At 44.0% G+C, this 144,179-nt stretch overlaps 3 protein-coding genes across 3 annotated transcripts; all 3 read right to left on the bottom strand.

Annotated features, from left to right (window-relative positions):
* Nucleotides 1-52,028: 52,028 nt before the first annotated feature.
* Nucleotides 52,029-55,682, bottom strand: LOC311188112 (butyrophilin subfamily 1 member A1-like; the record flags this gene model as incomplete). The annotated part of the gene is made up of 3 exons (XM_084259333.1): nt 52,029-52,687; nt 53,080-53,174; nt 55,648-55,682. The coding sequence occupies 3 exons, from the start codon at nt 55,680-55,682 to the stop codon at nt 52,029-52,031; spliced, it is 789 nt and encodes a 262-aa protein (XP_084115459.1).
* Nucleotides 55,683-58,298: 2,616 nt separating this feature from the next.
* Nucleotides 58,299-63,740, bottom strand: LOC311188103 (butyrophilin-like protein 1; the record flags this gene model as incomplete). The annotated part of the gene is made up of 4 exons (XM_084259332.1): nt 58,299-58,333; nt 58,703-58,903; nt 59,030-59,311; nt 63,377-63,740. The coding sequence occupies 4 exons, from the start codon at nt 63,738-63,740 to the stop codon at nt 58,299-58,301; spliced, it is 882 nt and encodes a 293-aa protein (XP_084115458.1).
* Nucleotides 63,741-95,219: 31,479 nt separating this feature from the next.
* On the bottom strand, nt 95,220-130,414 carry LOC311188092 (butyrophilin-like protein 1; the record flags this gene model as incomplete). The annotated part of the gene is made up of 10 exons (XM_084259331.1): nt 129,948-130,414; nt 126,989-127,270; nt 126,660-126,860; nt 126,377-126,397; nt 126,258-126,284; nt 125,244-125,270; nt 121,295-121,321; nt 120,770-120,902; nt 120,355-120,586; nt 95,220-95,252 (listed from the first exon to the last, which is right to left on the bottom strand). Exons 1-10 carry the CDS (start codon nt 130,309-130,311, stop codon nt 95,220-95,222), a joined length of 1,347 nt encoding a protein of 448 aa, XP_084115457.1. The 5' UTR covers nt 130,312-130,414.
* Nucleotides 130,415-144,179: the final 13,765 nt, after the last annotated feature.

The raw sequence follows: 144,179 nt of genomic DNA, 5'->3' as shown, positions 1-144,179 counted from the left end.
ACTGCTGAGGGGAGCAGTGGGCGTGGCAGGAAAGGTCCTTATGCCATGTGGGACCCTCATCGGTGCCCAGGGGATGGAACCAGTGCTGCAGAGGCTGTGGGCAGCTTCGCAGCCCAGTGCTCAACTGTTGCGCCACCGGGGAGGCCCATCAGTAACATCTTTAAAGACACATCCCCTAAAGCAAAAAAGTGTGTAGGTAAAAATAAACAGGATTACATTAAATTAAAAAGCTTGGACAGCAAAAGAGGCAATAATTAAAACAAAGAGACACCCAACTGATTGGGAGAAAATTTTTTGCACACAATAGAACTGATAAGGGATTAATCACAAAGATCTACAAAGAGCACACACACGTATCAACAAAAACAAATTAAACAATCTAAACAAAAAATCATCAGTAGAACTAAAAAGACACTTCTCCAAAGAGTAAATGCAAATGGATAGAGGGCGGAGAAACATGGCGGCGAGGAGACGCTGTGAGTAAGATCTCCCATTAAAAAAAATTTAATAGGGAGGAAAAGCGGCAGGTCCCAGTGAGAACTGGGACACGGAATATAAACGGACGACTCCAGCAAACTACCCGAAGAAGAAAGTTGCCATAAAAGAGGACTAGAAGGGAGGAAAGTGCAGAACCCTGCTACCCTCCCCAACCCACAAAGTCGGCACTCTCCGACCAACAGAAAGGAGGAAAAAAACAAACTAAAACGTCCGACAAGAACAAACAGGACGCATCAAGCGGGACTGTGAGTGGAAAGAAACTATTTCAGCCACCACACCCCGTGAACTGGAGCTGTGGAGAACCCTGCAGGATTCACCTCAGAGGTGAGTGAACGGCTCCGGGCGCCATTAGAGAACAACAGAGACTCTGGAGACCTGCACACAGCCCCAGGCCGGCCGTAAGCTTGCGCGGAAAAGCGGCGTGCTTGAAAAGCAAACGAGGATCGGGATCATGGCTGCCCAGGTACCCGCGCCTGCGACCTAGGCTTGCGGGGAGACATGCGGGGACCCTCACTGAGGTGAAAGTCCCTGACTGAGTAATCAGGAACCAAGCACCCAGGCACGGGAGTGGGGTGCAAAAGACGCCATTTTTGCGGACACTGAACTGGGCTACAGCCCGCGTCCTGGACCTGAGGGCTTTGGAACTGAGACCCAGGGCATGAAATTTGGGGCATGGGTTCTCCATGACGGTGGGGCACAAGGCAGACACAGCACCCCAAAGCCACTGAGGTTTACCCTACCATTCCCACTCTGTTCCCTGTCCCACGAGGTGAAAAAAACAGCTCCCCAAGGGCTCTAGGAGAGATCTCTGGAGCCACCTAGCGACATGAAACCAGCATAAGGCTCCTGGAGGAGCCAGTGGCCAACTGGGAAGTTAGCCCACGCCAGACTCCTTCCGACCAGTAGTCTGAGCCCACAGGGGGAGTGGGCACCCACAGCCGGGGCAGACCAGGCGCGCAGAAGAGTGTGCCTGAGACCAGATGCACAGGGAGTGCATCCCGCATCGCCATTTTAGAATAGGGACATTTCTTCAGTAAAGACTGCCTGAAAGCATCAGAAAGCTCCCTCAGGAGCCAGAGGTGAACGGGGGAAGTTCTCCCACGCCAGGCACACTCTGGCCTGCAGTCCAAACCCAGAGAGGGAGCGGAAACCCACTGCCGGGGCAGACCAGGTGCACAGGGGAGAGTGTCCCCACATCGGCATTTTAGAACAGGGACCTTTCTTCAGTAAAGACGGCTTGAAACTGACAGATGGCTCCCAGAGGAGCCAGAGGGGAGCAGAGAAGTTCACCCAAGATGCTTGCCAGTCCCAGCAACACATTGTCCCAATGCATATGACAATTTAGAAAACAGACAGTAGGGAGTAGAAGAACCACACGCAACCTAACAACTCCTCAGGAAAAAAGCACACCACAAAAAGAAAACCACCCCCTAGATTGCAACGACAGTAACTTGGAAGAACTTCTGAGCCTTCCAGAAAGAGAATTTAAAATTGCCATGATTAAAAAGGAGAGAGATGTAGGAACAGAGAAAATATTCAAAGAGATAATTGAAGAGAACTTCCCAAATGTGAAGAAGGAGCTGAAAATTGATACAAGAAACAAGAAGAACACCAAAATTCCATGACAAAAGGAATAATACAGCAAGACACATAATAGTAAAGCTTCCAAGAATCCAGGACAAGGAAAAAATAATGAAGCTGATAAGAGGGAAGAAACAGATAACATTCAAAGGAAAGCCAATCAGGCTGACATCAGGCTTCTCCGAAGAAACACTACGGGCAAGGAAAGAGTGGAGGGACATAGTCAACAGACTCCAAGAAAACAGATGCCAACCAAGAATACTCTATCCTGCAAAGCTCTCCTTCCTCTACGAAGAAAGAATGAAGACCTTCCCAGACAAACAGAAACTCTGGAATTTCCTTATGACTAAACCCCCACTCCAAAAAAACTACAAGGAATCCTAAAGCCAGAACCACAGAGGGACGAATAACAACGAAAGAAGGCCAAAAAAAAAAAAAAGTTATTAAAAGACTAAATAAAAAAAATCAAAGGAAAGACAAACACAATGGCAAATACAGATGCTAACATATCAATACTAACTCTAAATGTAAATGGACTAAACTCTTCAATAAAAAGACACAGAGTCCCAGCCTGGATTAAGAAACAAAACCCAACCTTTTGCTGTCTCCAGGAAACACATTTAGCTGCAAAAGATAAAAATAGACTCAAAGTTAAAGGATGGAAAACAATCCTACAAGCAAATGGACCAAAAAAGAAAGCAGGAACAGCTAACTTACATCAGATAAAACAGAGTTCAAACTCAAAAAGATAAAAAGAGACCCCAACGGTCATTACATTATGATCAAGGGGACAATACTTCAAGAAGAAATAACACTCATTAACATATACTCACCAAATGAAAGAGAACCAAAATATATCAGACAACTGTTGTCAACTCTGAAAACAGACATCAGAGAAAACACATACGTAGTGGAAGACTTCAACACACTACTATAAACAATGGATAGATCAATGAGACAAAAAATAAGTAAAGAAACTAAAGCTCTAAATAAAGACCAAGAGCATTTGGGCTTAACAGACATCTATAGAACACTAAACCAAAATAAAACGCAGTACACATTTTTCTCAAGCGCACATGGATCATTCTCCAGGATCGATCACATACTGGGGCACATGACAAACATCAACAGATACACCAAGATTGAAATCATACCAACCATCTTTTCTGACCATGAAGGCATCAAACTAGAAATAAACCATAAAAAGAAGGCATGGAACTCTCCTACCTCATGGAGATTGAAAACCACACTACTGGAAGACCACTGGACTAATGAGGAGATCAAAGTAGAAATTAAAAAATTTTTTGAATTGAATGACAAGGAGGACACCAATATCCTAAATGTATGGGATGCAGTAAAAGCAGTAATAAGAGGAAAATATATAGCAATAGAAGCTCACATGAAGAAACAAGAAATAACTCAAAGAAATAACCTAATCTCAAAGCTCAAAGATCTAGAAAAAGAACAACAAAAAAAAACCCAAAACCAGTAGAAGAAAAGAAATAATAAAAACCAAAGCAGAAATAAATGAAATTGAAACTAAAAAAAACAATACAAAAGATCAATGAAACCAAGAGCTGGCTCTTCGAACAAATCAATAAAATAGACAAACCCCTAGCCAGGCTCACAAAGAAGAAAGTGAGAAAGCACAAATAATCAGGATCATTAATGAAAGAGGAGAAATCACAATGGACACAGCAGAAATCAAAAGAATAATCAGTACCTACTCTGAACAGTTATATGGAAACAAGTTCAACAATCTAGAGGAGATGGACAAATTCCTACAACTCTACAATCACCCAAAGCTAGATAAAGAAGAAACAGAACACCTAAACAGACCAATTACAAGCAGTAAAATTGAAATGGTAATCAAAAACCTCCCCAAAAACAAAAGCCCAGGACCTGATGGATTTACAAATGAATTCTACCAAACATTAAGAGACAAATTAGTGCCTATCCTTCACAAACTCTTCCAGAAAATTGAGAAGGAAGTGACAATACCAAACACGTTCTATGAAGTCAACATTACACTAATACCAAAACCGAACAAGGACAACACAAAAAAGGAAAACTATAGGCCAATCTCCCTATTGAACACTGATGCAAAAATCCTCAATAAAATTTTAGCTATCAGAATCCAACAATGTATCCATAAGATAATTCACCACAACCAAGTAGGATTCATTCCAGGGACACAAGGATGGTTCAACATCCGAAAATCAATCAACCATATGATAATATCAATAGAGGCCGAGAAAGCGTTCAACAAAGTGCAACACCCATTCATGATAAAAGCCCTTGAAATTCCTGGGATACAAGGAACATACCTCAATATCATAAAGGCCATATATGACAAGCTGACAGCCAGCATCATTCTCAAAGGTGCAAAGCTGAAAGCATTCCCATTAAGATCTGGGTGGTGGGAATTTTACAGGGACTACCCCTGAGAGGAGAAAGCAAAGAAGCATACATTGTACAAAAATGAACAATGATATAATATATATATGTATTTATATATTAATCCTGTTTGTACACAGCACTTAGCTTATAGTTTGTACCATATAAATAAGGGTAGAAATAAACAAATTAATGAATGACAAGATTTTCTGATCCAATAAAGCCAAACCAAAAAAAAAAAGGGAAAGGTATTTTCACATTTTAAAAAATATTTATTTTATATAATTCTTACATCATTTTTCATTTTTGCACAATGTATGCATTTTCATTTTGGTTATAACCCCCATACATTTGCACTCCCCCTTATTCTGATCCTTAACCTTCCTCTCCCGTCCCTCTCTGTAGTGTGTCTCTGGTTTATAGTTGCTTGTTGATTTTGATTTTTACTTTGTATTTAGTCTTTTTCCTGGTCCCTTATTGAGGTTTTCTAAATTCCTGCTATGAGTGACACCATCAGGCATTTTTCTTTTTCTTTCTGACTTATTTTGCTGAGCATGATCCCTTCTAGCTCCATATATGTTGCTGCAAACTGCATGTGTTTATCTTTTTTGATTGCTGATTAAGATTCCATTGTGTATATGTACCACATCTTCTTGATCCAGTAATCTATTTTTGGGCATTTGGGTTGTTTCCAAAGCTTAGTTATTGTAAATAGTGCTGCTGTAAACATAGGGGTGCAGGTACCCTTTGAAATTAATGTTTCTGTGTCATTTGGATAATACCTAGGTGGAATTTATGGAACATATGGAAGCTCTATTTTTAGTATGTCAAGAAATCTCCACACAGCTCTCCAAAGTGGTTGGACGAGTTTGCACTCCCACCAGCAGTGCACGAGAGTTCCTTTTTCTCCACAACCTCGCCAGCATTTTTTTTTGCTAGTTTTTTAATATGTGGCATTCTCACTGGTGTAAGATGGTATCTCATGGTAGTTTTGATTTGCATTTCCCTGATTAAAAGTGATGCTGAACATTTTTTCATATGCCTGTTGGCCATTTGCATTTCCTCTTCAGAGAAGTTTCTTTTTAGCTCTTCTGCCCATTTTTTTGACTGGATTATTTGCTTTCTTTTTGTTGAGTCTCATCAGCTCTTTGTAGATTTTTGTGATCAGTCCTTTATCATTAGTGTTGTGAGCAAAAATTTTCTCCCAGTTTGGTGGGAGAAAATTTTGTTTATTGTCTCTTTTGCTGTGGAGAAGCACTTTAATTTGATGTTGTCCCAGATGTTTATCTTTGCCTTCACTATCACTGCTTTGGGTAATGTGTCTGTAAACATGTCTTTAAAGTGCATGTCATGTAGTATTTCGCCTATATTTTCTTCTGTGTATTTTATGGTTTCATGTCTTATGTCTAATTCTTTAATCCATTTTGAGTTGGTTTTGTGCATGGTGTGAGGTAGTAGTCAAGCTTCATTCTTTTGTATGTAGCGACCCAGTTTTCCCAGCACCATTTATTGAACAAACTTTCTTTTTTCCAGTGCATATTCTTTGCTCCTTTGTCAAATATTAGTTGACTATAATTCTGTGGGTTTATTTCTGGATTGTCTATTCAGTTCCATTGGTCATTGTGTCCATTCTTGTTCCAACACCATGCGGGTTTAATGATTATGGCCTTGTAGTATAGTTTGAAGTATGGGAGTGTGATACCTCCATTCCCTTCTTTTTTCAGGAGAGCTTTGGCTATTCAGGGTTTTTGGTGGCTCCATATGAACTTCATCAAAAATTGTTCTATTTCTCTGAAGAATGTTGTCAAAGACCAGCTCTGGCAAAATGTTGGGTCAGATGTCCCTGAAAGCAGAGGATGGGGTCGGTGAAATCTTGGGGGGCTGCGGGGAAGTGGAGTGAGGTAGACACAGACACCTTCTTTGGTGCAAGTATCTCCTACTGAGGGTCTCAGCAGGTCTTTATTTATACCTTAAGGTGAGCAGTGAGATTACATGAACATAAGCATTAAAGCAGAACAGAGACAATCATTACATATTTTCTCATGAACATACAGAGACCCTGTTGATCTCACACTACAAAAGGGCACTTCTTTATCTGATTAAGAAAAACAACAGGGACAATTACTCTCCTTAGTACAACTCATTTCCTAGCATAATCAGTTGTCTAAGAGTACAATATTCAGTAACAGTCAATCATCCTGTCAAGCTTTCCTAATTTCTGAGTGGACATGAAAGTCCATTGTTATGCTTTATTACTAAAATCAACCCATTCTTTAGCACTCAATTCATCTAGCCTATTTATCAATTACTTCAAAGTGGTCTAAAGTAACTCATCAATACTATTTTAATTCTACAGAAGTCTAACTTTTAACTAGAAATACCTAACCTCCACACAACCTGCGAACTATTAACCTTTCACATACACCAGGAGATGTACTGTTGCCACAAACACGTACCCCCCAGGATAGGCTATGGTTTCCAAGCACAGTTGGTTCAGGGCAGCTTGATCTCCTTAGTGCTCAGGGCCAGGACATTTCTATCCTAACTATATCTTGAACAATTTTTACTTCTTTTGTGATAGTTCATGTATAAGAACAATAAGCCAATTGTCACCTGGGTCTGAATTAGGTTTTCACAAGCTAACTTATGTATTAACCAAGAACAAACAGGAAAGCATTAGCAGGCATTGCCATGGAGACTCCCTTATTCAGATCTTCTGGGAAGTGCAGGACTCCCCTCTTCTTCGGAGTCTCCCCCAATGCCCGGATCTTGTCAAGAGACAGCATGGGTAGTGCAGCCTGCAGCAGAATGTCATTGAATTTTTTTTTTTATAGAGGCATGTTTTATTTATTTGTTTGTTTGTTTGTTTGTTTGTTTATACATGCACTGGGTACAGTCAGATGTGTGGGAGGGTGAGAGAATTCACCAGAGCCAGAGCGGGGAGCAGAGCAGGCAGAAGGACCGAGGTACACTGCTGAGGGGAGGAGCGGGCGGCAGGAGAGGTCTGCGCACCATGCGGGACCCTCCTCCGGTGGCCGGGGAGCAGCTGGGGATCGAACCGGCACTTCAGAGGCCTCGGGCAGCCTCACAACCCAGCGCTCAACCGCTGCGCCACCGGGGAGGCCCGGTAATTGAAATTTTTATTGGAATAGCATTGAATTTGTAAATTGCTTTTGGTAGGATGTCCATTTTGATAATGTTAATTCTTTATTTTTTAAAGATTTTATTTATTTATACAAGCACTGGGTACAGTCAGAAGAGTGGGAGAGTGAGAGGATTAACCAGAGCCAGAGCAGGGAACAGAACACATAGACTGATGAAATACACTGCTGAGGGGAGCAGCGGGCACAGCAGGAGAGGTCTGCGTGCCATGTGGGACCCTTACCGGTGGCTGGGGATCCAATCGGCGCTGCAGAGGCTGTGGGCAGCTTCCCAGGCCAGTACTCAACCGCTGCGCCACCAGGGGAGACCCTTTTGATAATATTAATTCTTCCAATCCATGAGCAGGGATTGTCTTTCCATTTCTTTGTGTATTCTTCTATTTCTTTTAATAGTGTTTTATAGTTTTCTTTTTATATGTCCTTTACCACTTTTGTTAGGTTTATTCCCAAGTATTTGATTTTTTTGTTACAATAATAAAAGGGATGGTTTGATTTCTTCAAACCAAAACTGAACAAACCAAAACCAAATCTGAACTTCTTCAGATTTATTGTTTGTGTATAGGAAGGCTACTGATTTTTGAGTGTTGATTTTGTATCCTGCCACTTTACTAAACTGATTGATTAGTTTAATTAGTATTTCTGTGGAGTTTTTGGGGTATACATTATTATTATTTGAATTCTTCCTTGCCTATTTGGATTCCTTGTATTTCTTTCCTTGTTTTGTTACTCTGACTAGGACTTCCAGTATTATATTGAAAAGCAGTGGTGACAATGGACATCCTTGTCTTGTTCCAGATCTTAAGGAAAATGCTTTCAGCTTTTCACCATTGAGAATGATACTGGCTATGGGCTTGTCATATATGACCTTTATGATGTTGAGGTATGTTCCTTGTATCCTGAGAATTTCAAGGGCCTTTATCATAAACGGGTGTTGTACTTTGTCAAAAGCTTTCTCAGCATCTATTGAAATTTTCATATGTGTTTTTATATTTCTTTCTGTTGATGTGTTGGATAACAATGATTGATTTTTGGATGTTGAACCATCTTGTGTCCCTGGAATAAATCCTACTTGGTTGTGGCGAATTATCTTATGGATACTTGTTGGATTCTGATAGCTAAAATTTTATTGAGGGTTTTTGCATCAGTGTTCATTAGGGAGATTGGCCTGTGGTTTTCTGTTTTTGTGTTGTCCTTGTTCAGTTTTGGTATTAGTGTAATGTTGGCTTCATAGAACGTGTTTGGTATGATCCCTTCCTTCTCAATTTTTTGAAAGAGTTTGTGAAGGATAGGCACTAATTCATTTCTGAATGTTTGGTAGAATTAATTTGTAAATCCATCTGGTCCTGGGCTTTTGTTTTTGGGGAGGTTTTTGATTACCATTTCAATCTTGCTGCTTGTAATTGGTCTGTTTATGTGTTCTATTTCTTCTTAATCTAGCTTTGGGTGATTGTAGAGTTGTTGGAATTTGTCCATCTCTTCTAAATTATTGAACTTGTTTCCATATAACTGTTCATAGTAGTTTCTGATTATTCTTTTGATTTCTACTGTGTCTGTTGTGATTTCTCCTCTTTTATTTGTGATCCTATTTATTTGTGCTTTCTCCCTTATTTCCTTTGTGAGCCTGGCTAGGGGTTTGTCTATTTTATTCATTTTTTTCGAAGAGCCAGCTTTTGTTTTCATGATCTTTGGGATTGCTTTTTTCGTTTTGATTTCATTTATTTTTGCTTTGATTTTTATTATTTATTTTCTTCTACTGTTTTTTTTTTTTGTTGTTGTTGTTGTTGTTCTTTTTCTACTTCTTTGAGCTTTGAGATTAGGTTGTTTCTTTGAGTTCTATCTTGTTTTTTGATGTGAGCCTCTATTGCTATATATTTCCTCTAATTACTGCTTTTGCTGTATCCCATATGTTTAGGAAATTGGTGTCCTCCTTGTCTTTCAACTCAAAATATTTTCTAATTTCTTCTTTGATCTCCTCATTAGTCCAGTAGTGTGGGTTTCAATATCCATGAGGTAGGAGAGTTCCTTGTCTTCTTTTTATGGTTTATTTCTAGTTTGATGCCTTTAAGGTCACAGAAGATGGTTGGTATGATTTCAATCTTGGTGTGCCTGTTGCTGTTTGTCTTGTGTCCCAGTATGTGATCAATCCTGGAGAATGATCTATGTGTGATTGAGAAAAATGTGTACTCAGTTTTTTTTGGGTTTAGTGTTCTATAGATATCTGTTAAGCCCATGAGCTCTAGTTCCTTATTTTTTGCTTTAGTGTCCTTACTTATTTTTTGTCTCATTGATATATCCATTGTTGATAGTGGTGTATTGAAGCCTCCTACTACATATGTGTTTTCTCTGATGTCTGTTTTCAGAGATGATAATAGTTGTCTGATATAATTTGGTGCTCCTTCATTAAGTGAGTATATGTTAATAAGTATTATTTCCTCTTGAAGTATTATCCCCTTGATCATAAAGTAGTGACCGTCTGGGTCTCTTTTTACCTTTTTGAGTTTGACTTATCTGATATAAATATAGCTGTTCCTGCCTTCTTTTTAGGGCCATTTGCTTGTAGGATTGTTTTCTATCCTTTTACTTTGAGTCTATTTTTATCTTTTGTAGTTAAATGTGTTTCCTGGAGGCACCAAATGTTTGGGTTTTGTTTCTTAATCCAGTCTGAGACTCTGTGTCTTTTTATTGAAGTGTTTAGTCCATTTACATTTAGATTTAATATTGATATGTTAGCATCTGTATTTGCCATTTTGTTTGTCTTTCCTCTGATTTTATTTATTTATTCTTTTAGTAACTTTTTTTGGCCTTTTTTTGTTGTTATTCATCCCTCTGTTGGTTCTGGCTTTAGGGCTCCTTGTAGTATTTTTTGGAGTGGGGTTTAGTCATAATGAATTTCCTGAGTTTCTGTTTATCTGGAAAGGTCCTTGTTCTTTCTTCATAGAGGAATGAAAGCTTTGATTGATATTCTTTGTTGGCATTTGTTGTTTTGGAGTCTGTTGACTATGTCCCTCCATTCTCTCCTTGCCCGTAGTGTTTCTTCAGAGAAGTCTGATGTCAGTCTGATTGGCTTTCATTTGTATATTATCTGTTTCTTCTCTCTTGTCAGCTTCATTATTTTTTCCTTGTCTTGGATTCTTGGGAGCTTTACTATTATGTGTCTTGCTGTATTTTTGCTTTTGTCATGGAAGTTTGGTGTTCTTCTTACTTCTTGTATGTCTATTTTCACCTCCTTCTTCACATTTGGGAAGTTCTCTTCAATTATTTCCTTGAATATTTTCTCTGTTCCTAGGTCTCTCCTCTCCTTCTGGGATTCCTATTATTCTTATATTTCCTTTCCTCATGGGGTCAGATAGTTCCCAAAGTCTTTCTTCAGTCTTTTTCATTCATACTTCTCTTTTGTTTTCTGTTTTGGTTCTTTTTATTTCTGTGTCTTTGAGAGCGCTTATTCATTCTTCCATTTCCTCTATTCTGTTATCACTGCTTTCCCCAGAGTTCTTTAGCTTTTCCATTAATCCTTTGGTCTTCTGCATTTCCTTCACTTCCCTCTTTAGGGACTCAATTTCATTCTTCTGATCATTGTTTACCTTAATGACTTCTGTCAGTTTTTTAATCATGGCAGTTTTAAATTCTCTTTCTGAAAGGCACAGAAGTTCTTCCAAGTCACTGTTGTTGCAATCTGCTGAGGACTTGCTTGGTTGCATGTAGTTTTTCTTCTCCCTGCTGCTTGTTTTCTAATTTGTCCTATGCATTGGGACACTGAGTTGCTGGTACTGGAAGACATCTTTTTGGAGGGCTCTTTCTGGGATGTCAGAAACTAGTGGTCCAATTGAGTAAAAAACTGTTATGTCTGAATTCCGGTAGGGCAGTAGAACTATGAATATGTTAGTGGCCACTGTCACAAAGAATCTCCTCCTTCTGTATTTGTTTAATTCCAAGAAGGGTCTTATGGTTCCACAGTCTACCCTGTGGTGGCAGGATTGGGCTCCAAATCCCTGGATCCCCTCTAGGCTCAGACTGGTGGCCAGGCAGGGCCAGGCTTGTGGGGGCTTTTCAGCTCACAGGCTTGTGGGGGATTTTCAGCTCACCTCTGGCTGTGGGTACAGCACTTTCCCAGCTCCACACAGTCTAGGGGTGTTGCAAACACACCAAAGGTCCCTGATCTAAGATGGGGAGTCAGGAGGGCACTTCCAAGCACCATCGGTCTGCCCAGGCTCTGACTGGATCTCCCTCTGGGCTCCAGTGGCTGGATGGGGACTGGCTTGTGGGGTCTTTTCAGCTTCTGTCTGGCTGTGAGCACAACCCTTTCCCAACTCTAGGCAGTCTAGGTGTGTTTCAGATACACAAAATGTCCCTGATCTAAAATGGTGAGTTGGGCAGCACTTCTGTGCGCCTTCATTCTGCCCCAGCACTGACTGGATCCCCCCTATTTTCACATTTTTGACAGGTGAATTTTTAAACACCATAAACCCACAATGAGCAATTGGCATCGCACCCCCTCATGTTCCAGCTCAGTGAGTGCTCTGAACTGTGCATCACATTAGTAGTGGGGGAGCACCCGCCCATCTTTCTAGAGCCAGGGCCCCCACACAGCAATCCTTCCTGAAGGAAGAGCTCCCAGAGACCCTGGGCCCCACCCACACAAGGGAGACATCTGAGAGGGAGGGACAGGTTCGCCTGGGTATCCAGCTGGAGAAGGAACAGCAGGGAGAGGAGGAGGCAGAGCACAGAGCTGGGGCAGGAGTAGGCACCAACTCCTCAGGGCTGGGGAGAGACAGGCAGGAGGCAGCCAGGCCCACACAGAGAAGCAGGGCAGTGAGGAGCTCTGACTTAGGGGGGAGAAGGGCCCAGGGATCCCCCACCAGCAGGAGCATGTAAAACAGCTGGCTGTAAGGAGGAGGCTGTGAATTTGGTGTGGATGTGTTATAGGGCAGGCATCCTTTTCCCCCTAACAGATGGAATTGGGTGGGAGTTTGCTCAGGAAATGGTGCAGCTCTAAGAAGGTCCAGCACAACCTCATGGAGGGTTGTAGTTTATTTATTTCGATGATGTGTATGTAACACTCACTGGGGCACGGCCCTGTACTAATGGCACTTCATTCTCACACATTCAAACAGAGATGAGGGCAGACCTGAGTCCTGCCATCTGTTTAATAAGATCAATCCATTAATATTGTTACAGGGCAGGGAGAGGGGCCGCCCAAACCCTGCAAATCTGCCTATGCTATATAGGGTTCTGCCACCCGCCTCATTAACACAAAACAAGACTTTAATGGGAAGGGACTTTAATACAATTAGGAAGCAATACAGGAAAGGCAAAGAATCTAGTTTCTAAATCAAGCACCCAAAGTTACCCGTCCCCTCGTGGGTAAAACTCCATCCAAATGGGATTGGCCCAGAGCAAGGCCCCAAAGCCTGCCACAAGTCTAAAGCATCTTCCAGTGGGGACCCACAGAAAAGAGTTAGAAACAACCAGACAAGCCCGGAAGGAAAAGAGCAAAATCAAAATCAAGATAAAAGCTGCCATTGTCACCTCCCCATGGGTTTCACCCACATCTGTGTCACCCCGTCCACGACCAAAAGACAAGCACAGTTTTTTCACGTGTCTATAGGCTCCATGTGCCTCCTCCAGGTCTCCTTCTGGCTCCATCCTGCTTCCTTCCTTCCTCAGTCTCCTCTGCAGCTTCTTCTCTCCCTGCTCAGCTCCACTCTCCCTTGGATGGGGCAGGGAACCGGGAACCTCCCCCCTTCATGGGGACCACCCTGTCACAGTATCATAGAGGGGGGAGGGGCTATAGCTGCAGTTGACTGTCCCAATCCTGCCCCAGCTCTTAAGCCCAGCCCAACCCACACCTCCACACAACTAGTAGTAAAGGGAGCAGACAGAGAACCTTGGACACAGAACTGCCCAGGAGGTCACATCCAGAAACCTTATCTCACACTGAATGAGCTGGCCCGTGGGTCCAGTGGTGAGGGAAGGGAAAGGAGGGAGAGTGCCGCAAACCAGCCAGCAGCAGCTGCCTGGGTGTCAGGGGTTCCTGAAGGATGGGACAATTCTACAATGAGAACAATTGTAGGAAATGAGGGGGAGGGGGAGTGAGGAGAGGCAAACACTTGATCTGTGTGAGGACATCATCCTACTGAGGGTCTCAGCAGCCCTTTATTTATATATTTCAAGCAAACCTGGAGAGTGCATAAACATATGCATTAAGGCAGGAAGATAACAATCATCACATCTTTCTCAAGAACAGCCAAGGGTCTATTTGCCCTTCAGCAGAGGTTGTAACATTTTTTATTTGGAAGCTACCATACCAATTGTCACTGAAAGGGAACTGTTAAGGAAAAGGGAACTATTAAGGAAAAGAAATATTTCCCAGTTAAAGAGCCATAGACATGGAAATGTAAGTAAAAGACAAGTTTGCTTCCTTAATAAGCATATCTAAACAAAGCCTGGCAGGCTGCTAGGCTGGTTGTACACCAGGGGGCCATTCTCAAAGATCTGCATCCTTCCCCTTTTCCTGTGTCAAGAATCTGTATGCACCAATGTTATCAATGAATCTTGCAGTGCCATTTGCCATCAAATTGGTTATTTAGTAATTGATCAAACAGCATTTGCAATTTTACTTTTAAATATGTGTTTTAACAATGGTAGAAACTAGCCATAAACAAATGAGGAGACTCTAGCAGGAGTCAGCTAACGAGATTCCTGACTTTTCAGGAATCTGCCCATGACCCTTGTCAGACTACATGAGTAACATGGCTCCCAGCAGGAGAGTACACAGGGCAGGTGTTCCTGGGGGACACAGGACACCTACCAAGGAGGACACACTCAGCAGATACAACTAGCAGTGAGATCTGGAAAACAATGGAGAGGTGAAATAATACAGAAAAAGGCCACATGAATTTGAAAGTCAATATTATACCACAGAGGGAGAACAGATCTCCAGAACTCACTCACAAAGAAATGGAACAACTGTTCCTCTCATCAGACACAGTATTCAAGTTTGCCATCACAAAGGACTTTGAAGAACTCAGAGAAGATACAAAAAGACCCATCTTTGCAAGGTTATACAAAGAAAATCAGAGAAATAAATGGGTACTGAGAAACAAAATCAACAAACATAAGACAGAAAATCATACTCTAAAAAAGGAAATGAAGGAATTGAGGGAGAAAAAAAATTAAAATGGAAATGACAATTAGTATAGAAAATTCTAGTAGAATCAACCAAATAGAGAGTGAATCAGTGAACTGGAATTACAAGTTACAAAGAAACAAGATATAAGAAAAGGATGGCACATATTAAAAGAAGTAGCAACAACAAATGTTGTTGAGGTTGTGCAGAAAAGGGAACTCTCCTACACTGCTGGTGGGAGTGCAAATTGGTCCAACCATTATGGAAAGCTGTCTGGAGGTTGCTCAAACTGCTAAAAATGGAACTTCCATATGATTCAGCAATTCCACTTCTAGGTATCTACCCGAAGGACACAAAAACATTAATTAAAAAAGACACCTGCACACCTATGTTTATTGCAGCACTATTTACAATAGATAAAACCCAGAAACAACCCAAATGCCCAAAAATAGATGATTGGATCAAGAAGATATGATATATATACACAATGGAATATTACTCAGCAATCTAAAAAGATAAATTGGGCCCCCCTGGTGTCACAAGGGGGTAAGCACAGCACTGTAAAGCTATCCACAGCCTCTGCAGCACAAGTTTTGCAACAGGGTGGTCCCCAGAAAAGGGGGAGGTTCCAGGTTCTCTACCCCACCCAAGGGAGGGTGGAGTTGAGCAGGAAGAGAAGAAGCTGCAGAGGAGGCTGAGGAAGGAAGGAAGCAGGATGGAGCCAGAAGGAGACCTGGAGGAGGCACATGGAGCCAATAGACACGTGAAGAAACTGTGCTTGTCTTTTGGTCGTGGACGGGGTGACACAGATGTGGGTGAGACCCGTGGGGAGGTGACAATGGCAGCTTTAATCTTGATGTTGATTTTGCTCTTTTCCTTCCAGGCTTGTCTGGTTGTTTGTGACTCTTTTCCCTTTTCTGTGGATCCCCACTGGAAGATGCTTTAGACTTGTGGCAGGCTTTGGGGCCTTGCTCTGGGCCAATCCCATTTGGATGGAGTTTTACCCACGAGGGGACGGGTAACTTTGGGTGCTTGATTTAGAAACTAGATTCTTTGCCTTTCCTGTATTGCTTCCTAGTTGTATTAAAGTTCCTTCCCATTAAAGTCTCATATGTTTTGTGTTGATGTGGCGGATAGCAGAACCCATTTAAAATAGGCAGGTTTGCAGGGTTTGGGCTCCCCCTCTCCCTGTCCTGTAACAGTTTGATCCCCAGCCAGCCAGAGAGTTACCCATATGGCTCAGCTGACCTCTCCTTTCTCACCTGCTGCTCCCCTCAGCAGTTTATTTCAGTCAGCCTGCCTGTTGTGTTCCCTCTCTGTCTCTGGTGAATCCTTTCACCCCCTGCTGCTCCTCTGGCTTGTACCCCAGTTTGCGTATGTAAGATAAATAAATAAATCTTAAAAAAAAAATAAAGATAAATCCATGCATTCACATCAACATGGATGGAGTGGGAAGGGATTATGCTCAGTGAAATAAGCCAGAAAGAGAAAGAAAAATATTGGATCAGTTCACTCCTAGAAGGAATGTAGGGGATCTAAATAAGGAATAAGGGGGGGGAGTAATTATAATAAGGTAAAATCAAAATCAACAGGCAATTATAAATCTGAGACATTTTGTAGGGAAGGCGGGGAGGAGGGAGTAGGATCAAAACAGGGGTGGGAAGAGCACAGGGAACTATGGTAATGGTTCATGGGTGAATTGGAGGTGGGGGACTACACCCAGGATGATAAAGCATACATTGCATAAAATTGAAGAATAAGGAAAAATATATAAGATAATATGCTGCGAGCCTGCTGCAGCAACCTGGGTGTCAGGGTTCCTTGAAGGATGAGTCAGCTAAGGAGATTCCTGACTTTTCAGGAATCTGCCCCATGCCCAGACCTTTGACAGATGACACTGTTATAGAGCAACCCCGATATTAAACGGGTTCCTGGCTGTGGGTCCTCACCCGCACGCTTTAAAGGGACTTATGAATACTCTACTACAGACACACACAAAAGGGTTAATAAAAGGTTTATTTACAAGAGAAAAAGAAATAAGGAAAATGTACAACTCAGGGAGAAAATAGGGAAATAAAGTCTTTAATGCGTCCTACCCGATCCGACGACCTGGAAACCCAAAGTCACTCTCAGAGCTGGCCGGACGCTGCGAGCTGGTGGAGAGCCAAAATGGGGGCCCCTCCAAAGCCCACGTGTCTGCCTTTTGTATCCACCTGGCTGCTTAACCCCACCCTCAGGTCCCAGCCACCTTCCCTTTGGTGGTGATGGGATTTGGAGTTCCCAGTGTCTTTGGCTTTGACCTGGGGTGGGGGTGGAGTCCACAAAGCCTATATGGAATTTGCTTTGGGACATCCTTTTCCCCCTAACAATTCCCCCCTTTCATTTGTTGCCACCATTTCCATGGTGATGAAGATCGAATATATGGAGGTTGGGATGCAGTCTTAGATGAACATTTTTCAGGTTCCAGTGTGAAAGAAAACCAGTTTCTCCAGGTATTTGTCCATTGTGGAAAGCAAAAGTTCTCTACTCCAGGAAAAAAAGTTCATCAGTTCAAGCCAAAAAAAAAAAAAAAATCTGGAGGCATTAGCCAAAACAAGACAGCAGATATGTAAAAATTACAGGAAAAAAATCTTAAAAATGGTTCAACTGATGTAAAAACAAAAAATTTTCTCAACCTTGATCCCAAACTTTTAACAGCAAAGCAAAAGTTTGCAAACTAAATCTACTTTTAAACCATTTTTCCTATTTTTGCATAAAATCACAGGGCAGAAATAACTAACAGCAATTTTTTTAGCTGGCTTTGTTGAAATATTCCATACAGGATAAGAGCGAACCGGTGGCATCCAGTCGATGTATGCTTCAGGTATAAAGTTGGTCTCATCAGACTCCACCTGGGCTATCCTCTTCTCGAGGGTACCAGGGCATTTTCGTTGGCCGGGTTGTCCAGTCCTGCCAATGGAGGCAAGCTTCCTCACCTTCTTTGGAGGTCTCGGGAACCCTACAAACAAGGCAAACAGGTTCTCCTCTTCTTGGTTCAGCTCTTTTTCAACTTTTTGGAAGAACTCCACACAAAGCCACACAATCCAACTCACGTCCAATTTTTTTTGTTAAAACAGGCAAAATCCCTATGTAAGTTATGCAAAAGCAGACTCTAAGATAAGTAGCAAAATTACTACCACTATTTGAATCCCATGTTGGTATCAAGGGGAGAAAAAATGTGACAAGTTAGCTTTGCTGGAAAAAAATTGCAACCTTTCTGCAGATCCTGGTTACTCAAAACAAAACAAAACAAAACAAAAACTTCATGGATTCAGGACAGAATGCATAAAAAAAATTTCCAGTATTATGTCAAAGAAATCTTAGTAAATGTCAGGTGTATTTCCAGGTCTATTCAGTCCTTTGTAGGAAAGTTTTTACTCTCAACAGTTCCATCAATAGGAATCTGTTGAGACCTTTTCTCCCTATATTTCCAGAAACAATTTCTGTAGATGTGAAACAATTGAATTATACAATATTACAAGGTGACAAGCACCATTGACAATTTACATACATACCAGATACTGAGAGGTTTTTTTCATACACATTTTAGAAAACTACTGTTAACATTTTGTACTTACCAAAGTTTTACCATTTTCCCAAGTAACAATGCTTCCCTTCCATTTTTACTTCATTAGGTAAAAGCCAAATAGAACAAATTCATGTAATGCCTTCCCAGGAGGAAAAGGAGAAACTTCGGGGAGTGTCTCAGGAGCTCTACTGCGGTTCCACAAAATTTCCTTGCATCAGTCAAATGACAGGCTACCAAATTTGTACTTGAATTTAGATTTCTGGGAAGCTTTGCCATAAATATCAGAAAATTAACAGAAACAACAATATTCAATCTCTATGAAGGCACCGGCTTAGTTCAGTAGCACAATGTTGACAATCAAACCATAACTTTTTGTTTTTCTCATAACTGGAGACTCTTTTTTTTTTTTTTTCCAACATCTATGGGCACCATGTATACCAATTTGTCAATCACTGGAGGTCAAGATGGTTAGACACAAGGACATACAGACAGACAACATATAGACACAAAGAGCTCTTTAGTTACCATTCATCAGGCGTGGGATATCCCATACAACTGCAGTTTGTCTGATAGGCCAAAGTAACAATAAAAAAAAACAAGCAGAAAAAAAAACTTCAAAGTAAAAAAAACAAAAGTTGATAGGAAATAACAAAATCAAGATTAAAAACCTTTCTATGTAAAAAAAAATACTGTCAGCGTATGCATGATCCTAGATGTTATTTCACATCTCCTAAACTTTGAAAGGAAGAGATTGGTTAGAGCATGCTAGTTTTTTTCTCAGGGTTTCTTCAGAAAAAACAAAACAAAACAAAACAAAAAAAAAAAAAAACGAGTTCTTGGGTATCCTGCAACAATAGCTGGAAAAGAAGTCAGTAACATTTAAGTTTCTTTCTGTTTCTTAAATAAATATCTCAAGTCTTCAATGGGTTCATGAGACCAATGGGACGTCGTCTCTGGGTCAGTTCCTTCTGGTGCTTTCTTAACTCTGGAATGATGTACCCAGGGTTTTATACCTGCAAGTTTCAGAGAAGTATGTGTGCTTAGCAAAACGTCATATGGACCAGTCCATTTTTCTAACAGCTGGTTTTGGGCATCCCCACTCTGCCAGGTCTTCAGTAAGACCTGATTTCCAGGTTTGAAGGGATGCAATGGTTGATCAGGAGGCATAGAGATCCTCGAGGTTGCAAAGTTATGAATTACTGCCAGGACCTCCTGGATGTGTTTCACATATTGTGTGATCCGGCAATCTTGTGCTATTTCCGGACTGGCTTTCAGAACTGAGGCCTGGAAGGGTCTTCCAAACACAATTTCAAAGGGGCTTAATTGTAGCCCACTTCTAGGTGCCACTCTTATGCGGAGGAGGGCAAGGGATAGTACCTGGTCCCAACGAAGCTGTGTTTCTTGGCACAGTTTTGCCAAGGTTTTCTTTAAGGTGTGGTTCATTTTCTCCGTTTGTCCAGAAGACTGCGGTCTCCATGCAGCATGCAGTTTCCAGTTGATCTGTAAAGCACTGCTTACTGCATGCGTAACATCAGAGACAAATGCCGGCCCATTATCACTCTGGATAGAATCCAGCAACCCAAAGCGAGGAATTATCTCCTTCAGCAGCTGTTTTGCAACATCAGAAGCTTTTTCCGTCTTTGTGGGAAATGCTTTCTCCCATCCCGAGAATGTATCCACAAAAACCAATAGGTATTTGAAGTTGCCTGTTGTTCTAGGCATTTGTGTAAAGTCCACCTGCCAGTCCTCAAAAGGGCACTTGCCTCGATATTGAACCCCAATGGCTTTAGGGTGGGAGTCAGTCTTGGGGTTATTCCTGGCACATAGTTGACAACCTCGGGTGATCCGTTGTGCTATTTTATGCAAATATGGTCCCTTCAAATATGGGCGCACAGTTTCTAATAAGGCATCTCTCCCATAGTGGGATCCTTCGTGAAGATGTTTTAGCACCGGATATACCAGGGCCTCCAGGAGGAGTATTGTCCCATGGGAGTTTACTCTCCAAGTAGAGCTGGGGTCAAACTCAGTAAATCCCCATGCACGAGCTCTCTCCTCATCCCGCTCGGTGTATTCAGGAGCATACTGAGTCAGGTCCACAAGAGGGATGAGTGTACCCTGGAGGGCAGGACGGGCAGCGGCCTTAGCTGCCTGATCAGCTGCCCTGCTGCCCTTTGCCAAGTCAGACCCACCCTTTTGCTGGCCAGGACAGTGCATCACAGCGACAGCTGATGGTAAAGCTACTGCCTTTAACAAGGCCAGGATTTCTAATGGGTGTTTGACATCCTTGTTGCTAGCCGTAAGAAGTCCCCGCTCCTTCCCAATGGCCCCATGCATGTGGAGAATCATAAAAGAGTATTTTGAGTCAGTAAATATATTGACTCTTTTACCTTTTGAGAGTTCCAAGGCACGGGTCAGAGCTATTAATTCGGCTTTCTGTGCTGATGTACCTGCCGGAAGAGCCTTGGCTTCCACGGTGTTCTGGAGCGTCACCACTGCATATCCCGCACATCGACGGCCTTGATCCATAAAGCTGCTGCCATCTGTAAATAGCTCCCACTCTGGATCCGGCAGAGGCTGGTCCGTTAGATCTGGTCGGCTGGCATACACTGTGTCTATGGTTTCTAAACAGTTATGGATTAAAGTGTCATGCTCAAGTCCGTCTGCATTGCTTGGAAGCAGTGTGGCAGGATTCAGGGAATTAGAAACATGCAGTTTCACATTAGGATTGTCCAACAGAGCAGCTTGATATTTTCCCATTCGCCCAGCCGTTAACCAAAGTCCACCCTTCTGCTCCAGCAATGTCAAGACCTGATGTGGCACACACACAGTGATGGGCTGACCCAATGTAAACTTCTCTGCCTCATGTAGGAGGTCACAAGTGGCAGCCACAGCACACAAGCATAGAGGCCATCCCTTAGTGGTGTGGTCCAACTGTTTGGACAGGTATGCAACGGGCTGCATTTCTGGCCCCAACAATTGGATCAGCACTCCTAGGACAACCCCCTGTCTCTCATGTACATAAAGTCTGAATGGCTTCCTAAGATCCGGAAGTCCTAATGCTGGTGCTGAAATCAACTTTACTTTTATTTCATCAAAAGCCTTTTGACATTCCGGAGTTCAAGACAAAGTTTCAGAGTCCAGGCCTTTGAGAGCATCATATAAAGGTTTTGCTATTAGTCCAAAATTAGGAATCCAAATCCTACAAAACCCAGCCATACCCAAAAATCCGCGCAACTGTCGCTGGTTACTGGGGATTCTAAGGGCTGAAATTACCTGTTTTCTTTCCGTCATCAGGCTCCGTCTGCCTTTCTTGATTTCAAACCCCAAATACGTCACAGTTTGTTTGCATATCTGTGCCTTGTTAGGTGACACCTTGTAGCCACATTCTGCCAGGTGGTTCAGTACCACTATGGTATTTTTCAGACAAGATTCGTAGTCTGGACTTGCAATCAATAAATCATCTACATATTGCAATAAGACACCCTGGTTTAGTTGAACCTTCCTGAGATCCCTGGCCAGTATTTCCCCAAAAATAGTCGGGGAGTTCTTAAATCCCTGTGGAAGCACAGTCCAGCAATACTGGAGAGTGCTCTTGGACTTAGGGTCCTGCCACTCAAATGCAAAAAGCAGTTGATCCTGGACATCAATTGGAATACAGAAAAAGGCATCCTTCAGGTCTAATACTGAAAACCACCCATAGTCACCAGGTATGGCAGTTAATAGGGTGTACGGATTAGGCACAGTGGGATGTAAATCCTGAACAATATCACTAATAGGCCTTAAATCTTGGACTAAACGGTACTCACCTGTATGGGGTTTCTTCACTGGCAGAATTGGAGTGTTGTAAGGTGAGCGGCAGGGCCTAATGAGTCCAGATTGAAGGAACCTTTTCAATACTGGCTCAATTCCCCTCAAGGCCTCCTCCCTTAAGGGGTATTGTTTCCTTCTCGGGGTTTTGCTCCCCTCTATCACTTCTATCTTTACAGGCTCCGCATTTTTCGCACGTCCTGGGGTTCCATCAGCCCATACCCATTTACTTACTCTTTCAACAATTTCTGGAGGTAAAATTTCACTTTTTGGTGGAACATCTTGAGTAAGCAACATCTGGAACCGCAGAGCATGCTCTGGAGGAACCTGTAGGTGAAGCCTCTGATTTTTGGCTGAGAATATAATTCATGCATTAAGCTTACTTAAAAGGTCACGACCAAGGAGAGGGATTGGACACTCTTCCATGTATAGGAAGCTGTGCTGGAGCTGTGTGGTGCCTAGCCGGCACTCCAAAGGTTGCAAGAAGGGTGTCTGTTGTGACTTCCCTGTAACCCCAATGACTGCTGCAGTCTTTTTGCTCATTTTAGTTAATTTTGAATTCAAAACTGAGTATGTTGCTCCAGTGTCCACCAAGAAATCAATCAGACGATCCCCCACAGCGAGGGTTACCCGGGGCTCCAAGGGGGTTATTTTGATGGGTTTAAGATCTAGTGGAACCCCTGGGCACCCCTATTCTTCATCTGAACCTTCTCCATGAACTATCATTTTTCTCCTTTCCTCCACACTTGGCTCCAGATTCCTTCTACTCTGTCTATATTCCCTCCTATCTTCACCTGAGACTCTGTGCTATCACTGGTCTCCTGTCCTCTGTGCTGGGCTCTCGATTCCTTCTCCGTCCATATTCCCTATCATCATCTGAGCCTCTACTCTGTGCTAACATCTGTCTTCTTTCCTCTCTCCTTGGTTCCTGGTTCTGTGTACTCCTCCTAAATTCCCTCCTGTAACCCCTACGTGAATCATCCTGTCGTGGTGTCCTCAGTCTTCTATCCTGGCTTCTGTAATTACTGCGTCTGCCTCTTCCCTGTAACCTGGGACAACTGTACTTCCAATGTCCCTCCTCCCTACAGAAAGCACACTGATCTCTTCCTAGGGGTTCACATCTCTGTCCATTACTGTTTTCCCGAAACCCTGGCCTGTGCTCTCTTTGTACAAAAACAGTCGCAAGTTTCGGTCTCCTGTCCTCTCTCCTGTTCTCTCTATTATTATAAACCTTAAATGCTAAGTCCACTACCCGGGACGGACTCATCTCTGTGACGCCGTCTACCTTTGCTAACTTTTTCCTTATGTCTGGAGCACAATTTGTGATGAACACCATAGTGAACAAACGAGCATTTTCTGGGGCATCCGGATTTATATCCGTGTGGTCTGTATACATCTGAATAATCCTCTCAAGGAACTCTGATGGATCCTCATTAGCCCCTTGTGTAAGGTCCAATAATTTGTTAAAATTTTTATGTTTGGGGAGTCCCTGCTCCAGTCCTACCAATAAACATTTTTTACACAGATCCAACTTTGCCATTCCTCCATTGTTGGGGTCCCATTTAGGATCTACCTCTGGGACAGCAATCTGTGGCTCTGGGGATTGACTATCCTGTTGGCGGAGACGTTCAGCCTCCTCCCTGGCTTTCCTCACTACTATCCTCCGCTCATCTAGACCTAGTAAAACTTGTAACATCAACTGTATATCAGCCCAGTTAGGGCGGTGGGAGAGAAAAACGGAGGCAAACAAGTCCGCCATCCTCTTAGGAGCCTGCCGGTACGGGGGAACAGAGTTCTTCCAAGTTAGGAAGTCCCCGGTGCAAAAAGGGCGGTGCGACCAAAAGTACCCAGCAGGTCTCCCCTCTTCATTCACGCCACCTATTGGCAGCTGGCAAAGAGGAAACTGTCCTGCCACAGAGCGATCGTTACTGCCAAAATGGGTGCCGCTCCTAGTGTGGGGAGGATACGCCATGATAACTACCTCCCTGGAGGGCAATGGAGGCTGTGAAGCCTCAGGAATCTGTGCAGGAGGGGCCTCAGGAGGGGCCTGGTCACGTGGTGAAGGCCCTTGTCCTGAAGCCTCAGGAGTCTGTGCGGGAGGGGCCTCTTCACATGGAGAAGGCCTTTGTCCCAGTGAGTTTAAGGTATTTAGCAAATGAATCTCTTCCTCCTCTTCTAACTCTGCCCTTCTGCAGTCCTCATGGGAAGGAGAACATTTATCTCTTCTCTGCACCATTACTCTAGCCTTCTCCTGTGTCATATCCCATTTATGGAGGGCGGCCTGTATCTGGTCCTGCACACTTTTAAAGGCGGACTCAAAAACGTTACGATTTTCGTCCCTCACACTGCCAATAGCTGAATCAAAAGCCTGATTTTGTCGTTGCACTTGATCCTGCATGCTTTGAAAAGCTGACTCAAAAGTCTGATTTTGTCGTTGAAAAGCTGACTCAAAAGTCTGATTTTGTCGTTGCACTTGATGCTGCACGCTTTGAAAAGCTGACTCAAAAGCCTGATTTTGTTGTTTCATAGCTAAGTTAAGAGCTTGAATTTGTTGCAGCACATTCTCAGTATGTGAAGTATAACCACTACTTCTCATAGAAACAAGAATGTAGCACATGGCGCCTATGCACATTACCAAAAAAACACCCAGAAGCACAGACTGCAAAGGGATGGCTTGTAAACCATTAACATATGTATACAGAATTAAAATCATGTGCCATAAGCTAGGTCTAATCCAATTATTTACACTTATCAAACTGGTGGTAATATTTAATGGAAAAAGGCTACTTAAATTCAAGGCCGGAAAAAAACTGAAAGAACTCAAGTTAGGGATTAAACTGCTGAAGTTCATGGTTGAGGCCACGTTTGGGTCAAAACCACACCCACAACAGCCGTATGTGCGGAAAAAAAAAACTTTTCAAGACGTGAAACAAAGAGTTTCACTGCGAGTCCTGCAGACCTAATGCGCTTTTATGGTGACCAACGCAAGAAAAATTACTTTGGGCTGGTCAACCACGGTGAAACTTGCAAATCACGTTGGGCGCCAAGCTGTTATAGAGCAACCCCGATATTAAACGGGTTCCTGGCTGTGGGTCCTCACCCGCGCCCTTTAAAGGGACTTATGAATACTCTACTACAGATACACACAAAAGGGTTAATAAAAGGTTTATTTACAAGAGAAAAAGAAATAAGGAAAATGTACAACTCAGGGAGAAAATAGGGAAATAAAGTCTTTAATGCGTCCTACCCGATCCGACGACCTGGAAACCCAAAGTCACTCTCAGAGCTGGCCGGACGCTGCGAGCTGGCGGAGAGCCAAAAATGGGGGCCCCTCCAAAGCCCACGTCTCTGCCTTTTATATCCACCTTGCTGCTTAACCCCACCCTCAGGTCCCAGCCACCTTCCCTTTTGTGGTGATGGGATTTGGAGTTCCCAGTGTCTTTGGCTTTGACCTGGGGTGGGGGTGGAGTCCACAAAGCCTACATGGAATTTGCTTTGGGACATCCTTTTCCCCCTAACAACACGAGTAGCATGGCTCCCCATAATAATAAAAAGAAAAAAGTTAATACAGTAAAAAATAAAAAAAGAAGAAGAAACACTTCATGAACTACCTAAAACCATGTGGGAAGCAATATAAGAATAATGGAGAGACCTGGGGAACAGGGAAGTGACTCCCAGATGCACCACCTTTAAGACAGGGAGCTTTGCATCCAGAACTCAGCAAAACTAAGTGGAACTGAGAAGGAGCTACTCCCACAGTCAGAGTTGAGCTGAAAATCATGCACAAGCCAGGCCCTACGTCTGGCTGCAAATAGGAGCCCAAGGGGGTTCCAGCAATTAGGTGCCCAGGGGTGATCCAGCCACCACCAAGGCAGAGTGTGGGGCTTCAAGACCCACCTCTGGAATTAAATAAAAACAGAGGGAGGGGATTTTCAGGCACAGTGTCCATTAACATATCCATTGTACCACTGCTCTACTGGAATTCTGGCATAACAATATTGGACTCCATTGTGCCACCAGTTTCTGACATCCAGAAGGATCACACCAAAGAGATGCCAACCAGTACCAGTGACACAGTGTCCCAACACTTAGGATGAATTAGAAAACAAGCAGCAGGAAGAAGAAAAATTACAAGAAACCAAGAAAGTCCTCAGGGAAAAGACACACCACAAAAGAGAAATCACCCACTAGATTGCAATAACAGTGACTTGGAAGAATTTCTGAGCCTTCCACAAAGAGAATTTAAATCACCATGATTAAAAAACTGAAAGAAGTAAAAAATGAAATGGGAAAAATAATCAAAGATCAGAATGAAATTGAGTCCCTAAAGGGGGAAATTCAAGAAATGCAGGAGAACAAAGGATTAATGGAGGAGCTAAATAACTCTGGGAAAAGCAGTGAAAGCAGAGCTGAGTCTCCCTGGGCAGGCAGGAGGGTTTGAAGTGTGGCAGGAGAGAGGGATGTCTCTCTGTTTTGGAGTCAGATAGTTTCCAAAGTCTTTCTTCATTCTTTTCCTTTGTACTTCACTTTCCTTTTCTGTTTTTTTTTTTTTTTTTTCCCCTGTGGCTTCGAGATGTATGTCTTGCAGTGTTTTACCTATATTTTCTTCTATATATTTTATGGTTTCAGGTCTTATGTCCGGTTCTTTCGTCCATTTTGAATTGATTTTTGTGCACGATGAGAGGTAGTGGTCTAGCATGATAATATACATAGAGAACACTAAATATTACATGAAAAAAAAAACTAATTAAAAGAACAAACCAGTTCAGCAAAGTGACAGGATACAAAACCAACACAAGGAAAATTGCCCCTGTTATACGCAAACAATGAGCTAGGAAAGAAGATATTGAGAAAGTCATCCCATGTACATTCTCACCTAAAAAAAAAAATTACATACTTAGAAATAACCTAACAAGAAGGTAAGGGATCTGTTCAAAGAAAGGTATAAAAAAAACAGTCAAAAGAAATAGAAGACACAAAGAAATAGAAAGATATTGCCAGCTCCTGCTTGAAAGCATCAACATTGTTCAAAATCGGGGTTGGGGAGAGAGCAGGATGGATTATGGAGGAGAATGTGGATGATTGGAAGAGCTACAGTGACCACAGCTGAGCAGGGAGATCCTTACTGTCCAAATATTTAACAGGATTTAAAACAATGGTATTTCATTCAATAATTAATTAAGCAATTCATACAAAAATAAATAAATTTTATTATAATAAAAAATGAGCAAAAGATAATAATTTTAAAGGAAGGTAGGACAGAGGGAAAGATGTGTAAGAAAAGAAAGAACAAGTTAAGGAGGGAGGGGAGAGGATGGGGGGACACCCCAGAACTCAGCACAGACATGTGGGGATGAGACAGTGCTATGGAAACCAGGGGATGTGGGTTTCCCTGGGGAGTCAGGGCTGGAACTGGAGCTGAGGGAGCTTCTCAGCACCTCTGACAGGAGCAGCCTCCTGCATAATGTCTGATTGGACAGAGGCAGAGGGAGGAGAAGGGGAGATGGGTGTCAGGGGGAAGCAGATCCCCCTGAGCTGCTCCCCTGCAGCCTTGTGGGGAGAGGCTGTGTCTGTGGGGAGGGCAACACAAGGGTGCTGAGGGGCAGGAGCTTCACCCCTTGCAGAGACAGGAAAGACAGGTAGGGGGCAGCCTGTCAGGGAGGGGCCTAGGGGAGACACCCCACCCCTCCTTCCTCCCAGATGTGACACCAGTGAGAAGGGGACAAGCCCAGCGAAGGGGTCCAGGTGTCCAGGTGTCCATGGAGGGGGAAGTGGATGGGCCCCAGGGCACCTCTGGAGCAGGACACAGCAGAGCCCTGAGTCTGCAGGTCCAAGTCACAGCCCAGCCTCTGCGGGGCCCGCAGACCCAGGTCTCCCCACCCCTGCTGCTGTGTAGGGGATTCCTTGGCTGGGAGGGTGGGGGCTCCCAGAAGCTAAAACAGACCTGAGGTGTGGGTTCTTTATGTGCTCACCAGGAGACCCCTCCAGGGACACCCGGATCCACCTCTGTCTCCACATCCCCAGAGACCACAGGAGGAACGGCCACCACTGTCCCTTCTGTTCATAATCAAGACATAGAGGGGTTTACCATTCTGTCTCTGATGAGTCCTCTCACCTCCACCTCTGGCCTTTACAGGTTTTCTACATACACACAAAAAAGAGGTAGAGGGTGTTAAAGAACTTTCAAGAAATGTAAAAGGGAACAAATTAAATAGGGACCTAGTAAAGGTTTTTCAGAGTATGAGGCTTTGAGCTCTGTTTCCATATTACTCTGAAAAACCAGGGTCAGCTGCCTGGCTGAGGAGCCCCTTCACTGAGGGGATGAGCCTCAGGTCACTCAAGACCCCCCCTCCCTGTTCCCACTCTCTCCCCCACAAGCTCCAGACTCCTCCCAGGGCCCTGGCTCACAGGGCAGTGTCTCTCTCTCCTGCCACACTTCACACCACCCTGCCTGCCCAGGGAGACTCAGCTCTACCCTGTTCACTCCCCTCACCTGGTCCACCTGTCCCCCTGCACTGCTCTCAGGCTTGTTCCTGCCTCACTGCCCCCCAAAAGACCAGCTTCTGGGGATAGAATCAGTTTCTCCTTCCCCTGACCAGCCCCCCTAAGTCTCTTTCCTGTGAGTCAGTCCTCTGGGTTCCTCCTCCAGCTGCTCCTGCATCAGGGGTCACACATGAGAACCACATTGGCACCTGATCCCTTCACCATCCCCTTTCTATCCCCTTCTCCTCTGAGGTGACCCCTCCCTTGATTAAATGCAGAAGGGCAAAGGAGAGCCTCAATACTGAGACAGACTGTCCCTCCCCAATGGGACCTGCCCCCTGGTCCTGGTCCTTTCCTTCCTCTCCCCCTGCAGGGTGAGGCCTCTGGCCCTGGGGCTGCTCTCAGCAGGGGCCATCCCCTCTTAATAGGGTGACCTCTGGCTTCCCAGGTGAGCTGGTCAGAGGCCAGGGCTCCCCCTCCTGGTACAGGGGTCAGCTCCTCCTCCCCTTTCCACACAAGAGAGGGACAGCCTCATTGGGGATAAATGGAGCCCACATGTAAGAATCCTCCCCAAAGGATATGCTGGGTGTGGAGGTTGGAAGAGTCTTCCAGAACTTTCAGAGGTCTGACCTCCCAGGTCACAGAGGGGAGAGTCCTCAGGGCTCAACTGCCCCCAAGGTGCTGCTGTGCCCCAGGAGCAGCTGCAGCTGCAGCAACTGCAGAGATCTCGGCCACACCTTCCCAGAGCCCCCTTTGGGAAGGAGGGATCCCTCCACCACTACCTGTGTGGGGGAAGCTACCCCAAAGACAGGTGTCTCTATAGACTTAGTTACCTAAAATAGAGAAATGGTCATAGGAGAACCTGGGGGAGACCAGCAGGGAACCATCTGTGGGAAAGTCGTGGAAAGATCTAGTGTTTTAAAAAATTGGTTGAAATGAATCTCAGCTTATTTTATAAAAACTACCTAGGGTCTCTTGCTCCTCTTGAAACTATAGGTATGTAGTTACAGGACAGAGATGCTACTAAATCATGGAATCAGCAGACACCCGTGGATGTGGAGGGAGGAGAGGGGACAGGGAACCAGGAGATGTGGTTCCAGCCCAGACCTTTAGTTCAGCTGCTAGAAGAACAGGTGCCAGAGACACCTCCCCCCAAGGGGTCTCAAGTGTTTTAAACATGCACCAAAGGAGACTAATAGCACAACAAATGACAGCTTATGAACACCCACTTACCCCTCTCCCGGTCTCACCCACATACACTCACACCCACTGCCCTCCCCTGGACTGCTGTGAAGCAAACCTCAGGGTCACATCATCTCATCTCTTAACAGCCTGTTCCTGCCACCTCACACCCGGGACACTAACACGCTTCCCCTGAGACACCATCACTCAGTGGCCGCTTGGAAGGACGGGAGCAGAAAGCCAGACAAGGCCACAGAGGGGAACCCCTCTCCGTCCTGTCTGCACACCACGGCTGAAACCAGATGTGGTTGTCTGAGGTGGGGATGAAAAGGGGTTGGAGAATTTATTCTGAAGGCAGAAGAGACTGGACTGACTGATGACTGTGTGTGGGTGTGGGAGGAAGAGTGACCCCAGATGACCTGCCTCAGCCAGGGGACAGTGGCTTTGCCAGGCTTGGAGGGAGGAGGGAGAAGTAGCTGGAGGAAAAGGAAGAATTTGGATTGAGCTATATGTGTGCTGAATTCCCTGTGGACACTTGGTGGAAGCAGCAGAGCATGGGGCCTGGGTCCCAGGAAAGGATGCCTGGAGACACCCACTGATGCAGTCAAGCTGAGGGTGGAGATAAGCTTCTTCCAATTTTTTTCCAACCAATTCCCATCACATCCATGGTCCTACTTGTTACAACCGGATCTCCTCCCAGATGGAGCCATCTGGAGGCCAGAGATGCTTTAGAGCAGATTATTCTAATGTTCAAAGCTAGGTCAGACTTAGTGGCCCCATGAGGAAGGAGGCCACAGCAGGTGACCCTTAACCCATCACTGTGCCAGGCTGGGCCCAGACCCATGCTGGGATTGGGGTGTTCACCTCCTGCTCAAACACAGGACCTGGGAGCAGATCAGGGCAACCCAGAGGGAGATCAGCTCTGGTCTTTCCACCTCCACTGCCTTCTCTGCCCACTACAACCTCCTCTCCCTGCCTTTGGGCTCAACCAGGCTCTTCTGACCCTCCCTTAGCCTGCCTCTTAACCACCCCCACACACCCCCTACACATAACCTGAAGCCCCAAACTTCACCTCCCCCCTACCCTAACCCTCAGCCCTCCCACCCTTTGCCCACCCAGGCCCTTTGAGCCCCAGCTTCTGGCTCCAGCAGCCACTTTTACTTCCCACTCCAGGCCCTTCCAATGCTGAGAGAATACTACTACCTGCTGGAAACTCACCCACATCCCTCTCTGATGAGCAAGAGTTCAGTCAAGTTTGGCAAGAAAGACAGAAAAAAGAAAATACACAGATTCACAAGCCCTTGGGATCCCTGGAGCTTAGGGTTTGGGACATTTTACCAAAGGTCAGGCAGTTACTTTGCTTATTTTACTTTTTCTGTCAATTGTATTTCAACCTATGAATTATTGGATTGATTTTTTTAAATGTTTTAGTAGGTTCCTTACTCATACTAGATCTAGTAAATCTCTTCAGAATAAAAAAAAAAAAAAAACAACAACTCACAGCACTGTCCTAATTTGTGCCTGTCTATTCCAGCACTTCTAGATTTTTAAAAATTTTTTACTTTTATATTCCCCATACAATTGCAACCCCTATTTTGACCCCAATCCATCCTTTCCTCACCCCCCGACACCCCACAGTGTGTTTCTGGTTCATAGTTTTTTATTGATTTTGATTTTTTCTTTCTTATAGTTATTTTTTTTTCCTGGTCCCTTATTTAAGTTTTCTAGATTCCTGCTATGAGTGAGACCATCCGGTATTTTTCTTTTTCTTTCTGGCTTATTTTGCTGAGCATGATCCCTTCCAGGGCCATCCATTTTGCTGCAAACTGCATGTGTTTATCTTGTTTCATTGCTGAGTAATATTCCCTTGTGTATATTTACCACATCTTCTTGATCCAGTCGTCTATTTTTGGGCATTTGGGTTGTTTCCAAAGCTTAGCTATTGTAAACAGTGCTGCTATAAACATAGGGGTGCAGGTGCTCTTTGGAATTGATGTTTCTGTGTCCTTTGGGTAAATACCTAGGTGTGGAATTGCTGCATCATATGGAAGCTCTATGTTTAGTAGGTCAAGAAATCTCCACACAGCTCTCCATAGTGGTGAGACCAGTTTGCACTCCCACCAGCAGTGTAGGAGAGTTCCTTTTTCTCTACATCCTCGCCAACATTTGTTGTTGCTAGTGTTTTCATTATGTGCCATTCTCACTGGTGTGAGATGGTATCTCATTGTAGTTTTGATTTGCATTTCCCTGATTACAAATGGTGTTGAACATTTTTTCATATGCCTGCTGGCCATTTGCATTTCCTCTTTGGAGAAGTTTCTTTTTATCTCTTCTGCCCATTTGTTTGAATGGGTTATTTTCTTTTTGTTGAGTCTCATCAGCTCTTTGTAGATTTTTGTGATCAGTCCTTTATCATTAGCAGCACTTCTAGATTTAAAATGGAGGATTATCTGAATCAACCCATGAACACGTGTGTCCAATTAAAATGATAGTCTGTTTTCAGAGTTGTCACTCCCTCTGGGAAGGGGCTAGACCCTGATGCTGCTCACTAGCAGCTGAGCTAAGGTCCCCTAGGATAGTACCTGCCACTGACCAAGTCCCACAGTATCTTCACATCTGTGCATCTCCCCCCTCTCCAGCCAGCACCCCCTCATTGACCCACACAGCCCCAAACTTCCCTGGCAGGTCAAGTGCCTGATCAGAGGTGTGAAGGTGACAGGAGTCGCTCTTCCCCATTTGGGTGCTGCCATGGGGAGCCAATATCTCCTAAGTCCCCTCCTCTCAGAACAGGCTCAGAGGCCTCACCTTGAGGGAAGATGACACCTGCAGGGTCAGCTTCAGCCCCGCTGCCCACGATCTGAGCAGCCCTGGAGCAAGAATCCAGACCACAGCCCAGGTCCTGTAACCAGGCTAGCTGTAGGGCCAGGCCAGGGCCGCTAGGAGAGGGTCGGGGAGAGCACCCCAGGTTCAGCAAGTCATTCTCTGAGGGGATGAGGAAGGGACTAAGCCTTACTCACAAAACCCCAGGAAATGGAAAAGCTTTTCAGTCATCCTACTGCTGATAAAAGGACCAAATCCTAATAACGTTCATAAAGGTCACTATTCATTGTTTCGAATAGATACCATATCATAATGGATATATCATGCACTCTTATCTTTCTACATTACCTCTTATATAATTCCCACAAAAAACCTCTATATCAGATTACTATCTTTTCTTGCAGACGCAGGGAATGAATGAGGCTCAGGGAGGTCAGTTATTCTGACCAACATCACACACTGGTTAGTGGGAGGGCAGGTAGGACTTAAATCCAGTGTCCAACTCCAAAGCCCTGTTTTTCCCATTACATTACACTCTTCTCTCCTCCACCAGGTATGGCCCTGTCATGCCTGTGCTGCAAAAATGTTTTTGTCTCCATAGTTAGAAATACTAATGAGAATGGCCCAAGCCTCTCAGTAAAACTCAGGAACCAGGTCCCACCTCCATCTCCGCCTGCACTGCCTTCCTCTGAGGTCTCTTCAGCCACATCTGACCAAGGGGCTGGCCAGGGGCACTGGTACAGGACAGAGGTCACCTTGGGAAGGTCACTCCTCTGTGGGTTTCAGCAAAAGAGAATTAAAATTGAGACCAAGGGGCATTTTCAAACAGGTTCCCATGGGCACCTCTCAGGGGCTCCCACGTGGGAAGTATGGGGAAATTTAGGAGGGACCAGACCCAACCAGAGCTCTGACCCTGTGTCTCTCTCCTGAGACTGCTCAGAGTTAATGAGGCCAACAATGGCTGTTTACTTTACCCAAAGCCATGTCTAGTATTTCCCAATTCTGTACAAAGACCATTGAATTGGAGTCTTCCCACCACTGAGGAAGTGGAACTCCTCTCCCAAACAATAGGCCACAGTGTCTAAGATGGCATCTTCCTGCTACTGTGGACATGCAGCAGTCAAACTATAGGCCAGGTTTTGACTCACAAACACAACAAAAGAGACAACAGGAGATGTTATATGAGCTTCCAGGTTGCCCCAGCACAGCACTAGACAAGCGACACTCAAGACAACAACTGCAGTGGCCGAACGACCCAACAAATGGCCACATTCACACATTTTTTATTTTTTTCTTTTTACATTGAGGGTATTTGTATTTATGCAAATGCATACAATTAGCAATTGTCACTATTTTCCTTAAGAGTCTTTACATTTATTTATTTTATGTATTTTTTTAATCATTTTTTACTTTCGCACAATGTATGCATATTCATCTTGGTTGCAGTCCCCATACAATTCCCACCCCCCTTATTTTGACCTTAATCTGTCCTCTCCCGAACCCCATAGTGTGTCTGTGGTTTATAGTGGCTTGTTGATTTTGATTTTTTCTTTCTTATTCTTTTTCTTGGTCTCTTATTTAGGTTTTCTAAATTCCTGCTATGAGTGAGAACATCCGGTGTATCTTTTTCCTCCTGGCTTATTTCACTGAGCATGATCCCTTCCAGCTCCATCCATGTTGCTTGCAAGTGGCATGAGTTTACCTTTTTTGATTGCAGAGTAATTGTGTATATGTACCACATATGTATATGTACCATTGTGTATATGTACCACATCTTCTTGATCCAGTCATCTATTTTTGGGCATTTGGGTTGTTTCCAAAGCTTAGCTATTGTAAATAGTGCTGCTATAAACATAGGGGTGCAGGTGCCCTTCGGATTTTATGTTTCTGTGTCCTTTGGGTAAATACCTAGGAGTGGAATTGTTGGATCATATGGAAGCTCCATCTTTAGCAGGTTGAGGAATCTCCACACAGCTCTCCATAGTGGTTAGACCAGTTTGCACTCCCACCAGCAGTGCAGGAGAGTTCCTTTTTCTCTACATCCTCGCCAACATTTGTTGTTGCTAGTGTTTTCAATATGTGCCATTCTCACTGGTGTGAGATGGTATCTCATTGTCGTTTTGATTTGCATTTCCCTGATTACAAGTGGTGTTGAACATTTTTTCATATGCCTGTTGGCCATTTGCATTTCCTCTTTGGAGAAGTTTCTTTTTATCTCTTCTGCCCATTTTTTGACTGGATTATTTTTTTTCTTTTTGTTGAGTCTCATCAGCTCTTTGTACATTTTTGCGATCAGTCCTTTATCATTAGTTCAATTTTGTTGCGTCTCTTCAGCTCTTTGTAGATTTTTGTGATAAGTCCTCTATCATTAGTGTTGTGTGCAAAATTTTTCTCCCAGTCGATGGGGTTTCTCTTTGTTTTGGTTACTGTCTTTTGCTGTACAGAAGCTCTTTAATCTGATGTAGTCCCAGCTGTTTATCTATGCCTTCACTATAACTGCTTTGGGTGAGGTGTCTTTAAAGGTGTTACAGAGGTGTATGTCATGTAATGTTTTGCCTATATTTCCTTCTATGTATTTTATGATTTCAGGTCTTATGTCTAGTTCTTTAATCCATTTTGAGTTGGTTTTTGTGCATGGTGTGAGGTAGTAGTTAAGCTTCATTCTTTTGCATGTAGCGACCCAGTTTTCCCAGCACCATTTATTGAACAAACTATCTTTGCTCCAATGCATATTCTTTGCTCCTTTGTCAAAGATTGGTTGACCATAAATCTGTGGGTTTATTTCTGGGTTTTCTATTTGGTTCCATTGATCTGTGTGTCTGTTCTTGTTCCAATACCATGCAGTTTTGATTATTATGAATTTGTAGTATTGTTTGAAGTTTGGGAGTGTGATACCTTCATTCTATTCTTTTTTTTTTTTTTTTTTTTCAGAAGAGCTTTGGCTATTCAAGATTTTTTGATGGTTCCATATGAATTTCTTTAATATTTATTCTATTTCTTTGAAGAATGTCATTGAAATTTTTATTGGAATGGCACTGAATCTGTAAATTGCTTTTGGTAGGATGGCCATCTTGATAATGTTAATTCTTCCAATCTATGAGCATGGGATGTCTTTCCATTTCTTTGTGTCTTCTTCTATTTCATTTTAACTGTGTTTTATAGTTTTCTTTGTATAGGTTCTTTACCTCTTTTGTTAGTTTTATTCCCAAGTATTTGATTTTTTTTTTGTTTCAATAATAAAAGGGATAGTTTTCTTGATTTCCTCTTCAAATTTATTGTTGTGCAAAGGAAGGCTACTGATTTTTGTGTGTTGATTTTGTATCCTGCTATTTTACTAAACTGATTGATTAGTTTGATTAGCTTTTTCTGTGGAGTTTTGGGAGTCTCTATGTATATTATCATATCATCTGCAAATAGTGATCGTTTTCCCTCTTCCTTCCTTATTTGGATTCCTTGTATATCTTTCTCTTGTCTTATTGCTCTGACTAGGACTTCCAGTATTATATTGAAAAGCAGTGGTGAGAGTGGACATCCTTGTCTTGTTCCAGATCTTAAGGGAAATGCTTTCAGCTTTTCACCATTGAGAATGATACTGGCTATGGGCTTGTCATATATGGCCTTTATGATGTTGAGGTATGTTCCTTGTATCCCGAGAATTTCAAGGGCCTTTATCATAAATGGGTGTTGTACTTTGTCAAAAGCTTTCTCAGCATCTATTGATATTATCATATGGTTTTTACATTTCTTTTTGTTGATGTGTTGGATTACATTGCTTGATTTTCGAATGTTGAACCATCCTTTTGTCCCTGGAATGAATCTTAATTGGGTGTGGTGAATTATCTTATGGATACATTGTTGGATTCTGATAGGTAAAATTTTATTGAGGATTTTTGCATCTGTGTTCATTAGAGAGATTGGCTTGTGGTTTTCTGTTTTTGTGTTGTCCTTATTCGGTTTTGGTATTAGTGTAATGTTAGTTTCATAGAACGTGTTTGGTATTATCGCTTCCTTCTCAATTTTTTGAAAGAGTTTGTGAAGGATCGGCACTAATTCATTGCTGAATGTTTGGTAGAATTCATTTTTAAATCCATCTGGTCCTGGGTTTTTGTTTTTGGGGAGGGTTATGATTACCATTTCAATTTCACTGCTCATAATTGGTCTGTTAGGTATTCTATTTCTTCTTTATCTAGCTTTGGGTGATTGTAAAATTGTAGGAATTTGTCCATCTCTTCTAGATTGTTGAGCTCGTTTGCATATCACTCTTCATAGTAGTTTCCAATTATTTTTTTGATTTCTGCTGTGTCTGTTGTGACTTCTCCTCTTTCATTTGTGATCCTATTTATTTGTGCTTTCTCCCATTTTTCCTTAGTGAGCCTGGTTAGAGTTTGTCTGTTTTATTCCTTTTTTTGAAGAACCAGCTTTTGGTTTTGTTGATCTTTTGTATTTTTTTTTTTCAGTTTCTGTTTCACTTATTTCTGCTTTGATTTTTAATATTTCCTTTCTTCTACTGGTTTTAGGGTTTTGTTGTTGTTCTTTTTCTATTTCTTTGAGATGTGAGATTAGGTTGTTTCTTTGAGTTTTTTTCTTGTTTTTTGATATGACCCTGTATTGCTATATATATATATTTTGCTCCTATTATATATTTTCCTGCTTTTGCTGCATCCTATACACTTAGGAAATTGATGTCCTCCTTGTCATTCAGCTCAAAGTATTTTTTAAATTTCTTCTTTGATCTCCTCATTAGTCCAGTGGTCTTCCAGTAGTGTGGGTTTCAATATCCATTAGATAAGAGGGGCCCTTGCTTTCTTTTCATGGTTTATTTCTAGTTTGATGCCTTCATGGTCAGAGAAGATGGTTGGTATAATTTTAATCTTAGTGTATCTGTTGATGTGTGTCTTGTGTCCCACTATGTGATCAATCCTCATACTCACACATTTTGGCAAAACACCTGGCTTCATCTTCAGTTTCCTTTTCCAGGCTGCCAGTCAGTGAGACACCTTCCTTTCAGGTCTCCAGGTCTCCTTTGCCAGGCCTACCGAAATGACTGCTTAGACAAGGCCATGCACAATGGCCTCCACCATGTGGGCTGAACCCACGAAGCCCAGCTCCATGACAGATAGCCCCACAAATGTCAACATAGGTTAAGTGACGAACCTGAATTTCTATCCCCTGACAGAAACAAGGCAGCACTCTCTTTCCCCCAAGGGCACAGTGTCAGAGGATACCTGCCAAAATAGAGTTAAATAAAACTCAGTGTCCATAACATGATATCCAGAATGTCCAGGATACAATGGAAAATCACTCATCATATCAAAACACAGGAAAATATCAAATTGAATAAGAAAAGATCATCAACAGACACCAACACTAAGATGACCTTGATGTTGGAATATATGACACTTATCTGAGGTAGGCAAGTATTTAAAGTAAGTATTAAACAATGATTCAATAAGCAAGTAAAAACTCTTTTGAAACAAATGACAAAATCTTAGCAAAGAAATAGAAGCTGTAAAGAAGAATCAAATCAAAATTTTAGAGTTGAAAAATATAATAAAATTTTAAACTCAATGAATTTATTTAACAGTAAAATGGGGAAAACAGAGGAAAGATTCAGTGAACATAAAGATAAATGAAAAGATATTACTCAATCTGGACAATTGATTAAATAATACACTAAAAATATGAACAGAGAGTCAAAGACTTATGGAGCTATAATAAAAGGTCTAACCTTTCTATCTTCCCTGAATGAGAAGAGAAAGCAGGTGCAGCAGGAAAATGTAATCAAAGAACCAATAGTTGAAAATTTCCTAAATTTGGCAAGAGATAGAAATCTGTGGATCCAGGAAACTGAATGAATTCCAAACAGGATATTTTCATGTGTTTATTGACCATTTGTGTATCTTTACTTACCATTAATGTATGTGTTCTTTATATATTCCAGATACAAGTCCCATATATGATTTGCAATATGTACTTGCCTTTTGTTGCTTGTCTTTCCACATTCCTGAGGCGCCATTTGGAGCAAAAGGGCTTTTTATTTTGATGTAGTCCAATTTATTAATAATTTATTTCATTACTCCTGCTTTTGGTATCATATGTAAGAAGTCATTGTCCAATCCAAGATCACTTTTTTAGATTTTCTCATAATAGTTTTATGGTTTTACCTTTTATATTTAGATATGGGTATTAGGTATATTTTTATATATGGTGTGTGGTAAGGATCCAAAATCAATTGTCCATTCTATTGCACTGAACTATATGTCTAAATTGTCTTCATTACCACAGTTTTATAGTAACTTTTGAAATTGCAAAGTGTAAATCCTCCATTTTGTACTTCAAAACTGTTTGGGTTATTCTAGATCCTTGTTATTTGCACAAAAAATTTTAAGATGCCCTTTGAAACTAAGGAGCAAGTCATGCAAATGGCTACAGAAGGAAGCAGTGCAGACAGTTGTGGAAGCAAGTACAAAGGTTCTGAGGTGTGAATGTGCCTATTTACAGAACAGAGAGGAGGTCAATGTGGTCCAGTGGCGCTGAGGAATAATAGGAGAGGAGATGAGAAAGACAGCGTGGGTGGGGGAGGGGGGAAGCAGATGTCAGGGTGTTATAGGTCCTGAAAGCAATTTAGTTTAACTCTGAGAGAGTGGAGAATTGATTGGAGAGTTTGGAGTAGAGGAGTGACATCATCCAACTCATATTTTAACAGACATTTTGCAGTTACTGTGCAAAGGAATTGTCAAGAGAGCAAGGACAGCAGTGAGGAGACAAGTCAGAAGATGCAGGACAGGGTGGTGGCCTGGAGTAGGGTTTAACATTGAGAATGAACAGAAATGAGAATTAATCAGATTCTGGATGTCTTTTGAAGGTACAGTCTGTAGGATTTAAGACAGATGGATGTAGAATACAAGAAAGAGAAGAACCAGTGGTGTCTCCAATATGGGGTGAACAACTAAAATAACAGAATCGCAAAGTCCAGCTCTGATGGGAGGGAGGTGGCAGTTTGGAGCGGAATCAGACCCATCTTGACAGGTTGAGTTTAGGCTACTCATTAGACATAGGAGGTACAGGTCTGGGACTTAGGGGAGCAGTCTGACCTAGATACACATATTTGGGGTCATCAGCGCAGAGATTGTCTTCAAAGGTAACAGTTAAGTCTGCCAGGAGCCATGGTATTGGATGAGATCTCCTGGGGACAGATGAAAAATAGAAAGAGGTCCAGGGATTGATCCATGGAGTCCACAGTGGGGAAGCAGAGAGGGCTCTGAGGGACCAGAGGGGCTGCAAGTCTCCTAAACTCTAATCTCTGAATGAGTCACTGTGTATTTGTACATCTGGGAAGGGTTATTAGCTTCTCTGTGGTTGGTCTCACCATCAGCACCCAAGTCAGAAGTGGATCCCCAAAGTCTAACGTCCCCATGACATAGGAGTGAGTGACTGACAGGTTTATCCTTCTCAGGGAATTTGCAATGAAGGAACATTCAGTTGAGTAAAACAAACCTCTATTTAATAGGACATGTTAGGAAAGGGGTCATTTTACACCAGAGAGAAATGTCTGTGTCCCTGGCCTGGAAACTCCCTTCCAGCATGGAGAGTTAGGAAGCCCCTGGGAAGGGGAAACGCGTTTGTGGGGAAGCATCAATACTCCTGGGCTGTGAGGGGTGGAGCGGGGATGGGGCGGGGCAGGGGGTGTCTGAAACCCAAGCATAGGGCATCACCCTGAGCAGGCACACATGCCTCCCCTCAGGCAGAGAGAAGGCAAGATGCCAGACGAGCACCTTCCTGATAACATGTTTAATCAGATTCATCCCCATTGCATCCTGGTCCCCTTCCACCTCATCCTCCTCCTCTGTCTCTGTTGCCATCTCCTCCTCTTTCTCTCAAGACCCAGCCTCCTTTTCCATGAAACGTGGATGACACAGAGAGTGTCGCTCTGCCCACTCAGTTCTCTTTCCTGGTCCCACTTGAAGCCTGCTGTCTCCTTCTGATTTCCTGTCACTACTCACCACACCAAATATCTCCCCATCAGTCACCCAGACAGTGAAAAGCAGAGAGTTACACACCAGTTTCTTCTGCCCAGATCTCTCCACACTCAGCTGCCTCCTCAGCTCAGAAAGGTGACAGGGAAGTGACAGTAACATAGATGGGACAATAGGAAAGAGCCACAAGCAGGACACTCATGAAGAAGACACATGAATGGCCGTTAACAAGTGAACATAACTTTAACCACACAGCAAAGTGCAGTTTAAGACAAGAATGAGACCGCGGCTCTCCATCACCAAGTTGGGGTTCTCACCCTTAGGGCTGGCGAGAGAAGGCAGCGCAGACCCTGATGCTGGGGCTGGAGTGTCCTGGCTGCTTCTGAAGACCCGCCTGGGACACTCAGGTATCGAAATCTTTAAAAATATGTCTGTCCTTTGGTTCTGCATCTCCGTGGTTCAACTTTTAGAATTTTAGTCTGAGGAAATAATCAGATATCCATATTCAAGAATCATTTTTTTTTTCATTTGATAGACATGGAGGAGGGCATGGGTATATGCACTACATGCTTAGAACTCATTTTCAAAGCCTCAAATCTAATCATAGCCCTTTTAAGGAAAACGTAATGCCTGATGAAATCTTAATATCATAAAGCAGTTTGCTGGAAGTCAGAGGAAACTGTGCAGAGCGACACCTACTGGATTCACAGACTTTTAACACAAACTCCCCCTGGGCACAGGGAGCATTTCTGATGTCTAGGGCAGCTCCTCTCTGGGTGCTGCTCTATACCCCGCCACCAGGGAGTTCTAATGACTTTGACACCATCAAATGGACCCCCTGTACCCATGACTGAAAGTCTTTTTACCCTCCACCAAACCACCCGTGCCCATGCCTCACTCCCTCCATTCTTGAAATGTTCAGAATATTTAATGCCCTGACTTTATCATATTTTTAAAATTTGATAAATTCCCTCCTACAATAGGAAACTGGTTTCTGTGAAGTAGGTTCACCAAACCGTGGAATAATGCTCAGCCATTTAATATGATATTGGGCAATGCTCTGAGGACATGACATCATTTTCTGGCAAAAAGTGCTTAAACTAGATATACCTAAATGTAGGAATAGACACAAAATAACTAATCTGGATTCTTTAAAACTGTCAATATAATGAAAGACTAATAAGTCAAAGATGCTGTGCCCTTATCAAAGGAGATTAAATATAGACATCATTAAATGCACTTGGAGATTTTGGATTAGCTCCTGAAAAACTCCTCAGAAAGGACATCATGGTCAACTGGCAAATATGAATATGGGCTGTGGATAGTAGTGTTGTGTCACTTTAAGTTTCTTGATTTGATGGTGTACCATGGTTATGAAAAAGACTGGTCTGGTTCTTAAGAAATTAACACCAATGTGTTCATGAATATGGGACATCTTGGGTGCAACATTTAAATGGCTCAGAAAAATAGACAAAAATGCATTTAAAGAAACAATGATAGATTCGAAACCAGGTGCGCAGGGGAGCTCTTCCCCGGCACCGGCATTTTGCAGCAGGGAACTTTCTTTGTTGGAGAAACCAGCAGAAGGCTCCCTGAGGAGCCAGAGGTGAACTGGGAGGCTTGCCCATGCCAGGCCCCTTCTAGCCTGAACTCCCAGCCCAGAGGGGAGCGGCACCCACCGCTGGGGCAGACCAGGTGTGCAGGGGAGCGCATTCCCGCATCGCCATTGCAGCAGGGACCTTTCTTTGGTGGAGACTGTGTGAAAAAAGCACAAGGCTCCCCGAGGAGCCAGAGGTGAGCTGGGAAGTTCGCATAAGATGCCAGCCAGTACCAGCAACACAGTGTCCCAAGGAATACGGCAAATTAGAAAACAGGCAGTAGGGAGTAGAAAAACCACATGCAACCCAGCAACTCCTCAGAAGAAAAGCACACCACAAAAAGAAAACCATCTACCAGATTGCAACGAGAGTAACTTGGAAGAACTTCTGAGCCTTCCACATAGAGAATTTAAAATTGCTGTGATTAAAAAACTGACAGAAGTCATAAAGGAAAAAAATGATAAGAGAAAAATAATTAATGACCAGAAGAATGAAATTGAGTCCCTAAAGAGGGAAGTAAAAGAAATGCAGGAGATCAAAGAATTAATGGAGGTGCTAAAGAACTCTGGGAAAAGCAATGAAAGCAGAATAGATAAAATGGAAGAATGAATAAGTACTCTTGAAGACACAGAAATAAAAAGAACCAAAACAGAAAAGGAAGGAGAAGTACAAAGGAAAAAGACTGAAGAAAGACTTCAGGAACTATCTGACTCCATGAGGAAAGGAAATGTAAGAGTTATAGGAACCCCCGAAGGAGAGGAGAGAGATGTAGGAACAGAGAAAATATTCAAGGATATAATTGAAGAGAACTTCCCAAATGTGAAGAAGGAGCTGAAAATTGATATGCAAAAAGCAAGAAGAACACCAAACTTCCATGACAAAAGAAAAAATACAGCAAGACACATAATAGTAAAGCTCCCAAGAATCCAGGACAAGGAAAAAATAATGAAACTGACAAGAGGGAAGAAACAGATAACATTCAAAGGAAAACCAATCAGACTGACATCAGACTTCTCCGAAGAAACACTACAGGCAAGGAGAGAGTGGAGGGACATAGTCAACAGACTCCAAGAAAACAGATGCCAACCAAGAATACTCTATCCTGCAAAGCTCTCCTTCCTCTATGAAGAAAGAATAAGGACCTTCCCAGACAAACAGAAACTCTGGAATTTCCTTACGAATAAACCCCCACTCCAAAAAATACTACAAGGAGTCCTAAAGCCAGAACCGCAGAGGGATGAATAACAACAAAAGAAGGCAAAAAAAAAAAGTTAATAAAGAATAAATAAATAAAATCAAAGAAAAGACAAACACAATGGCAAATACAGATGCTAACATATCAATACTAACTCTAAATGTAAATGGACTAAACTCTTCAATAAAAAGACACAGAGTTGCAGCCTGGATTAAGAAACAAAACCCAACCTTTTGCTGTCTCCAGGAAACACATTTAGCTACAAAAGATAAAAATAGACTCAAAGTTAAAGGATGGAAAACAATTCCACAAGCAAATGGACCAAAAAAGAAGGCAGGAACAGCCATACTCATATCAGATAAAACAGATTTCAAACTCAAAAGGATAAAAAAAGACCCCAACGGTCATTACATTACGATCAAGGGGACAATGCTTCAAGAAGAAATAACACTCATTAACATATATTCACCAAACGAAGGAGCACCAAAATATATCAGACAACTGTTGTCCTCTCTGAAAACAGACATCAGAGAAAACACATACGTAGTGGGAGACTTCAACACACCACTATCAACAATGGATAGATCAACAAGAGAAAAAATAAGTAAAGACACTAAAGCTCTAAATAAGAATCTAGAGAGCTTGGGCTTAAAAGACATCTATAGAACACTAAACCCAAAAAAATCTGAGTATACATTTTTCTCAAGCGCACACAGATCATTCTCCAGGATCGATCATATACTGGTGCACAAGACAAACATCAACAGATACACCAAGATTGAAATCATACCAACCATCTTTTCTGACCATGAAGGCATCAAACTAGAAATAAACCATAAAAAGAAGGCAAGGTACTCTCCTACCTCATGGAGATTGAAACCCACACTACTGGAAGTCCACTGGACTAACAAGGAGATCAAAGAAGAAATTAAAAAATACTTTGAATTGAATGACAAGGAGGACACCAATTTCCTAAATGTATGGGATGCAGCAAAAGCAGTAAAAAGAGGAAAATATATAGCAATAGAGGCTCACATCAAGAAAAAAAAATAACTCAAAGAAACAACCTAATCTCGAAGCTCAAAAATCTAGAAAAAGAACAACAAAAAACCCTCAAAACCAGTAGAAGAAAAGAAATAATAAAAACCAAAGCAGAAATAAATGAAATTGAAATTAAAAAAACAATCCAAAAGATCAATGAAACCAAGAGCTGGTTCTTTGAGAAAATAAATAAAATAGACAAACCCCTAACCAGGCTCACAAGGGAAAAAAGGGAGGAAGCACAAATAAACAGTATCATAAATGAAAGAGGAGAAATCACAACAGACACAGCAGAAATCAAAAGAATAATCAATAACTACTATGAACAGTTATATGCAAATAAGTTCAACAATCTAGAGGAGATGGACAAATTCCTACAACTCTACAATCACCCAAAGCTAGATAAAGAGGAAATAGAACACCTAAACACACCAATTACAAGTAGCAAAATTGAAATAGTAATCAAAAACCTCCCCAAAAACAAAAGCCCAGGACCTGATGGATTTACAAATGAATTCTACCAAACATTCAGAGACAAATTAGTGCCTATCCTTCACAAACTCTTCCAAAAAATTGAGAAGGAAGGGACAATACCAAACACATTCTATGAAGGCAACATTACACTAATACCAAAACCGAACAAGGACAACACAAAAAAGGAAAACTACAGGCCAATCTCACTAATGAACACTGATGCAAAAATCCTCAATAAAATTTTAGATATCAGAATCCAACAGTGTATCCATAAGATAATTCACCACACCCAAGTAAGATTCATTCCAGGGACACAAGGATGGTTCAACATCCGAAAATCAATCAACGTTATCCAACACATCAACGAAAAGAAATATAAAAACCATATGATAATATCAATAGATGCCGAGAAAGCTGTCGACAAAGTGCAACACCCATTCATGATAAAAGCCCTTGAAATTCTTGGGATACAAGGAACATACCTCAACATCATAAAGGCCATATACGACAAGCCAATAGCCAGTATCATTCTCAATGGTGAAAAGCTGAAAGCATTTCCATTAGGATCTGGAACAAGACAAGGATGTCCACTCTCACCATTGTTTTTCAATATAATAGTGGAAGTCCTAGTCAGAGCAATAAGACAAGAGAAAGATATACAAGGAATCCAAATAGGAGAAGAAGAAGTCAAACTATCACTATTTGCAGATGATATGATAATATACATAGGGAACCCCAAAAACTCCATAGAAAAACGAATTAAACTCATCAATCAGTTCAGCAAAGAGGCAGGATACAAAATCAACAGGCAAAAGTCAGTAGCCTTCCTATACACAAACAATAAATCTGAAGAAGAAATAAAAAAAAAAAATCCCCTTTATTATCGAAACAAAAAAAAATCAAATACTTGGGAATAAATCAAACAAAAGAGGTAAAGGACCTTTACAAAGAAAACTATAAAACACTGTTAAAAGAAATAGAAGAAGACACAAAGAAATGGAAAGACATGCCCTGCTCATGGATTGGAAGAATAAACATTATTAAAATGGCCATCCTACCAAAAGCAATATACCGATTCAATGCTATTCCAATAAAATTTTCAATGTTATTATTCAAAGAAATAGAACAATTATTGACGAAATTCATATGGAATCACCAAAAACCCCAAATAGCCAAAGCTCTCCTTAAAAAAAAAAGGAAGGGAATGGAGGCATCACACTCCCAGATTTCAAACTATAATACAAAGCCATAATCATCAAAACTGCATGGTATTGGAACAAGAACAGACACACAGACCAATGGAATCACATAGAAAATCCAGAAATAAACCCACAGATTTATGGTCAACTAATATTTGACAAAGGAGCAAAGAATATGCACTGGAAAAAAGAAAGTTTGTTCAATAAATGGTGCTGGGAAAACTGGGTCGCTACATGCAAAAGAATGAAGCTTGACTACTACCTCACACCATACACAAAAACCAACTCAAAATGGATTAAAGAACTAGACATAAGACCTGAAACCATAAAATACATAGAAGGAAATATAGGCGAAACACTATGGGATATGCACATTAAAGACATCTTTACAGACACATCACCCAAAGCAGTGATAGTGAAGGCAAAGGTCAACAGCTGCGACTACATCAAATTAAAGAGCTTCTCCACAGCAAAAGACACAATAACAAAAACTAAGAGAAACCCCACCAACTGGGAGAACATTTTTGCACACAACACTAATGATAAAGGACTGATCACAAAAATCTGCTATGAGCTGATGAGACTCAACAACATCAAAGAAAATAATCCTGTCAAAAAATGGGCAGAAGAGTTAAAAGAAACTTCTCTGAAGAGGAAATACAAATGGCCAACAGGCATATGAAAAAATGTTCACCATCACTCGTAATTAGGGAAATGCAAATCAAAACTACCATGAGATACCATCTAACACCAGTGAGAATGGCACATATTAAAAAAAAAAAAACTAGCAACAAAATATGTTGGCGAGGTTGTGGAAAAAAAGGAACTCTCCTGCACTGTTGGTGGGAGTGCAAACTGGTCCAACCACTATGGAGAGCTGTGTGGAGATTTCTGGACCTACTAAAGATAGAGCTTCCATATGAACCAGCAATTCCACTCCTAGGTATTTACCCAAATGACACAGAAACATCAACTCCAAAGAGCACCTGCACCCCTATGTTTATAGCAGCACTGTTTACAATAGCTAAGCTTTGGAATCAACCCTAATGCCCAAAAATAGATGACTGGATCAAGAAGATGTGGTACATATACACTGTCAGTACCAGGCTTACACCAGCAGGGGGACCTGGGGATGAAAAGACGCGGATGAAAAGACGTGTGCACTCTCTTGGCTGGAAGCCGGAACTCTCTTTATTCGAGGGGAGGGGCTATATATATATAGCGCGCGGAAAGCCTGCACATGCGCTTTACGTGGATTTGCAACATCCGGTTACTGTTGCATCAGCCTCCGCTTTGGGCGGAAGTGACTCATCCTTGGGCGGAAGCGACCACCACCCCAGGTCCCCCTGCTGGTGTAAGCCTGGTACTGACATCGTATATGTACCACATCTTCTTGATCCACCTCAACTCCTGGTACTGGACAGTCAGTCCTATGAGCTTCTGGAGGAACTGGGGTGTGGCTGACCCCAAGCTGGGTTGACTGGAGAAGGTAAGATGAGTCAGAGCAATGAAACCTCTGTAGCCCCTGGAGGGCAGAAGACATTGGTGGGGGAGGGGAGCAGTGACCTGAGCAAATGTAGTGTTTGCTTGATAATACTGAATGCAAAATTTAGTGCACACAATGTTCACTTACCCTTGATGAATCTTATATGTTCCCCTGGAAAGGAAAATTGAGATTCTTCCACCAAAAATACCAGTCTAGCATCTTGCCAATTCCCATAAAATAGAAAACTAAGTTAAGCTCCTAGCAAGGGTCAAGGTCAGGTCCAGAAGTCCCCTGTGTTCCCTCTGCCAAGGTTAGCAGTTTCAACCTAAGGCAAGTTGCACATCTCTGAGACAATCTTTCCTGATCTCACAAAACAACCATCCTCTCCTGGAAGAGATACAGGGGATCTCTCACCGCACATACCTCTGTTTCCAGTTCCCGACTCTCCGGAGGCACAGGGAGGCAAACTTGCCTTCCCTTCTCTAGGGAGGAGGGACATCAACAGGCAGAAGAGCTGGACTGGCCCCCAGGACCCCACCAGCCAGTCTCCCCTCCTAACATCTACCTGCATTCACACAATCCTCTTCCCCTACATCACCAGGGAAGTCTCCTCTCAACCCCCCAAGTTCCTCCCCCATCACTAGGGTGTCCAGGACTTTGTTGACTCAAGAAACAGCTCATATGTGAGGCTTGGAGCCCAGCAGGAGGAGAAAGGGCCTGGAAGTAGAGGTGGCAGCTCCAGCCTCAGTGAGGGTACAGCCTGCAGAGGTGGAGGGGTCCAGTCTGGGGAAGGGGCTCTGGAATGCAACCCCCCACCCCGCTCACTGTTGCTGCTACTGCTGTATTGCTCAATCGTCAAGACTAGAGGTGAGTCATTGGTGGGAGATATGGGGAGACCCTATCTTCCTTAGGAGGATGATGGTGGTTGGGGCAGAGGCCTGAACCCAGGATTTGAGGCAACACAGGATGGAGGCAGTGCTCACCCCCAGATGGGGCTGCTGCAGGGAGTGGATTCTGCCTGGAGCTGCACAGACAGGGCTCCAGGCCTGGTGCCAGGGATGGGTCTGTGGAGGGTGGGTAAGAGTTGCCTATGCCAGGGAGAACCCATTTGGCCATGGAGCTAAGGGACAGGAGCTCTTACAGTCACATTTAGGAAGGAGAGAAGGATCAGCCTGACCACCTGCCAGGGGGATAAGATGGGAGCAGGAGATGGAGATGGAAGGTCAAGGCCCACCAGGTCCCTCTCCCAGCCCAGCTGTCCCCACCCCTGGACGGCTGGAATCTGGGCCCTTTATGGAGGAAATCCCTTCCCTGTCTCAGCCATTCACCTCCCAGGAGCACTCAGCCCCCCTCCTGATCCCATTTGTCTTAATTCTGAGAGATGGAGCCTGAGGCTGGACTTGGAGCCCAGAGAATAAACAGGAAGGGGGGAGGCAGACTAGTAACTGAGAGGCTGGGATCTAGGGGGCTGGGCAAAGGGCCACATGGACACAAGGAACAGAGGTGTGAGTTGATGATGATGTAGCCCATGTGTCACTGCTGTGGGTGACGCTCCCTCTGGAGCACCCCATGAGGAAATGCGGCACACAGGGCTCCCTAATCCCAGTTCAACCTGTCCAGCCCAGGACTGCTCTGCTGGAGTGTCTCAGGACACTGCACCAAGGGAGGCTCCTGCCTAAACATGCCCCTGGGGGTGGGTACAGGTGGGGATGTATAGTCCCGGGTAGAACATTTCCAGGGCAAGAAAGAATGGGTGGGGTGGAGGCTCTGATAGAGAATATATGGGATTGCAGAAGCTGTCCCCAAGATCAGCCATTCTGGGGTTAGCCATTCTAGCCTCCACTACACAGCTCTTCCAGGCTACTGTTGCTGGCAGACCTCTGAGAGGAGAAGTTTTGCAAGTTTTGCTTTGCTTCCATTGCAAGTTTTGCTTTGCTTCCATTACAGCCCAGAGGGAAGGCAAGGGCCTGGATCGGGCACCTCACTGAGGTGTGTGAATGTGGGTCTTTTGTCAGGTCTCAGTGGTGTTGTCTGGCAGGGTCTGTGTGGCCTCAGGCCCATCTCATGGCTACAGTGAATGTCTTATGCTGTCTTCGCATGTTGGATTCCCAGGCCTGCTGCCTCTGGCTTCCACATACTCCAGGTCTGAAATGGAGGGGAAGACACCATTTTGAGAGCTGACTTTTTCTCAGAATACTTATTCCAGGTCTGTAGTGATGGGAAGGTGCCATCTTAGACTCCTTTTATTTGGGATTTCTGAATGCTGGACACAAGCTGAAGTGAGATAATTAACCACTGTGGCCTCAGTGACTTTTTCTTTTCTCTTGTTTGTTAAATAAATCCCATTGCTATTATTCCCTAAAACTGAGTCTTGCAATTGTACGTGCACATGAAGAACTCAGACAGTTTTGTACTGTCATTATTTTTTTAACACTGATGTCTTATTTGGTTTCCCTACATTCCTGTTATAAGTGAAACCATCGGATATTTTTCTTTTTCCTTCTGGCTTATTTCACTGAGCATAATTCCTTCTAGCTCCATCCACATTGCTGTGAATGGCATGAGTTTATCTTTTTTGATTGCTGAATAACAGTACAAAACACAACAAAGGAAAAACAGACAATTATACATCAGAGACATCCTGCAGAGGAGGACAAGGGAGATGGATGAGACGAAGGGAGGGAGGAGCACAGGGGCCTGAGGTGATGGTGCTCGGGTGCATTGGTGAAGGAAACTCTATGGGGACTACACCTGAGGGGGTGGGGGGAAGCAAATATTGTTTAAAAATGAACAATGATGTGAAAAAAAGAAAATGAATCTAAAAAATAAAACTACCACCAGAAAAAATTAATAAAAAAAAATTTAAAAATCAATGTATGCTGGGAGTATCCACACCTTTTTCTACTGAGCTCCACACACACATGAACACCCACACAACACAGCTGTATGCTTTCACTATTAAGAGAAGCTTCCTTTATAAGTGAAGAAGAGCTTGCCTTTCCCCAAAATAAGACTGATAGACCCAATGTGTATCTAATATGCTCTGATATTTATTTCTCATACTCAATCACATTCCCTTTGTCTGCTCTGTTACCTAAAGTCTCTATTATAAGCATAAGCTCCCACAACTTGTATAAAGGCATAAGGGTGAGAAGAGAGAAGAAGAAAATGTGTATTAAATATAAATGGAAAAGCAAATGTACATTATAAAACATTTTTTGTACTGGGTTGCACATATGATTGACATCTGACTCCTCCCCACTGCCCCTTCTCCATCTTCTCCTCCCACCAGAACCACATCAGTGTCCCCTGGGGGAGGGATCACACCTTCCTCCCTGCAGGTCTGGGGCTCAGGATCCTGCTTCCTCTGGCAGCTGTGGTTCCTGTGACCCTTTGCCACAGGACGTGGAAGGACCGAGTCCAGGGGTCCCTGGAGCTCAGGTCACAGCTCCCCAAGTCACCCTGAGTCTGAAAATCTCCTCTTCATTCTCAACTTTAATCAGGGGCCTGTTCTCTCCTTTCAATGAGTGTTGACACAAAAGGGGAACCCAAATTCTTCTTTTGAATTATCTGCATTAACACACCACAAGTTTTTTTATAGGTAACAGAAATTTAATAAAGTTTAAAAAATAGGTATATTTCTTCCATTCCAGAATAAGAAGCCTATCAAGTAGAATATTAGGTTCCTCTAAAAGTTCATCATTCATCATTTCCCTGAAAATTTTGGGCAAATATTTTGCAACTATTCTGATAGTGCATACCCTTCACAATAGATCTGGGGATCCTCCTTCAGACTCTAAGTTGCTCTGCATAAACCCAAGTTGGATAAAGTACTCTCCAATTAATTTAGAAGACTAATTATGAGTTCACCCCCTTTCTTTACCAAACAGCATGAAAAACCAATGAAACATTTTCTTTACCAAATGAAAAATTATTACCATGGGGCCTCCCTGGTGGCCTAGAGATTAAGTCTCAGCACTATCACCCCTAAGGCCTGAGTTTGATCTCTGGCCAGGGAGCTAACCCACATACTGCACAGCAGACCTCTCCTGTCTTGCCTGCTGCTCCTCTTAAGAGTGAATTTCAGTCAATCTGCTGGTTCTGCTCCCCACTCTGTCTCTGGTGAATCCTCCCACCCCCTGAATCTCTGGCCCAAAACCCGGTTCCTGTATGCATAAATAAATAAAAATAAATCTTTAAAAAAATTATTGTCATAGTAAAATTCATCCTACCTAAACAGGTTCATGTAATCAATTTTATCCTTTATGGCCTCAGCACAAGGCCTGACCTGACTGTTCTCTCAGCCACGGCCCAGGAATCTGCACCCAGAGCAGGGGGACAAGACTCCAGCATCCGGAAATCACTCACAGGTTTGTCCACAGGGACAAAGAAGAGCCCTAAGAAGAGCCCAGGGCAGGGCTGGCCAGGGAGGGGCCTCATGGGGACATGGTCTCAGGGGTGTAGGGGAGGAGGGGGGCTTCAAGCCCTGGGGGAGCCCCATCCACACCAGAGCCTGAGGGGATCCCCTCCCCTGGGGGACTCACAGGATCCCCCAGAGGAGGAGGATTGTTCATGGGCACAGAGGGCTTCTGGGGCCCAGCCTCCAGGGGGCAGAGGGTCATGGACACCTCTCCTGAGACACATCTGAAGTATGGAAAGAGGGTCCCAGAGAAGGACTCAGGAGGGAAGGAGAAGATGTGGGAGCCATCAGTCATGTCATAGAAGGAGACCTCCCCATGATCATAGTCCAGGAAAACCCCCACCCTGTGGGGAATTTGCCTGAGGAGTAGCTGAATAGGAGGGGCAGTAAAGGCTGAAAAAACTTGTTTGAACCGCCCCACAGCCCATTTCCCATTCAGTGGGGACAGAGCCCCATATAAAGTTTTCTTATCTTCCCCCCAGACCCCTAGCCCCCACTCAGTTCTGTCTGCATTCCTGACCTCTACCTCCCAGTAATAGCGCCCTGATGTGATACCCTCAAGACCCAAAACTTTTACCCCCCCTTTTTTGCCATTGTGATTACAAGTCAGACTCTTCTTATCATGAGAGAGGAAAATTCTTCCACTGCAAGAACCTGGATCCAGAGTGACAGACCCTGCAGAGAGAGGTTCCCATTATACAAGGCCCCCCGACCCATAATAAGGACATATAAACCTCACCCCAGATACTTAACTGTGTGTGTGGGAGGGTTATACCCCTTAAAATAAGAGCCTCATGACTCCTGCCCAACAGTCCCAAGCAGAGAAGGAGCCACAAGACTTATTGGGGATCAGATATGTCACAGGACCCTGCGGGACCCACTGAGACTCCAAGGACTAAGGAGCCCCTTAAGCACCCATGACCAATCACCCCCCAGCCCAGCTGTGTGATGTCACAGCTGCACTCCCCCGACCCCCCCCCCACCAAAGGGTGCAGAATCTGTGTCACACAGAGAACAGAGGGAAAGACCAGAAGCTGAGCAGCCCCAGAGAGAACAGAGTCACTCACAGGCCCGGAATTGCTCCTTCCGCCAATCTGCAAGAGACACACATGTCACGTGAGGGACTCTAGAAACTGACACATCAGGGCCCACGCCTAGTTTTCTACAAAAGAGGGACACAGAATTTAGAGGAGGAAATGTCTGAAAACATTTGGTTGATGCATTTACCTTTTTATTCATATGCACGTGCACACACACACACACACACACACACACACTAACTTAATTCAAGGGATTAGCAAACTGGATGCCATTGACAGAATTAGCCTAACTCACACACAACCACCAATTTATGCTTTTTGAATCCCAGCCACACATCCATCCTGCATATAAGGTTCTCTTGAAAAAGTACTGTGGGGATCAAGGGCTGCACTTTAAAAAAAAATATTTATATATATTTTACATCATTGTTCATTTTTGTACAATGTTTGCTTTCTTTTCTCAGGTGTAGTCCCTATAGAATTTCCACCACTGATTCTCCCATCACCATCACTATAGTCCCTTGTGCTCTTCCTGCCCTCGTTTTGTTTTTTTCTTTAACGATTTATTGGACCTCCCTGGTTGTGCAAGGGGTTAAGATGCAGCCACTGTAGCACAAATTTGATCCCCGGCTGGTCAAGGAGATGCCCACATGGTGCAGCAGACCTCTCCTGTCTTGCCCGCTGCTCCCCTCAACAGAGTATTTTAGTCATTCTTCCTGTTCTGCTCCCCACTCTGTCTCTGGTGAATCCTCTCACACCCCAGACCTCTGACCTGAACTCCAGTTCTTGTATGCATAAATAAATAAATCTTTAGAAAATAAAAATTGTGTACAAGGGCTGAGGTATAAGCAAAAGGTATGGGGTGGGGGAGGTTAGATGACTCACCAGAGTGGGGAGCTGAACAGGCAGACTGACTGAAATACACTGCCTAGGGGAGCAGCTGGAGAGACAGGAGAGGTCTGCTGTGCCACATGGGTCAGCTCCCTGGCTGGGGATCAAACTCATGCTGCAGTGGCTGGTGATAGCTTCATAGTACTGAGATTTAACCCCTTGAGCCACCAGAGAGGCCCACGCTTCCCACCCTTGTTTTGATCCCTCTTCCTCCTCCTCCCCTGAAGAATGTCTCTGATTTATAGTTACCTGTTTATTTCTGTTGCATTTTGGTTTTTATTGTTATTTTTCCCTGATCCCTTATTTAGTTCCCCTATATTCCTCCTATAAGTGAAACCATCCAATATTTTTCTTTTTCCTTCTGCTTATTTCACTGAGCATAATTTCTTTGGGCTCCCTCCATGTTGCCGCAAATGGCATGAGTTTATCTTTTTGATTGCTGAATAGTATTCCATTGCATATATATACCATATCTTCTTGATCCAGTCATCTATTTTTGGGCATTTGAGTTGTTTCCAAATCTTACCTATTGTAAATCATGCTGCAATAAACATAGGGGTGAAGATTTCCTTTCAATTATTGTTTTTGTGTCCTTTGGACAGATTCCTAGTAGTGGAATTGCCAGATCGTATAGTATCTCCATTTTTAGTAGACTAAGGAAACTCCAGACTGCTTTCCACAGGGGTTGGACCAGTTTTCACTCCCACCAGCAATATAGGAGAGTTCCTTTTTCACCGCATCCTCACCAACATTTGTTGTTGCTTGTTTTTTTATATGTGCCATTCTTACTGGTGTAAGGTGGTACTTCAATGTGGTTTTCATTTGCATTTCCCTGATTATAAGAGATGTGGAACATTTTTTCATATACCTATTGGTCATTTGCATTTCCTCTTTGAAGAAGTGTCTTTTAAATTCTTTTGCCCACTTTTTGACTGGATTGTTTACTTTGTTTTTGTTGAGTCTTGTGAGCTCTTTATATATCTTTGTAATCAGTCCTTTATCAGTTGTATGGAGTGCAAAAATTTTCACCCAATAAGTAGGGTATTTCTGCTTTTTTTTGGCTAATATCTCTTTTGCTATACAGAAGCTTTTTAGTTTGATGTAATCCCAGGTATTTATCTTTTTCTCCACTTTCTTTGTTTTGGGGAATGAGTCTTTAAAGATGTCACTAAGATGTATGTCATGTAGTGTTTTGCCTATATTTTCTTTGATATATTTTATAGTTTCAGGTCTTATGTTCAAGTCTTTTATTTATGTTAAGTTGATTTTTGTGCATGCTGTGAGGTAGTGGTTAGTTACATTCTTTTACTTGTGGCAGCCCAGTTTTCCCAGCACCATTTCTTGAATAAACTGAAGGAGTGCACATTTTATATAAAACTGTCTCTCAGATACAGATAAAGAGCTACAACTTAACTGAGTTGCACATGGAGGTGACTGTGACATGAGTGAGGACACTCAGCTCACTGCAGCAGAGGGACCTGACGACTCAGAAAGTGATAGAGAGGGTTCTAGAAAGCAGAGAGTCATGCAGATTAGGGAACATGGACACACACTGAGAAAAACAAACACTAGTGACAGCTCTTCACATTTTTACAGACAGTGGGAAGAAAACCGTCCCTGAAGATAGAGAAACACACAGAAATACTGGAGAGACTCATCTGTTTCCTCCAATAACCCAGAAAGAAGGAAGCTTCCAAGAGATACCTCTCGTAAAGCAGAATAAGAGCTCCAATATCCATGTCATAAACCCATGAACCTGAAAATGTGTGTCCTTAACAGAGGAAAGAAAATCAGAGATGGGGGCCTAGAAACAGGGATGTTACTGTGGATCATCAGGTGGAACCAATCACATGAACATTAACAGCCGTGACCACAGCACAGCTGTCTCTGCTCAGAGACAATCACATGGTGACCACAGGAGGGCCATAAAGAGGTTGCAAGGCAGGCTGTATAGACAGAGGATGGGGGGTCCTAGATCCTGGGAGAGAAAGGGGCTCCTGGAAGGAAGTAGCTGCCAGACCCTGGAGTTAGTCCCAGGACGTGGTCTCAGGTATCTCCACTGCAGGCATGTGAGATGATAAACTGTGGGTGAAGCTGCTGAGGGCGCGGCGACTTGTGACAGCAACAGCTGGGGCTCTGATGCCCCATGTGGGGGCCCAGGCAGCCTGAGCAGGGCCCTGGCAGGGGAGGGTCTGGAGGGAGCACCAGGACCCCAGGATGCTCATGGAGAGATGAGGACCCAGAAGTGTCATGTGCTCTGGGGGAGATGAAGGGAGAGAGAGGGGCCTGGAGAGCAGGGAGGGAGGGAAGGACGGTTGAGGAGAGGAGGACAAGGACATGGGACAGGAGGAAGGACCCAGAAGTTTTATCAATTTGCTGACCAAAGACAAACCCCAGACCCCTCATTCTGCTATAGAGGGAGGGTCACCCACAGGCCCTAATGACCAGATGGGATGTGTCTGCCCTCTCAGCATGTGCCACACAGGATCATAGATCAGAGGTCCCAGGGGAACCCCTGATCACTAAAGGGAGAGAACAGGGCCCTCCCCCAGCACCCCAAGGCCATGTCCTCTCCCCACCTCACACCTGCCTTGGGGAGGAGAAAGGCAGGCCATTCATCTAAACTCAGGTTGGGTACATAAGAAGACCCTGAGAGGCCATCAAGGGGAAGTTTCCCAATTGTGGGAGGAAAGAGGTGGAGAGAAGAGAATTCACTGCAAGGAACCCAGGTAGATTCCTTCCCTGGATGCACTACAAGAAGGGAGGGGCTCATTTCAGAGGCAACTCAATTAGATGGTTGCCTCCTAAATGTTTTTTATACTGTGGGTTTTTGAGAAATATGTAAAAAGGCCCATTATATTTCATAACCAAACTTTGCAGGCCTCTGCACTGCCCACATTCAAACATGGTAACTGGGACCTTGGCTGTCTCTTCAGTCCTTCAATCCACCCCAGTATCTATAAGTTCCTTCTCCCACACACCCCTCTAATTCCCATCTCCACTCTTTCTCCATCTGGACTTTTCTATTCCTAATATTCTCCCTACACGTTCTGTAGGATAAGACTATAGCTACTCTTATTACTCCTTTCAAATCTTCATAATTTAACTCTGAAAAAAGGAACCATGACACTAAGTCTTTCAGACAAACAGAATTCTACCAAAATGAAAGGAGATGGTTTTGGTGCCCCAACCCACATGAACTGCATGGAGGACAGAACAGGTAGAGGCTGGTCTGTGCTCACAAGGGAAGGCCTAAAAGTTCTCAGATGGAGGCTACAGAGTGAGAGACCAGGGACAACAGCCCCTTCCTGCTGGGGTCGCCTGATAGAGAAGGGGCAGAGGGGGTGCTGGGAGGGAGTCCCAGGACCCTCAGGGCCACTCACCTGCATACAGCTGGGCCTTCCTCCAGGCTGAAAAGGAACACACAGGTGAGACCTCAGCACAACCACCTGCTCATGTGATCCACAGGCCCTTGTCTTCCCTTGTTCTGCAGGTGAGACTCTCTGGGAGTAGAGGGGAGAGGCTGGAGAGGTCATGACCTCCTGCCCTGTGCAGACAGCAGAGGGTGGTGGGAAATCCCTGGCTCAGGTCAGGAACCTGCAGGACAGACTGACCCAGCCCTGCCTGCTACTGCTATGGGGCTTTGGGCAAGTCACTGAGGGGCTCTGGGCCCCACAGCCTTCAAAGCTCCTGTTTTACTTGCTATTCGATGTTGAGACAAAGATCAAAACCAGTAAATGGGAAGACATTTAGTAATGTATATATATGTCCCTAATTATTATATTCAGTATTTACAGGGATAGTAACAGGAAGGTGAAATAAGAACAACATAGACATCACACCAGCTCCAGAGTAGAAGTGGCCCATCTTTCTCAGATGAAATATTTCTAGAGATTAACTGTCTGGGAGATGGGAAGTCCCCCCACCATTTCCCATGCAGGGTTACCCCATCCTCTCCCATCACCAGTCATCAGCATCTTCAGGAATAGAGAGAACAGACTCTCCTTGTGTGGGGTTTGGGGAGAGAGGGCAGGAGGAAGTCATGCTCCTAAAATTTCAGAGCCTAGTTATGAAATCTCAGAAAAGCTGGTTTTTGCTTCAAGGTGCTGACCAAGAACTAGAAGCATTGAAGGCCAGAAAGCCAGCACCATGATGGGAAGGTCAGGGTTGGAATGAGACCAGGATCCCAAGACTAGGAGGGGAATAGCACCCAGATCTGGGAGAGCCCATGGAGCAGAGCCCTGCCCCCACAACTCCCACTTCTACCCCAGGGAAGTCTCTGCATGTCTGTGCTTAGACAGCCAAGGAAAGGAACCCTTGGGCCCAGGGGTCCAGGACCCAGGACACCTGGAGCATCACTCACCAGCTAGGTAAGCTGCCTTCCTCTGGCCTGAAAGACAACACAGGAAACAGGTGAGCTAAAAACCAGAATGTCTCCTCTGAAGGGAAAGAGATTTTTCAATAGGTAGAGCTGCACTTACTTAGAATTGCTTGAAGTTCATCTGAAAGAAAGTGAAAAATATAAACTATCTCTGAAACAAAATTGGTGCTTAGAGAGAAGCCAAAAAATAAAACTCTGTGTCCTAGAAATTCCACCTTCAAAACAATCTGAGCCTCCATGCTCCTCTGTCCTCTCTGGGACTCAGTCTCTTACTCTGATCTCTCTGCAGAGTGGACTCTGAGCTCTAGCTCTGTGGTCACCTAATCCCTCTCAGCACCCACTGCCCCGCTCTACATCACGGCCCCTATCCTGCCTTACCTCTTTCCTCCAGGGACTTCTCCTTCAACTCTAGGTCACTCTTCTTAACCCGGCACAGACTCCTCTGTTCCTGCAGCTCCCGCATCTGTGTGGAATGTTCTCTCCAGGTATAGCAGGCAGCCCCCAGGAGCAGGAGCAGCAGCAAGGGCAGGCTCACCAGGAAAGCTGGCTTCCAGGGAGAGGCCCGGGGGAAGAAGGGCTCTGCAGACAGAGACCCCACAGACACCCCATCAGGACACAACCCAGGATACCCCAGCCCAGTACCCCTGGGGTGCCAGCCCCTCTTTCTGACCCTGCAGGGGGTGGGCATGGGGGAGCAGCGCTGACCTGGGATGACAATGGTCCTGGCCTTCTCCTGGCCCAGGACAGGGTTGAGGATGGAGCAGGTCACACTCCCCGCAGAGCTGTCTCTCACCACCAGAGTGGCCTCCACGCTGAATAGCCCCTCAGTGTCCTGGGTCTGGACCTTGGAGAAGTTCAGGAACTGCTCCCCCCAGGGGTCTCTCCACTGCACCTGGGGCTTTGGGAACCAGCCCGAGGCTATGCACAACACGCGCACCCCATCCTCCTCTGTCCCTGTGATGTGCACTTGCGGGGCAGAGCCCACACCTGTGGAGGGGAGATGAGAGCCAGGTGGGGCAGGACCCACCTGTGCACACCTCCAGGGGAGGCTGTCAAGGTGCATTTTGGGGCATCTGGGGGAGGTCGCCCCCTGGGGGCATAAAGGTGATGTCACTGACACAAGACCAGAAGAAAAGAGCAGGAGAGGCTGGAGGGCCCTGGGCTCCTCCCCCCACACTGCAGGTAGAGAGATGATGCCTACAGGAGAGTAGAAGGAATTTCCTGTCTCTGTCTCTGAATCACATAAACCATAAAATAAATAAATCAAGGATGAAACTCCAGATCAGCCCAGGAGGAACAGGTATGTGGTACCCAAATTTTCAAGAGTGTATGTTAAATTCAGCCATTCATTTTCCCCAACACAAAATGTTGAATGGACATCCTCTAATAACAGAAAATATTTGAATTTAGAAGATTTGTGGAATAGATGCTATTTTGTTTGTTTTCACCACCCCACAACTCTTCCATATCCAAACTGACCTCACTCTCACCCTCATGTGGTTCAGGGAGAGGGAATTTTTCCACCAAGGGGAGAGGGTGTGCCCTGAGCTCTAACCCCACAGGTCATCCTCTCTTCTGAATCTTGTTCCATCATCCATACTCTCTCTCCCTGCCTCCCTCCCTCTCTCACCTCCCCTCTACTCATATCTTACATGTGTCTACCAATAATTGTTAATCTCTACCTTTCTGTACATTATTTATATAATAAATGTAGATTGTCTTTTCTTTCCTTGTTAGAAGAGTCACTTTCTAACCCACAAACAACTGTATTTTCTCAGGCACCACAGTGCAGCTCCACCTACTGCTCCTTTGAATCTGTTTCGGGGGACTCAACAAAAATGTCCTGTTTGACAACCCCCTTCTCCATGCTCCATCTCCCTCAGTCTCCCTTCAACACAGGACACTCTTGACTTCACCTTGAAATCACCTCCATCTTGGTTTGCTTTCTCTTCTCTTGAGGGTGGTTTGTAACTTGGGCCCCTGCCTAACCCCTTTCCTGACTCTTCTCCCTCCAACTGCTCCTTAAAGCCCATGTTATCTCACACCCTCTCCCAGGGCTTCTTCTCCCTGAGCTTCTGTGTCTCCTCATACATCACTTCCAGACATCAATCACCAGCCTCCCACCTCCCTCCCTGATAGCCCCATCCCTGTGGGTTACATCTGCCAGGATTCCTCACATGTTCTTCATACCCGAAATTCTGCATCTGAATTCATGCTTTTTTCATGTGTGGTAAATTGATTATAAAAATACTCCTATTTCTTCATCCTATTTCATATCTACATTACACTCTGCCACTTACATTTTAAATGCCTCACACTCTGACTCTGAGCTCAGAGATGTAACTTCATTTATCTAGTGACAGATCATCTCATGTGACTCATGGAAGGACATCGTAGTTCAGGTGCTGGAGGATGAGCTTATGGAGCAGGGCCTGTCATCAGCCTTTCCCCTGAAGTCGTCCTCCCTCAGCCAGGAGTCAGTGACCATTCATGTAACAAGCCAACTGAGGTCCACATGGTGACTTTTCCATCTGACCAAAGATGTATGAGTAAGACCAGTGGCGATTAGTCAAGTCCATCCCTAACTACCTGAAGTCCCCATAGGCTCAACATAAACACAAGTCCATTACTATATACCTCTGAGATTATTTGTGTGTTTGTTTGTTACACAGCATCATTATGGTGATAGGTAACTGATACTCTATTATTAATGTGCCAGAAATTAAATAACAAACAGACACAACAAAAACTTGGAAGCCTCTGAAATTCATGCTTCCCACTTCAAACTCTCTCTCCCAATTCTGTACATCATTTGGGTCTAATTTCTTAAGTTCAGTGATATCTGACCTCCTGTCCATCCACTGCCACTGTGTGAAGTCAGGCAGCCCTCCTCTCCATTCCATATCTGAACTCCTTGCCTCCAGACCTTGTTCCTTCCCATTCTTGTTCCTTCCTTCCTCCCTACTACTGACAGAGGCATCATTCTAAGCACTATTCTGCTTAAAATCTTTTAAGGCTACACATTCAAACACATTAACATGGCATACAATGCCATCACTGATCTGGAAACTACCTTCCTTCCTAATCCTCTTCTTTCTGCTTCCCTCACAAATATCTCCTCCTGTGTCATCAAGGCCCAATAATCCAAACTCAAGAATTTAATAACTATTAAACACAATCACTATGTTCTTTAGACTCCCTTGTCCTTTTTTCTCTTGGTCTGATGGGATTTTTGGAACTTTGAGAAATATAGTTCTAGCTCAAGTATCTAATCCTATGCAGATTTTTTTAAAGATCTATTTATTTATGCACACAAGAACTGGGGTACAACCAGAGGTGCGGGGCGGGGGGTGAGAGGATTCACTAGAGACAGAGTGGGGAACAGAACAGGCAGACTGACTGAAATACACTGCTGAGGGGAGCAGCAGGTGAAGCAGGAGAGGTCTGCTGCACCATGAGGGTATCTCCCTGGCTGGCTGGGATTGAACTTGTGCTGCAGAGGCTGCAGATAGCTTCATAGTGCTATGCTTAACCCCTTGTGCCACCAGGGAGGCCCTCCTATGGAGATTTTTATTATTACATGTGGTAGCATTAATCAACCACCTTTGACCTGTGCACCCTGTGTCACTGACATCTCTTTATAACAGTATTGTTACCCCTTGACACCCTATCTCCTCATACTCTCTCACCAGTCATGAGGATTCCATGTGAGCCAAGGATACCCCAAACATACACTCACCCCAGGATATTCACACTGATTTTTCCCTCAACTTAGAAATTGAGTTCCCTGTGATTAACAAGATGATGACTCTATATAACACTGCTGTGTGATGTGAAGTTGTTAAAAGAGTATTGTTAGAAATTTTTTTCACAATGAGATAATTTTTCTCTTTTGCATCTTTTTCTTTTCTTTTTATTGTATCTATTATAGAATATGGATGTTGGGTCTCCCCTGGTGGCGCAGCGGTTGGGTGCTGGGCTGTGTAGCTCTGCGAGCCTCTGCAGTGCTGGTTTGATCCCTGGCCACAGGCGAGGGTCCCACATGGCATGGCAGATCTCTCCTGCCGTGACTGCTGCTCCCCTCAGCAATGTATTTCGTTGGTCTTTCTGTTCTGTTCCATGTTCTGGCTCTGGTGAATTCTCTCACCCTCCTGCACTTCTCACTGTACCCAGTGCTTGTATAAATAAATTTTAAAAAAAGATAGAATATGGATGCTATTTAACATATTGTGACAATCATTTCAGTATATATGTACCTCAAATCATTATGCTATTTTCCATATACATATACATACTGTATATTGATTATTTCTCTATAAAAGTGGGGAAAGGGGCCTCCCTGGTGGCACAGGGGTTAAGACACAACCTATGAAGCTATTTGCAGCAACTGCAGCACCAGTTTGATACCCAGCGAGGGAGCTACCCACATGGCGCAGCAGAGCTTGCCTGTCTTGCCCTCTGCTCCCCTTAGCAGTGTGTTGCAATCAATCTGCCTGTTCTGTTCCCCACTCTGTCTCTGGTGAATCCTCTCACCCTCCATACCTCTAGCCTGTACCCCGGTTCTTGTATGCATAAATAAATCTTTAAAAAAATAAAAGTGGGGGAAAGGAACATCCATACTCCAGACATCTACTTAGCTAAATTTCCATTTCCCTTAAGTCTTTACTCAGATACAAAATGATAAGTCTTTGCTCAAATGAGACTAGGTGGAGCTACAATTTATTACTGCAACCTGCCTCACTACCAGACACCCATTTCTCCTGTTCCAATTTGTTCCTTCATCAGTTATCACTTTCTAAAATCATTTATAAATGTTTATTAATTATGATTGCTCAATCTCCCACCTGAAAATATAAACTCACATAGTGAGGAATTGAATAGATTCCCTTATTGAACAGGCCCAGACATATAGTAGGTGTTTTGTATATTTATATTTAATTTAAACAATGAATCAGTAAGACTTTTCTTCCTTATAAATGAAATGAGAGACTAAATTGCAGTATCCTTAAGTTCCCCCCAGCTCCAAAACTCCAGGACTCTGGAGTTACCAACCTGCCACCTGCAGCTCCAAGATGGCTTGCTCATGGAAGTCTCCATCTCTGAAGAAGCAGGTGTACAGCCCATTGTCAGTAGCCCGGACCTTGTGGATGGTCACAGCAGCCTTTCCCTTGCTGAGTAATTCCTCCATGAGCGAGCTCCGCCCTGCATACTGGGCCATTAGCTCCTCCTGTTGTTCCTGTCGGTCTCGATAGATAAACACCGACTCAAAAAAATCAGAACGGAACCACCTCAACTCCATGTTCTCTGCACTCATGATGGGGTGCAGGGCACAGGGCAGTGTGACGTCCCTACCGAGGACTGCCACAATGGGCACTGAAGGGCCAATCACCTGGAAATCATCTGTGAACACAAACATGGGGGTTAGAAAGCATAAGAGACACAACCAGAGCAGGAAACACACACCATCAGTGGGGAAAGCTCAGGCAGGTGTCTGATGAGAAGTCAGATCACCTGAAGGATTGAGCAGTGATAATTCTAAATCTGGGAAAGGTCTTCCAACCACAACTTGTAGTCCAGAAATAATGTCAAACATCCTCAGTGTACCTGCTAGCAGGAGATTCCATAAAGAACTATAATTCCATGCTTCTCAACTTCAGCATGTTGAAGTTGAGTTGAACCAGCAAGTTGAGTTGAACCAGAATCCCCAGGAGGGCCTGAATCGTAGAATTAGGGACCCTACCCCAGGTATGACCCATCAAATGGAGATATCAACCAGACAGAAAACCAACAAGGAATCAATAATCTTAAGTGAGTAATTAATGAACATTCATAGGACATTATACCCCCCAAAAGTGAACACATCCTTCTCAGGCGCATATGGAAGAGTCTCTAGAACAGACAACATGGTGGGTCAAAGTGTCAATAAACTCAAGAAAATTGAAATCATAGCAATATCTTCTCTGATCACAATGGTATCAAACTAGAAATCAACCATAAAAAGAAAGCAGGGAAAACCAAAAATATGTGGAGACTGAACAACATACACTGAATGACTATTAGGTTAAGGAGAAAATCAAAGAAGAAATTAAAAAAAATACCACAAGAAAAATGACAATCAGGACACAACCTACTGTGGGACATAGGTAGAAGGAAGGAAATAATAATTACAACAAAATTATATGAAACATAAATCAAAGATAATTCAAAAGATCAATTAAACTAAAAGTTGGTCCTAAAAAAAAAAAAAACAAAAAAAAAACTCTTGCTAGGCTTACAAGGAAAAATAACCTCTAATAAATAGAAGCAGAAAGAAGAAAAGTTACAACAGACATTTCAGGAATCAGAGGATCATAATATACTAAAGATCTACATGTCAATAACTCGAAGAACCTAGCATAACCTACAAGAGATAGACAAATTCTTAGAAGTATACAACTTTCCAAGACAGATTCTGGAAGAAATAGAAAATGTGAGAGAGTTTTCCAAGTATAAGCAAGGAAACTGAAAGTTATGAAAATTTCCCCAAAAATAATGCCCATAACCATTTTTATTAGATAGTTCTTCCAAACCTTCAAAGATGAACTAATACCTACCCTTCTCAAACTCTTCAGAAAATGGAAGAAAAGTTTGGAATGCTTCCAAACACATTTTTAATGACCACGGTTTTCTTGCTACCAAAGACAGAAAATGATATCATAAAAAAAGAAAGTGCAGACCAATATCCCTGATGAACATAGATGCAAAAACCCTCAAAAAAAAAATCTTAACAAACAAATTCAACAATACTTTAAAAAGGATTGCACATCATGAGCAAATGGGATTTATCCCACCAAAACAGAATGGTTCAATATTTTAAAGTCAAGCAATGAGATTTCAGCTCACGCCAGTAAGACTATTATCAAAAAGCCAAGAAAAAAAATAATAAATTTTTCTGAGGATTAGGGGATAAAGGAAATGTGTCCACTATTGGTGGGAATGTATGTAATTGGTGCAGCCACTTTGGAAAAGTTGGTTCTGAAAAATAAAATAGAATTGCCATTTCATCCAGTCATTATCTTTCTGGGCATTTACCTGAAGAATATGAAAACTTTTATAAAAAAATAGATGCACCCCTGTTTTCCCTGCACACTATTTACAATAGCCAAAGTCTGGAACAACCCCAGTGCTGAAGAGCACATGAATGAATTAAGAAAATGTGATATAGGGCCATCCTGGCGGCACAAGGTGGTACAGACTTCTGCTTGGCCCGCTGCTCCCCTCAGCAGTGTACTTCAGTCAGCCTGTCTGTTCTGCTCCCCACTCTGTCTCTGGTGAACCCTTTCACCCCCACATCTCTGGCCTGTACCCCAGTTCTTGTATGCATTAAAAAAAACCTTAAAAAAAGAAAATGTGATATATACACACAATGGAATAGTACATAGATATTTTAAAACAGATGAACTGTTGCTATTTTCAACAATATGAATAGATATTGACCCAATATGCTGAATAAAATGGAGAAAGACAAATGTGCTCATTTGTAGAAATGAAAACAAAAGCAATCAACAAACACAACAAAACAAACCTGTAGACACTGGAAACAAAGAAGCAATTACCAGAGGCAAGAGAAGTTGGAGGGAATAGCTTGGTGGAGGATTATGATTGCACTTTTGGTAGTGGGTATGTGAAACATAAAGGTCCTCAGGGAGAATCTGCACAACTAAAATCAACAGTGTGTATATTAATGTTCCCTCAATTAAAACTAAAGAAAAAGTTTCAATCAGCCTGGTCTCTAGTCAGAGCCCTTGGCCTGCAGAGGCCTGGGAAGTACAGGAAGGACAGGACAGGACTGTGCTGTCCCCTGGAGCCCCCTGCACCTCCAAAGAGCCACTTCTCACCTGTGCTGTCCCAGCTTGGCCTGACCCCTCCTCTCTCACCTGGACACACACAGACTAGTCTCTCTTGCCACAGCCTGGCAGGGACTCCGCAGCCCCACAGTCCCACAGGGTGACCCCTTCCCAGGCCTCTGACACTCGCTCCTGTGTCCCTCCCTCTCCCTCTACTCCAGCTGATCCTCACCCCCTCTGTCCTTGCACCCCTGGAACCAGCCAGCCCTACACAGGCTGTTTCCTCCAGGTGACCCTCACCCCAACACCCCTGCCCAGGGCTTTGCTCCCATCCCACCATCTCCACTGACCCTCTTGATGTACACAGCTGCCCCCACACCCCTCCTTCCACTGCTGCCCAACATGCTCCCTGCCTGTCCCTCCTCTCAGCCCCTTTACAGGGGTGGGGTGGGGTGGGTTTCTTGTCTTTGTTAGTCACTGTCTCCTGCAAAAAGCAGCTCTCTGAAGATGGGGATCCGTCTGTTTTGTGCACAGCACCAAGCACATGGCTGACACCCTATAAATATTGGTGGACTGACTGGATATGTTTCCAATAAAAATAAAGTCAAAAGCAAATAAGAGGGAAAATCCATTTTCACAGTATTGACAGTTGACTTTGAAACACCATAAACCTCTCACTGAGCAATTGGCTCCCCGTTGTGTTATAGCTCAGTGACTGCTCTTAACCAGGTCATCACATGAGTGGTTGGGGAGTGCCCCCATCTTCCTAATGTGAGTCCTTCCTGAAGGAGGAGCTCCCAGAGCCCCTGGGCCCCACCCACCCAGAGGAGACACAGGACAGGGAAGGACACACTCACCTGGGGACCCTCTGGGGGGCAGCTGGAGGAGGAGCAGCAGGGAGGGGAGGAGGCAGAGCACAGAGCTGGGGCAGGAGCAGGGCGCCATCTCCTCAGGGCTGGGAAGAGACAGGTCAGGAGGCAGCCAGGCCCACACAGAGGAGCAGGGCAGCAGGGAGTTCTGGTCTCAGGGAAGAGAAGGGCCCAGGGACTCCCCACCAGCAGAAGCAGGGCCCTTCCTAGTGACCCCTTAGACCCTAAGACCAAGGAGGACAAACCTGGCTCCTCTCAGGGCTTCTGGAAGCCTCTGTGCTGCTAGAGACCATGAGGTTTCTTGGAGAAAAACATCCTCCCTTCCCTCCCACCCTGTGGAACCCACACCCCAGACCTGCTCTGCTCAGAGCACCAGGCACCTTCTTTCCTAGCACCTGGGCCTGGGATGCAAACTTCCCTCCCCTCCCCATCATCACACCCAATGACTTCATAGGACAGAGGCCCAGACCCAGGCTCCCATGAAGGACAGGCCAGCGCCTGTTTGTGGTCCTGTCCCCCTCAGTGTGAGCAGGTGTCCCTGCGAAGCTTCAGGACACATGACAATGCCCCAAGGAGGAGTTGGGGGCCCCCACAGGCCCCTGTCCTGCTCTGTCTGCTTGTTCAGATCACCTGAAGGTCAGTCATTTCCCAGCCCTGACCTGCCAGGGCCAAGGGCAAGGTCCTGCCCCAAACATAGGAGGAGCTGGGTCAGATCCCCACTGAGGGCTCATCCTAGTCCTCTCTAACTCTGTGGGGGATTCCTGCCTCGGGGTGAGGGACCCAGTGGAGACAGAGCAGCAGAGAAGGAAAAATGAGTCCTGCTCAGAAAAAAAAAAAAAAAAAACACTGGTTGGGGGTTGGGAGGAGCAGGTGAGGGTCCTGAGAGGACAGATTCTGGGGGCTAACTATGAGGTCATTTAAGTGATCAGTTACTCTCTGTGTGACCATCTACATCAAGTCTCTTATCATTCTGCCTCAGTTCCCTCATCTGCAAAATGGAAAAGTAACAGCATCTCCCTCCCAAGATTGGAATGAGAATTACATGAACTTAATTTGAAGAGTCACTAAGTGTAATTAGAACAGGGTCCTGCCCCCTGAATTGTTACAGGCACGTCATTGAAATAAACAAAGTACAAACTGCAATGAGGTTATGCTGGGTCGTCTTACAGTTGTGCTTTTTCCAGTACTAACTCCCACCCCATTAGAACCCCACCACATTCCCAGCCTCCTCTTAACAGCCAGCTGCTCTCACCTTTCTCTTTTTGCCAGACAGATTTTTCCTAAATTATCATACCTGTTTTGAAAAGGTGGGACTTTAGAGCATCTCTTGAAGCTTGAGAAGTTTCAGGGTTTCCAATAGACCCCAAATCTCCCTGCAAAATTTGCACCTGCAGTTAGCTGCTCAGGAGCCAGGCTGGGAGCCAAGGGGTCTCGTGGCTGAGAGAAGGTTGTTCCTGGGGAGTAAAGAAGCAGAAATTGGCTCAGGTCAAGGAGTGTCTGTAGAAATCAGTTTCAATAGCCCCAAAAGCGCTCTGGGACAAAGGAGTCACCCTTCTCTGGCTCCTTCCACCATTTGAAAGTGAAAGCTGAAATGCAATCCCAGCAGACTCCACCCTGCCCTCTGAACAGTTCACCCCAGTTATCAGGAGGAACACTGTTGTTGATCAGAGGAGCCAGCAGAGGGGAGGGGCAGGCACCCTGACACCCCTGCAGGCACAGGGGAGGCAACCATCCAGCACCCACTGTTGAGCACCCACTGTGCTCCAGGCTGCTTTGCTTCCAGACCTAGAACTAGGGGTGAGTGACACTGATCCTTATGCAGGGCTCTGCCTGTGCCCGATGGTGACCACCCCAGTGACCCCATGTTAGCTGTCATCCCACATGGCAGGGCCTATGAGGAGCCTGAGGGGAGTTGTTTTACTTCTCCTCACAGGAGCTGACCCAGGAGCCCCAAATCCTGGACACCAGGAGTTAGCACTGGGCATCAGGAGCTGCCAGGACCTGGTCCTGCCCACACTGCATGGTTGGGGACTGTGGTATGTTCAGATGTTAATGTCACCTGAGACCTGGTCACAGTGACCAGACCCTGTCCCTCCAGGTCACGGGGTCACCAGGAAGACCCAATTTTTCTCAATCTGGATGACATCAATAACATGGCAGCAAAGGGACACTAGGATTAAATTCTCCCATAAAAACAACTGATAGGGATAAATAACAATGAGTTTGTGGCAAGACCCAGACATGTTGGACAAAGTTTGAGCTACAACAGAAGCGGAGGGAAAGTGACAAAGGGAAAGGGAGGAGAAATCATTGATCTGGGTCTGGAATCCTACCCTTCCCCACCCACAAAGTAGGCCCACTTCACCAGGAAAGAAAAGGAGAAAAAATTTGGAGGCCAGGGGAGAAGCCTGAGACATGTGAAAACTCCAGAAGATGACAGGTGGGCAAACAGGGGCATCAGGGCAGGCACAGTGCTGGGTTGGAGTCTTTTGTTGTGATACTCCCCTCCTTTTCCAGGGAGACCATCAGGAACTAGCATAGTTCTGAAAGTTTATAAAAGTCATCTCTGGTGGTGCCTAGTGATCAGAACAAAATCACCAATCCAGCAATTCCACTCCTAGGTATTTCTACAAAAACAATAATTCAAAAGGACACCTGCACCCTTTTGTTTATTACAGCACTATTTACAATGGGTAAGATATAGAAACAACTCAAATGCCCAAAAATAAATGACTAGATCAAGAAGATATGATACATATACACAATGGAATATTACTCAGCAATCAAAAAAGATAAACTCATGCCATTCACCACAACATGGATGGAGCTGGAAGGGATTATGCTCAGTGAAATAAGCCAGAAAGAAAAAGAAAATTACTGGGTGGTTTTGTTTATAGGAGGAATGTAGGGATCCAAAAAGGGGGTCAGGAAAAAAAAAGATAATTATAATAAATTCAAAATCAACAGGCAACTATAAACCAGTGACACTCTACAGGGGGTGGGAGAGGGAGATGGATCAAAATCGGTGTGGGAAGAGCATAAGGGATTATGGTGATGATGCATGGGTCAATTGGTGGTGGGAATTCTACAGGAACTGTTCTCAAGATAATAAAGCATACATTGTATAAAAATGAAGAATAATGCAAAAAGTATATAAAAAATGAAAATGAAAAAAAAATCACCAACCAGCTACACTCAAAACTGGGAACCTGTAGCTGAGCCTATTCCAGGAAGGACATTTAACCATTGCACCTACCAGCAGGAGGGGCATCAGGTGTTGGCTCGTAGGGCTGATCCCTACATTGGGTGTCTCTAGACACCTCAACTCCTCAGGTGGAAGAAATCCTGAGGAACCCCCACACTTGCACAATGACCTCAGGCACCCAGAAGAAGTGTCAATTCTCCCACACCACAGCTGCAGTGGAGACTGTCAGAGACTGTTGACAATCCACAGTTTACACCTCACCTCTCAGTGCACATTCTTTATCTGCCCTCCCCTTTAACATTATTAAAACTATTTTCTCTTCTCTTTCTGTTACTTCCCCTCCTCCTCCTCTTTACTCTTCCTCCTATCTTGCTCCATCTTTCATCTCCCACTGTTACTCCTTTAACCTTTACATATCACCCTCTTCTTTCCTCCTATCTCTTTTTTCACTCCTTATTCTCTTTCAATCACTGTATCTTTCCAAGACATGCTTAGAAGGACCTAGCTGCTCAACAGAGAAGTACATCCCAACCAACCTGTAAGCACCTTCCAGTGGACTTGGCCTCAGCATGTGTCTGGAGGTGCCGCACTCCACGTGAGATGCTTGATTACACATGCTGAGATGTTAGATCCCATCCTACATAGTGGGGGACATAAAAGCAAGGACCTCTGGAGCAAATCACAGGTCAAAACAATATCTACCACAATAGAAGAGTGTCCAGATGTGTACCCAATTGGGAATTGCAGGAAACCCCAAACTTCCAAGTCTGGTAGTCCCCAACAAACTTGGAAGAGCATCAGGAAGTACCACCTGCTAGAGCAGGGGTACAGCTGAAGAAAATGGAGGGGATATATACAAGAACCCCCACCAACATCTCTACTCACCAGCCACAGTGGCTCAGATACCAGGCATACACATCTATACCTCAGCAAGAGAAATCAGACGTCATGCCCACCAGCACCTGTGGTATAAGGGCACTATGAAGAGAGCAAAACCAAAGGCAGACAATGGGAAGAAAGAAAAATACAAGCTATCAAAATGGCACTTCTGGTAACAATACATCACAGAAAGAAAGTCAACCTCCAAACCCAATAATATGAACAATAGGAGAATATCTCTGCCTGGCAGAAAAAGAATTAAGAATTGTCATAATGAAAACATTTAAAGAATTAAGAGAAAACAGAAAAGTAAAAACATACAAACAATGAACTAGGGAATGAGAATCAATCCCTAAAGAAGAAATGGAAGGAAGTGGAGGCTATCCAGAGATTAGTGGAGGAGCTCAACAATTCTGGGAAAAGCCAAGAAAACAGAATTAATGAAATGGAAGAACGATCAGTACTCTAGAAGATACAGACATAAAAAGAACCAAAATAGAAAAGGAAAGAGAGGTACAGAGGAAAAAAAGAATAATGAAAAACTTCAAGAACTATTTTACATCAAGAGGAAAGGAAATATAAGAGTCATAGAAAACCCAGAAGATGAGTAGATAGACCAAGGAATCAATAAACATCATAATCAAAGAAAACTTCCCAAACATGAAAAAGAACATACAGGAAGCCTGAAGAACACCAAATTACCACAATAAAAGGAAAACTATAGCCAAGACACATTAGAGCAAAGTTTCCAAGAGTCTAAGACAAGGAAAAAATAATGAAAATGACGAGGGCAAAGAAACAGATAACAATAAAGGAAAGCTAATCATGCTGACATCAGACTTCCCCAAAGAAACACTATAGGCAAGGAGAGAACAGATTAACATATTAAAAAAACTCCAAGTCAAAAATTTCAACCAAGAATACCCCACAAAAATGTCCTTCCTCTATGAAGGAAGAAATAAGGAGTTTCTCAGACAAACAGAATCTCCAGAAATTCATTACAACTAAACCTCCACTCTAAAATATACTACAAGAAGTCCTAAAGCCAGAACCAACAGAAGAATGACCAGGAAGAACAGAATAAGGTAAGGAATTGAATCACACAAAAGAGACAAACAAGATGGTAAATACAGATGGCCAGTATCAATATTAACTCTAAATATAAATGGACTAAACTCACCAATGAAAACACACAGAATAGCAGGCTGAACTGAAAAACAGAAACTAATCTTCTGCTATCTACAGGAAACACACTTAACTATAAAAATATACTAGATTGAAAGTAAAACACTGGAAAACAATCCTATAAGCAAATAGACAAAAGAAGAAGGCAGGAACATCTATACTTACACGAAATAAAATAGACCTCAAAACTAAAAAAGGTAAATATACACATAAATGCTTGCTACATCATGATTAAAGGGACCATACATCAACAAGATCTAACACTCATCAACATATACTCACCAAATAAAGGAGCACCAAAATATATCAAACAATTACTATCAGGCCTGAAAACAGATATTAAAGAAAATACATATGTAGTAGGAGACTGCAACACCCCACTCTCACCAATGGACAGATAAATGAGACAAAAAGTAAACAAGGACACTAGAGCTCTAAACAAGGACCTAGACCTCATGGACTTAACAAACATCTATAGGACATTGCACCCAAAAAAATCTGAGCACACATTTTTTTTCAAGTGCACAAGGATCATACTCCAGGATTGATCACATACTGGGTCACAAGACAAACTTCAACAGATACATTAAGATCAGAATCATACCAACTGTCTTCTCCAATAAAAAAGGCATCAAACTAGAAACAGAAACACACCATGAAAAGAAAACTAGGAACCTTCCTACTTCATGGAGATTGAAACCCACACTACTCCAAGACTACTGGATGAATGAGGAGAGCAAAGAAGAAATTTAAAAATACCTACAGATGAATGATAATGAGAACACAACTTTCCAGAATATATGGGACACAGCAAAAGCAGTAATAAGAGGAAAGTATATAGCAATACAGGATCACATCAAAAAACAACAAAGAGGGCCTCCCTGGTGGCATAGCGGTTGAGCGCTGGGTTGCGAAGCTGCCCGCAGCCTCTGCAGTGCTGGTTCAATCCCCAGCTGCTCCCCGGGCCACCAGAGGAGGGTCCCACATGGTGCGCAGACCTCTCCTGCCGCCCGCTGCTCCCCTCAGCAGTGTACTTCGATCCTTCTGCCTGCTCTGCTCCCTGCTCTGGCTCTGGTGAATTCTCTCGCCCTCCCACACTTCTGATTGTACCCAGTGCTTGTATAAATAAATAAATAAATAAATAAATAAATAAATAAATAAATCTTAAAAAAAAAAAGAAACAACAAAGAACTCAAAGAAACAACCTGATCTCCCGTCTCAAAGAACTAGAAAAAGAACAAAAAAAGCCAAAAGCTAGTATAAAAAAGGAAATAATAAAAAAATCAAACTAGAAATAAATGAAATAGAAATTTAAAAAAACAATCCAGGGCCTCCCTGGTGGTGCAAGGGGTTAAGTGTTAGCACTATCAAGCTATTGGCAGCCACTGCAGCACAAGTTTGATAGCCTGGCAGGGAGCTAATCAGCTGTTCCCCTCAGTAGTGTATTTCAGTAGATCCACATTTTCTGCTTCCTACACTGTCTCTGGTGAGTCCTATCACCCCCCACCCCACCACACACAGCAGCTTTTGTCTGCATAAATAAATAAAATAAATCTTTAAAAAATATCCAAAAGATCAACAAAACCAAATGCTTGTTCTTTGAAAAAATAAGCAAAATAGACAAACCTCTAGCCAGGCTCACAAAGAGAAAATGGGAGAAAACACAAATAAATAGGATCATAAAAGAAAGGAGATATTACAACAGACAGCAGAATTCAAAGGAATAATCATAGATTATTATGAACAATTATATGTAAAAAATTTAGCAATCTAGATAAGATGGACAAATTCCTAGAACTATACAATCATGCAAAGCTAGATGAAGAAGAAATAGAACGCCTAAACAGACCAATTAAAAGCAGTGAAACTGAAACTGTAATCAAAACCTTCTCCAAAAAACAAAAGCCCAGGATCAGAAGGTTTCACAAATAAATTCTACCAAACATTCAGAAAAGAACTAGTGCCTATCTTACACAAACTCTCTGAAAATATTGAGAAGGACGGGATAACACCAAACACGTTCTATGAAGCCAATATTACACTAATATCAAAACCAACATGGACAACTCAAAAAAAAAAAAAAAAGAAAACTACAGGCCAATCTCTCTAATGAACTCTCATGCAAAAATCCTCAACAAAATCTTAACCAACAGACTCCAACAATGCATCAAAAGGATAACACACCATGACCAAGTGGGATGTATTCCAGGGACGCAAAGATGGTTCAACATCTGAAAATCAATTAATGTAATCCAACACATCAACAAAAAGAAAAAAAGAAATCATATGATGATCATATCAGTAGATACTGAGAAAGCATTTGACAAAGTCGAACATCCATTTATGATGAAAGCCCTTGAAATCCTCAGTATAGAAGGAATATACCTTAACATAATAAAAGCCATATAGGACAAAACCACAGCCAATATTATCCTCAAACGTGAAAAGCTGAAAGTGTTTCCCTTAAGATCAGGAAAAAGACAAGGATGTCCTCTCTCACCACTGCTCTTCAATATAATACTGGAGGTCCTAACCAGAGCAATAAGACAAGGGAAAGATATTCAAGGAATACAAATAGAGAAAGAAGTAAAACTATCACTATTTGCAGACGATATGATAATACACATAGAGAACCCTAAAAACTCTATAGAAAAACTAATTAAAATTATAGACCAGCTTAATAAAGTAGCAGGATACAAAATCAACACACAGGAACATAAATGGGTCGAATCATAATCACATCTTACTGTGCTGGAAATATTCAGGACAGCACCTGTGTCTTCCTCCCAGGCTGCCTAGGGCTCAGAGTCACCAGGCAGTGACCACACTCCTGCCAGGTTGTCATCCTCACATCATGATCTACACAACAGGAAACCAAATTTCTCAGAATTTCACAAACACCTGGCCAAAAAAAGCTCTGCCAGCATTCACTCTGCCAGTTCTTAGTGACTTATTATATGTGTCATTATGGAGCAAGAACTAACTGGACTCTTGATACATGTAAATACTTGGCTTCTGCCCAGAAATCCATTCTGAGTTACTAAAATTTGTTATAAACTCAGGATTTCTGATCATTTCAACTTCCACTCAGAGTTATTGGGAAAATGCATCTTAATCTAGAAATAACTAAAGAGACAGGACAATACTCTTCTCTATGTAACCCCCCTCTGCCACCACCAACCCCTGTGCGATGGGGACACTTCTTAAGGCCTAAGAGACATTAGAGGAACTTGATAAAGAGACAGAAGGAAGACATCAAACTTCATTGAACTCCTACTAAGTGTCAGGGACTGTGCTACACAGATTGAACTTGCGGCTCTTCATTCTTATGCCTTCATGGATGAGGTATACCTGAGCCCTACATCTGTTTGATAACACTTAATCCATTAACGTCATGGCAGCTGCAAAGGACTGCTCCCAATCCCACCCCAGCTCCCAGCCCCAGCCCAGACCAACCGAGCCAAGACCACACCTCCACAGCTTAGTAGTAAAGGGGAACAGACAGAGAACCTTGGACTCAGAACTGACCAGGAGAACACACCCAGAAACCTTATCTTTCCCTGAATGCTGCCCTTGGGTCCGTATTGGAGGGAAGGACAGAGCACAGGGCAGGTGTCCCTGGACAAACCTGGGGAACATTGGACACTCTGCAGGAGGACACACACACCCCCTTCACTGACTCTCCCAGCTCTTCAGGGCCTATTCCTACTACTTTGTCAACACACCCTATTGATTATTCACCGTTCTACCTTTCTATCTATCTCACTGTTTATCTTTCCCATCAGCCCTGATGCTGATGGGTTAATGATTTACTTTCCTCTTTTAAAAGACATATGATACCTCTAATCTTTCAATTGCTTCAAGCACTTTTTAAAAAAAGATTTAAGTTTATGCATACAAGACCTGGGGTGTAAGCCAAAGGTGTGGGTGTTGAGAGGATTCACCAGAGACAGAGCAGGGAACAGAACAGGCAGACGGACTGAAATACACTGCAGAGGGGAGCAGTGGATGAGCCAGGAGAGGTCTGCTGTGCCATGTGGGTAACTCCCTGGCCGGGGATCAAGCTCATGCAGCAGTGGCTGCTAATAGCTTGCTAGCACTGTCTTTAACTTCTGTGCCACCAGGGAGGCCCTGCTTTAAGCACTTTTGAACACTTGTTGGCTCTAGGGTAAATGGGAGTGATCAGGTTTTTTCTGCCCTCCCACCATTAGCATCAGTGATTGACACCTGTGGTCTTACACATGAGCCTAATGGCGCACCTGGAGTAGGATGTGCACATGCATGAGTAGGCACACCTGAGTTGAGAGACATAGGGCAGTAGAAGAGAACAGGAGTGCAGCAGCAGAGGACCAAGGCAGCGGGGAGTGGTAGAGACCAGCAAAGGGACCATGAGAGAACCATCAGAGAGCCCAGAAAGAGTAAAAATTTGCTGGGACCGGGGAGGCCTGCCAGCCTCCAGGTCCCCAGGCCTCCTTGCCTGCCCTGTTCCTGGTCATTTGTAGGGTAATTGTCAGGCTTTTCTTCCCTCCTGCCATTAGGATTAACGATGGTGGACACCTGGAGTAGGGTGTGGACATGTATAATTGGGTACACCTGGGCTAAGACTGGGCTTATAAGGGTGGCGTCATGGGAACAGCAGAGCAAAGTAGAGTGAAAGGAGCAGAGAAGCAAAGTCCACAAAAGAAAGTCAGAAAGCCCAGAAAGAGTGAAGATTTGCAGGCCTCCCAGTCCCCAGCACCCCTGTCTGTCATGTACCTGTTAAATCCCAATAAAAGCCTGCAAAAGCTACCAAGGGCTCCAGGACTCCCTCCTTTACCCCATCTGTTTATGTCAGAGAAAACCTGCTCTGTGCCCTTTCTGCCATTACAAGAACTAAAGTCCTATAAAAAGATACTGAGGGCACCAAATTCTCTTTTCATCTGCAAGAATCAACAATGAACCTACTTGGCCTGGGATTGTTGAACAATGGGTGGAGTCGGGTGCCCTCCCCCAGAAGGAATGGGAAAGCAAAAGAAACACACACACACATACAACGTGATGGCTAAATTTCTACTTTAATCTCCCCTCCTTTCCTAACAAGCATGAGCCTGTTGTGGAGTCAATCTCTGCCCTGGCACATTGGGGCCTCACACTCCTCTGAGCCTGCACATCTGCCCCTCTGGTGAGGAGACCTCTCCCATCCCAGGTTATCACTCCCATAACAGAAAGAGCCAACCTAAGGTGACAAAGGAACTTCCAAAAAACCATATAACTCTCAGATTCTGGTATCTGTACATGTCCCCTGTGGTCAGTGCAGAACCCTCCTGGCCTAAGGTACCTGCCCCATCACTTATGAGTGTGCATCCACTGTTTGCTGTGACTGAAATTCCATGGGAGGTGAGGAAACATCACTCCACATAGACCCTGACATATATAGAGCATAAGGAGTGAGACCCAGGGAAAAGATATTCTTATGGAAATTTTAATAAATTGTATTATAGAATCCTGGGTATGCAAGGATCTATTCATTACCAGCTGCCATCAGCACCCTCCAGGAAGTGACCTAATCACAGACCCACCCAAACATCACCTTGGAAAACAGCCCACATCCCAGACCCAGCAACACAGTCACACAGTGAACCTCAGCTGGCCTCCAGGAAGCACTGCTAGACCAGGATCCAACCAGAAGCATCTTGGAAAACAGTGCAGGTGCCAGTCCAGGCTGCACAGTAGCTAGTCCAGCCGCCCTCTGTGGAGGACCAGGGTGGGAAGGGTGCAGACACAATAAGCAGAGGCCAAACCCATAGCAGTGAGCTCTGGAAAAGCAATGGAGAGGAGGAACAACAGAAAAAGGTCACAGGAATTTGAAAGTCAGTATTGCATCATAGAGGGAGAACAGATCTCCAGAATTCTCTCACAAAGAAATGGAAGCTCTGTTCCTCTTATTAGATTCAGTATTGGAGTTTGCCATAATAAAGGAATTTGAAGAGGCAGAAAAGCAGGTCAGGATAGGTGGAAAACAAATCAGAAAAACAAATGAATGTCCTGAGAAACAAAAACAATGAACATAAGATCGAAAATCATACTCCACAAAAGGAAATGAAGGAATTGAAGGAGGAGAAAAAAAACTTAAAATGGAGATAAAAAAATCCTATAGAAATTTCTAGTAGAATCAACCAAATGGAAGAGTGAATCAGTGAACTGAACTTATAACTTAACAAAGAAGCAAGCTATAAAATGAAAAAAAAAAAAAAGAAGAAGAAAAAAAGAAGAAAAGGAAGAGGAGAAAGAGGAGGAATACCAACAAATTCATGAAGATTGAAAGCATCCCTAACAATTTCTCAGGCCATAAAGGCATCAAACTGGAAATCAACAATGAAAGAAACCACAAAAAATCTCTGATACATGGAGACTGAACAACACTACTGAAAGACCACTGGGTCAATGAGGAAATCAAAAAAGAAATAAAGGAGGATCAACATGGCAGTGGAGAAATGCTATAAGTAAGTTCTCCCATAAAAATGATTTTTGTGGAGGAAAAGCAGCAGGTCCCTGTGAGAACTGGGACATGGAAGATAAACGGGGACTCTGGCAAACTGCCTGAAGAGGAAAGTTGCAATAAAAGAGGACTAGAAGAGAGGAAAGCTCAGAACCCTGCTACCCTCCCCCACCCACAAAGCCGGCTCACTCCAATCAACAGAAAGGAGAAAAACAAAACAAAACAAAAACAAAAAAACAAGAACAAACTAGAGATAAAGTGGGACAGTGAGTGGAAAGGAACTATTGCAGGCACCGCACTCCAAGACTGGGAACTGTGGAGAACACTGCGGGAATCACCAAGGAGGTGAGCAAACAGGTTCCAGCACCATTGGAGGAATATAAGGACTCTGCAGAGAGACCTGCAAATAGCCAAGGGCCAGCTGGCAAGCTTGTGTGGTAAAGTGCACACACACTCAAAAAGCATACGCGGATCATGGTTGCCCAAGGCCCCCACGCCTGCAACTAGGTTTGTAGGGAGAAAAGCAGGAGTCATCACTGAGGTGAATGACCCTCACTGGGAAATCAAAAACCAAGGGCCCATGCATGGGAGCAGGGTGCAAGAGGCGCCATTTTTGCGGACACTGAACTGGGCTACAACCCACGTCCCAGATCGGAAGGCTTTGGAGCTGAGAACTGGGCACGAAATTTGGGGCATGGGATCCCCATGACACATGGCACAGGGCAGACACAGCACCCCCATGCCACTGAGGCACTCCATGTCACCCCCACTCAGTTCCCTGGAGACCCATTGGGAAAAAGCACTGTTTTGGAAGGATACTAGGAAAGATCTCTGGTGCCACCTACTGATGAGAATAAAATCACCAACTTCCTGATAGTTGGAAGCCAGGGTTTCCAAAACCACCCTCAGTTTCTGAGAGGGGGTGGGCCACCAAACAGGGCTAAGAAGGTAAACAAGGCTTGGAGCAAGACCCCATTCTGGAGAGCTAGGCACAGGATCTGGGGCATGAGACGCACCATAACAGTGGGCACTGAACAGGGTAACAGCAGGCATTTTGGATCTGAGACCTTGCTATTGAGAAGTAGAGCACAGAATTCAGGGCATAGGATCCACACAGCTGCAGGCACAGCACCAGGTGAACACAGGGCAGACACAGCATCCAGCATGAGCAATAGCCCCTGTGCTCGCTCCCTCATTTCTCAGAACTACAGAGGAAAGCACAGGTCAGCAAGTACAGGTCTCTGGTGCCACCTAGTGACCAGACAAAAATCAATAACTAGTTGATTCCCTGCTGGAACTGAGAAAATACAGAGGGAGGGAACTGTAAGAGACAGTGCCCAACAACACAGCCACTGAATCACTGAATTTGGCCTAGCAGTTCTGTTCTCAGTCTGGTAAACAGTTTCTGACACCCCTAAAAGAGCAAACCAAAGAGATGCCTGCCAACACCAGTGGCACAATGTCCCAATGCATAGAACTAATTAGAAAGCAGCAGGAAGAATGAAAAATACAAATATCCAAGCAAGCCCGCAGAAGGACACACTACAAAAAGAAAATCAGTAACCAGAGCTCAACAATGACATGGAAGAACTTCTCTGCCTGTCGGATAGAGAATTAATAATCATGATTAAAAAGTATAATGAGATGAGACAAAAATCAATGAACTGCAGAATGAAAATGAGACCTTAAAAAAAAGAAAGAAAAGAAAAGGAGGAGACTAAAAGATTACTGAAGGAGACAAAGAGCTCTTGGAAAACAGAAATGAGGAAATGGGAGAATGGATCAGTACTCTCAAAGATACAGAAATAAAAAGAACCAAAAGAGAAAAAGAGACAGAAGTACAAAGGAAGAATGAGGAAAATCTTTGACAATTATCAGACTCCATGAAGAGAGGAAATATTAGAGTTGAAGGCATTCCAGAAGGTGAGGAGAGAGACAAAGGATCTGAGAAATTATTCAAAGAGATAATTGAAGAAAACTTCCAAACATGAAAAGGGAGAAAAATATAGACATACAAGAAGTGGTAAGAATACCCAATTACCACAATGAAAAGAAAACTACAGCAAGATACGTAATAGTAAAGCTTGCGAGAGTCCAAGACAAGGAAAAAAATAATTAAATTGGCAAAAGGGAAGAAACAGATCATTTCTAAGGGAAAATCAATCAGGTTAACCTCAGATTTCTCTGAAGAAACACTACGGGCAAGAAGAGAATGGAGTAACATATTCAGCAAACTTCAAGACAACAAATACCAACCAAGAATACTTTACCCAAAGTGCCTCGAAGATGTGCCACCTTGAAGACAGGGAGTTTGCATCTGGACCTCACCAAACCTCTGTGGAACTGAGAAGGGGCTGTCCCCACAGTTAGAGATGAGCTGAAAGTCCGCACAAGCCAGGCTCCAAGACTGGCCACCACAAGTTGGAGCCCAGAGAAGGGATCCAGCCACTGCTGGGGTAGATCCAGGGCACAGGAAGTGCCTCCCAGACATGCCATCCTTAAGACTGGGAATATGTTTTTGGACCTCACCAAAACTGTCTGAACTGAGAAGGGGCTGTCCCCACAGTCAGAGATGAGCTGAAAGCATTCATCACAAGCTGGACCCTGCCGCTGGCTGTGAATTGGAGTCCAGAGGGAGATACAGCATATTGGAGCCCAGGAGGCCATCCAGCCACCTCCAGGGCAGACTGAGGGTGCAGGGAAGTGCTTCCCAGTCGTGCCACCTTTAAGACAGGGATTTTGCCTCTGGACCTCACCAAAACTGTGGAACTGAGAAAGAACTGTCCCCATAGTCAGAGGTGAGTGGAAAATCTTGCACAAGCCAGGGCCCACATCTGACTGCAAGTTGGAACCTGAAGAGGATACAGCAATTAGGTGCCCAGGGGTGATCCAACCACTGCCAGGGAAGGCTGTGGGGCTTTAAGACCCACCTCTGGAATTAAATAAATATATAGAGAGGGGATTTTAAGGGACAGTGCTGATTAATATACCCATTGTACCACAGCCCTAGTAGAATTCTGGCATAACAATATTGTACACCATTGGGCCACCAGTTTCTGACATCCCAGAAGGAGCACACCAAAGAGATGCCAACCAGTACCAGCGACACAGTGTCCCAACACATAGGACAAATTAGAACAAGCAGCAGGGAGAAGAAAAATAACAAGTAACCAAGCAAGCCCTCAAAGAAAAGACACACCACAAAAAGAAAATCACTCACCAGATTGCAACAACAGTGACTTGAAGAACTTCTGAGCCTTCCAGAAAGAGAATTTAAAATTGTGATTATTAAAAAATTGAAAGAAGTCAAAATGATATGGGAAAAATAATCAAATATCAGAATGAAATTGAGTCCCTAAAGGGGGAAGTTCAAGAAATGCAGGAGATCAAAGGATTAACAGAGGAGCTAAAGAACTCTGGGGAAAAAAATGAAAGCAGAATAGAGGAAATGGAAGAACAATAAGCACTCTCCAAGACACAAAAATAAGAACCAAAACAGAAAAGGAAAGGGAAGTACAAAGGAAAATGAATGAAGAAACACTTCATGAACTATTTGACTCCATGAGGAAAGGAAATATAAGAGTTATAGGGATCTCAGAAGTAGAGGAGAGACATATGAACAGAGAAAATATTCAAGGAGATAATCTAAGAGAACTTCCCAAACATGAAGAAGGAGCTGAAAATGAACATACAAGAAGCAAGAAGAACACCAAACTTCCATGATGAAAGGAAAATACAGGAAGACACATAATAGAAAAGCTCCCAAGAATCCAAGACAAGGGAAAAATAATGAAGCTGACAAGAGGGAAGAAACAGATAACATACAAAGGAAAACCAATCAGGCTAACATCAGATTCTCTGAGAAACATTACAGGCAACCAAGAATATTTTATCCTGCAAAGCTTTCCTTCCTCTGTGAAGAAAGAATAAGGACCATCCCAGACAAACAGAAACTCCAGAATGTCATTACGACTAAACCCCCACTCTAAGAAAATACTAAAATGAGTCCTAAAGCTGGAACCAAAAGAGGAATGAATAAGAATGAAACAAGACAAAAAATAAAACCACAGAAAAGACAAACAAAATGGCAAATACAGACACTAACATATCAATATTAACTCTAAATGTAAATGGACTAAACTCTTCAATAAAAAGACACAGAGTCACAGGCTGAATTAAGAACCAATCCCAACCTTTGCACTCTCCAGAAAACAGAAAAGATAAAAATTGACTGAAAGTAAAAGGATGGAAAAAATCCTACAAGCAAATGGACCAAAAAAGAAAGCAGGACAAGCTATACTTTTATCAGATAAAACAGATTTCATAAGCAAGAGGTAAAAAGAGAACCAGATGGTCACTACATTAAGATCAAGGGGACAATACATCAAGAAGACATAATATTCATTAACATATACTCACCAAATGAAGGAGCCCAACAATATATCAGACAGCTATTATCATCTCTGAAAACAGACATCAGAGAAAATACATATATAGTAGGAGACTTCAACACACTACTATCCACAATGGATAGATCAATGAGACAAAAAATATGTAAGGACACTAAAGCTCTAAATAAGGATCTAGACCTCATGGGGATACCAGACATCTATAGAAAACTACACACAAAAAAATCTGAGTACACATTTTTCTCAAGCACACATGGATCAATCTCCAGGATCGACTACATACTGGGACACAAGACAAACATCAACAGATACACCAAGATTGAAATCATACCAACCATCTTCTCTGACCATGAAGGCATCATACTAAAAATAAACCATAAAAAGAAGGCAAGGAACACTTCTACCTTATGGAGATTGAAACCCACCCTACTGAAAGACAACAGGACTAATGAGGAGATCAAAGAAAAAATTAGAAAATACTTAGAGATGAACTATAAGGAGGACACCAATTTCCTGAATGTATGGGATGCAGGGCCTCCCCGGTGGCGCAGCGGTTGAGCGCTGGGTTGCGACGCAGCCTCTGGGGCGCCGGTTCGATCCCCGGCTGCTCCCCGGCCACCAGAGGAGGGTCCCGCATGGCGCGCAGACCTCTCCTGCCGCCCGCTGCTCCCCTCAGCAGTGTACTTCGGTCCTTCTGCCTGCTCTGCTCCCCGCTATGGCTCTGGTGAATTCTCTCACCCTCCCATGCTTCTGACTGTACCCAGTGCATGCATAAACAAAACAAAGAAACAAAAAAAAAAACAAATAAATAAATAAAAAAAAAAACATGCCTCTGAATGTATGGGATGCAGCAAAAGCAGTTATAAGAGGAAAATCTATAGCAATACAGTCTGACATCAAGAAACAAGAAAGAACTCAAAGAAACAACATAATCTCACATCTCAAAGAAATAGAAAAAGAACAACAAAAACCCCTAAAACCAGTAGAAGAAAGGAAATAATAACAATCAAAGCAGAAATAAGTGAAATAGAAACTAAAAAAAAAAATCCATAAGATCAATGAAACCAAAAGTTGCTTTTTCAAAAAAATGAATAAAATAGACAAACCCCTAGCCAGGATCACAAAGGAAAAATGGGAGAAAGCACAAATCAATATGATCGTAAACAAAAGAGGAGAAATCACAAAAGACACAGCAGTAATCAAAGGAATATTCAGAAACTACTATGAACACTTATATGCAACAACTTAAAAAAATCTAGAAGAGATGGACAAATTCCTATAGCTTTACAATCTTCCAAAGCTAGATAAGGAAGAAATAGAACACCTAAACAGACTAATTACAAGCAGTGAAACTGAAATGGTAATCAAAATCCTCCCCCAAAACAAAAGCCCAGGACCAGATGGATTCACAAATGAATCTACCAAACATTCAGAAGTGAACTAGTGGCTATCATTCACAAACTCTTTCAAAAAATTGGGAAGAATGGGGTAATACCAAATATGTTCTATGAAGCCAACATTACACTAATACCAAAACCAAACAAAGACAAGACACAAAAAGAAAACTACAAGCCAATCTCTCTAATAAATACTGATGCAAAAATCTTCAATAAAATTTTAGCTAACAGAATCCAACAATGTATCCATAAGATAATTCACCCAAACCAAGTGATATATATTCCAGGGACACAGGATGGTTTAACATCTGAAAATCAATCAATGTAATCCAACACATCAACAAAATGAAATATAAAAACCATATGATAATATCAATAGATGCTGAGAAAGCTTTAGACAAAGTACAACATCCAATTATGATAAAGCCCCTCAAAATTCTCGGGATACAAGGAACATACCTCAACATCATAAAGGCTATATAAGACAAGCCACAGTAAATATCATTATCAATGGTGAAAAGTTGAAAGCATTTCCCTTAAGATCTGGAACAAGACAAGGATGTCCACTCTCACCACTGCTTTTCAATATAATACTGGAAGTCCTAGCCAGAGCAATAAGACAAGAGAAAGACATACAAGGAATCCAAATAGGGAAGGAAGAAGTCAAACTATCACTATTTGCAGATGATATGATAATATACATAGACAAAACCCCAAAATTCCACAGAAAAACTACTCAAAATAATCAACCAGTTTAGTAAAGTAGCAGGATACAAAATCAACACAAAGACATCAGTAGCCTTCCTATACACAAACAATAAATCTGAAGAAGAAGAAATGAAGAAAACCATCCCTTTCATTGTTGAAACAAAACAAAAAAATCAAATACATCGGAATAAACCTAAAAAAAAGAGGTATGGTATACAAAGAAACTATAAAACAATATTAAACAAAATCAAAGAAGACACAAAGTAATGGAAAGATATTCCCTGCTCATGGATTGGAAAATTAACATTATCAAAATGGCCAACCTACCCACAGCAATTTACAGATTCAATGCTATTCCAGTAAAAATTTCAATGACATTCTTCAAAGAAATAGAACAAATATTGATGAAATTCATATGAAGCCATTGAAAACCCCAAATAGCCAAAGCTCTCCTGAAAAAAAAAAAAAGAATGGAATAGAGGTATCACACCCCCAAACTTCAAACTATACTACAAAGCCATAATAACCAAAACTGCATGGTATTGGAACAAGAACAGACAGACCAATGGAACCAAATAGAAAAATCCAGAAATAAACCCACAGATTTACAGTCAACAAATCTTTGACAAAGGAGCAAAGAATATGCAATGGATCAAAGAAAGTTTGTTCAATAAATGGTGCTGGGAATACTGGATTGCTACATGCAAAAGAATGAAGCTTGACTACTACCTAGCACCATGCACAAAAAACAACTCAAAATGGATTAAAGAACTAGACATAAGACCTGAAACAATAAAATACACAGAAGGAAATATAGGCAAAACACTACATGGCATACACCTCAGTAACATCTTTAAAGACTCATCCCCCAAAGCAAATAAAGTGAAGGCAAAGATAAACAGCTGAGACTACATCAAATTAAAGAGCTTCTGTACAGCAAAAGAGACTGTAACCAAAACAAAGAGACGCCCCAGTGACTGGGAAAAATATTTGAACACAACACTAATGATAAGGGACTGATCAAAAAGATGTACAAAGAACTCACAAGACTCAAGAAAAACAAAGTAAATAACCTAGTCAAAAAATGAGCAGAAGCACTAAAAAGGACCTTTTCCAAAGAGGAAATTCAAATGGCCAACAGGCATATGAAAAAATGTTCAACATCACTTGTAATCAGGGAAATGCAAATCAAAACTACAATGAGAGGGGGGGCGGAGCAACATGGCGGCGAGGAGACGCTGCGAGTAAGATCTCCCATTAAAAAAAGTTAATAGGGAGGAAAAGCGGCAGGTCCCAGTGAGAACCGGGACACGGAAGATAAATGGGTGACTCCAGCAAACTGCCCAAAGAAGAAAGGTGCCATAAAAGAGGACCAGAAGGGAGGGAAGCGCAGAACCCTGCTCCCCTCCCCCGCCCACAGAGGCTGCACTCTCCGACCGGCAGAGAGGAGGGAAACAACAAACCAAAACGGCCAACAAGAAAAACGGACGCAGCAAGCGGGACTGTGAGTGGAAAGGAACTATTTCAGCCACCACACCCCGTGAACGGGAGCTGTGGAGAACCCTGCAGGATTCGCCGCGGCGGTGAGCGAACGGCTCCGGGCGCCATTAGAGAAGAACAAAGACCCCGGGAGACACGCACACAGCCCGGGCTGCCGGTAAGCTTGCGCGGATAGAGGCGCGCTCGGCGCGCTTGAAAAGCAAGTGCAGACCAGGATCGCGGCTGCCCAGGTCCCCGCGCCTGCGACCTAGGCTTGGGAGATGACCTAGGCTTGCGGGGAGACGCGCGGAGGTCCTCACTGAGGTGAAGGTCCCTCCCTGAGTAAGCAGGAACCAGGCGCCCAGGCACGGGAGCGGTGCAAAAGGCTCCATTCCCGCGCCACTGAACTGGGCTACAGCCCGCGTCCTGGAACTGAGGGCTTTGGAACTGAGACCCGGGGCACGAAATTAGGGGCGTGGGTTCCCCACGACGGTGGGGCACAAGGCAGACACAGCACCCCAAAGCCGTTGAGGTGTACCCTACCATCCCCGCTTTGCTCCCTGTCCCACGGGGTGGAAAATCAGCTCCCCAAGGGCTCTAGGAGAGATCTTTGGCGCCACCTAGCGACTTGTAGACAGCACAGGCTCCTGAAGGAGCTAGTGGCCAGCTGGGGAGTTAGCCCACACCCGGCCCCTTCCGAACAAGTAGTCTGAGCCCACAGGGAGAGCGAGCACCCACAGCCAGGGCAGACCAGGCACGCAGAAGAGTGTGCCTAACACCGGACGCGCAGGGAGTGTGTCCCACATCACCATTTTAGAACAGGGACATTTCTTCAGTAAAGACTACCTGCAGAAGGCTTCCTCAGGAGCCAGAGGTGAGCGGGGGCAGTTCGCCCACGCCAGACCCCCTCTGGCCTGCAGTCCAAGCCCAGAGGGGGAGCAGGAACCCACCGCCGGGGCAGACCAGGCGCACAGGGGAGTGTGTCCCCACATCGACATTTTAGGACAGGGACCTTTCTCCAATAAAGACTGCTTGAAACTGACAGATGACTCCTGGAGGAACCAGAGGGGAGAAGAGAAGCCCACCCAAGATGCCGGCCAGTCCCAACAACACAGTGTCCCAACGCATACGGCAAATTAGAAAACAGACAGTAGGGAGGAGAAGAACCACACGCAGCCTAGCAACTCTCCAGAGAAAAAGCACACCACAAAAAGAAAACCAGCCCCCAGATTGCAACGACAGTAACTTGGAAGAACTTCTGAGCCTTCCAGAAAGAGAATTTAAAATTGCCGTGATTAAAAAACTGACAGAAGTCATAAAGGAAAACAATGATAAGGGAAAAATAATCAACGATCAGAAGAATGAAATTGAGTCCCTAAAGAGGGAAGTAAAAGAAATGCAGGAGATCAAAGAATTAGTGGAAGAACTAAAGAATTCTGGGAAAAGCAATGAAAGCAGAATTGATGAAATGGAAGAACAAATAAGTGCTCTTGAAGACACAGAAATAAAAAGAACCAAAACAGAAAAGGAAAGAGAAGTACGAAGGAAAAAGAATGAAGAAAGACTTCGGGAACTATCTGACTCCATGAGGAAAGGAAATATAAGAGTTATAGGAATACCAGAAGGAGAGGAGAGAGATGTAGGAACAGAGAAAATATTCAAAGAGATAATTGAACAGAACTTCCCAAATGTGAAGAAGGAGCTGAAAATTGATATACAAGAAGCAAGAAGAACACCAAACTTCCACGACGAAAGAAAAAATACAGCAAGACACATAATAGTAAAGCTCCCAAGAATCCAGGACAAGGAAAAAATAATGAAGCTGGCAAGAGGGAAGAAACAGATAACATTCAAAGGAAAGCCAATCAGGCTGACATCAGACTTCTCCGAAGAAACACTACGGGCAAGGAGAGAGTGGAGGGACATAGTCAACAGACTCCAAGAAAACAGATGCCAACCAAGAATACTCTATCCCGCAAAGCTCTCCTTCCTCTTTGAAGAAAGAATATGGACCTTCCCAGACAAACAGAAACTCCGGAATTTCATGGCAACTAAACCCCCACTCCAAAAAATACTACAAGGAGTCCTAAAGCCAGAACCTCAGAGGGACGAATAACAATGAAAGAAGGCCAAAAAAAAAAAAAAGTTATTAAAAGAATAAATAAATAAAATCAAAGGAAAGACAAACACAATGGCAAATACAGATGTTAACATATCAATATTAACTCTAAATGTAAATGGACTAAACTCTTCAATAAAAAGACACAGAGTTGCAGCCTGGATTAAGAAACAAAACCCAACCTTTTGCTGTCTCCAGGAAACACATTTAGCTACAAAAGATAAAAATAGGCTCAAAGTTAAAGGATGGAAAACAATCCTACAAGCAAATGGACCAAAAAAGAAAGCAGGAACAGCTATACTTATATCAGATAAAACAGATTTCAAACTCAAAAAGATAAAAAGAGACCCCAACAGTCACTACATTATGATCAAGGGGACAATACTTCAAGAAGAAATAACACTCATTAACATATACTCACCAAACGAAGGAGCACCAAAATATATCAGACAACTGTTGTCTTCTCTGAAAACAGACATCAGAGAAAACACATACGTAGTGGGAGACTTCAACACACCACTATCAACAATGGATAGATCAACAAGACAAAAAATAAGTAAAGAAACCAAAGCTCTAAATAAGGACCTAGAGCAATTGGGCTTAACAGACATCTATAGAACACTAAACCCCAAAAAAACGGAGTACACATTTTTCTCAAGCGCACACGGATCATTCTCCAGGATCGATCACATACTGGGGCACAAGACAAACATCAACAGATACACCAAGATTGAAATCATACCAACCATCTTTTCTGACCATGAAGGCATCAAACTAGAACTAAACCATAAAAAGAAGGCAAGGAACTTTCCTACCTCATGGAGATTAAAAACCACACTACTGGAAGACCACTGGACTAATGAGGAGATCAAAGAAGAAATTAAAAAATTTTTTGAATTGAACGACAAGGAGGACACCAATATCCTAAATGTATGGGATGAAGCAAAAGCAGTAATAAGAGGAAAATATATAGCAATAGAAGCTCACATCAAGAAACAAGAAAGAACTCAAAGAAACAACCTAATCTCGAAGCTCAAAGATCTAGAAAAAGAACAACAAAAAAAACCCAAAACCAGTAGAAGAAAAGAAATAATAAAAACCAAAGCAGAAATAAATGAAATTGAAACTAAAAAAACAATCCAAAAGATCAATGAAACCAAGAGCTGGTTCTTTGAAAAAATCAATAAAATAGACAAACCCCCAGCCAGGCTCACAAAAGAAAAAAGGGAGAAAGCACAAATAAACAGGATCATCAATGAAAGAGGAGAAATCACAACGGACACAGCAGAAATCAAAAGAATAATCAGTAACTACTATGAACAGTTATATGGAAATAAGTTTAATAATCTAGAGGAGATGGACAAATTCCTACAACTCTACAATCACCCAAAGCTAGATAAAGAAGAAATAGAACACATAAACAGACCAATTACAATTAGCGAAATTGAAATGGTAATCAAAAACCCAAAAACAAAAGCCCAGGACCTGATGGATTTACAAATGAATTCTACCAAACATTCAGAGACGAATTAGTGCCTATCCTTCACAAACTCTTCCAAAAAATTGAGAAGGAAGGGACAATACCAAACACGTTCTATGAAGCCAACATTACACTAATACCAAAACCGAACAAGGACAACACAAAAAAGGAAAACTACAGGCCGATCTCCCTAATGAACACTGATGCAAAAATCCTCAATAAAATTTCAGCCATCAGAATCCAACAATGTATCCATAAGATAATTCACCACGACCAAGTAGGATTCATTCCAGGGGCACAAGGATGGTTTAACATCCAAAAATCAATCAACGTTATCCAACACATCAACAAAAAGAAATATAAAAACCATATGATAATATCAATAGATGCTGAGAAAGCTTTCGACAAAGTGCAACACCCATTCATGATAAAGCCCTTGAAATTCTTGGGATACAAGGAACATACCTCAACATCATAAAGGCCATCTATGACAAGCCAACAGCCAGTATCATTCTCAATGGTGAAAAGCTGAAAGCAATTCCATTAAGATCTGGAACAAGACAAGGATGTCCACTCTCACCACTGCTTTTCAATATAATACTGGAAGTCCTAGCCAGGGCAATAAGACAAGAGAAAGACATCCAAGGAATCCAAATAGGAAAAGAAGTCAAACTATCACTATTTGCAGACGATATGATATTATACATAGAGAACCCCAAAAACTGCACAGAAAAGCTAATTCAACTCATCAATCAGTTCAGTAAAGTGGCAGGATACAAAAATCAACATGCAAAAGTCAGTAGCCTTCCTATACACAAACAATAAATCTGAAGAAGAAGAAATCAAAAAAACCATCCCTTTTGTTATTGAAACAAAAAAAATCAAATATTTGGGAATAAATCTAACAAAAGAGGTAAAGGACCTATACAAAGAAAACTATAAAACACTGTTAAAAGAAATAGAAGAAGACACAAAGAAATGGAGAGACATCCCCTGCTCGTGGATTGGAAGAATAAACATTATTAAAATGGCCATCCTTCCAAAAGCAATATACAGATTCAATGCTATTCCAATCAAAATTTCAATGTCATTCTTCAAAGAAATAGAACAATTATTGATGAAATTCATATGGAATCACAAAAAACCCCGAATAGCCAAAGCTTTCCTGAAAAAAAAAGAAGGGAATGGAGGCATTACACTCCCAGACTTCAAACTATACTACAAAGCCATAATCATCAAAACTGCATGGTATTGGAACAAGAACAGACATACAGACCAATGGAATCAAATAGAAAATCCAGAAATAAACCCACAGATTTATGGTCAACTAATCTTTGACAAAGGAGCAAAGACTATGCATTGGAGCAAAGAAAGTTTGTTCAATAAATGGTGCTGGGAAAACTGGGTCGCTACATGCAAAAGAATGAAGCTTGACCACTACCTCACACCATACACAAAAATCAACTCAAAATGGATTAAAGAACTAGACATTAGACCTGAAACCATAAAATATATAGAAGGAAATATAGGCGAAACACTACGTGATCTGCACATCAAAGACATCTTTACAGACACATCACCCAAAGCAGTGATAGTGAAGGCAAAGATAAACAGCTGGGACTACATCAAATTAAAGAGTTTCTGCACAGCAAAAGAGACAATAACAAAAACAAAGAGAAACCCCACCAACTGGGAGAACATTTTTGCACCCAACACTAATGATAAAGGACTGATCACAAAAATCTGCAAAGAGCTGATGAGACTCAACAACAACAAAGAAAATAATTCAGTCAAAAAATGGGCAGAAGAGCTAAAAAGAAACTTCTCTGAAGAGGAAATGCAAATGGCCAACAGGCATATGAAAAAATGTTCAACATCACTTGCCATCAGGGAAATGCAAATCAAAACTACCATAAGATACCATCTTACACCAGTGAGAATGGCACATATTAAAAAAACTAACAACAACAAATGCTGGCGAGGGTGTGGAGAAAAAGGAACTCTTCTGCACTGTTGGTGGGAGTGCAAACTGGTCCAACCACTGTGGAGAGCTGTGTGGAGATTTCTGGACCTACTAAACATAGAGCTTCCATATGATCTAGCAATTCCACTCCTAGGTATTTACCCAAAGGACACAGAAACATCAATTCCAAAGAACACCTGCACCCCTATGTTTATAGCAGCACTGTTTACAATAGCTAAGCTTTGGAAACAACCCAAATGCCCAAAAATAGATGACTGGATCAAGAAGATGTGGTACATATATACCATGGAATATTACTCAGCATTCAAAAAAGATAAACACATGCAATTTGCAGCAACATGGATGGCGCTGGAAGTGATCATGCTCAGCGAAATAAGCCAAAAAGAAAAAGAAAAATACCGGATGGTCTCACTCATAGCAGGAATTTAGAAAACCTAAATAAGGGATCAGGAAAAAGACCAATTTTAATAAAATAAAAATAAAAATCAACAGGCAACTCTAAACCAGTGATACACTACAGGGGGGAAGAAGGGAGAGATCAAAACAGGGTTGGGGGAAGTTTACGGGGACTATAAACAATATACAAATGCATACATTGTACAAATTGAAAAGTGATAAAAAAATACATAAAATAGTAATAAAAGAAAGAAAGAAAGAAGGTAGAAAGGAAATAAAGAATGAAAGAATACTTTACTCTGCAATGCTCTCTTTCCTTCCTCTCTGAAGAAAAAATATGGACCTTCTCAGACAAACAGAAATTGCAGAAATTCATTACAACTTAACCACCACTCAAAAAAATTCTAGAAGAAGTCCAAAAGCCAAAACTAACAGAACAATAATCAAGTAGAACAGAATAAAGTGAGGAATTAAATCCCATAAAAGACTAAGTGGCAACTATAAATGCCAACATATCAATGTTAACTCTAAATGTAAGTGGATTAAACTCATCAATAAAAAGACACAGAGTAGCATGCTGGATTAAAAAACAAAATCTAACCTTCTGCTGTCTCCAGGAAACACATTCCACTACAAAAGATAAACATAGACTGAAAGTAAAAGGTTGGAAAACAATCCAACAAGGACATGGACCAAAAAAGAAGGCAGGAACAGCTATACTTATATCAGATAAAATAGACTTCAAATTAAAAAAGGTAAAAAGAGACATAGACGGACACTGCATTATGATCAAGGGGACAATACATCAGGAAGATACAACACTCATCAACATATACTCACCAAATAAAGGAACACCAAAATATGTCAGACAATTATAATCAGTTCTGAAAATAGACATTAAAGAAAACACACATATAGTGGGAGACTTCAACACCCCACTCTTACCAATGGACACATCATCGAGACAAAAAATAAACAAAGACACCAGAGCCCTAAATGAAGACATAGAACTCTGGACTAACAGACATCTGTAGGACACTACACCCAAAAAACCTGAATACACATCTTTCTCAAGCATGCATGGATCATTCTCCAGAATCAATCACATACTGGGCCACAAGACAACATCAACAGATACATGAAGATCAAAATCATTCCAACTATCTTCTCTGACCATAAAGGCTTCAAATTAGAAATAAATTATGGAAAGAAAACAAGGAATGCTCCCACTTCATGGAGATTGAAATCCGCACTACTGGAAGAGCACTGGACTAATGAGGAGATAAAAGAAGAAATTAAAAAAAAAATTGAGTTGAGTGACAAGGAGGACACCACTTTCTAGAATGTATGGGATGCAGCAAAAGCTGTAATAATAGGAAAATATATAGCAATACAGGCTCACATCAACAAACAAGAAAACACAAAGAAGCAACCTAATCTCACTTCTCAAAGAGCTAGGAAAAAAAAAAAAAACAACAAAACCCTAAATCCAGTAGAAGAAAGGACATAATAAAAATCAAAGCAGAAATAAGTGAAATAGAAATATAAAAAAACAACTCAAAAGGTCAATGAAACTAAAAGTTGTTTCTTTGAAAAAATAAACAAAATAGACAAACCTCTAGCCAGGCTCACAAATTAAAAACAAGAGAAAACACATATCAATAGGATTATAAATGAAAGAGGAGAAATCACAACAGACTCAGTAGAAATCAAAAGAATAATCAGAGATTACTACGAACACTTATATGCAAACAAATTCAAAAATCTAGAAGAGATGGACAAATTCATAGAATGGATATAATCATCCAAAGCTGGACAAAGAAGAAATAGAGCACCTAAATAGACCTATTACAAGCAGTGAAATTGAAGCAGTAATCAAAGCACTCACCAAAAACAAAAGCCCAGGTCCAGATGGCTTCACAAATTAATTCTACCAAACGTTCAGCAGTGAATTAGTGCCTATCCTACACAAACTCTTTCAAAAAATTGAAAAAGAAGGAATACTACCAAATACATTCTATGAACCCAACATTAAACTAATACCAAAACCAAGCAAAGACAGCACAAACAAAAAGAAAATTACAGGCCAATCTCCCTAATGAACACTGATGTAAAAATCCTCAACAAAAATCCTTGCCAACAGAATCCAACAAAGCAAAAAAGGGATAATACACCACGATCAAGTGGGATTTATCCCAGGGGCACAAGGATGATTCAACATATGAAAACTGATCAGTGTAATCCAACACATCAACAAAAGAAAAATAAAAACTATATGATCATATCAATAGATGCTGAAAAAGCATTCGACAAAGTCCAACATCCATGTATGATGAAAGCCCTTGAAATTGCCATGATAGAAGGAACATACCTTAATATAACAAAAGCCATATATGACAAAACCACAGCCAATATTATCCTCAACTGTGAAAAGCTGAAAGTGTCTCCCTTAAGATCTGGACAAGACAAGAATGTCCTCTATCACTGCTGCTCCTCAATATAATACTCGAAGTCCTAACCAGAGCAATAAGACAACAGAAAGACAATCAAGGAATCCAAATAGGGAAAGTAGAAGTAAAACTATCACTATTTGCAGATTATATGATAATGTACAGAGAGAACCCTAAAAACTCCACAGAAAAACTACTCAAAATAATCAACCAGTTTATAAAGTAAAATAGCAGGATACAAAATCGACACACAAAAATCAGTAGCTTTCCTATACACAAAGAATCGATCTGAAGAAGAATAAATCAAGAAAAACATCCCTTTTATAACTGAAAAAAAATACTTTTTTTAAAATAAACCTTACAAAAGAGGTGAAACACATATAGAAAGAAAATTATAAAACACTGTTAAATAGAAAAAGACACAAAGAAATGGAAAGATATCCCCTGCTCATGGATTGGAAGAATTAACATTATTAAAATGACCATCCTCCCAAAAGCAATTTACAGATTCAATGCTATTCCAATAAAAATCTCAATGACATTAATCAAAGAAATAGAACAAATACTGATGAAATTCATATGGACCCACAATAAGCCGCGGATAGCCAAAGCCCTACTGATGAAAACAAAGGAGAAATGAGGTATCACACTTCCAAACTTCAAACTATTCTGCAAAGCCATAATAAATAAAACAGTTTGGTAGTGGAACAAAAACAGTCACACAGACAAATGGAATTTAATAGAGTGCCCAGAAATAAAGCTACACTTATATGGACGACTAACCTTTGACAAAGGAGCAAAGAATATGCAATGGAACAGGGACAGTTTGTTCAATAAATGGTGCTGGGAAAACTGGACCACCACATGCAAAAAAATGAAACTAGACCACTACCTCTCACCATGCACAAAAATCAACTCAAAATGGATAAAAGAACTGGACATAAGACCTGAAACCATAAAATATATTGAAAATATAGGTCAAACACTACAAGACATACATCTCAGTAACATCTTTAAAGATGTTACTTAAAACAAAGAAAGCCAAGGAAAAGATAATCACCTGGGATTACATCAAACTGAAAAGCTTCTGTACAGCAAAAGAGACATTAACTGAAAGAGAGAGACACCCCACCGATTAGGGAAAAATTTTTGTACTCCATACAACTGATAAGGGACTGATCACAAAGATATACAAAGAACTCACAGGACTCAACAAAAACAAATTAAACAATCCAGTCAAGTAATGGGTAGAAGAACTTAAAGGATAGATATTTCTCCAAAGAGGAAATGCAAATGGCCAACAGGCATATGAAATAATGTTCAACATCCCTTTTAATTGGGGAAATGCAAATCAAAACCACATTGAAGTACCACCTTACACCAGTAAGAATGGCATAGATCAAAAAAAAAAAAAAAAAAAACTAGCAACAACAAATGTTGCTGAGGATGCAGTGAAAAAGGAACTCTCCTACATTGCTGGTGGGAGTGCAAACTGGTCCAACCACTATGGAAAGCTGTCTGGAGTTTCCTCAGTGTGCTAAAAATGGAGCTACCATATGACCAAGCATTTCCATTCCTCAGGATCTACCCAAAGGACACAAAAACATTGATCCAAAAGAACACCTGTACCCCTATGTTTTTTTTTTTCTGTGTGTGTGTGGTTTTTTTTAAAGATGTATTTATTTATTTACACAAGCACTTGGTACAGTCAGAATTGCGGGAGGGTGAGAGAATTCACCAGAGCCAGAGCAGGGAGCAGAACAGGCAGATGGACCGAAATACACTGCTGAGGGGAGCAGCGGGTGGCAGGAGAGGTCTGCGCACCATGTGGGACCCTCACGGGCTAGGGATTGAACCGGCACTGCAGAGGCTGCAGTTTCACAGCACGGTGCTCAACCGCCTATGCCACCGGGGAGGCCCTACCCCTATGTTTATTGCAGCACTATTTATAATAGGCAAAATTGGAAACAATCCAAATGTCCAAAAATAGATGACTGTGTTAGGAAGATGTGTTATATATACACAGTGGAATATTATTCAGCAATCAAAAAAGATAAACTTATGCCATCTGCAGCAACATGGATGGACCTAAAAGGATTATCCTCAGTGAAATAAGCCAGAAGTAAAACAAAAAACAAAAACAAAAACAAAAACAAAAAACAACAAACAAAAACTATCGGATGGTTTCACTTACAGCAGAATATAGGGAAACCACATAAGACATCAGTATAAAACAATAATGACAATACAAAACACAACAAAGCAAAAACAGACAATTATAAATCAGAGACATACTGCGGGGGAGGAGGAGGGAGAGGGATCTGAGGGAGGGAGGGAGGAGCACAGGAGACTGAGGTGATGGTGCATGGGTGCATTGGGGAAGGAAATTCTATGGGGACTAGACCTGAGGGGGTGGGGGGGAAGCAAATATTGTTTAATAATGAAAAACGATGTAAAAAATAAACAAATTAATAAAAAAGTAAAAAGAAAAAAAATAAAAATATACCTTGAACAAATGACAATGTGAACACTAACTTCCATAACATATGGGACACAGTGAAAGCAGTATTAAGGAGAAGTACATACTAAGACAGGCCCACATCAAAAAACAAGAAAAAGCCCAAATAAAAAAAAAAACTTTGTCTCTCATTTTGAGGTAGTAAAAAAATGAACAAAAATATCCAAAAATCAAAAGAAAGCAGGAAATGATAAAAATTGCAGCACAAATAAATGAAATAGAAATCAAAAGATGGTCTAAAAGATGAATGAAACCAAAAGATGGTTCTTTCAAAGATAAACCAAATAGACAAACTTCAATCTAGGCTCACTAAGAAAAAAAGAGAGAAAACTCATATAAATAGGATTTTTGAAAAGAAATTATAGGAGCCTCCCTGGTGGTGCAAGGGGTTAAATTTCAACACTATGAAGCTACTGGCAGGCACTATAGCATGAGTTTGATCCCTGGCCAGGGAGATACCCACACAGCACAGCAGACCTCTCCTGTCTCACCCACTGCTCCCCTCAGCAGTGTTTTTCAGTCACTCTGCCTTTTCTGCTCCCCATTATGTCTCTGGTGAATCCTCTCAACCTTCCCACACCTCTTGCCTACACCCCAGCTCTTGTATGCATACATAAATAAATCTTTTTTTTTTAAAGGAATTATAACAGATACTGTGGAAATTCAGAGGATAATAAGAGATTACTATAAACATTTATATGCAAATAAGTTCAACAATTCAGGTGAAATAGACAAATTCTTAGAAGTATACAATCATCTAAGACTGAATAGGGAAGAAATAAAAAGCCTGAACAAACCAATCACAAACAAGGAAACTGAGCAGTAATCAAAAAACTTGCCCATAAAACAAAAGGACCGATGACTTCATAGCGAGTTCTACTTAACTTTCAAAGGTGAACTAACACTAATCCTGCTCAACCTCTTTGAAGAAATTGAGAAAGAAGGAAATATTCCAAACACATTTTATGAAGCCAACATCACTCTAATACCAAAGACAACATAAAAAAAGAAAACTACAAACCAATTTCCTTAACACAGACACAAAATTCCTAAATAAAAAGTTGGCAAAACTAATCCAATAATATATTAAAGGGACTATACATCATGATCAAGTGGGATTTATACCAGGGACACAAGGATGGTTTACCAGAAGAAAATCTATGAATGTAATTCACCACATCAACTAAGGGCAAGATAAAAGCCATATGATCACGTCAATAGAAGCCAAGAAAGCACTTGATAATATTCAGCTTTCTTTTATGAAGAAAACCTTCAAGTAACTGGCAATAAATGCAACACATTTTAACATATTAAAAGACATATATGACAAACCCACAGCTAGATCTTTCTCATTGGTAAAAACGAAAGCCTTTCCACTAAGATCTGGTACAAAAACAAGGATGTCCACTCTCAACACTACTACTCAAAATAGTATTAGAAGTCCTAGCTAGAGCAATTAAAAAAGAGAAAGACATAAAAAAGCATCTAAATTGGGAACTAGAAAGTAAAGCTATCATTATTTGCAGATGATATGATAATATACATAGCCCCATTATTTGCAGATGAATGATAATCTGCATAACCATAAATACAGAACAAATTAAAAGAATAAACCAGTTCAGCAAAGTGGCAGGGTACAAAATAACACACAGAAATATTAACCTTCTTATAAGCAAACAGTGAGCTAGGAAAAAAATAAATTAAAAAAGTCATGCTGATACAGAGCAGCAAGGGGCACTAAAACTGGCCAAGGACACTGCCTAAATAGTTTACTGGTCACTGTCTAAGTTCTTCACCTGTGCACACATTTGCAAGACCACTCAGGTTCAGAGAACAAGAATAATGGGATTTATTTAACAAACCAGGGAAAACAATGAGTTATTGAAGCCAAAAATGGCCATTTACCTCACCTGAAGCAGTGTCCAATGTTTTAAAATCCTAAACACAAATGCTCCCAAGATGGTGTCTTCCCTCCTTTAAGGGCCTGGAGCATGTGTCAGGCAGACTACAGGTTGGGATCCAACTAATGAAGTCAGCAGAAGACACAACAGGAGATGCTCCTGGAGATGCCAAGGTGCCCCAGCACAGCGCTAGACAAACAACAATTAAAACAGCAGTTGCAGCAGCTGAATGACGTGACAAATGGCCACATTCACACAGCTCAGCAAGGTGCCTCCTCAGGATCTTCGCTTTCCCTGCCAGGCTGTAAGCAGCCAAATGGAACAGTTTCAGTCTCTTGGCTATTCACAAAGCCTCCGAAATTTTCTTCTCTGAGATTGGCCGCTGGAGGCCTCTCCAGGTCCTTTGGGGCCTGCTATACCCTTCTGGAAAATCAGCGTGGTGAGACCAGAAATCACTGACCCAGGAATCGCTGAAAATCCAAAAATACTAAATCCTGAACACAGAATTCCAGGGCTGCTTCTGCAGTCCCTTATATTTCTTGTCAGAGTCTCCACCCTAAAATGCAATACTTTGTTCACATTTTCCCTGGGACTATCCATACTCACCAGCACCCCTCTCCAGGGCCCACCATCCACCATCTGTAACAGTCTATGGCTTCAGCCACCAGTCACAATCCCATGTACAATCACACGAAAAAAAAAAAAAAGATAAATACTTAGAAATAACCCTAACAAAGGAGGTGAAGGGGTGAAGGACCTATACAAGGAAAGGTATAAAATACCATTCAAATAAACAGAAGACACAAAGAAAAAGATAGATATTCCAGCTCTTGTTTGGAAGCATCAACATTGTCAAAATCTGGGGGTTGGGAGAGAGCGCAGGGGACCATGGTGGAGGATACGGGTGCTTGGGTGGTGGGAGAGATGCAGTGACCACACCTGAGGGGAGAGATCCTAATTATCCAAAGAGAAATAAGGATTTAAAGCAATAGTATTTCACTCAATAATTAATTAATAAAAAATTAAATATCATTATAATTAAATATTAGCAAAAGATGATAATTTTATTTTATTATTTTATTTTTTAAAATAAATTTTATTTTTATATTCCCGATACAATTGCAACCTTCTTATTTTGACCCCAATCCCTCCCCTCCCCGCCCTCCACCACCCATAGAGTGTCTCTGGTTCATAGTTGTTTGTTGATTGTGATTTTTCACTTTCTTATAGTTATTAATTTTCCTGGTCCCTTATTTAACTTTTTCTAGATTCCAGCTATGAGTGAGACCATCCAGTATTTTTCTTTTTCTTTCTGGCTTATTTCGCTGAGCAATATCCCTTCCAGCGCCATCCATGTTGCTGCAAATTGCATGTGTTTGTCTTTTTTGATTGCTGAGTAATATTCCATTGTGTATATGTGCCACATCTTCTTGATCCAGTCATCTATTTTTGGGCATTTCGGTTGTATCCAAAGCTTAGCTATTGTAAACAGTGCTGCTATAAACATAGGGGTGCAGGTGCTCTTTGGAATTGATGTTTCTGTGTCCTTTGGGTAAATACCTAGGAGTGGAATTGCTGGATCATATGGAAGCTCTATGTTTAGTAGGTCCAGAAATCTCCACACAGCTCTCCATAGTGGTTGGACCAGTTTGCACTCCCACCAACAGTGCAGGAGAGTTCCTTTTTCTCCACATCCTCGCCAACATTTGTTGTTGCTAGTTTTTTTTAATATGTGCCATTCTCACAGGTGTAAGATGGTATCTCATGGTAGTTTTGATTTGCATGTCCCTGATTACAAGTGATGTTGAACATTTCTTCATATGCCTGTTGGCCATTTGCATTTCCTCCTCAGAGAAGTTTTTTTTTTAGCTCTTCTGCCCATTTTTTGACAGGATTATTTTCTTTGTTGTTGTTGAGTCTCATCAGCACTTTGCAGATTTTTGTGATCAGTCCTTTATCATTAGTGTTGTGTGCAAAAATGTGGGAGAACATTTTTGCAGGAAATGGGCAGAAGAGCTAAAAAGAAACTTCTCTGAGGAGGAAATACAAATTGCCAACAGGCATATGAAAAAATGTTCAACATCACTTGTAATCAGGGAAATGAAAATCAAGACTACAATGAGATACCATCTCACACCAGTGAGAATGGCACATATTAAAAAAACTAGCAACAACAAATGTTGGTGAGGTTGTGGAGAAAAAGGAACTCTCCTGAACTGTTGGTGGGAGTGCAAACTGGTCCAACCACTATGGAGAGCTGTGTGGAGATTTCCGGACCTACTAAACATAGAGCTTCCATATGATCCAGCAATTCCACTCCTTGGTATTTACCCAAAGGACACAGAAACATCAATTCCAAAGAGCACCTGCATCCCTATGTTTATAGCAGCACTGTTTACAATAGCTAAGCTTTGGAAACAAGCCAAATGCCCAAAATAGATGACTGGATCAAGAAGATGTGGTACATATACACCATGGAATATTACTGAGCATTCAAAAAAGATAAACACATGCAATTTGCAGCAACATGGATGGCGCTGGAAGGGATCATGCTCAGCAAAATAAGCCAGAAAGCAAAGAAAAATACCGGATGGTCTCACTAATAGCAAGAATCTAGAAAACTTAAATAAGGGACCAGGAAAATGAATAACTGTAAGAAAGTAAAAATCACAATCAACAAACAACTATGAACCAGAGACACTCTATGAGGGGTGGGAGGGCGGGGAGGGGAGGGATTGGGGTCAAAATAAGGGGGTTGCAATTGTATGGGGAATATAAAAATAAAATAAAAAAAAACGTTCTCCCAGTTGGTGGGGTTTCTCTTTGTTTTTGTTATTGTCTCTTTTGCTGTGCAGAAGCTCTTCAATTTGATGTAGTCCCAGCTGTTTATCTTTGCCTTCACTATCACTGCTTTGGGTGATGTGTCTGTAAAGATGTCTTTGATGTGCATATCACGTAGTGTTTCGCCTATATTTCCTTCTATGTATTTTATGGTTTCAGGTCTTATGTCTAGTTCTTTAATCCATTTTGAGTTGATTTTTGTGTATGGTGTGAGGAAGTGGTCAAGCTTCATTCTTTTGCCTGTAGCAACCCAGTTTTCCCAGCACCATTTATTGAACAAACTTTCTTTGCTCCAATGCATAGTCTTTGCCCCTTTGTCAAAGATTAGTTTACCATATATCTGTGGGTTTATTTCTGGATTTTCTATTTGATTCCATTGGTCTGTGTGTCTGTTTTTGTTCCAATACCATGCAGTTTTGATGATTATGGCTTTGTAGTATAGTATGAAGTCTGGGAGTGTGATGCCTCCATTCCCTTCTTTTTTTTTTTCAGGAGAGCTTTGGCTATTCGGGGTTTTTGGTGATTCCATATGAATTTCATCAATAATTGTTCTATTTCTTTCAAGAATGACATTGAAATTTTGATTGGAATAGCATTGAATCTGTATATTGCTTTTGGTAGGATAGCCATTTTAATAATGTTTATTCTTCCAATCCATGAGCAGGGGAAGTCTTTCCATTTCTATGTGTCTTCTTCTATTCTTTTAACAGTGTTTTATAGTTTTCTTTGCATAGGTCCTTTACCTCTTTCGTTAGATTTATTCCCAAGTATTTGATTTTTTTTTGTTTCGATAGTAAAAGGGATTTTTTTTTTTGATTTCTTCTTCAGATTTATTGTTTGTGTATAGGAAGGCTACTGACTTTTGCATGTTGATTTTGTATCCTGCCACTTTACTGAACTGATTGATGAGATGAATTAGTTTTTCTGTGGAGTTTTTGGGGTTCTCTATGTATATTATCATATCATCTGCAAATAGTGATAGTTTGACTTCTTCTTTTCCTATTTGGATTCCTTGGATGTTATTGCTCTGACTAGGACTCCCAGTATTGTATTGAAAAGCAATGGTGAGAGTGGACATCCTTGTATTGTTCCAGATCTTAATGGAAATGCTTTTAGCTTTTCACCACTGAGAATGATGCTGGCTGTTGGCTTGTCATAGATGGTCTTTATGATGTTGAGGTATGTTCCTTGTATCCCAAGAATTTCAAGGGCTTTTATCATGAATGGGTGTTGCACTTTGTTGAAAGCTTTCTCAGCATCTATTGGTATTATCATATGGTTTTTATATTTCTTTTTGTTGATGTGTTGGATAACATTGATTGATTTTCGGATGTTGAACCATCCTTGTGTCCCTGGAATGAAACCTACTTGGTCGTGGTGAATTATCTTATGGATACATTGTTGGATTCTGATAGCTAAAATTTTATTGAGGATTTTTGCATCAGTGTCCATTAGGGAGATTGGCCTGTACTTTTCCATTTTTGTGTTGTCCTTGTTCGGTTTTAGTATTAGTGTAATGTTGGCTTCATAGAACGTGTTTGGTATTGTCCCTTCCTTCTCAATTTTTGGGAAGAGTTTGTGAAGGACAGGCACTAATTCATCTCTGAATGTTTGGTAGAATTCATTTGTAAATCCATCAGGTCCAGGGGTTTTGTTTTTGGGGAGGTTTTTGATTACCATTTCAATTTTGCTGCTTGTAATTGGTCTGTTTTGGTGTTCTATTTCTTCTTTATTTAGCTTTGGGTGATTGTAGAGTTGTAGGAATTTGTCCATCTCCTCTAGATTGTTGAACTTGTTTCCATATAACTGTTCGTAGTAGTTACTGATTATTCTTTTGATTTCTGCTATGATTTCTCCTCTTTCATTTATGATCCTGTTTATTTGTCCTTTCTCCCTTTTTTCCTTTGTGAGCCAGGCTAGGGGTTTGTCTATTTTATTGATTTTTTCAAAGAACCAGCTCTTGGTTTCATTGATCTTTTGGATTGTTTTTTTAGTTTCAATTTCATTTATTTCTGCTTTGGTTTTTATTATTTCTTTTCTTCTACTGGTTTTGGGGTTTTTTTGTTGTTCTTTTTCTAGATCTTTGAGCTTCAAGATTAGGTTGTTTCTTTGAGTTCTTTCTTGTTTCTTGATGTGAGCCTCTATTGCTATATATTTTCCTCTTATTACTGCTTTTCCTGCATCCCATACATTGAGGAAATTGGTGTCCTCCTTTGTCATTCAATTCAAATAATTTTTTAATTTCTTCTTTGATCTCCTCCTTAGTCCAGTGGCCTTCCAGTAGTGTGGTTTTCAATCTCCATGAGGTAGGAGAGTTCCTAGCCTTCTTTTTATGGTTGATTTCTAGTTTGATGCCTTCATGGTCAGAAAAGATGGTTGGTATGATTTCAATCTTGGTGTATCTGTTGATGTTTGTCTTGTGTCCCAGTATGTGATCGATTCTGGAGAATGATCCATGTGCCCTTGAAAAAAATGTGTACTCCGTTTTTATGGGTTTAGTGTTCTATAGATATCTGTTAAGCCCAAACACTCTAGGTCCTTATTTAGAGCTTTAGTGTCTTTACTTATTTTTTGTCTCGTTGATCTATCCATTATTGGTACTGGTGTGTTGAAGTCTTCCACTACGTATGTCTTTTCTCTGATGTCTGTTTTCAGAGATGCCAATAGTTGTCGATATATTTTGGTGCTCCTTCGTTTGGTGAATATATGTTAATGAGTATTATTTCTTATTGAAGTATTGTCCCCTTGATCATAATGTAGTGACTGTTGGGGTCTCTTTTTATTTTTTGAGTTTGAAATCTGTTTTATCTGATATAAGTATAGCTGTTCCTGCTTTCTTTTTTGGTCCATTTGCTTGTAGGATTGTTTTCCATCCTTTAACTTTGAGTCTATTTTTATCTTTTGTAGCTAAATGTGTTTCCTGGAGACAGCAAAAGGTTGGATTTTGTTTCTTAATCCAGCCTGCGACTATGTGTCTTTATATTGAAGAGTATAGTCCATTTACATTTAGAGTTAATATTGATATGTTAGCATCAGTATTTGCCATTGTGTTTGTCTTTCCTTTGATTTTATTTATTTATTCTTTTAATAACTTTATTTTTGGCTTTCTTTTGTTGTTATTCATCCCTCTGAGGTTCTGGCTTTAGGACTCCTTGTAGTATTTTTTGGAGTGGGGGTTTAGTCGTAAGGAAATTCCAGAGTTTCTGTTTGTCTGGGAAGGTCCTTATTCTTTCTTCATAGAGGAAGGAGAGCTTTGCGGGATAGAGTATTCTTGGGTGGCATCTGTTTTCTTGGAGTCTGTTGACTATGTCCCTCCACTCTCTCCTTGCCCGTAGTGTTTCTTCAGAGAAGTCTGATGTCAGCCTGATTGGTTTCCTTTTGAATGTTATCTGTTTCTTCCCTCTTGTCAGCTTCATTATTTTTTCCTTTTCCTGGATTCTTGGGAGCTTTACTATTATGTGTCTTGCTGTATTTTTTCTTTTGTTATGGAAGTTTGGTGTTCTTCTTGCTTCTTGTATATTGATTTTCAGCTCCTTCTTCACGTTTGGGAAGTTCTCTTCAATGATCTCCTGGAATATTTTCTCTGTTCCTATATCTCTCTCCTCTCCTTCTGGGATTCCTATAACTCTTATATTTCCTTTCCTCATGGAGTCAGATAGTTCCTGAAGTCTTTCTTCGGTCTTTTTCCTACTTACTTCTCTTTCTGTTTCTGTTTTGGTTCGTTTTATTTCTGTGTCTTCAAGAGTGCTTATTCGTTCTTCCATTTCATCTATTCTTCTTTCATTGCTTTTCCCAGAGTTCTTAGTGCCTCCATTGATTCTTTGATCGCCTGCATTTCTTTTGATTCCCTTTTTTGGGACTGAATTTCATTCTTCTGATCATTGATTAGTTTTCCCTGATCATTGTTTTCCTTTATGAGTTCTGTCATTTTTTTAATCATGGCAATTTTAAATTCTCTTTCTGGAAGGCTCAGAAGTTCTTCCAAGTTACTGTCCTTGCAATCTGGGGGGTGGTTTTCTTTTTGTGGTGTGCTTTCTTCCTGAGGCGTTGCTAGGTTGCGTGTGTTTTTTCTACTTCCTATTGTCTGTTTTCTAATTTGCTGTATGCTTTGGGACACTGTGTTGCTGGGACTGGCCGGCATCTTGGGTGAACTTCTCCACTCCCCTCTGGCTCCTCCGGGAGCCATCTGTCAATTTCAAGCAGTCTTTACTGAAGAAAGGTCCCTGTTCTAAAATGCCGATGTGGGGACACACTCCCCTGCGTGCCTGGTCTGCCCCGGCAGTGGGTTCCCACTCCCTCTCTGCGTTTGGACTGCAGGCCAGAAGGGGCCTGTCATGGGCGAACTTCCCAGCTCACCTCTGGCTCCTCCGGGAGCCTTCTGTTGGTTTCAGGCAGTCTTTCCTGAAGAAATGTCCCTGTTCTAAAATGGCGATGCGAGATGCACTCCCTATGCGCCCGGTCTGCCCCGGCAGTGGGTTCCCGCTCCCCCTCTGGGCTGGGACTGCAGGCCAGAAGGGGCCTGGCGTGGGCTTCACCTCTGGCTCCTGAGGTAGACTTCTGCTGGTGCCAGGCAGTCTTTACTGAAGAAATGTCCCTGTTCTAAACTGGCGATGAGAGACGCACTCCTTGCGCTCCTGGTCTGCCCTGGCGGTGGGTTTCCACACCCCCTCTGGGTTGGGACTGCAGGCCAGAAGGGGCCTGGCATGGGCAAAATTCCCAGCTCACCTGACTCCTCCGGGGGCCTTCTGCCAGTTTCAAGCAGCCTTTATTGAAGAAAGGTCCCTGTTCTAAAAAGGCAATACTGGTATGTACTCCCCTAAGTGCCCGGTCTGTCCAGGCCATGGGTGCCCTCTTCCTCTCTGGGCTCAAACTGCTGGCCAGAAGGGGATTGGCCAGCTTCCCAGCTCGCTTCTGGCTCCTCAGGGAGCCTTCTGTCAGTTTCAAGCAGTTTTTACTGAAGAAAGATCCCTATTCTAAAATGGTGATTCGGAGACAGGCACACTCTTCCATGCGCCCGGTCTGCCCGGCCATGGGTGCCCACTCCCCCTCTGGGCTCGGACTGCTGGTCAGAAGGGGCCTGGCATGGGTGAACTTCCCAGCTCACCACTGGATCCTCCGGGAGCCTTCTGCTGGTTTCAGGCAGTCTTTACTGAAGAAAGGTCCCTATTCTATGGGGTGTTGGTGATTTTTTTTCTGGTCACTAGGTGGCGCCAGAGATCTCTCCTAGTGTCCTTGGCGAGCTGTTTTTTTCTCCCCGTGGGATGGGGAACAGAGTGGGAGTGGTGGGGAAAGCCTCAACGGCTTTGGGGTGCTGTGTCTGCCTTGTGCCCCATCGTCGTGGGGCACCCACACCCCGAACTTCATGCCCCGGGCCTTAGTTCCAAAGCCCTCAGGTCCAGGATGCGGGCTGTAGCCCAGTTCAGTGTCCACAGAAATGGGTCCTTCTGCATCCCGCTCCCGTGTCCAGGAGCCTGGTTTCTGATTACTCAATGAGGGATATTCACCTCAGTGAGGGCCCCCGTGCCTCTCCCCACAAGCCTAGGTCGCAGGCACGGGGACCTGGGCAGCCGGATCCGCGTTTGCTTTTCAAGCATGCCGCTTTCCTGCACAAGCTTACTAGCTGGCCTGGGGCTGTGTGTAGGTCTCCGGGAGTGTTTGTTTTTCTCTAATGGCACCTGGAGCTGTTTGCTCACTCTACTGTGAATCCTGCAGGGTTCTCCACCGCTCCAGTTCACGGGGTGTGGTGGCTGAAATAGTTCCTTTCCACTCACAGTCCTGCTTGATGTGTAGTTTGTTCTTGTTGGTTGTTTCAGTTTTTTTTGTTTGTTTGTTTTTTCCTCCTTTCTGTTGGTCGGCGAGTGCTGACTTTGTGGGTGGGGGAGGGTAGCAGGGTTCTGAGCTTTCCTCCCTTCTAGTCCTTTTTTATGGCAACTTTCTTCTTCAGGTAGTTTGCTGGAGTCGTCCGTTTATCTTCTGTGTCCCAGTTCTCACTGGGACCTGCCGCTTTTCCTCCCTATTAACTTTTTTTTAATGGGAGATCTTACTCGCAGCATTTCCTCGCCACCATGTTGATCCGCCCCAACATTGTGGTATCAAAAGATGATAATTTTAAAGGAAAGGAAATCAACAGAGAGAAAGATGCATAAGAAAAGAAAGAACAAGACAAGGAGGTGGGGGGAGGGGGAGGACTCCATGCACTCAGCACAGACATATGGGGATGAGACAGGGTTGGGGACACACTTCTGCCCACAGTGGCTCAGGCTTGCTATTTTCAGAACCTCAGGAGCTGAGAGCAGCTTGTGAGGGTGACCCAGGCATGACCTGGGAAAAGTGTTCTTATGAACTTCAGGCCCTTCCAGGGCCCAGGGGGACCTGGAGATCCTGGGGGGCGGGTTGGAGCAGGAAGTTGCTCGTGGGCTGGGGGCCAGGGCCTGAGTCCTCTATCCTGAGGCAATCAGAGGGGAGGTGCCTGGGGTAGCAGAGTGGGGTGAAGCCCCCACCCACCCTGAGAGGTTGACCTGATAGTCCCAGGTGGAACCCCACCTGTACCTTCCTGTCCCAGGACTGTCCCCACAGGCTGTCTACAGATAGTCACCAAATGTTCAAGGATGTCTTTGACCAAGTGCTACTTAACTCTGAGCATGACAGGCTTCACTTCAATGAGTATATTGCTGTAACCATCTGAGATGTCTTCCTCAATTTATAACTGGGAGACAAGCTCAGCACCAGGGTCATGTAATTGTGTAACCGATTGGAGCAGGTTCACCCCAAAGCCAGCTGAGCTCTGAACAGGGGCCACCACCCACTTGGGTACAGGGCTGATACAGGAAATTGGGGCTAGCGGGAGGCTAAAAACATGTTAGTTTCCTCTAGAAATGCTGTATTCTCACACTTTTAGATGCTATTTGTTTGTTTTCATAATCTGCACAATGTTTGGACACATTTGTTAGCTGAGCTGCATATTCATGAAATATTACTGAAAAGAGTGAGTGATCAAAAGAATTTGGAGACCCAGCTCCAAACCTGTGGAATCCCCAGCCCTCCTTGTTCTCCTGGCTATGGTCTCTATGCCCAGAGTTTCTGCTTGTCAAGCTACACATACAGTCAGGCAGGGGGTTTGCCTGGCATGGGGAACACACTGGGAAACTAGTATCTGCTGAAAACAGCAAGCAGACACTATGGCCACATTAGCAAGATCAGCTAGAATGCCTTACTTGTAAAGATTAGCAGAAAGTTAGGTAAGAATAGGGGCTAGAGATAATGTGCTTTGATTAGCAGGAACTATGGACCCCCCAAACAATACCCTTGGTCTCTCCACCCGAGCTGCACCAGACAACAACACATCCCTGATAATGCACCCCCACGCAAATACATTCCCCCACTTACTTGCCCATCTCCTCTGAACCTGCTTCTAAATAAATAATGAGATGTCCATGGATCAGGCTGCACTGTTTTAGGTGTAAGCCCCTCTAGGCCTCTCTCACTTGGATTTAGAGTCGTTTTTCCTGTGCACTGCGCTGCTGCCACCTCTACCACCCTTCCAAACAACACAAGCCTCCCCCTCCCCCAGGGGTCTCTCTGAAGCAGCAGGGCTCCCAGAGGGAAGCAGGGCCACCCTGCAGCTCCTGCCTGGGGGCACCAGAAAGGGGAGCTACTCGGTAGGGGAGGAGCCCAGGGTCCTATAAAATGACCACCAGGCTTGTCCTTGCAAGGTTCCTTGAGACTCTGCTGCCCCCTTGTGGCCTGTGCAGGGTGGACATGGAGGGAGGGAAAGAAAGATGCAGACAAGGAATGTTGGAGACAGGAGAACAGGAACCAGAGGCACATGCGCACACACATATTCCTTGCAGGATTCTGGATATAAAAAGAGACAAAATGAATCTGTGGTGGCAGAAATCAGATGAGGAGTTCACTGGCAGATGTCAGTACAGGAAGGGACTCCAGGGAGGGTCCTGGATCATGAGATGTAATTCACCAGCTTATTCACTGACTGAGCTCTGCTTTGTGCTCATTTTTCAACAATCAAAACTAAATTCCCATAGGGCAGCAGGAGACACAATCAGCATCTCTGTCCAGCCAAGCCTCACCCATTGGTCTATCCCACCTATTGCTTCCCAAAATCACAGCTGCCCTGAGCCCTGAGAGGGTGAGGGTCTCCCCTTTCATGGACCACAACACACACACACCACACACACACACACACACACACACACACCCCGTACCCTGAAACCAAAAGATTTTTCCTCAACCTGTGCCCAGGGAGTGCTTACTGGAAGGCTTAGGAGTAGATCTTTACACTCATCAGTGACTAATTATTGGCAGCTTGCTGCAGCATCTCAGGGGGAAAAAAAAGTCTTGGCCAAAATAAGGTTTGCCTTACACTCTGTCACCTGACAGGACACAGGGTGAAGCAGAGGAAATCACAGAGAAAGAGGACCAGATCCTCAGACACACCCAGGGGAGCAGGAAGGGGTTGCAGAGGCTACTCCTGGCAGAGGCACTGAGAAGCACCCCCAGCTCCAGCCCTGACTCCCCAGAGGAACCCACATTCCCTGGAACAAGCTGCACCTGCTGCTCAGCTCCTGCCCTGAGAGCCTCTTCCTGCTGAGGAGACCCTGACACAGGAGGGGCCTGGAGATCAGAGTGGGGGGCTCAAGGCTGAATCCCAGGTAGGGGAGGGGAGCACAGAGTTGAAGCTTCCTCCAGTGTCTGCTGAGAGAGAGCCCAGTCCTGAATGAGAAGAGTGTCCCCCATGGCGACCCCATGCAGGTAAGTAAAATATCAGGCTTTTCTGCCCTCCTGCCATTAGATTAAATGCATGCCTGATGGCAGCCACCTGGAGTAGGGTGTGGGCATGCAAAGGTGGGTACACCTGGGCTGAGAGACTGGACTTATAAGGGCAGCATCACAGGGATGCCAGCAGAATGAGAGAACTAGAGAAGCAGAAGGAGAACCAGCAGAGAAGCAAAGATCATGAGAGAATGCTGGAATAGGGGCAGGAATGGGCACAGGACAGATCTATGACCCAAGCAGACAGGTGAAGGAGAGAGTCCTGGAGTCCTCAGTGGCTTTTGCAAACCTTTTATTGAGTTTACCAGGTACACGGCAGGCAGGGGTGCTGGTGCAAGTCTTCACTCCTTCTGGGCTCTCTGGCATTCTCTTGTGGCCTTAGCTCTTCTCTTTTGCTTTTGTAAGGGCAGGAACTGGACACAGTGCAGGTTTTCTGATCCCATGCAGACCAGGTAAAGGAGGAGTCAGAGTCCTCAGTAGTTTTGCAGGTTTTTTATTTGGGGTTCACCAGGCATATGGCAGGCAGGGGTGCTGGCTGGGGGGCTGGGAGGCTGGCAGGCCTCCCAGCCCCCAGCAAGTCTTCACTCTATCTGCGCTCTCTAGCGTTCGTTCTGCTGCTTCCCGGCTTCTCTTTTGGCTTCTGCTTCTGCTTCTACTGCTGCTGCTTCTGCTGGCATCCCCGTGATGCCACCCTTAAAAGCACAGTCTTAGCTCAGCTGAATCCCATCTACCCATGCCCACACCCTATTCCAGGTGCCCGCCATCAGGCATGCATTCAGGACAAGGATCCATCATCTATCCTGATGGCGGAAAGGCAGAAAAGCCTGATATTTTCTTTACCCTACGGCTTTGTTGTTCCATTCTGCTGGTGTCCCGATGATGCTGCCCTTATAAGCCCAGTCTCTCAACCCATGTGTATCATCTACATATGCCTACACCCCACTCTAGGTGCCTGCCATCGGGCATACATTCAGGACAACTGGGATCCATCATCAGTCCTGATGGTGGGAGGGCAGAAAAAGCCTGATACTTTTTAACCTTAGCTGACAACTGGAGAGCCCAGAAAGAGTGAAGATTTGTGGGGGGCTGGGAGGACTGCCAGCCTACTGGCTCCCTGGCACACCTGCCTGCCATGTACCTGGTAAATTCAATAAAACCCTGAAAAAGCCACTGAGGGCTCCAGGACTCCTTTACCCATCTGCTAGGATTATAGAGATCCTGCTCCATCCTTTCCAGCTGCTATACCCCGTCCTTGTCCAGCTGTGAAGCAGACAGAAAAGGGGAGATGGGGGGGTCAGGGGGAAGCAGGTTCCCCTGAGCTGCTCCCCTGCAGCCTTGTGGGTGGGTCTGTGTCTGTGGGGAGGGCAGCTGAGGGCACAGGGGTACTGAGGAGCAGGAGCTTCACCCCCTTCTGAGACAGGAAGGGACAGGAAAGGAGGGGCCTCTCAGGGAGGGAGCCTGGGGGAGACACCCCACACCTCCTTCCTCCCAGGGATGTCCTGTCCAGCAAAACCTGTGAGAATACACAGTAAGTCCCCTTCCCACCAACACCTCCTCCCTGTGGTGAGCCCACAGAGTCAGTCCCTCAGTAGCCAGCAGGGCAGGGACAGTGGGAATGACCAGGAGGAGGAGCACAGAGGACAACAAGGGATCAAGGGACCTGGGAAGGTGAGAGGGTGTAGGGTAAGGAAAAAGTATCAGGCTTTTCTGCCCTCCCGCCATTAGGATAGATGACAGAACCCTGCAATCCTGAATGCATGCCTGATGGCGGGTACCTGAAGTGGGTATACCCAGACTGAGAGACTGAGTTTACAAGGGTGACATCATGGGGATGCCAGCAGAAGCCAAGAACAAATGGAAGCTGAGAGAAGAAGAGAAGCAGAGAAAAAAACAGAGAGCCCAGGTAGAGTGAGGATTTGCTGGGGGCTGGGAGGACTGCCAGTCTCCCGCCCACCCCCCAGCACCCTGCCTGCCATGTGCCTGGTAAATCTAAATAAAAAGCCTGCAAAACCCACCAAGGACTCTCTAGGACTCCTTCCTTACCTGGTCTGCTGAATCAGAAAACCTGCACTGTGTTCTTCCTGTCCCTACAGTTGGCATAGTTGGCAGGATGATCCATGCAGACGGATATGGAGCCCTCTGAAGACCTGGAGGGACTAAGGAGTAACAGACTGTGTTTGCCTGTGATGACGCTGGAGGAGCGTCATGGCAGCACAGGAGATGGACAAGGTCCAGGAGCTGCAGGACGAGACCTCAGCTGGAGGAGGAGATGCCCGAGAGGACCAGCCAAAGACCCCTGAGGCAGCAAGAATTGCCAGGAGCGCCTCCCCTGGTGGCTCAGCAGTTGAGCACTGGGTTGCAAAGCTGCCTGCAGCCTCTGCAGTGCTGGTTCGATCCCCTGGCACCGGCGAGGGTCCCACTTGGCGCGGCAGACCTCTCCTGTGGTGCCCACTGCTCCCCTCAGCAGTGTATTTCATCAGTCTGTCTGTTCTGTTCCCTGCTCTGGCTCTAGTGAATTCTCTCACCCTCCTGTGCTTCTGACTGTACCCAGTGCTTGTATAAATAAATAAATCTTTAAAAAAAAAAAAAAAAAAAAGAATTGCCAGGGAAGAAGAGACCATGATTCAGAGCTTGCCAGTGCAGATACAGGGAGAGGCCTAATGGACTTGGACTGATGAACTTGGACTGACAATCCTGCCAGAAGGTGGAGGAACCTTGGCAGGTTAAGTTTTTGGGACTCTGAGAGAGGATGCTATCATTTGTAAACCCCAGGAGATGGGAATCTGGGGTGACCAGTGGACCTTGATGGCCAAAAAAAGCCTGTGTATGCCCAGCAACTAGGCAGAGGAAAAAAGCCAATTTTGAGAAGGCAAAAGCTGGTGCTAAGTTGAGAAGCCGTGAGAGGCTGTTAAGCAGCCTAAATATGCTGAAGACCAGTGAGTCTCTTAAAATCACCTGTGGGCTATGTCCTGCTCATTCTTGAGTGAGGGTGAGGAGCTGAGGAACCAGTCCTTGGGGGACGGGTGGGGAATGTGGCTTGGGGTGGAGCCCAAGCCGAATGTAGAGTTTATATCCAAGGATCTCCGACCCATGTGCTTGTGCAATGGGTTGGCCTGAGTGCAGGGGTCTGTGAGTCACATTGGTGGCTATGAAAGCCGAATGTTGATGCTACAGCAGACAGAAACCCTGAGGGTTGGCGATTACCCCCAACAGTAGAATAGAATCGCCAATCCTAGAGTGAGCGCATCCTGGGGGTAGATGTGGTGTGTGGCTTGTAGCCAAGACTACAGCCAGAGAAGGCCAGGAAGCCTGATGGCTCCTGGTATGTTACAGTAAATGCTGTGAGTGGTTCCCCTCCCTTGAATGAGCTGTGCCTTCGGCAGCAGATTTGGTGACTCATCTGCTGGTGCCAATAATTGTCTTTTGCCTCTAGGTTGGTGCCCTGCCTGGCATTATTTGTGTTCTGTTGTATTTTATGTATTTTGTTCTATTGTGATGTATATTATTTGATTTTGTGAGCCATGGCTGCAGTTTCTATTGCCAAGAGAAACGTAAGTGGCTTGTGTAGATTGTATGGCAGAAAACCCTGAGGGGGTGGACTGTAGGGTCAGGAAAAAGTATTGGGCCTTTCTGCCCTCCCACCATTAGGATAGATGAGGGAACACTGTGGTCCTGAATGCATGCCTGATGGCAGGTACCTGAAGTGGGTACACCTGGGCTGAGAGACTGAGTTTATAAGGGCGACATCATGGGGATGCCAGCAGAAGGCAAGAAGGAACGGAAGCCAAGAGAAGAAGAGAAGCAGAGAGAATGCCAGAGAGAGCCCAGATAGAGTGAGGATTTGCTGGGGGCTGGGAGGACTGCCAGCCTCCCGTCCCCCCACCCCCCGCCCCGGCACCCCTGCCTGCCATGTGCCTGATAAATCTAAATAAAAAGCCTGCAAAACCCACCTAGGACTCTCTAGGACTCCTTCTTAACCCGGTCTGCTGAATCAGAAAACCTGCACTGTGTCCTTCCTGTCCCTACAGAGGGGAAACCCCCCCCCAGTCTGTCTATAGAGAGCACTTCCCAGTGCCCCAACTGGTGCTGCTGTCAATGGCCCCCTCCCCACACAAGACATGACATGAATGAGAAGGGGACAAGCCCAGTGAGGGGGTGTAGGGTAAGGTAAAAAGTATCAGGCTTTTCTGCCCTCCCGCCATTAGGATTGATGACAGATCCTTGCAGTCCTGAATGTTTGCCTGATGTCAGGATCCTGGAGTAGAGTGTGGGCATGTGTAGATGGTATTCACCTGGGCTGAGAGACTGGGCTTATAAGGGCAGCGTCATGGGGACGCTGGAAGAATGGAGAGAAGAAGAGCAGAAACCAGAGAAAACGAAACAGCAGAGCAAAAGAGAGCCAGAGCAAAAAGGAGCAGAGAGCAACGGCCACAAAAGAACACCAGAGAGACCAGAAAGAATGAAGATTTGCTGGGAGACCTGCCAGCCTCCCAGGCCCCCTGGCACTCCTGCCTGCTATGTACCCAGGAAAAATCCCAATAAAAGCCTGCAAAAGCTATTGAGGGCTCTAGGACTCCTTCTTTACCCCATTTGCTTGAATCATAGAGATCCTGCCCTGTAGCCTTCCCACCCTTACAGGGAGTCCAGGTGCCCATGAAAGGGGAGGTGGACGGGGCCCAGAGCAGCTCTGGAGCAGGACACAGCAGAGCCATGATGTCTCCAGGCCCAAGTCACAGCCCAGCCACTGTGGGACCTGCAGACCCAGGTCTCCCCACCCCTGTTGCTGGTGGGGGGGGTGGTCTCCAGGGACAGGGAGACCCTTGGCTGGGAGGGTGGGGGCTCACAGAAGTGAAAACAGACCTGAGGTGTGGGTTTTCTACACTTACCCCAAGAACACCTGTAGGGTAAGTAAAAAAGCATCAGGCTTTTCTGCCTTCCTGCCATTAGGATTGATAATGGATCCTTGCAGTCCTGAATGCATGCCTGATGGCGGGCACCTGGAGTAGGGTGTGGGCATATGTACATGGGATTTACCTGGGCTAAGACTGGACTTATAAGGGTGGCATCATGGTGATGCCAGCAGAGAGGAGAACAAACGGAAGAGCAGAGAGAGAGAAGAACCACAAGAGTAGCAGAGAGCAAGGCCACCAGAGTAGGCCGGAGAGCCCAGATAGAGTGAAGACTTGCTGGGGCCTGGGAGGCCTGCCAGTCTCCTGGCTCCCCAGCACCCCTGCCTGCCATGTACCTGGTAAATCCCAATAAAAGCCTGAAAAGCCACTGAGGGCTCCAGGACTCTTCCTTTACCCCATCTGCTGGATCAGAAAATATGCTCAGTGTCCTTCCTGCTCTTACAACACCACCATCCACACCCCAAGGACACCACCACCCCCAAGATCACAGGAAGAATGGCCTCCATTGCCCCATTAGTTCACAACCAAGAGGAATAGGGTCTTAAAGAATTTTATATAAGAAATATAAAAGGGGAAAAATCAAATAACAACCAAGCAAAGATTTTCAGAGCATGAGGCTCTGAGCTCTGTGTCCACATTACTCTGAAAAAACGAGGGGCAGCTGCCTGGGGACCACCACTCTCACTGGATGGACCAGCCTGAGCCCCTCCAGACTCTCCTTCCCCACATCTCCCCAGTGACCCCCAGGCTCCTCCCCAGGGTCCTGGCTTCACCCTCCAGATCCCCTCTGTCCCTCTGCCCTTCCCACCCCATGCCCCCTGCACTGTTCTCATCATGGCTCCTGCCCCCTGCCCAGCAGAGACCAGCTCCCATGGGGGAGAAGCAGCCTCACTCTCCCTGTCAGTCAGCTCCGCTCCTTCCTCCTGGAGCTGCTCCTGCATCAGGTCACACAGGAGACCCAACTGGTTCCAGAACCTTCTAGTTCACACCCACCCACAGGTCTAAGATATCCCTTGAACCCCTCATCATCACCCCTCTATCCCCTCCTCCTCTAAGGTGACCCCTCCCTTGACTAAAGTGCAGGAGGGCAGAGGAGAGGACCCAATACTGACACAGACTGTTCCTCCCCAAGGGGACCTGCCCCCCGGTCCTCGGCCTTCCTTTCCCCTTCCCCTACAGGGTGAGGCCTCCTGCCCTGGGGCTGCTCTCAGCAGGGGACACTCCTCCCCTGGGGCAGGGTGACCTCTGGCTCCCCAAGTCAGCTGGTCAGAGACAGGATTCCCAGTTATTCCCAAACTTGGGGTTCATGCCTCTGGGACACCTGAGAGCATGATTTTAAGAGCATATATGATCTTCCTGATCAACACAGGATGCGAGCATCCCTCCAGGTGCCTGGGAAAGGTCACATGACTGTCGGGGTGAGGGGGATGGGAAATGTAGGAATGAAGAGACCAAATAGGGAGGACAGGAGATGAGCCTCAGGGGAGTTAGAGGTCAGGCGGGAGCACCCCCAGGGCTGAAGGAGCCATGTCTCCTCTGCCTGAGGTCACAGTGATGATATGTTCCCGGCAGAGCTGTGAAAGGATTGGAGTCCCATGACAGGAATCCTCAGACTGATCTTCAGTTCTGCAGGGGTAGGTGCTGAGCTATAAGATAACTGGGACTTCAGTAGAGCCTGTTTTACTTGAATGGCAGAGGATTTTAAATGCATTTACTTTAAAATTAGCACAAATAAAATGTTTTCTAAAATTTAAATAAAGTTTTTTTTGATAAAAAATTGTCTTTAAAGTAAGAAATTTGTGTAAATTTTCCAGGGCTCCTTGGTCAGAGGCAGGATTCCCAGTTAGTCATTGGCAGGAGCCCCCAAAATTGGGGTTCATGTCTCTGGGACACCTGAGAACATGATTTTAGGAACATAGATAATCTTCTTTATCAACACAGGATATGAGAGCCTCCCTCCAGGTGCATTGAAAAGTCCATGTGTCATATGTGAAAAGCTGAAGGGAAGAAAGGACAGAAATCGGGGAAGAAATTTGTGTTAGGTTGGGCCTCCCTGGTGGTGCAGACAGTTGAGCACCAGGCTGTGAAGCTGACCGCAGCCTCTGCAGCGCCAGTTCGATCCCAGCCGGCCGGCAAGAGTCCTGCAGCAGACCTCTCCTGTCGTGCCCGCTGCTCCCCTCAGCAGTGCATTTCTGCCTGTTCTGTTTCCCACTCTATCTCTGGTGAATCCTCTCGCCCTCTCGCGTATCTGCCCTATACCCCAGTTCTTATATAAATAAATAAATAAATCTTTAAAAAAAAGAAATTTGTGTCATGTTAATGACTTCCTGAAAAGTATATAAATGATTTATTCAATTAATTAATAGTAACAAACTGGTAAATTATAACTTGCCACAAAGAAGATTTTAAAAAATATGTTGTATATTGTCTAGCAGGAAATGAAGTTTCAAATAAATATATTGACAAATATTTTTAATTGAAGAAAGAAAATAATTGTGAAATAAAGAAGAAACACACTTAATGTCTATGGGGCAACAAACTATAAACTTTGAATTATCTTTTCTGCTGAAAGATAGCAGGTAATTTCACAGAAAACATTTCCTTCATTAATGAAAACACCCCAAGTCAAACCGTATACAGTCCCTAGAGAATTTCATAAATTTATTTCTAATTAAAATTCCTGTAATGCCACAGGTGACACACAACTCATGTATCAGTTGTTTAGACACACAACTTTTTACCATTTGTAGATTTTTAATAGTTTTTCTTAACAACAGAAGGAAAGTTGCATGGATAATAGTTGAAGGAGAACCAACAGCTGGTGAAAAAAAAATGACAAACATCCCATTGCAGGATCCAGAAGAAAAGCAGCACGACCAGAGAGACACATGTCCTTCCTTTACAGGTGAAGAAGTGCTCACCTTTCCCCAAGGTGAGGAGACAGGCAGCCCCAATCTTTGTATTTAACATTGCTCTATTACTTATTTCTCAAATTGAGTCACATTCCCTTTGTCTTTTCTCTTGCCTGAAGAGTATTATAAGAGCAAGCTCCCAAAATATGTATAAAAGCATAAGGGTAAATACAGATGGGAAGAAAGTGAACAATAAACACATTAAAAAACACTATATAAAAAGAGAATATGTTAAAACTATCACAGTCCTTTTTCTGTACTGGCTCACACACCATCGTGACATCTGACTCCTCCACCCCTCTTCTCCGTCTTCTCCCACCAGAACCATGTCAGAGTCCCCCTGGGGGAGGGATCACACCTTCCTCCCTGCAGGTCTGGAGCTCAGGATCCTGCTTCCTCTGGCAGCTGTGGTTCCCGTGACCCTTTGTCTCAGGATGTGGAAGGACCAAGTCAGCACAGGGGTCTCTGGAGCTCAGGTCACAGCTCCCCAAACCACCTTGAGTCTAAAAATCTCTTTGTTCTCATCTTCATTCAGGGAGCAGTTATCTCCTTTCAATGGGTGTAGACACAAAAGGTGAAACCAAATGATTCTCCTGAGTTCCCCACCTTAACACAGCACAAGTTTTTTTTACAAATAATAGAAATTTTATGAAGTTTGAAAAAGTAGATGTATTTCTTCCATTCCAGGATTGGAAAATGTAATGTAGAATATTGGCCTCTGCTAAAAGTCAATCAACTACCATTTCCCTGAAAACATGGATGACCAAGTATATAATCACATCCCTCAAAACAGAACTGGAGATCCTGCTTCAAAATATGGTTTCTTCTGTGTAAACTCAAGTTGGATGAAATAAACTGCAACTAATTTAGAGAATAACTCAGAACTCAACCCCCTTCTTGTCCAGACAGCATGAAAATTCCATGAAATATTTTCTTTACCAAAAGAAAAGTGATTTCCTATGGTAAAACTCATCCCTACTCCAAAACAATTCAAAGTCAGTTAATTTTACCCTTTGCTGCCTCAGCACAAGGCCTGACCTGACTGTTCTCTCAGCCACAGCCCAGGAATCTGCACCCAGAGCAGAAGGATGAGACTCCAGCATCCGGGACTCACTCACAGGTTTGTTCACAGGGACAAAGAAGAGCCCTAAGAAGAGCCTAGGGCAGGGCTGGGCAGGGAGAGGCCTCATGGGGACACGGTCCCAGGGGTGGAGGGGAGGAGGGGAGCTTCAGGCCCTGGGGGAGCCCCATCCACACCAGGGCCTGAGGGGATCCCCTCCCCTGGGGGGCTCACAGGCTCCTCCAGAGAAGGATTGTTCATGGGCACAGAGGGCTTCTGGGGCCCAGCCTCCAGCGGGCAGAGGATCAGGGACACGTCGCCAAAATAACAGGCGAAATATGGAAAGAGGGTCCCAGAGAAGGACTCAGGAGGGAAGGAGAAGATGTGGGAGCCATCAGTCATGTCATAGAAGGAGACGTCCCCGTGATCATAGTCCAGGAAAACCCCCACCCTGTGGGGAACCCACCTAAGGAGTAGGGGAGTATCAGGGTCAGTAAAAACTTGCAAAACATTTTTGAACCGAGCAAAAATCCATTTCCCTTGTAGTGGGGATGGAAAATCATATCTAGTTTTCTCATCTTTCCTCCAGACCCCCAGCCCCCACTCAGTTCTGTCTCCATTCCTGACCTCTACTTCCCAGTAACAGCACCCTGATGTGATGCCCTCAATACCCAAAACGGTGTATCCCCCTTTTATGCCATTGTGATTACAGGTCAGACTCTTCTTATCATGAGAGAGGACAATTCCTCGGTGGCAAGAACTTGGATCCAGAGTGACAGACCCTACAGAGAGATTTCCCCATTATACAAGGCCCCCTGACCCATGACAAGGACATATAAACCTCACCCCAGACAACTAGCTGTGTGTGGGGAGGGATATGCCCCTTAAAATGAGAGCTTCATGACTCTAGCCCATAGTTCCCCCAAGCAAAGGAAGAAGCCAGAGACTTATTGGGGGTCAGATATGCCACAGGAACCCTGGGGACCTGCCTGGACCCCAAGGACAAAGGGGCCCCTTCAGCACCCATGACCAGCTCTCCCCCACCCAGCCCAGCTGTGTGATGTCACAGCTGCACCCACCCCACCCCCACAGAGGGTGCAGAGTCTGTGCCCACACAGAGAACAGAAGGAAATGCCAAAAGCTGAGCAGCCCCAGAGAGAACAGAGTCACTCACAGGCCCGGAATTGCTCCTTCCGCCAATCTGCAAAGACACACATGTCACATGAGAGACTCTAGATATTGACACATCAGGGTCCACACCTAGTTTTCTACATGACAGTGACACAGAATTCACAGGTGCATATGTTTGGAATCATTCAGTTGATGCATTTAACTTTGAGATTCATGCACACATGCACACACACAGTTGTGCTGAAAATTTCCCATGAAAGTTAAGCCATAAAGATTAATACTCAAGGACTGACAGGTTGGACACCAACTGAACAGAAAGATCATTACCTAGATATGACCATCAAATTATGCTTTCCAAGTCACCAGACACACAAGCATCCTAGAATATAGGTCTTCTTGAAAAGATCTTCTATGGAGATGAAAATGTCCAAGACTGTATGTACTTATGAAGAACTAATAAATCTGAATGTGCAGCTTCTCTCTGAGCCACAGGTGAGAGGCTACAACCTAGTGCAGGCCTGCGTGCAGCCCAATGCTCCTGCCTCCTGGGACAGGGAAGGCCTATTGAACCATAGAAACAGAGGCTGGTAGGCAGAGTTTTTCTTCTGATTCTGTATAAATTTATTTGTCAAACAAAGGGAGACACAGAGAGAAGAGAGCAACAGAGAGACACAGAGAAAGAGAATGAAACAAACCTGACTGAGATGCACACAGGGGTGGGTGACTGTGACATGAGTGAGGAGACTCAGGACACTCAGCAGAGGGTCCTGCCCACTCAGGAAGGGATGGAGAGGGTTCTAGGGGGAGAGAGACGTGCAGAGTAGGGATCATGGACACACAGTGAGAAGATCAAACACTAGTGACATATCTGCACATTAACACGGACTGTGGGAGCAAAATAATCCCTATAGACAGAAAAGGACACAGAAATAGTAGATGGTCTTACCTGATCACTCCAAGAATAGATCAGAGAGCTGGAAGCTTCCAAGAAAAATTTCTCTAAGCAAAAAAATGGCTCCAGAGATGTTCATGTCCTAATCCCAACAACATGTAAATATGTATGCTGAGCAGAGGAAAGAGAAATCTGCAGGCTGGACAGAGACAGGGACCTGGTAACAGGGATGTTATTGGGGATCATTAGGGGGAACCAATCACATGAGCCTTAACAGTGGTGACTCTGCACCTATGCTCAGAACCAGTCATATGGTGACAGCAGCAGGGCCATAAAGAGGCCACATGACAGGCCATGTAGACAGAGGATGGGGGTCCTCAGCCAATGTGGGGGTGGTCTAGATACTGGGAAAGGAAGGGGCTCCTGGAAGGAAGGAGCTGCCAGACCATGGATATAGTCCCCAGGTCACAGTCTCAGGTGTCTTCCCTGTAGATGTGTGAGATGATAAACTGTGTGGATGAAGCTGCTCAGGGTGTGGTGATGTATTAGCAGCAGCTGGAGCTCTGATGCCCCATGTGGGCGGTGCAGGCCACATGAGCAGGGCCTTGTCAGGGGAGCATCTGGAGGGAGCACCAGGACCCCAGGATGCAGGTGGAGAGATGAGGATCCAGGACTGTCCCATGCTCTGGGGGGAGATGGAGGGAAAGAGAGAGGCCTAGAGAGCAGGCAGGGAGGGAAGGACAGGTGAGGAGAGGAGGACAAGGATGTGGGACAAGAAGGAACCAGAAGGTTTATCAATTTGCTGGCCAGACCCCTGACTCTGCAGTAGAGTAGGTAGGGTCACAAGCCCTAATGACCAGATGGGACATGCCTGCACCCCTCAGCATGTGCCACACAGGCTCTTAGACCAGTGGGCCCAGGGGAGCTCATGAAATTACTGAAAGGAGAGCACAGGCCCCTCTTTCCACTGTCCCAAGGCCATGTCATCCCACATCCACACCTGCCTTAGGGAGAAGAAATTCAGGTCATTCCCCAACACTCAGGTTGGGTACATGGAAAGACTCTGAGAGGCCATCAGGGGAGAATGAGTTTCCCAACTGTGTGAGGGGAGAGAAGGAGAGAAGGGAACTCAGGATCCACATTTATAGACCTAAGGAACAGCATTTTCTTGTACACATGGTATATAAATGTGTGACACCAACCACACTTGATAAGGTCAGCCAGAGATACTGGCATTTCCATCTATGCTGAGTTGCTTGATAAGAAACTAGATTACATACAATGACTGGGCTGACCCAGGTGACCTCTTTAAGAAAAAATATGATTTTAAATTTATTTGTTCACTAAGACATTACTGGATATCCAACTGTAATTCTCTACCCATACTTCTTCATACAATAAAAAAAAGAGGGTGTGGAGGAGAACAGGAAGAGGAGTGGCAGGAACAAAAGGAGAAAATCAAATGACATTTAATGTGAGACACAGTGTGCCCAGGACTGTGCATGCACTGCGCTGCACTAGTCCATTAATATTTGTGGCAAAAATTCAAGTCAAATTTTTTTGTTAAATTTTATAAATGATATAAGATCACACATGAATCCATCTGTGAAACTCTTGATGATCAAAATGTTGATTCTAGTGTACTAATGGTTTTTCATTCAAAAACATCATTCTTTTTACATGCCAAAGAAAAGTTTATGTTAAAATACGTGAGACATAAAATCAGCAGAGATTTGAAAAATAGTAAAAGAAGACTCTGTGATCCTCACTGTGTGGAATTGAGCCCCAGGGGAACCAGGGAGACTCTCAGGAGAGTCCTCACACTCATGGTCCCAGTCTCCTCCCCCACAATCCTATCTCTGTGGCTCAGGGTCTGTGTCCAGGACAATAATCAAACCCCTGAGCAGGGAAAGGGTGTGTGACTCAGGCACATGAGGCTCAAGTCTTCCTCCATCAGCATCTCTGACCTTCCTAGAATATAGAATATAGAATATATATTCTGGGGGGATGGAGGCGGTCATGTCAGAGGGAGCTCAATGAGACAATGGTCACCTCAATATTTTGTTAAAGTATAAGTTTATTTGAAATATTTGACAAAAGCCCACTGTGTTTCACTTCTAAGCCTTGCACAGCATGTGCACTGCACAAATTCAAACTGGTGACTGTGCCCTGTGGCCTCTTCTCAGTCCCAAATCTCTAGAAGGCTCTTCTCCCACACACCCCTCTACTTCCTTCCCTTCTCTCTCTCTCTTTGTCCATCTAGACTTTTCTTTCAAAATCCTCCCTACTCTTTTGAAATGGACTATAAACCATTCTAGGTTTGTTCTTTTCCAATCCATAAAATTATATCTAAAAAAAATTACAGAGACCACAAAACTTTCAGATAGAGAATTCTAAAAAAGATGATGGTTCTGAAAAATCATACACTGTTTATCTCGTTACAAAGACACACAAACATAAATACAGACACACACATAGAATTTTTCTTGTAATTTCAGATCTTTCACAGGTCCCAAAAAATAGTCCATAACATCACAAGCTATGCAGTCAGACTCAGAACACCTGCTCTAAAGCTACTAAATCCTCAGTAACCAAAAAGGCTTAGAGGGAAAATCTAGCTTGGACATGGACCAGAGCATGAGAAGACAAAGAACCAAGAGGAAACAGGAAACAAAAACTAGATCCAAAAAAAGGACAGGAATTTGGGATCCAGAAGGATTCATAAACAAAGACCCCCCTTAGCAACACCTGACTCCTAAGCATGAAGCAGGTTGCCTGGAATCTTTCAGAGATCAGCAATTCCTGACCCACACAGCTATGACCCTGCTATAGCTTCTCCTCACACTGTCCTCACTGTCCTCACCCATAGGAAGGACCAGGTAACAAAGGGTCAGAGGGTGTCCTGACCCCACATGACCTGCAGGGAGGACAGGGCAGGTGGAGGCAGGTCTGTGCTCACAAGAGGGGCCTGCAGTTCTCAGATGGAGGCTCCAGAGTGAGAGGAGACCAGGGACTCCAGCCCCTTCCTGGTGGGGCCCCTGATAGAGAAGGGGCAAAGGAGAGGCTGGGAGAGCATCCCAGGACCCACAGGGTCACTCACCTGCATACAGCTGGGCCTTCCTCCAGGCTGAAAGGAAACACACAGGTGAGACCTCAGCATAGCCACCTGCTCTGTTGATCCACGGGCCCTGGGCTCCCCCTGTTCTGTAGGTGAGACTCTCTAGGGGGTGGAGAGGAGAGGCTGAGAAGTTATGACCCCCTGCCCTGTGCAGACAGCAGGGGGTGGTGGGAAATCCCTGGCTCAGGTCAGGAGCCTGCAGGACAGACTGACCCAGCCCTGCCTGCTGCTGTTGTGGGGCTCTGGGCAAGTCACTGAGCCACTCTGGGCCTCACAGACTTCAAAAACCTATTTCATGTACTACTCAGTTTTGCCACAAATATCAAAACCAGTAAATGGGAAGATATTTTTTAATGTATATGCTATTTCATAATTATTATATTCAGTATTTCCTGGGAAATTAGTGGGAAGTGAAACGAAAAAACAATTTGGACATCACACCAGCTCAGAGTAGGAGTGGCCCATTTTTCTCAAATGGAATTTTTCTAGAGATAAACACTAACTGGGAGATGGAAAGTACCCCCACCTCTTCCCTGAAGGGTCACCCCATCCTCTCCCATCACTATTGATCAGCATTTTCAGGAGCAGAGAGAACAGACTCTTCTTGGGGGTGTTTGGGGAGAGAGGGAAGGAGAAGCTGATATTCCTAAACTTGAAGAGTCCATTCATTTATAAAATCTCAGAGCATCTGGCTTGGCTTCGAGGTGCTGACCAAGAGTGAGAGGCACTGAAGGCTATAGGGCCAGCACCACGGTAGGAAGATCAGGGTTGTGATGAGACCCAGGATGCAGGAGACTCCAGGGTCATCATCCCACCAGAATCCCAAGACTAGGAGGGAAACAGCACCCAGATCTGGAGAGCCCATGGAGCAGGGTCCTACCTCCTACCAGCTCCCACTTCCACCCCAGGGAAGGGGACACATGTCTATGTTTAGACAAGGGAGGGACCCCAGGGAACAGGGGGTCCAGAGACATGAGATTTGGGAACAGCACTCACCAGCTAGGTAAGCTGCCTTCCTCTGGTCTGAAAAGCAACACAGGAAACAGGTGAGCTAAAAACCAGAATGTCACCAATAAAGGGGACATAGAGAATTCAGGAGGGAGAGCAGAGCTTACCTAGAATGGCCTGGAGTTCATCTGAAAGAGAGAAAAATATAAGCATAAAACTCTCCCTAAGAACAAAAACATGTGCCTAGAAAAGACACAAAAATGAATCACTCTGTGTCCTAGAATTTCCACCATCAAACCAATCTGAGACTACTGGCCCCCATTGTTCTCTCTGGGACTCAGTGTCCCAAAGAGTCAGATTTGATCTCACAGCAGAATGGACCTATGGTCAGCTTGTACCTCTCAGTATCAACTGCCACACTCAACAGCCTGGACCAGTATTCATCCTTACCTGTGTCCTTCAGGGCCTCCTCCTTGGTCTGTCTGTCCTCCTCCTTAGTCTGGCACAGATTCCTCTGTTCCTGCAGCTCCTGCATCTTTCTGGAATGTTCTCTCTGGGTGTAGCAAGCAGCCCCCAGGAGCAGGAGCAGCAGCAAGGGCAGCATCACCAGGAAAGCCGGCTTCCAGGGAGAGGCCCTGGGAAAGAAGGGTTCTGCAGACACAGACCCCACAGAGACCCCATCAGGACACAGCTCAGGACAGCCCAGCCCAGCACACACCTGGGGCTGCCAACCCCTCCCTCTCACCCTTCAGGGAGTGGGAGGGGGAAACAGCACTGACCTGGGATGACAATGGTCCTGGCTTTCTCCTGGCCCAGGACAGGGTTGAGGATGGAGCAGGTCACGCTCCCCACAGAGCTGTCTCTTACCACCAGAGTGGCCTCCACACTGAACAGCCCCTCAGTGTCCTGGGCCTGGACCTTGGAGAACTTCTGGAACGGCTCCCCACGGGGGTATCTCCACTTCACCTGGGGCTCCGGGAACCAACCTGAGGCCATGCACACTACATGCACCCCGTCCTCCTCTGGCCCCGAGATGTGCACTTGGGGGGCAGAGCCCACACCTGCGGAGGGAATATGAGAGCCAGGTGGGGCAGGACCTGCCTGTGCATACCTCCAGGAGAGGCTGTCAAGGTGCATTCTGAGGAGTATGGGGGAGAACATCCCTGGGGAAGCAAGATGGTAAACCCAACACTGAGACCAGAAGGAAGGAGCATGAGAGGGTGGAAGGGCCTAGGCTCCTCCCCGAACCCTGCAGGTAGAGAGATGATGCCCAAAGGAGAGGAAAATGAATTTGACATCTGTCTCTAAACACAGCCCAGTAACATAAATCAAGGGTAATAACTCACATAAATCCTGGTAGAATAAGGTACATAGTACAAAAATTTTCAAAGGCATAAATTAAACTCCACCATACATTTTTTAAATGCAAAATCTTTAATGCATGTCTAGATAAAGAAAATGTTTGAAAGTAGAGAATTTGTGGAATGTATGTTGTTTTGTTTTAATCACTCTAAAACTGTTTTATCCCAGCTGACCTCACTCCCACCCTCCTGGCATTCAGGGAGAGGGAATCTCCCCACCAAGGATGACTGTGCCCTGAGCTCTAACCCCACTGGTCGTCCTCTCTCCTGAGGGCTGTTCCCATCATTCATTCATATTCTCTCAATCTCTCTCTCTCTCTCTAATCTTCATTCCTTTACCTTCCCCTCCCTCTCCTCTTATATCTCTTACATCTTGAATGTATTTACTCATGACTACTAATCTCTACCTTCTACCTATTATTTCTATAATCATATTAACATGTTCAAATCTTTCTAGGGTATCTTTTATTCCCTATTAGAACAATGCACTCTATAATCTACAAACAACTAGTTTTTCACTTCTCACCTACATCTCAGCCACCACAGTGCAGCTCCTCCTCCTGCTCCAATGAATCTCTTCTAAGGAACCAAAAAATTGCTCCTATTTGACATCCCCAATCGCCTCATCCTTCTCACCCAGTCTCCCTTCAGCACGGGACACCCTGACTTCATCTTGAAAACATCTCCAACTCTGTTTGGTTTCCCTTCCTTAAGGGTGGCTTGCTGTAACTTGGACCCCCTGCTGAGCCCCTTTCCTGACTTTTCTCCCTGCACCTGCTCCTTGAAGGAAGCACAAGCCCGGGGTTCAACACTTAAAGGCCAGTCTTATCTCACACCCTCTCCCAGGGCTTCTTTCCCACAGCTGTTGTGTCTCCTCATACATCACTTGCAAATATCAACTCACTAATCTCCCAACTTCCATCCCTGTGGGTTACATCCAACAGGACACCTCATATGCTCTTCACACTCAAAATTCCACAACTTTTTAATGCATTATTTTGTCTCATCTGTAGTAAGTCAGTTATAGAAATATTCCTAAGTCTTCATCGTTCTTCATATTGATCTCACACCCTGACTTGTACATGTTAGTCCCCTCACACTCTGGCCCTGGGTTCAGTCATACGACCTCATGTGTCTCATGAGAGATCAGCTCATGTGACTCAGCAGAGGTTTAAAGTGCTGGCCCCATGGCAGAGGGAAGCCTCTGCCATCTCCATGGAAGTACATCACAGTCCAGGTCCTGGAGGATGTGCTCATGGAGTGTGGCCTGTCACCAGCCTTTCCCCTGAGGCTGTCTTCCCTCAGCCAGGAGCCAGTGAACAACTCTCAGTGGACTCCATCATCCTTTCTTATTCTGGTTTGAAGGCACTTATGGAAACTTGTTTGATAAAATGAAGTCCCAGCTCAAGTCTACTTCCTATGGAGATTTTTATAATTACCATTGGTAGCATTAATCAAGCATTCTAAACCTGCATACTATGTACCCATGACATATTTTTGTAAAAATTTGTCACCTCTTAACAGGTGCCTTCTTACACCCTCCCACCAGCCCTGAGGACTCCATGTGAGCAAAGAATATATCAAACACACTCTCACTCCAGGACATTCGCACTGGCTGCTCCCTCTTCTTATAAGTTGCCTTCCCTGTGATTTACTACATGATGATTGTAGCTAACACTGCTGTGTGATATGTAGGAAAATAATTAAGGGAGTAAGTCCTAAAAGGTTGTTCACAAAAGAAAATATTTCCTCTTTGCTTTATTTTTCTTTCTATTGCACCTAAATTAGAAAATGAATGTTAGTTAGATTACTGGGCAATCATCTCTCTGTGTATGTGAATGAAATCATCATGTTCTATGCCTTACATTTACACAATGATGTATATTAATTGTGTCTCAATAGAACTGGGGGGGGGGAGGGGAAGAACTCACATATCCCAGATATCTACTTAGTTTAATACCTATTTTCCTTTCAGTCTTTGCTCAGATACAAAATGCTCAAATATGACCCTGCTGAGCTCCCATTTATTAATGTAATTTGACCAGACCCACATTGCTGACCATTTCCACTGGTCATTTAGCTTCTTATTCTCATCACTGAACACTTAATAGCATCATGTATGACATGCTTATTTATTATGATTTCTCAATTTACCATTGAAAATATAAACTCACAGAGTATAAAACTTCATTTGGTTCATTGCTTAAAACAGGACCAGACATATAGTGGGTACCTTAGATATTCACAGTTAATACAACTATGAATTAATAAGCCTTTTATTTTTTCATGAATGAAGTGAGACAGTAAATTACATTGCACTAAGTTCTCCCAAACTCAAAAGCCCCAAGACTCTGATATATTTAACCATGTCACTAACCTGCCACCTGCAGCTCCAAGATGGCTTGCCCAACAAAGACTCCATTGCTGAAGAAGCAGGTGTACAGCCCGTTGTCAGCAGCCTGGACTTTGTGGATGCACACAGCAGCCTCCCCCTCTTTTAGATATTCCCTCACCAGTGAGGTCCTCCCTGAATACTGGGCCATCAGCTCCTCATTCTGCTCTTGTCCATCTTGATAGGTGAACACTGACTCCAAGAAATGTGACCGGAACCACCTCACCTGCATGTTTTCTGCACTCATCTCTGGATCCAGGGAGCAAGACAGTGTGATGTCCTTGCCCAGCTCTGCCACAATGGGCTTTGAGGGGCCAAATACACGGAACTTCTCTGTGAACACAGACATAGGAGTTAGAAGTTTGGCAGACACACACCCACAGCAGGGAACACACCCCGTCACTGGGTAAGGTCCAGGCAGCTTGAGGGAAGGTGTTTATGAGAAGACAGGTGATATGAAGGATTGAATGTGAAAATCTGTATCTGGGAACAATCTTCCAACCATAATTTGTGGTTCAGAAATAATGTCATTGGTGTATCTGACAGCAGGAACTTCCATGAAGAACTCTAACTCCAGTGTTTTCATCTTCAGCATGCATCTGAATCACCAGGAAGGTTTGTGAACATAGAATGCTCTACATCAGGTCTGATGCAGTAGGTTGGCATGTACCCAAGAATGTGAATTTCAAACAAGTTCCGGGGGATTATGGTGGTGTCAGAGGACATTCATTGCTTCATTCCCCAGAGGATCATCTAGGTTAACCAGGGGAACAGGGCACCCATGGCTTGCAACAAAACTGGAACACCTCTTGGAAATCAGTCACCAGGCAGGCAGCACCAAAAGGGACACAGAGGAGATTCACACTTCATTGAACAAGAGATAGGTGGAGAGAGACGCCTGGAGCCTGTGGTCAGGGTTGGGAGTACAAATTATGGTGCTGCCACTCAACTAGCCACTTGACCAGTGGCCATGTAGAGGGAGAACTGAATGGTGTGGAGGCACACATCCTTTCTGAGGGGAAATACATGCAGAGGAGCTGGGTGCTCCCAGCAGACCAGGTTCTAGTGAAAAGAGTAAGGACACAGAGCTGGCATGCAGCTCTCTCTCCCACTCCTCAGGACAGTATTGACCTCCTGAAGCACACTGACAGTGTGTAAGTGGCAGAGTCTCAGGTATGGAAATGAAAGAGGTGGGTATCAGTGGTGCCTCAAACGTGAGCTAGCATGTCCCCTGCCAGAGCATGCACGTCAGAGGTTAGATGACTGCAGGCCTCACCCACACCCTCTGACTAAGCATCTCAAAGGTCAGGACTTCAGACTTGATAAGGCAAAATCTAAAATCACCTAAAACTACAGTGCCACCTAATGGAAAGGTAGAAGTAGTTCAAATCTCTAAGTTACTACTACAATGCATTTTTAAAACTTAGGAAATCTAAAGTAGCAAATCAGACACCAAAAAAGCAGGCCACATGGGAAATTGAGAACTTCAAGGAATATGAAATCACAAGAAAAGAACAACACATCAATGTATAATTACAAAGATATGGAAAGTCTTATCTTCCCATCAGGTGGAGAGTTCAAAATTGCCACAATAAAGAAAGTCCAAGGGATGGTAGAAAACACAGAAAGTGAATCAAAGAGATACAACAAAAATCAATCATAATAATAGGGACTCCCTGGTGTCACAAGGGGTTAAGCAAAGTGTTATGAAACTATCAGCAACCTCTACAGGACAAATTTGATCCCCAGCCCACCAGCCAGGGACCTACCAACATGGCACAGCAGACCTCTCCTGTCTTGCCTGCTGTTCCCCTCAGCAGTGTATTTCAGTCAGTCTCCCTGTTCTGCTCCCCACTCTGTCCCTGGTGAATCCTCTTACCCCCAACACCTCTGGCCTTTACACCAGTTCTTGTATGCATAAATAATCTTTTTTAAAAATCATAATAATAAATAAATGGCATGGAAAATAAAATTAGTGAAGAAAAAATAGAAATTTATACCTTAAATAATAAAATAACAGATGTATAGTATAAGCAGATCAACAGAAAAGATACAACTTCTGGGAAAACTATTGAACCAGAAAAGACCAAATGTAAGATTGACTCAGTGACCTCAAAGACCATCATGCACAAAGGAACTAATTGGAAGAAGAGAAGAATGAAGAAAATAAAATGACAAAACACTTCAAGAACTACCAACTTCATTAGAAAGTTTCTTGGGATGATGGATAAACATAAGGATATACCAGAAGGGGAACAGAAAGGGAAGGAAACAGGGAACTATTTAAAGAAGTGGAGGAAATTTCCCAACCTGGGGAAGGAAATGAATATAAAAGTATGAAGCTAAAGGAACAGCTTGTTAAATAAACATAGTGAGACCAACATCAAGACAGAGTCATGGAATTACCAGGGGTTCAAGATAAATAAAGAATATTGAGGTGACTGGGGGAGGAAAGCAGGTAACCTTAAAGTATACAGTAGATTTCTCTGAGGAAACCCTAGAACCAAGGAGACAATGGAATCACATCTTCAAAATAATGTAATATAGGGCCTCCTGGTGGCGCAACGGGTTAAGCACAGCACTAAGAAGCACTCCGCAGCCTCTGCAGCACAAGTGCAATCCCTGGCCTGCCAGGGAGCAACCCACATGGTGCAGCAGACCTCTCCTGACTCACCCGCTGCTCCCCTCAGCAGTGTATTTCAGTCAGTCTGCCTGTTCTGTTCCCCAATCTGTCTCTGGTGACTTCTCTCACCCCCTGCACCTCTGGCCTATACTCCAGCTCTTATATGCATAAATAAATAAATCTTTAAAAAACAAACAAACAAACAAAAATAATATAATATAAAAATTCCCAGCCAAGAATACTATGTCCTTTAATACTGTCCTACAAATATGAGGGAAAAATAAATACCTTCCAAAACTGAAAATGATGGAATTTGTAACACTAGACCTCCCCTACAAGAAATGTTGAAAATAACACTCCTATGTAAATCAGAGAGAGACAGAGAAAGAGAGAGAGAAACTCTCTCTTTATAACCAAAAACTAAAGACAAAAGCACAGCAGTAAATCTTCACATATCAATAATCACCCTATATGTAAATGGACTGAACTCACCAATATGAAGGCACAGAGAGGAGCCTCCCTGGTGGCGCAAGGGATTAAAACACAACCTATGAAGCTGTCTGCAGCCTCTGCAGCACGAGTTTGATCCCCAGCCAGAGAGCTACCCACATGGTGCAGCGGACCTCTCCCGTCTCGCCCGCTGTTCCCCTCAGCAGTGCATTTTGTCAGTCTGCCTGTTCTGTTCCCCAATCTGTCTCTGGTGAATCCTCTCACCCTCCCTCGCGTCTGGCCTGTACCCCGATTCTTGTATAAAATAAATAAAAATAAATATTTAAAAAAATAAAAATATATAAAATATGTAAACCTTCTGGTAGGATTACAATGGGGGGGGAATTTCTAATATAACCAGATAAAAGAAATAGTTACAACCAACATTTCAGGAATATAGAGACTCATAAGAGACTACTAAACAGCTATATGTCAATAAATTGAATAATATAGACGAAATGGAAAAATTCTTCAAGACTGAGTCAGGAAGAAATAGAAAACCTGAACAAACCAGTTACAAGCAAGGTCATTTAATCAGTTCTCCAAATTTCTCAAAACAGAAAGCCCAACACCAGGCATTTTCAATAGTGAGTTCTAACAAATCTTCAAAGATGAACTAATACCTGTCCTTCTCAACTTGTCACAAAAATGGAAGAAGAGGGAGCACTTCCCAACATGTATTATGAAGCCAACATTGCCTTAACACAAAAAGCAGAGAACAACATCATAAAAAAGAAAACCACAGGCCAATAACTCTGATAAGCACAACTGCAAAAATCTCAACAAAACCTATCAAACTTCAATAGTACATTATAGGATCACACGTTATGACAAAGTGGGATTTATCCCAGGAACACAAGTATGGTTCCACATTTGAAAATTAAGCCATGAGATTTTGGCTGAAACCAGTAAGAATGGCTGTACTCAAAAAGTCAAGAAATCATTCATTTTGGTGAGGATTTGGGGATAAAATGACATTTGTCTACTATGAGTGGGAATATAATTAGTGCAGCCACATTGGAAACCAATATAGCAGTTTCTCAAAAATTAAAAATAGAATTACATCTGACCCAGAAATTCCACTTCTGTGTATTTACCTGAAGAATATGAATGCAATTAATAAAAAAGAGAAATGCACCCTGTTTTCATTCTACCACTCTTCACAAGAGCCAAAATATTGAAGCAATCCAAGTATTAAAAACAAACGGATTTATATAAATATAGATATAATATATATTATATATTTTATAGATTATATTTATACATATAATGGTATATACACATATTAAAAAAGATGAAAACTTGACATTTAAAACACTATGGATAAAATTTTAAGTAATATTAAGTCAGATGGAGAAAGACAAGTACCATGTGACTGCACTCATTTTGGAATGTGAAGAAAAACAAAAGCAATCAACAAACAATAAAAAACAAACCTTTATATGCTATCAACAAAGTGGCAGCTATCAGAGAAGAAGGGTGAAAGAATAGCTCAGTGAAAGATAGTGACTAGAATTTTGGTAGTGTGTGTGTGTGAAATATACATTTGGTGTGTGAGAAACTGCACACCTAAAATCTACACAGTGTGTAAATTAATGTTCCCTCATTAAAAAAAAAAAAAAAAAAAAAGGTTTCCCCCAGCCTTCTTCCGAGTCAGAGCCTTTGGTCTGAGGAGGCCTGGGAAGGACAGGACAGGACTATGCTGTACTCAGGAGCCCCCTGCACCTCCAAAGAGCCACTTCTCACCTGTGCTGCCCCTGAGCCCCAGCTTGGCCTGAGCCCCTCCTCTCTCACCTGGGAACACACAGACTAGTCTCTCCCGCCACCTGGGAGCTGAACAAGGCCCTGGTCTGCTCACAGCCTGGCAGGGGCTCCCCATCCCCACAATCACCCCCAACCCCACAGGGTGACCCCTTCCCAGGCCTGTGACACCCACTCCTGTATTCCTCCCTCTCCCTCTGCTACAGCTGATACTCACCCCCTCTCTCCTTGTTCACCCGGCACCAACCAGCTCCCCACACGCTGTTCCTTCCATGGGACCCTCACCCCCCCAAACCCCTCTCCAGGGCTTTACTCCCATCCTGCCATCTACACTGACCCCCTTGATGGACACAGCTGCCCCCACACCCCTCCCTCCACTGATGCCCAACCTGCTCCCTGCCTGTCCCTCCTCTTAGCCCTTCGGCAGGTGGGGGTGGGGTGGGTCTCTTGTATTTATAACTCATTGTCTCCTTGAGCAAACAAGCTCTCTGAATTGGTCTGTTTTGTACACCATATAGGGTATCAGCACCAAGCACATGCCTGATACCCTATAAATATCGGTGGAATGAAACAATCTAGTGACTCATAGGTGTTTCCAATACACATAGAGTCAAAAGCAAAATTAAAAGGGAAAGGTATTTTCACATTTTGGACAGGTGAATTTTTAAAATCATAAACCCCTGACTGAGCAATTGCCATCCCTTCCCCTCATGTGACAGCTCAGTGACTGCTGTTAACTGTGTCATCACATGAGTGGTTGGGGAGCACCCCCATCATTCTAGAGCCAGGGCCCCCACACAGGCATCCTTCCTGAATGAAGAGCTCCCAGAGCCCCTGGGCCCCACCCAACCGAGGGAGACACAGGACAGGGAGGGACACACTCACCTTGGGACCCCCCAGGGGGCAGCTGGAGGAGGAGCAGCAGGGAGGGGAGGAGGCAGAGCACAGAGCTGGGCCAGGAGCAGGGCGCCATCTCCTCAGGCTGGGGAGAGACAGGGCAGGAGGCAGTCAAGCCCACACAGAGGAGCAGGGCAGCCAGGAGCGCTGGGCTCAGGGGGGAGAAGGGCTCAGGGACCCCCCACCAGCAGGAGCAGGGCCCTTCCTGGTGACCCCTTAGGCTCTGAGACCAAGGAGGACAGACCTGGCTCCTCTCAGGGCTTCTGAGCCTCTGTGCTGCTAGAGACCATGCGGTTCAATGGAGAAAAACCTCCTCCCTTTCCCTCCCACCCCATGGAACCCACACCCCAGACCCTGTCTGCTCAGAACACCAGGCCCCTCATTCCTAGCACCTGGGCCCAAAGGGCAAACTGCCCTCCCCTCCCCATCATCACACCCAGTGACTCCCCAGAACAGAGGCCCACTCCCCCATGTAGGATAGGCCAGCACCTGTTTTTGGTCCTGTCCCCCTCAGTGTGAGCAGTTGTCCCTGAGAAACATCAGGACACACGACACTGTCCCCAAGGAGTCGGGGTTGCCCCACAGACCCCTGTCCTGCTCTGTTTGCTTGTTCAATTCACCTGAAGGTCAGTCCCTCCCCAGCCCTGACCTGCCAGGGCCAAGGACAAGGTCCTGCCCCAAACACAGCAGGAGCCGGGTCAGATCCCCACTGAGGGTTTCCTCTTAGCCCTCTCTAACTCTGTGGGAGTTTCTACTCTGTGTGTGGTACCCAGTTGAGATAGAGCATCAGAGAAGGGAAAATGAGTCCTGGTGAGGGAAAATACCCTCAAACCTCCTACAGCCTGGGAGGCTGTGGGGAGGCAAGCCACGTTCCATGAAGGACAGCCATTGCATGCTGAGTGCGCAGTCACTTCTGGACTCAGCCACTCTTTGTGTCACCATCTTGTTCAAGAATCTTAACTTTCCTACCTCACTTTCCCCACCAGAAAAATGGGAATAGTATCAGCATCTCCCAACCAAGGTTGGGATGAGAATTACAGGAATTATAATTGAAGAGTCACTATCTATAATTTTAGAACAGTGTCCTGACTCAGGAAGTGTTACAGACACATTATTAAAATAAATGAAGCAACCACAACCTCCAATGAAGTTGTGCTGGGACCTCTTAGAGCTGCACCATTTTAGATCTCTTAGAGCTACCACCTCCCCCCACCCAAACTCCACCACATTCTCAACCCCTCATTAAAGTCAGTTGCTCCCCACTTTCTTCTTCTTAAAAGAAACATGTCTTCTAAACTGACTTACCTGCTTTGAAATTGTGGGGCTTCTAGAGCATCCCTTCAAGCTTGAGAAGTTTCAGCATTTCCAGGAGACCTCGAATCTTCTTACAGAGTTTGCACCTATCATTAGCTGCTCAGGAGTCATGCTGGGTGCCAAAGGGGCCTCATGGCTCAAAGATGAAGGTCCCCAGGAAAGTAGACAGGCAGAATCTGGCACTCATTGAGGGTTGTCTGTGGAGACCAGCCCACTGGTCCTACTGAATGTTTCCTAGAGAAAATAATCACCCTTCTCTGGCTCTTTCCACCATTTGAAAGTGAAAGCTGAACTGCAATCCCAGCAGCCTCCACCCTGTCCTCTGGTGAGTGCACCCTGGTTATCAGCAGGGAAACAGCAGGATCAGAGGAGTTAGCAGAGAGGAAGTACAAGCACCCACACACCCCTGCAGGCACAGGGGAGGTGACCAACCAGTATCCACTGTTGAGTACCCACTGTACTCCAGGCTGCTTGGCTCCCAGACCCAGAACTAGGGGTGAGTGTGGGGCCCAGTCAGGACTGACACTAAGCCCTGTACAAGGCTCTGCCTGTGCCTGATGGTGACCACCTCAGTGACCCCATGGCAGCTGTTACCCAACATGGTAGAGCCTGTGAGGAGTCCCCAAGGTGGCTGTTTTCCTTCTCACAGCAGCTGAGCCAGGAGCCCAACACCCTAGACACCAGGAGTCAGTACTGGGCACCAGGAGCTGCCAGGACCTGGTCCTGCTCACACAGCGTGGACAGGGCCTGAGGTTTGTTCAGATGTTACTGTCACCCGAGACCTGGTCATAGTGACCAGAACCTGTCCCTCCAGGACACGGGGTCACCAGGAAGGCTGATTCTATGTCTCCAAGGAAACCATGGAGCCTGGGCCTCCCCTCCCCTCTCACTTCCTGTGGTTTCCCCTCCTCAGTGAAGGGCACCTGTGTCCCCCCAGTTATCTCTGCCAGAGACCCCAGGGTCATCTTCACAGTCCATTCCCATTCATTGTCTATTTCCAATGTACCAAAAACATCAAGATATTTCTCAATTCATACCCATGACCAGCACCTATTCTAAGCCACACTCATTCCCATCTGGCCAAGCTCTGACATCCTCAAGGATCTCCCTGTCCCACCTCCAGCCTCACCTCCTCCAGTTCATTTCCTTCCAAGGTCATGACTCTCTCCAGTCATCTCATGTCATCCCCCCGCCTCACCTCTTCAAGAGATCCCTTTACTTAAAGGAGGGGTTCCCAGGCCTCTCCCTCCCTCTATGACCCCCTCCCATTGCTCGCCCCCTCCTGGCTCAGGTGACTCCTCCAAGTCAGGGAGCTCTCCCAGCCTCAGGCCCCCTCACAGGTGCAGGTGCTCCTGCTGCCTCTGCTCCTCAAACTCCTCACCTTTCAGGCCTCCCCTAAAGTGACCTGCTCAGTGGGGCCTCTGCCGACCTCCTGATCCCCTTTGTGCACCCCAAATTTGCTTGTGGGATTAGGGGGGCCTGTTCTCCAGCACAGCCCTGACGTGTGTCAACTTGGAAATGATATGGAATCCCCAGGAGGAGGCCCTTTTGTAATGCGGTGATCTCTGAGGACAGGGTGTTTCCAGGTTCTCTGTCCCACCCAAGCAAGGGTGGAGCTGAGCAGGGAAGAGAGAAGCTGGAGAGGAGACTGGAGAAGGAAGATGGAGAGAGCCAGAAGGAGACTGGAAGAGGCACATGGAGCAGAGAGACATGTGAAGAAGCTGCACTTGCTTCTTAGCCTTGGACTTGTACCAGGGACTTGGGGGACATGGAAGGAGACACTTGAAACAGATATGTATGAGAGAACATGGGGAGACTGATGATGGCAGCCTTGTCTTGACTTGTATTTGGAATTTGTACTTTTCCTTCCAGACTTGACTGGCCCCTTCTGCCCCTTTCCTATGGGTCCCCAGCAGGAGGTACCTTTGTGGCAGGTTTTCTGCCTCTGTGCCCCTGCATTCGGCCAACACTGTTTGGTTGGTCATTTACCACGAGGGGACAGTTAACTTTGGGTGCTTCATGTGGAAACTATTTTATCTATCCCCCTTGTCTGTATTACACTCTAATTGTATTAAAGTTCCTTTCCATTGAAGGTCTTGCACAATGGATTAAGTTTTGTCTTAATGCGGCAGATGGTAGAGCTCTTTTAGAACAAACAATTTTGGGGGTTACTGTGTTCACCACAATCTGCCCTGAGTTCTGCTGAGTTCTGCTCTGTGTCCAGCAGGGAGGGGCCTCACCAGCCTCAGCTGAGCTCGTCTACAGAGGAGACACTGCTGCTGCCATTGGCCTCATCCACTCAGAAAACCCCTCAGTCCACTGAGAACACGAAACATCACCTCTGACCTGAGCACCAGCCCCTGATAGGCGCAGCGTTCACCATGCTCCTCCATCTGTTTGTCTATGCCCCCGAAACACAAATGGATCACTAATCACATCTCACTCACCCAGAAACATTCAGGTCAGCACCTGTGTCTGACCCCCAGGCCTGTCCAGGGCTCAGGATCACCAGTTACTGACTCTAGCCTTGGGTAACCACTACTCTGGACCTTGGGTTTCTTCAGAAATCTGGGATTAACATAGACCTGGAGCATTCAGGAAAAGGGGGAGGGGATAGGAATGAGGGAGGGAAGAAAGTGAGTAGTACATTGGACTATGGTGGAGGACTATGAGTGGGAGAGCTATGGTGACCACACCAGATGGGAGAAATCCTCTACTGTGAAAAAGAAACAAAGATATAAAATAATGACACATAATTAATATTAAAGACAAAAAAGTAGAAATCGGGTGTGAAGAGGGAAGGCAAAAAATATACTGGAATTTCTGTTAAAATAATGTAATCTCATTCCTTTAAATTTGTTGTTTTTATAATCTGTGTAATGTTTGCACATAGCTGTTAGGTGAGCTGCATGTTCATAAGATATCACTGAAAGGAGAGAGCAAGCAAAAAAAGTGGGAGACCCAACCCCCACCCCTGAGGGTCTCTGAAGCAGCAGGACTCCCAGAGGGAAGCAGGGCCATCTTGCAGCACCTGCCTGGGGGCACCAGAAAGGGGGGGTACTGGTGGTGAGGGGAGGAGCCCAGGGGCCAATAGAAAGGCCACCAGGCTTGTCCCCAGGTTCCTTGATGCTCTGCTGCCCCCTTGTGGCAGGTTCAGGGTGGACAGTGAGGTAGGGAAAGGAGGATGTAGAGGAGGAATCTTGGAAAGGTTTTTGGAGTGCAGGAACCAGAGACAAAAGACCAGACCTTTCAGGATCCAGATTTATGAAGTTAAAGAACAGGCAAAACAGGTCTGTGGTGGCAGAAATCAGATGAGGGGTACCCTGGCAATTTGTGAGCACAGGAAGGGACACCAGGGAGGGCCCTGGGAGTGGGGGGGGGTAAGAGTCAATCACATGCTTATTCACATATTGAAGACAGAGCTCTTATTTGTGTTCATTTTACAACAAAGAACCTAGCCTCACCCATTGCTCTATCCCACATGCTCCCCAGTCTCACTGCTGCCCTGAGCCCCTTTCATGGAACACAACACACACACACACATTCTGGAACCATAAACATTTCTTCACTTGCCTGCCCCTTTTACCCCACCTACTCACATGTTAGGGGCCATTTATTGATCTTGATATATCTGGGGAAAAGAAAAAAAGTCTCTTGGGCCTCCCTGGTTGTGCAGGGTTTAAAGGCAGCACTATTAGTCTATCTCCAGCCAGTTCAGCTACTTCGATGCCTGATGGCCAGGGAGCAACCCACATGGCACAGCAGACCTTTCCTGTCTTGCCTGCTGCTCCCCTCAGCAATGTATTTCATTAAATCCGCCTGTTCTATTCCCTACTCTGTCTCTGGTGGATCCTCTCACCCCCACACCTCTGGCTTATACCCCAGTTCTTATATGCATAAATAAATGAATCTTAAAAAAAAATAAAGTTTCTTGAACAGGGGCAATCTCACAATCTGGCCAGGACAATGGAGAAGTGAAGAAAATCACAGGTCCTAGTGGACCAGAACCTCAGATACACTCGGGGAGCAGGTGAGAGGGGGAATAAGGCTGCTCCTGGAAGAGGTATTGATAAGCACTCCCAGCTCCAGGTCTGACTTGCTCTAATTCCATTAATTATTATTAAAACCATTAGTTTCCCGGGCCTCCGTGGTGGCACAAGGGGTTAAGCCCAGCACTGTGAAGCTGTCCACAGTCTCTGCGGCACAAGTTCAATTCCTGGCCGACCAGGGAGCTGCCCACATGGCACAGCAGACCTCTCCTGTCTCGCCTGCTGCCCCCCTCAGCAGCGCATTTCAGTAGATCAGTCTGTTCTGCTCCCCACTCTGTCTCTGGTGAATCCTCTCACCCTTGGCACCTCTGGCCTGTATCCCAGTTCTTGTATGCATGAACGAATAAATCTTAAAGAAAAAAAAGTTTCTTCATTCAAGGAATAGCCCTAGTCCTCTGACTTACTGCCAATATTGAAACCTGAGAAGGTTGACAAACATACTTCCAAGCATAGACCAAGCTGACACAGGTGTGAGAATGCAAGGTTCAGAGTAGTGTGAAGGAAGTCATAGATTTATTAGAAAGGGTAAAACAGCTCCCATAGGGGAGGAGGTCTCAAGTGAGATGCCCAAGGAATGCTTTTTAGGATGCCTTATATCTCTTTTTTTTTTTTTTTTTTTAATAGAGGCATGCTTTATTTATTTGTTTGCTGGTTTGTTTGTTTGTTTTGTTTATACCTGCACTGGGCACAGTCAGAAGCGCGGGATGCACTGGGCACAGTCAGAAGCGCGGGAGGGTGAGAGAATTCACCAGAGCCAGAGCGGGGAGCAGAGCAGGCAGAGGAGAGGCCTGCACGCCATATGGGACCCTCCTCCGGTGGCCGGGGAGCAGCTGGGGATCGAACCGGCGCCGCAGAGGCCGCGGGCAGCTTCGCAACCCAGCGCTCAACCGCTGCGCCACCGGGGAGGCCCCTTATATCTCTTGTTCTTCCCAGACTTCTGACTGTTGACTGCATCAGGCCCTGCTGAGGGCTGTTATCAGGCATTGGTCTGGGTCATCTGCAGTGAAAATCTACTGGGTACTGATCTTACTATCTGCCTCAATGTTACTGCAGGCCACTTATTCATTTAATTGGAGGAGCAACCCTTGCTTTAATAGGCATTAGCCAACAAAGGCCCTCGTTACATGTATCCTTCTAGTCTTACTATTCTAGAATCACTATAGCTTTAATCCAGACATAAATATTCACATCACTAGTAGCTTATATTGACACTATCATACCCAGTGACCCACAGAACACACGCATACCATATAGTAAACCCAAACCCTTGACCACACACAAGGGCTTTATCTGCTCTCCTTTTGACCTTTGGTTTAGTCATATGATTCTACTTTAACTCAATAACCCTATATGTGTGGGCCTTCAAGCCAATACACTAATCATACAGCAATAATGAGGAGACGATTTCAAGGTCATCATATCCTTATTGCACAAAAAGGGATTTGATATGAAATAATCCTTTTTATTAGCTCAGAAGTATTCTTTGCTGGATTTTTCTGAGCTCTTTGCCACTCCAATCTAGCCCCCACACATGATCTAGGAGGACTTTGACCACCAACAGGAATTCATCCCTTAATTCTTTAGAACTACCATTACATAACACTTCTGTGACAGAGTGGTCCCCAGAAAAAGAGTCATTTTCCTACCCCACCCAAGGGAGGGTGGAGTTGAGCAGAGAGGAGAAGCAGCTGAAGAGAAGATAGAGAAGGAAGGAAGGACTGGAGTAGGATGGAGAGCATGAAGGAGACCTGGAGGAGGCAAATGGGGCAGAGAGACACATGGAGAAACTATGTCTTTTGCTCATGGGCTGGTTGAAACAGACGTGGGTGAGAGACCCGGGGTGAGGATAACAATGGCAGCCTTTATCTTAATTTTGATTTTGCTCTTTTCCTTCCAGACTTACTGAGCTCCTTGTGCCCCTTTCCTATGTGTCCCCACCAAGAGCTGCCTTAGACTTGTGGCAGTCTTTCAGGCCTCAGTGGCCCTGCTTTGGGCCAACCTGTTTGGCTGGGCATTTACCCACCAGGGCATGAGTAGCTTCAGGAGTTGATTTGGAAACTTTATTCTTCCCCTTTTCTGTATTGCACACTAATTGTTTTGAAATTCCTTTCCATTAAAGGTCTTACACACTACAGTATGTTTTGTCTTGATGCAGCAGCTGGCAGAACCTATTTAGGGCAGGCAGGTTTGGGGGCTTTGTGGTGCCCCTCTCCCTGCCCTGTAACACTACCATTCTATTAGTCTCAGGGGCCTCCATCACTGAGCAAACACAGTCGAATGGAGGGAAACCAAAAACATATAACCCAAGTAGTAAGTATTGCCTAACGAGTATACTTTATTATTCTTCAAGCTGTAGAATACCATGAAGCACCATTCACTATCTCAGACAGAATACACTGGTCAACATTCTTTTATAGCAACAGACTTTCACAGACTTCACATAATTACTGGAACTTCCTTCCTCGCAATATGCTTTTCCTGCCAACTAAAATATCACTTCACATCTAAACATCCTTTTGAATTTAAAGCAATCACCTGATATTGACACTTGGTAGATGTAGGGTAAGGAAAAATGTCAGGCTTTTCTGCCCTCCCGCCATCAGGATAGATGATGGATCCCTGCGGTCCTGAATGCATGCTTGATGGCGGGCACCCGGAATAGGATGTGGGCATAGGTAGATGGGATTCACCTGGGCTGAGACTGGGCTTTTAAGGGCGGCATCACAGGTATGCTAGCAGAAGCCAAAAGAGAAGCTGAGACAGAAGCAGAGATCACCGGAGAGTCCAGATAGAGTGAGGATTTGCTGGGGGCTGGAAGGACTGCCAGCCTCCCAGCCCCCCAGCACCCTTGCCTGCTGTGTACCGGGTAAATCCCAATAAGACCCATAAAAGCCACTGAAGACTCTGACTCCTCCTTTACCTGGTGTGCTGGATCAGAAAACCTGCTCAGTGGTCCATTTCTGCCCTTACAGTAGACATGGTCTGATTATTCCTGTATGTTTGTATTTATTGATGAGGATCATCGTCTTTCAATATTAAAAAGTACAACTGATTTTGAATCAGCTAGTCTAGGTAAACTCCAAG

This window comes from Talpa europaea, assembly GCF_964194135.1.
Source record: "Talpa europaea genome assembly, chromosome: 2".
Lineage (NCBI taxonomy): Eukaryota > Metazoa > Chordata > Mammalia > Eulipotyphla > Talpidae > Talpa > Talpa europaea.
Note: the sequence above shows the minus strand (reverse complement) of the source record. Positions and strands in the feature narration are given on the sequence as shown.